The following is a 144,179-nucleotide window of genomic DNA, read 5'->3' as shown; positions in this document are numbered from 1 at the left end:
ACACACTTATGTACATCCATGTCCATACATTGGTTTGTATCCTTCACTATATAGAACATTGACATGCTCCATGTGAAACCATTTGTGATACCCATGTTTGATTCAAAGATCATTGTGCACACCCACCCTTAACCTCTAGGGAGTGTTCTATAAACCATGATTCTTTCAATAGATCTTTGATCCCAAAATGGGGAGACCATTTAGACATACTTAGAGAATCAAATTCCAACTATACATCTTCTTAACTATGTATCTTTCATAGTCAATATCCCTTCCTTTAGCTTATGCATGTCCTCCCTATCAATCAGTAAATGATTTTTCATTAAAGCCTAAGTTTTAATGATAAGAACAAAGGAAAGAAACTATAAGCCATCATTTGGCCTCTCTCTTATTTGTCATTTGGAGACCATGCTAGTGTACAAACCCAAGAATAGGACGAATTGGCCATTTGGCTATGTGAAGCTAACCTGCAACTTAAAGTGCATATAGATATGCCTACTTAGAGCCTGCCCTGATGCACCCTCTTTCATAGCTAGATATAGAAGGTATCATGCCCATTTGTGGACACCAATCATAATATTACCCCTCCCCATGCTCGCCATGCTTCAAGGCCTAAAGACCATATCTTCTCATTGCTAGCCCAACCTTAGGCCTCCATATGGGAGTTTATACAAAAGCAACCAATGTTAGGGGCTACTCTTACTCGATAAAGGCAATTGAAAAATATTAAATGTATGCCATCCTATTTGTAAGCCTATAGAATCAAAAAAGAGTAGTAGTTAATTTTTTGTACTCTCCTTATTAAAAAATACACGTCACATTTCACACCTATTACCTACAAATTAAAACAAGGTGAATGATATTCTAAAGGCTTGCCTGAAGAAGAAATGGCGATTGGAATGAAGCAAGAGAGAAGTAGTTTGACTTTTGAGCCGTAGGTTGCATGAAAACTGCATTTTGGGCTGTTTCTCATGAAAATTTTTGGCTGTTTTGGGTTGTTTCTCATGAAAATGTAAAACTTCATAGTGCTGAAGAATAGGTTTTTGTTAAATTTGAGGGAGGATGGTGACATGGGAGCACTTGGCTAAGGACTACGCGACTACCACTACATAAGCAGCTTTAACTAAACAACTGTGAAAAGTTGAAAAGTGAACAAGAATTGCATATTCACGTAATCACGTGAATTTTCTTGTGATGATGTATTTCACACATTCATAGATACAATCATGCCTTTACACTATCAGGTGGCCCTGACCTAGAAAGGGCCTAGAAACCAAATACATACTACTGGTAGTATCAATACTACCGACGGTATCCTGCTATCGATAGTAGTGTTAATACTAATGTTGATAGTTAACGCAATACTACTAGTGGTAGTACTAATTATACTAACAATAATATTATTACTATTGGTAGAAGGAGTATTCTTGCCAGGAATCATAGTACTATCGGTAGTAAATGGCATACTACCACCGATAGTATTACTACTACTGGCAGTAATACAATAATTTACGTCAATAGTATTACCGCCGTCTAGCCCAAGATATATGCCAACCTCCGGTTTCATTTTCACCAATAGTGGATTAAGAAGAGGTAAAAATCCTCCTCTCTCCAAGTCTTGGCCGAGGGTCCTTGTCTAGGAAGTGGCTCTTGGTTCCGCATCCTGAATAAGATGATGCGGGGCTAGTTGGAACCATGACCGGGAACTAGGTTTCCTCGGCCCTTCACATAAAGGGGGGGGATTTTTTGTCAAATTTTTTAAGAATTTACTCTGCATTTGTTGCATGCATGCATTAAAAGAATCATTTGTTGCATTGAAAGTTATTGATATTCAAACTTTTACATCAATGCATGATAACTCATTTGCATCTCATGTAATAAAAAAAAATTAAGAATGCATAGGGTGGGAGTTATTGTCAGATGCCTACTTGCTCACTATTGTGTGGCAACTGCAGCTCTTTGCTAGTGTCAAGCAAGAAAGCTTTTTGTACACACATACTACAAGATCTACTCATCGCAACATGGCCTCAACCACTGGCACTAAGTGAAACTAAGGGAAGAGCTAAGTAAGGGCGACCACAAGAGAGTGATGAGAAGCATTCAGGATGCCTTTTCTGTTAGGGTGTGCAACATGGAGGAGAGTGATATGGAATCAACCCTTTCTAGTTTAGGGGGAGTTAGCACTATGAAGAGGAGGATTCTTGATGATGCTAAGAGCAGTTCTCAATCTAAAGGTCATGATAACATTGCCAGTTGGGTGCAAAACCGTGCAATCAGAGACAAATGCCATACTTTGGGTTGACAGCTTTATTGGGAATGCAAAAACCCGCTTCAATGAAGCATGCAATGTAGACCCTACTCTTGCACAATAGTTTGATGTCTTCAAATTAACACAATGGACGGGTGTATGGGCCAAGCACAAGATTAGGGTCATTGCGTCACATCATCATGTCATAGTGGCTAAGAGCTGGGAAAAGAAGGCTACAGCAGCTTATGCAAGTGAAGAGCAACCAGCCTCTACACCCTCTCAACCATTGAGAGGTGATGAGTTTTAAATGGCACAACACGTGGCTAGTAACATAGACATAGTGTCAATCTTGGCATATGCCACACAAAGGGAGATCCAAGTTGGCAAGAAAATCAGCTCAAGATGCTATGGCACTGTATTTAAAGTGTGGTTGGTAGGAGCTGCAGGGTTGCCATATCATGTGGAATATGCTGGAAAGAAGTACAAGGGCAATATTGGGACATGTACCATGAACAAATCATGCAGATTTTACACCCAGTCCTTGTACATGTGATCACAGCAACCCAACAAGAGCCAATGTGGACCATCACACCATACTTTAATGGTAGTAGCTTGTTGTAGTTCCTTTAGATTCTACCAATGGACCAGGGCAGGTTCACATGCTACTTCCACCATGTTTTAAGGGGAGGAGCAAATCTGATGGCCACGGCAAGTGGGGAAGTACAAGCTACATTGGAGAAGGAAGATATTGTCCAAATCAATGTCTTTTGTGAGAATCTCCTCCATATCATCCATGCACTTGTGGATGGTTTGGCAAGGCTGCAGGTAGGAAGGTGGATGCACACAAACCTGAACCCGAGCAACATCTTATTGGATTTTGTTGGTTTTGCACTTGAGCATGTGCGAGACACTATTGCATATGCATACATGTATGCTCAGTCTGTATGTTTAATAATTCAATTTTTGCATGCTTCTAATATTAGGTGTATCATTTCTTATGTCTATTGTCAATAATATCACATACGAACTAGCAATCAACACCATGGACATTGGTTTTGCAGGCATGCAATGGAAAGAAGTGAACAAGCTTGTCTCCAAACAAAAGCTTTAGGCAATTTGGCCCTTAGAGGCCGATGAAGAGGAATCCTTAGGCAACTAGGCGAGGAGACATAGAAGAACAATAGAGGGAGATGGAAGCACCCCAATCCAAGATTTGGACCAACATGGGAGATGGATGCAACTATATATTGAGGTATATGGAAAGGCACCACACCATAATGAAGTAGCGATGTACTTTGCCAAAATCTTATACGCGCACTTCATTAAGGGTATCCAGGTGGACTTCTCATCTTACAAGGACAAGCATACATGTGGTTGTACTGAAGTGAGAATCACCCAATCACAATTGTCTAGGGCATTAGAGGGTGCACGTGAACCACTAGAGCAACAAGTGGCATAGCTCCGTAAAGAGAACGTAGCCCGGTTCGAGCAAGTCCAATGTCTAGAAATCATAAGACCACAAATTAAGACGGAGCTACAAAATGAGATTATAGCTCTACGTGCCCAATTGAAGAGCCTAGAGAACCTCAACACATGGTTGAAGCAACAGGCCCACGATGCACATGCAGCACTAATTGGAGATGCGAGGGTGGAGCGTAGTTAGCTATTTGTCGGCATCCATCTTCTCAACCATATGTCATGCAACCCTTCCCTCCGATAGCCGAGACAATTGTGTGTGCTCAATATGCTAGCATTTGTTTGATTTGGCTATTATTCTCTGCCTTGCTATCACAAATTTCATGTCTAATAGATTACTTGCTGGGGCTAGATCTATTTGTCCACTTTGTGGAGCCCAACTATCAATGGCATTGTACATGGTGTTGGCTTAGGACAACTGTATCCAGGACTATGACAATGTATACATTCTCTATGATGGAAATATATGACTTTGTTTTAAGTTATATGTTCTTTCAAATTTATATGGTTGCTATTATGAATGAATAAAGTAATAAGTAATTAAAATTTATAGAATAAAGTAGGTTGCAATTAAAGTTTATTGAACTTACATGTGCATTCCATTTGAATTTGCAAACTAGCAATCTAAAACAATAAGTAGGTTTCAATATTTTAAATAAATCCTTCCATTTGGTTTTTCCTTAGTTAGTTTATGATGGATTGTATGTTATAAAAAATCCCTTATAGAAACTTCTCCAACGAGTAGCCTTGCCATCCTCTCCATACAACGAACGCCAGCGATGACTCCTACATCACAATCGACCATGCTCCAACTCACGGCTCCACGCACTCAAGCCCTAAAGTGGTTGGCATCCTCTAGCTTCTCAACAAGGCTCCAGCCAGAGCTCTAGCTCACTCTGCACGCATCTCCAGTAGCGCCAATAGACTGAGAGCTCATTCTGAGCAACCCGCTCCAAAGTTCAAGCACAGCGCTAGGCTCCATAGCCACTTCCAAGCAACAAAAGTCAACCGTGGCTCTTTCAACTGCTACAACAGTGTTGCCATAACCTTCCATGACTAACCCACTATCAGTGGCTCAATGCTCTAGCTCTCCAAACATAGCCTTTGACAACAACATCCAATTTCTAGCTTCTCTAAGCTCCCAAGTCTCCAGCGATGTAGCGGCTCTCGGCCAGAACAACGAGACAACGAGCAACAAACTTCTTGCTTCATCAATTCAGCGGCTCCATCAATAGAATTTTCTAAGGCCTCCACGAACACACTCGCCATCGAGGATGACTTCCTGCTCACTGCTATGCTATCGACTCTAGTGGCTCTACAACTCCAGCTGTAGCTCCATAAGCACGCCCAGGGACCCATAGCCACGGGCCTTCAAGCCTCTCCGAGCAATGACCTCTCTAGGCTCCATCAACAAAACCATAGCCACCGAGGACATTCGCCATCTATAGCTCCTTCTCTAAACCAACCCGATGGAAGCATCACCCATGGACACAGAGGAGGAGATCAGTCAACGAAATCTTTAGATTTCGACAGAATCTTAGATATTCTATTATCCCCAACAACCTACACGTGGCCCTATCACCCGCCTTGGTTCAAATAACCCAGGTGTAGTTAGGAAAGGATAGAGTTGGTCAGATTATCTTGGGTCAGATTAACTTCAGTTGGGTCACCATAGCCATGTTTGGTCAAGGTTGATCCATGTGGCATCTTATCTTGACACGTCAGGAGCCTCCTATATTTGCCACATCATCAACTCACCTTATCTATATGGAGGCTCAAAGTGCCACGTCATCACATCCACGTCAGTAGGCCATATCACCCTACTAGCTCATCAACCATGTCATCATCTGCCATGTCACCTATGCCACATCATCAGTGCCATATCATCTACTGACATCATCATTTGTGCCATCTCAATAGTGCCACCTCAGCTGTCCAATCAGCACTGATCTCTGCAGGCACACACAGTGCTCCACAGTCACTTCATGTGACCACTCCTGCCACCTCAGCATAAGGTTCCACTGGCATACCTCTTGCTAGTGCCACATCATCACTGCATGTGATTCACAGTGACACATCATCATTGAGCACCATTTGCACTCCTTTTGCCCCTCCACTTAGATCAAGTCGTATCTCTTGATCCAGGAAGAATTTGAGGGCACTGCAAAAAGGAAAGTCGCTCGTTTTTTTATGCTCTACATGCTCGTCACATCACATGCACATTTTGGTGCAAGTTACACTCACATTTTAGCCTCACCGACAAAACCACTTCCTTCATGCACATTTGCCTCTACATCGACGCATCTGACCTAGCACTTAAAAAGAACAAAAGAAAAGGAATTATTTGCTGTTCTTTCATCGATCGATGGTTGGTATAGATCTAGATCAGAGTAGACTAGATCACCATAGAGGGGATGCTTTGAATTTCCCCAAGTTGCCAATGTAAGCCATGCCCAAAATTCCCAACTAGTACCTACTCGGAGTCAGTCCATATGCTCACATATGGTTTCACATCATTACATTACCTGAAACCTTACGTTCATCAGTTTAGTGAGCAGACTTCAGAGAGTACAGAGGTATTGCAGATTGTTTCAGTGAGCAAATAGCATTTGATTTCACACACACATGCCACCATTGTAAAGCCTATTCGGCTATCTCACGACATCGTGCACATCATTTCAGCCTTGTAAAGCCTCTTGGCTATTCCCGGCATCATTGCCACAAGCCTTGTAATACATATTAGATTTTATATATTGCAGTTCTATCTTCACCGACGGTTCAGAGATTTCACTTAGCATACACAGATTTTCACAAAACTTTTAGGTACATTTCTTGCACCATGTCTACTGCTAGCAACCTCAATCTGGAGGCATCTACTAAGACAACTCCAATTATGGTACATGGAAATACAGAATGGAGACCATTCTTGTACTTCAAGACAAATGGGAGTATGTTGATGGGTCTAAACCTAGACCATTGGAATCCAACCACCAGTAGCTCTACTCTATCTATTGTCACAGCATCAGCAATGGGATCTACAACTACACAAACAATTTTTGCATCAGTAGTAGATCCTGCCATTGCCCGAGCTCAGGTAGAATGGGATAAGAAAGACAAGTATGCCTATCACCTGATCAAGTAGAATGTGCAAGATGTCATGCTAGGATAGCTCAACACAATTAAGACATCAAAAGAAGCATGGGATATGTTCGCAGCTCTCTACGAGTCCAAGAACACATCCACGATTCTCACCCTGAGAAACCAAATCAACCAAAGTTTCCACAATAGCAGTGAAGCTGGTCATGCTTATGTACTCTGCATAAAAGACTACAACAATCAACTTGCAGTAGCATGAGAGACTATGAACCCCATAGAAATGGTTCAAGTCATTTTGAATGGACTAGGAGAGGGATACGAGAATCTAGTCCAGAGTATTACCATCCAATGGCAAATTTCGACACTGGAAGAACTTCAATCAGTCCTACTTGGTGAAGAACTCAGGACTCAAGCTATTCAAGCACATAAAGGTCATTCTAATGATCAGGCATTCACAGCTTTAGACAGAAGCAGAGGCAGAGGCAAAGGTAGAAGTAGATCATATCAGAAAAGTGGTCATCATTAGCAACAAAATCAAAGTCAGAATCAGCATTAGCATCATCCTCAGCAACATCAAAATTAGCAAAGAGGAAATCATTCCAACTGAGGAAGATTTCAAGGACGAGGGAATGCATCCACCAATGTGTCAAACATCCAGTGCAACTACTATCACAAGTTTGGACACTATGAAAGAGATTGCCACAAGAAGTAGTACGATCAAGGCGGTCAATCCAGTAGTAATCGAGGGAATTCCCAAGGCAGAGGAAATCGTCATGGTGGACATTCTAGTCACAGTCATTTTGCAAATGAACATGGAAATATGTTTCTTGCAAGCGAGGAAATGCAGCAGATTGATACAGTGTATATAGACAATCCCAAAGAGGACTATAGCTATCAAGTCGACCAAGTGGAATAGGATTCTTGGTATATCGATAGCAGTGCATCATCTCACATGACAAATCATCAGGAATGGTTCACAAAAATGAAGCCATTAGAAGGACAAAAAAATGTCATCTATACAGCAGACAATACACCGAATCCAGTTCAAGGGACAGGTGTTATACCTATGAACAATTTCACTGGTATGAAAGGATTGGTGAAAGATGTGCCCTATGTTCCGAAGCTCAGCAAGAACCTTTTGTCAGTAGGTCAAATGACAGAACACAATTAAAAGTCATCTTCGACGGTGATGAATGCACTATCAGAGACAAATCCAAAAGATGTCAGCTAGTAGCAAAAGGTGTCAAGGAAGGATGCTTATACAGAATGCTAGTTATAGTACCAGATAAGCATACCATGTCAGCTCAATCACAACAGATGTCACTATCTACAAAATGGCACAAGAGATATGGTCATGTCAACTTCAAGTACTTGTTAGATCTCAGGAATCAAAATATGGCAATTGGGATTCCGAAGCTACAGTTTCTTGGAAAAGTTTGCGAAGCATGCTGCTTCGGCAAACAAAAGCAAACCAACTTTGTCAGAATTACCTCTCGTGCACGAGGTATTCTTGATTTAATTCATATAGATGTATGGGGTTATGCCCAAACCCGTAGCATCAATGGTTCACTTTATTACTTGACTTTCATCAACGACTATAGCAGATATTGTTGGGTCTACTTTTTGAAAGAGAGAAGTGTTTTCCAGATTTCAAGAATTCAAATCCATGGTAGAAAACCAAATAGGCAAAAAGATCAAGGTCATGAGATCAGATAGAGGAGGTGAATACATGTCTTCAGCATTCATGAACTTTTGCAGAAATCACAGCATTCGAAGACAATTCACATGTGCACATACTCCTCAACAGAATGCAAGAGCTGAAAGGAAGAATGGGACTTTAGCAATCAGTGCTAGAGCAATGCTTAGTGAAAAGCATCTTCTGAATCAGTATTGGGCAGAAGCAATAGCCACTACAAGCTATTTGCTTAATCGGCTTCCTACCGAACTGATACAAGGTATGACTCCTCATGAAGCATTCACTGGACACAAGCCACACATTGGGCATCCCCGCATATTTGGTTGCATAGCATATGCCCACATACATGATAATCATCGAAGGAAATTGGATGCGAAGTCACGCAAATGCATCATGGTTGGCTATAGTGAAGAAAGCAAAGCATACAAATTGTAAGATCCCATCAACCGCAAGGTCATTATCTCCATAGATGTAATCTTTGATGAAGAATCAGAATGGAAAACCTCACCTACATAAGAGAGAGAATCATCGACTTCACAGTCATCTTCAGAATAGGTTGATGAAGAAGAGCAAGAATTGCCAGCAACACCCCAAGCAGAGCCACAGTAGCTCAGATGGTCTACTAGGGAAAGCAGACCACTAGCCAGATTGACATATGCTTAGAAAGGCAAAGCAATTTAGGTGGAAACCACCAACTATGCTCATATGACTACAATCATGGCTATAGAAGAGCCAGTGTAGTTCGAAGACGCAGTAGACAAGCCAAAATGGCAAACTGCTATGAATGAAGAAATGGATGCTTTGTACAAGAATAATACTTGGGAATTATGCGACCTTCCACCAAGAAAGAAGGCCATAGAAAACAAATGGGTATACAAAGTGAAGTATAATCTAGATGGCAGTATTCAGAGATACAAAGCCAAACTAGTTGAAAAAGGATTTGCAAAACAATATGGTCAAGACTATGATGAGACTTATGCTCCAATAGCAAAGATGGATTCCATGCAGTTCTTGATATCACTAGCAACACTCAGCAAATGGAATGTGTTCCAACTCGATGTCAAGAATGCATTTCTCAATGGTTATCTAGATGAGGAAGTCTACATGCAACAACCAGCAGGTTATGTTGAACCAGGAAAGGAGAATCAGGTTTGCCATCTCAAGAAAAGTCTCTACGGCTTAAAGCAAGCACCCAGAAGTTGGTATAGTAGAATTGACAAGTATTTTGTTGATCTGGGATACATGAAATCCAATGCAGATCATACTCTCTACTACAAAGATATTTGACAATCACATGGCTAGATATTTGTTATGCATTAAGCTCACTAGCATAGTTTATGGCAAATCTAAAACAATCTCACTGGAATGCAGCCAAAAGAGTCTTGAGATACATCAGAGGTACAAGACAGTTTGGGATAGAATACAGAGGAAGTCTTCCACAATTGCATGGATACTGTGACAGTGACTATGCCGGAGATCATGAGACCAAGAGATCGACACAAGGATACGCATTTTTCCTTGGTCAAGGTGCTATATCATGGTTGTCAAATAAACAGCCAACTGTTTCTTTGTCTTCAACTGAAGCATAATATAGAGCACTCACTACAAGTGTATGTGAGGCTATATGGCTCAAAAGACTATTGTCAGAAACAAATTACTTTGATGAGTCAAAGCCAACAACAATATGCTGTGATAATCAATCGGCTCAAGCATTGGCCAAGAATCCAGTATATCACTCTAGGACAAAGCACATTGATGTCAAAGAGCACTTCATCAGAGAAAGAGTGTTACTTGGTGACATCACACTGCGGCATTATGATAGCAAAGAGAATGTTGCTGACATCTTTACCAAACCACTCGGTAAAGAGTTATTCAAGAAACACCGACTAGCTCTTGGTTTGACGCAGAGGAAGGACATTCCCATTAAAGGGGTGTGATGGAATGTAATGCTCAGTCCTTCTTCGATTCCCCAGAATCATCATCTTGAGGGAAGGCCTACTTCATGATGTTGATCTTGAGGGAAGGTGTTGAGAGTTCACGCTCAACATCATGTGATCATGTGTGCATAGCACCATCATGTGATCATATGTGCATAGCACTAACCTTAAACAGTGCTATAAAGGAAAGGGTTAGATCCCCTAACCCTAACCCTAAATGGGTTTGTATATATTCTATTTTTTCAACTAAATCTAGTGTACAGTTAGTCATTTGTGGTGTGCTCTCTAGCTATGCCCTCTCTCCTCATCTCCACTCTTCTCCTCTCCCCTCTTCATATTTTGTCAATTAATTGTATGTATGTTCCATTCTAAAATATAAAAGAAAAGAGAAAACTAGCATATTGTTAACTCTTATGAGTATAGGATTTAGCTAAAAGGTCTAAGTGCAAAAGGTAGGTGTTGAAACAATGGACAAATAGTTGATAATTCTCAATGTTGACCTAGTGTTGGAACATGGTACGTGTGTGTGTGCAAGAGAAATACTATTGATTCAATCATGACAAACTATATAAAGTAAACTTTAAAAGAACAACCCTTTATTGATTCCCCTATACACATGCTAGCACCATTTTAAAAATCCCCTGGAGCCTGTAACTTTTAGCTAGATTTTGAGACCCCCTCATATATTGTACACAATCTATGAATTTGTACTTTCTATCTCACATTAAAGTGCTAGAACCTAAATGAAAAACCATTTTCTATTTGTCATTAAAATATAAAGTAATTCAAAAAGAATGTTACCAAAGACAAGAAATATCACTTTGCATATGCTTCTTCCGCACATCATAACATAGGCTTCTATTGCATATGATGGTGAGTGGTATGCCAACAAATGAATCTTGGCAAGAGCACTACAATTGGCATTACCACCCAGAGGCCTATGCGATGGCAACACGAAAGAATCAAGTCTTCAAAGCTAGAACCCTGAGCACAAGACATTTACAATGCACGATGAGACAATACCATACTACCACCCATCGACAGCATGCACTACGTGACGAATAAAACCTCTCTCTCTCTCTCTCTCTCTCTCTCTCTCTCTCTCTCAATTAAAACTTATCTTGAAAGTCATCCAAAAAGAATGTTACCAAAGACAAGAATTTCAATTTGCAGATGCTTCTTCCTCACGTCATCGCATAGGCTTTTATTGCATATCATGGTAAGTGGTATGCCGATTGGCATGCTCTTGAGCAAGTGAGCCTGGTCAAGAGCACCGAAATTGGCATTACCACCTAGAGGCCTATGCGATGGCAACAAGGAAGAATCAAGTCTTCAAAGCCCAAACCCTAAACACAATATATTTACAATGCACTACGAGAAAATATCATATTGCCACCCATCGACAGCATGTGACGAGACAATACCATACAGTGCAAAATTCTTATCCAACCCTAAACTGTAACCTAAATCAAAGAACAAGAACACATTCAAAATACAATGAGACATTCAAAACCCACAATCAGCATCATTGCCATCATTGCCACAATTCACAAGTCACTATTCTCATCATGTCAGTGTTCTCATCTTCAGACCTGTGTGGAAGGCGAATATTATTTCCTTCATCTTCATCATCTTCATCCTTCTCATCGCTATCCTCCTCGAATGCTACACCATTAGTCCTAGTTCCATCTTCTTCTTGGGGTTCTTGGATTTGCAACCATGGGATTGCTTGAAGTTGGATAGCATCAGGTGGGATAGCGTAGGTCCATTTTGGAACTTTCTCCTCATATCCCACATCTCCTAATGTTTCTAGGATTTTATGATTGGCATAGATGTACACTAACTTCTCACCCTATCCTCTAGAAGTCTATTTCATAAAGTACTATGAATGTACTTGTAATGACTCCAGTTTCTTACTGAGCCCGAGTTTGAGCATGTCTGAGAAAGAACCCTCATTACAATCGGGCATAGAAGCTCACACGTGCCACCATTCATAATCCACCATTTCCAAGCAGATGTAGTTTCTGCCAATGCTTGAACATCACTCCAAACAACCCCTCCTTGAATCAATACTTGGCTAACTCGTTACAACAGTTTGCAACTCATGGTTTTGGGGATAATACTATCATCGCACATGAATTTGCATCTCTCAAGGAGAGATCTAGGCCAAACTCTCATCTCAATTGTTTTCTATGGATCAATGTTTGTAGGCTTTTTCATAGGTGGAAGACTATCTTTGCCCACGCCAGGCTTGCTATTCGCTGCTGATGATGGCCCTCTTTTCCAATAGAGTGGTCTATCTTTGAGATAGACCACCCAATGGCCATGCGTAAGGCATGAAAAATCTCTCGTATTTATCAGACTGTTGGCTAGCCGTTCGGCCCAGAGCCATCCGAGATCATTTGGGACTCCAAAAGGGCCTCACAACTCGAGAGTGGGCTGCCCCGAGAAATGCTCATTCATTATGTGGATCTTGACAAATCCATTAAGGAGATATGGGATAAGCTAGAAATACTTTCTGCCTTATGAAAATCATGCATAACTTCGTGCTTCATATTTCACCACTCAGGGTCTAAAAGGTACCCAATACTATGCAATGGATTGTGAGCTTGCTCCCATCGAGGCCTAAACAATTGCCACAATTTCTTGCATTTTGTAGCATTAAATGGTCTTCTCTCATTCTCTTAGCTTGGCCGAGTAGGGGGATTCCTCGCAATAAGAGCTTGCTCAATACTCCAAAAGTGCATCATGCTTTTGCGATTGTTGGAGCCTTTGAGTCCAAAGCCCTAAGTGCATATAAAACAACTTTCATAACATTAGCAGCATCCTCAAACCGTTTCCATAATGTAGGGGAACCCAATGTTCCTTTTAGATCATGCATTTTCTCCTTTGTTGCCCTATCGGAAAACTCTGACATCCATCATTCAAATGCATCACAATGAAATGTCTCTATAATAAAACTCCTATTTTTCACCAGGGATTGCAAAGTATAGAAGTACATAGCAAATCTTGTGGTTGCTGGCAATTGCAACATGATAGAACCATCACGAGACATAAAGATTACTTCAAGACGTTGCTTTGATCGTATTAACTTCACAATGTCTCGAGCATCACAAACAATCTCTTAATGTAGAATACCGAAAGGAGTTACACACATTCAAGCAAGTTTTAATAACACCATTGTTACCACTATTACGAATGTTTGAGGACAAGTCGTTTTGCGGCATTCCATTGGTGTATGTGGATTCAAGGGTGTGAGGAAAGGTACACCATTTGATTTGCGAACCATGGCACTTGTTTATAACAATATTTCAATGCAAGATTTAAAGTATGTGTACAACACATAGATACATATAGATTGGTATACTCCCTTTGCAATATTCTACTTGCCTTTTTACAACTCTTGGCATTATCCATGACAACCAACTCTTATAACCTTTGATAATACACCAGCCATATATGTCCCCAACTTCTTTACATGTGAGGCATGAATTGACGTGTGGAAGGCCTCCCCACAAGATGATATAACCATCACATTCAATAAAAGCATGGCATTTTATGCTTGTCCACCCGTCTGAGACAATTGTGCATCCAGTGTTATGCAGTTGCTCAAAAATGCTACGATGTATTTGCTCTTTCTCTTCTGCATATGCCTTATCTAACAATGCCATATGCAATGTGGTAAGAAGGCGGCTTGAAGCTCAGTCCATAGTTAGCAATGCAATTCCATGCAGCTCTCATATCATAGTTATCGACCATACTCAATGGATATCCTGACCACAAGATTGATCTACCAAGTACATGCTGTGCATTCTCCAAATCTTGAATCCGGATGCTCTCAACTATTGTGGGTTGCTTGAAGTTAGGAGTCGCAGTTGCTGATCTAGCTTCACAAGCCATAGGTGGAGATCTATCTTACATGCTAGTGTCCACTCAAGGAGTTCTAGCATAGGAGCCTGCAACACTTGTACTTCCATCACCGTGTATGCTTACAGACTCCACTCCACTTACACCTTGACTTTACCAAATTGATCTTCTTCATATTTTTCTAGAAAATTGCAACTTCTCTCTCAAGGTGCGAGCTGCTGTAGCAGCTCCTAGGGCCGCACAACATTGAATGCTCTTTTTTGAGTCACCAAGCAAGTGACCCCTTATGCGAGGTACTCCCCCATATTTTTGTATTCCACAATACTTGCATTTCCACTCAACGTAGTCACGAACATTAATGACAAAGTCCCATTTTGGACATCTGACTTACGTTTTTCCCTATGTGCATGTGGAATACCTCTTTGAGAGGATTGTGACACCTACATAAAGTCTCTCCCCATATCTTGGTTAACAACCTCACAGGTGGATCAAGCGTTGGGGTAGTGTTTATTTTGGCAATGAGATCCTCTTTTGCAACTCCTTGTTCAACCCCAGGAACATTTTCAAGCATATGAATACTAGCATGGGCATGACTCGATGCATCCACAGTTTTCCTAGTCACAACTCATCTTGAAGATTGTGGATGAGCATTTCTAGTTTTAGGCATTTCTCATTGTGCATTTGTAGTCGCAACACGTGCTCCATCGTAGACTCGATCTCCAAGCTTCCTAAAACCCAATCACTCGGCATCCTCCTAGATTGCCCTCGGATTTGCACACAATTCAGCCTCACACCTTCCTGTGCTTGGCCACTTTGTCCAGCATCATTGTTAGAATCTGTTATGACGATTTGGGATCTAGCCTATAGATTATAGGAAAACTTAGTCCATCCATGTAAGATTGACGTAACATGCTAAGGCATTGTAAGGAAGGAGCAATGAAAAACCTCTTACTAGTGCATCTGTTGCACTGTTGCACTCATATTGCACAGCCATTCTTAAATACCTGGCAATAAAAAATTGTAGGAGAGATTGACAATGGATAGAAGATAAGCATTGCCTCAGACCAAGGGGTATCCGCGGTGAATTTCGTACAATCGTCATAAGTTACGAAGGAAACAACCACCAAGTCACTAAACGAGATTCGACGCAAGTTGGTGATGGTGAATCTCAGTTAATGAATCTCAGCCAATCGTCAAAATGTGAAAACAAAAACAAAAAATACAAGACTAGACAACAATGGCCCTGACACTCCATCTTATGGGCAAGCAAACCCACAACCAAGGCCCTCACTCAAGGAGACAGGAGATGAACTCTAACACCCCCTCTCAGCTCCTAGATCATGAATCATCTAGAGGGAGCTGGAATGATCGCTAAGCAGTTACTACACCAAGGGCTTGGTGAAGAGGTCTGCCTTGTTGTCCTCCTTCTTGCAATACGTCAATTAGATCACGTCATCAAGAACCTTCTCCTAGACATAGTGGTACTGGATCTCAATATGCTTGGTGCGAGCATGAAACACATAATTCCTAGCAAGAGAAATACAACTCTAATAGTCACTGTGGATGACTGTTAGGGATGTTTGTGGGAACCCAATCTCTCCAAGCAATCATTTGAGCCAAATTGCCTCACAAGTAGCGGAACATGCAGCACGATACTCTACCTTAGTAGAAGAGAGAGTGACTATCGGTTTCCTCATGATGGCGGCCGAGTCGAGAGTGAAACAATACCCAGTAGTGGAACGACGAGTATGGAAACTTCTCCACTGCTCATGAGCTGCAACTGTGAGAACTGTCAATGTAGCAAAGGGGGTGGGGAAGATTTGGAGAAGGGGGATAGAATAGTAGGAGGGGATGCTACCGAAGAGGCCATTGGAGTAGACAAGGAGCTGCTACAAGTGGGCAAGGGAGGAGAGTTAAGAGGAGCTCGAAACATCTGAGTCAGGTCGGAGGGGATGAAGTTGGATATGAGTAGAACAAAACTCCACGAGAGGAAGACAAAACTACTCGATGAGGAAGCAAAAGCATAGCACATCACTCCTTTTGCAAGAATATGGCATCAAAAGGAATGCCAAAAACACCTGTGCGAATGGGAGGAAGCCAAAAAAAGAGGCGTGATAAAAATCAACAAAAAGGGTGCTTTTTCTCTTTCACCATCAATCGATTACTAAGCCCTACCCCTTTGGAATAGGCCAAAAAATCATTTTCAAACAATTTTCATGTTCTTATGTCAATGTATCTTGTCGCAACCCCCAAAACATCCACAGAACAATGGCGATGCCTCTTGTCGCCTTTGATGATTGGAGAAAGGGCTATGGGACCACTTTCTTGAGGAAAGAGTGAGTGACATAGCCATGAGCAAGCAAGATTAGTCAGGAGGTGTTGCATCATGCGACCTCAATCTACATGTGTAAAATGACAAGGCGTGTAGATTACGATCACATATGTTTTTGGTTCCCACGGCTAGGAAATATCCTCACCTGCTTGGAATTCTCTCTCGACCAATGCTTACCAAACCTGGTAATTTTATATGGCTATAATTGCCAAAAATCGGTTGAGATTTTGATTTAGGAGACTACATTATGTGCATTTTAAAGTAGGTAATGATGGTTTCTCATGCCAAAAGTTTATCAGGTTAAAAAATCTAACTTTTTCTAGCTCATTTAGGGGCCTTTCCCATGCAAGCGCTCTATTGTGAAGGTGCGCGCACCTAGGGGTGGTGAACTGACCACCAGCCATCTGGGCCATGCGGTGGGCGTCGAGGGGTGGAGGTGCAACAAATCTAATGGGTTAGAGCAAAGAAGAGCCTTTGGACATGGACATGTGGCACGAGCAGAGAAGGTTAGGAAGAGCAGAGGTGCTGGACGTGGAGAGCATAGCAGGGATGACGTGTGAGCACTCAGGGTGCTCACTAGGCCATCAGAGCCCAACGATACGTGAACAGGGAAGGTAGCCAAACCACCGGAGCATGCACCGAGCAACGTGGGTGCTCACCAGGCCACCGTAGCCCAACAATGCATGAACAGGGAAGGTAGCCAAACCACCTAAGTGCGCACTTGGCGACATGGGTGCTCACTAGGCCACGCACACCAGGCGGCGAGAGTGCTCTCTTCCCTCTCCTTCCCTCTTGCGATGATGATGACTAGCTAAGGGCGTGAGAACAGGCCCTTAGCTACTCCTACTCTGTGGCACTCCTTCCCTCTCGCGATGATGATGATCATGTATACTGATCCCTGTCATACGAAACCATGCAGTCCTATCGTCGCTCAGATGCATGGCCCGGGATATTTTCTCAGCGGAGATTCACACTCCAATTGGTTGGCAGCTTATCTGCGCAGACGATCAAGCTCTCACTCTCTCATGGCTTCCCGGGACGACAGTGCAGCGGTGGTGGAGAAGTTTTCGCGTTCAGGTACTGCCGTCCTTTCATGTATTTTTACAACTCGTGTTAGTGAAACGGAGGTATGTCACCCGTTGGGATAAAAAGAGTTTTTGTTGGCGACACCCACTGGCAATTGGTTTTCGTTGTGGTTATGCTTTGAAGGTCGGTCAGGGGACGAGCGCCTATGGAAGCAGTACTTCAGGGACCCCTCCCAGTCGTGGGACAATCGAGAGAGCAAAGTAAGCGTGCGATGAGTCTGCACGGAATGTGGTGACGAGGTAAATCTGTAGATTGGCTAGTCTGACGACTCTCTTGTGAATCTTACAACAGGAGAACCTGGACGGCTGGTATAATCCAGGTTGGGTTAAAGACAAAAAGCCGAGAGCATCCCCGGGTCAGGCCGGCTTGGTGGACGGGTGTGGCAAGGCTAGAGTGAACGTCAATGCTTCCAAAGCACAAGAATTGTGTGAGGAGATTGGCTGGGACAAAATCAGCTTAGAGGAGGCACTCTCGACTATGGAACGGATGCCCCAGTCGCCTTCAGTTCAGAACCTCACATGCATCTTGCAGAAGTGCAGAACAAAGAAAAATCTAGCGGATACCAAGCGCTTGTATGCCTATCTGTGCAAAAATGGGCTGGAAGATCATAGATCGCTTGGGAACTACCTCGTCCCAATGTTGGTGAAAGTTGGAAGCATGTGCGATGCTCAGCATGTTTTTAACAGGTTGGTTGATCGGAACGAGTATTCTTGGAATTCTCTCATCTCTGCTTCTATTGAGTTTGGGGATTTAATGCATGCCCTCAACCTCTACCAGAAAATGCAAGAGGATTCTGCACACCCTAACAAGTGTACCTTCCTTGCTGTACTGAAGATTTGTGCTAGGCTGAAAGATGCAGAAAGAGGCCGAGAAATACACTCCGAGGTAGCCAGAAAGGGCCTAGACAGAGATCTTGTTGTTGGTACCACTATGGTGGATATGTATGCAAAATGTGGCTCGCTTGCAGAAGCACGGGAAGCATTTGACAAGCTGCCAATTCGAGATGACATCTCGTGGAATGCACTGATTGCAGGATATGCCCAGCACGGGCTTGGTGAGGAAGCTCTCAACTGTCTTGAACAAATGCAAGTAGAGGGTCTCTCTCCAGATTCTGTCACATTTGTTTGCAGCTTGAAAGCTTGTGGCAGCATAGGAGCCATATCCAAGGGCCGAGACATGCAGACTGAGATAGCCAGAAAGGGGCTGGAAAGAGAACTCGTTCTTGGAACCACCTTGGTGGATATGTATGCAAAATGTGGCTCAATTGCAGAAGCACGGGAAGCGCTCGACAGGCTTCCAGTTCGAGAGGTGGTCTCGTGGAATGCACTGATGGCAGGGTATGCCGAGCACGGCCTTGGTGAGGAAGCGCTCAACTGTCATGACCAGATGTGTCTGGAGGGTCTTTCTCCAGATGCTGTCACATTTCTTTGCAGCTTGAGAGCGTGTGGCAGCATAGGAGCGGTAGACAAGGGCAGAGAAATGCACGCAGAGATAGCCAGAAAGGGGCTAGAAAATGAGCTTGTTGTTGGCACCACCATGGTGGATATGTATGCAAAATGTGGCTCGCTTGCAGAAGCACGGGAAGCGTTTGACAACCTGCCAGTTCGAGATGACATCTCATGGAATGCACTGATTTCAGGATATGCCCAGCAGGGGCTTGGCGAGGAAGCGCTCAACTGTCTTGAACAGATGCAAGTGGAGGGTCTCTCTCCAGATGCTGTTACATTTATTTGCAGCTTGAAAGCTTGTGGCAGCATAGGAGCACTTGACAAGGGCCGAGATTTGCACATTGAGATAGCCAGGGTGAGACTGGAGAGCGAACTTGATGTGGGCACCACCTTGGTGGATATGTATGCGAAATGTGGCTCGCTTGCAGAAGCATGGGAAGTGTTTGACAGGCTCCCAGTGCGGGAGGTGGTGTCGTGGAATGCACTGATTGCAGGATACGCCGAGCAGGGGCTAGGTGAGGAGGCACTTAACTGTCATGAACAGATGTGTGTGGAGGGTCTCTCTCCAGATGCTGTCACATTTCTTTGCAGCTTGAAAGCTTGTGGCAGCATAGGAGCGATAGACAAGGGCCGAGAGATGCACGCTGAGATAGCCAGAAAGGGGCTGGAAAGAGAGCTTGATGTGGGCACCACATTGCTGGATATGTATGCTAAATGTGACTTCCTTGCAGAAGCACGAGAAGCATTTTACAGGCTCCCAGCACGTGAGCAGCTTTCGTGGACTGCACTGATTGCAGGATATGCCGAGCATGGGTTGGGTGAGGAAGCGCTCAACTGTCTTGAACAGATGCAACTGGAGGGTCTCAATCCAGATGCTGTCGCATTTGTTTGCAGCTTGAAAGCTTGTGGCAGCATAGGAGCGATAGACAAGGGCCGTGAAATGCACTCTGAGCTAGCCAGAAAGGGGCTGGAAAGATATCTTGTTGTTGGCAACACCTTGGTGGACATGTATGCGAACTGTGGTGCACTTACAGAAGCATGGCAAGCATTTGATAAGCTTCCAGTTTGCGAGGTGGTCTCGTGGAATGCCCTGATCGCAGGATATGCTCAGTATGGGGAAAGTGAAATGGTTTTCCATATGCTTGAGAGAATGAGAGGAGAAGGGATAAAGCCAGATGGGGTCACCTTCTGTATTGTTCTTAGTGTATGTAGTCATGCAGGTCTAGTAGATAAGGGCCAGAATTACTTTGAGGCCATGATGAGAGACTACGGTATCACTCCAACTATTGAGCACCACGTTGGCATGGTTGATCTCTATGGCCGTGCAGGCCAATTAGACGAGGCGGTAGTGATGGTGAAGAAGATGCCTTTCCATCCTGACCTTGCGGTGTGGCATACGGTGCTGAGTGCCTGTCGAAAGTGGGGTAATGTGGAGCTTGGAAGACTCGCTTTTGACCATGCAGTGCAGTTGGATGAAAAGGATGCTGCATCTTATGTCTTGATGTCCAACATCTTTGCAAATGCTTACATGCAAAAGGGGGAGAAGAAGGTTGATGCAATGAGAGTGATGAAAAAGCCATATCAGAGTTGGTGGACTGACAACAGGGGGATTGTGCATTCGTTTTTGGTACGGGATACTTGACATTCATAAAGCAAAAGTTAACTTTTATTGTCAGAGATAAACTCTTTTCATGACTTACATAAAGGAAAGTGTTCTTGTGGGGACGCTAGTGCATATAGGAGCTAGTGGCCTTCTGAATGATGGACAGATGGGTGAGTGTATTCAGAGAAGGATGAAAATGAGTCGGGTTCAGGATTTGTGGTAGTAGCACGCTGCCTTTTCCAGATGGTGAATCTGCTACTAAAAACAAGGTGGTGCAAGTTCTGAATCTGCAGTTTCTATTCCTGAAGCCTAGTGTCCACTTTAATGGGTATATACAGTCAAAAGAAAGGGAGCTACCTTTGTGCATGACATGGCCACCTCCATATTTTGATGTACTACCTTTGTGCATGAGACCACCTTCTTGATATTTTTATATACTTGACAAAGAAAGACCGTACGATCTTGGCATGGTGGCCGCTCTTGGTGGGTGCACAGGTCTGCTTTATTTTACTGTTGACAGTGGAATCTTTGGCACTGTACGGACCTTGCCCATCAACTCGAAACAAAGTCTGTTTTTGAAGGCATTCGTTTGTTGGCTTTGACGGGCTGGTTTGGCCTCAATTGAAGAACAAGATACCAAACGAAAAACCCACCATTCCATGAGTCCTGAGGAGCAGAGATTACAAATTGAGGTAAACACCATGCTATATGAAGAGGTAAGAAGATCTTGTCTTTGCCGTTCTTTTGATTGTAAATTTTCAAATAAGTTATGGATGGTTAGACACAAGTGTGACTGTCCTCTTGCATAATTTTTCCAAACTTACTTTGCTTGTGCATGTGTCTTTAGGCGGCATTGAAACAATTTGATCATTTTAATGCAGGTTCCTTGAGAGATTACTTCCACAAGGCAATGTGATCCTATCATTAAGAAAGGAGGCAAAGGAAAATTTAATTGAATTGGGATGACTTAATTTATGTGTCCTAATGATTGCATCCCCTTTTGTCCAATTTGGTGCATCATGCTACAAGTAAGATACAGAACTTAAGGATGTACCAAAGACAGTGCCTTTTTTAAACCCAGACGAGATCCATTCCAAAGGTCACTTTTATTGGGTTTGTTAGAAAAAGGGCGCAACTTCAATGCCTTAAATAAAAGCTTACATGTATATGCAAGGAATGCTACAATCATTTACATAGGAGTTTGATACCAAGGTATATGTGCATCCAAATTGAACAAGCCTTTGAATGAGTAGAGGAAATTGAAGACAATAGAGGACAGATTGTAGGTAGCACCGCAATAGCATTCATAGAAATACAAGAATTATGTTTCCATTGTGAAATAATTGGAAACATTGTCAATGTGTTTTGGATATGACATATAGTACATCATGTACCCTCAAGGTCTCAACGATTGGAATTAAGAGAAAACTTGAATACAAAAAAACTCACATGTTAGGGAAAGTTTATCTATCAATTTGGTTGAAAGCAATGCATTCGTCAATTAATACATCCCTTAAAAAACAAAGCAAAGTTCCCATAATGAAGATTGGTTAGAGCCATTGGAAATGAGATTTTAAAATTTTGTGAATGCCACCATATTACAAAGAAATGATGGACAACTACGGCCTCCAACTTCCTTTCTAAAATTCACATGTGCTAAGCATAGATGGGATCTTTGGTAAAGTGCTTGGAAAACCATTACAAACCTAAGATGACTAGTAGTCACAGAATCAATTGGAAAATGTTAAAGAAATATTAAAGAGTGGGTATGCCCACAACAAGTGCACAATATTGTGTCCATAGGCTTTATACTTTTATGCAATATTAACTCAAATGAAAACATACGAATTTTGGATAAATATATATTTGATAAAAATATGTTGAATGGGAATATGGCATCTATAAAGGAGATTATGCCATGTGGACTTCTTTGTAATAGAGGCTCTTCAAAATTAGGAGAAATTTTAGGTTTTTTTTTAAATACCCAAAAAAATGTCATTGGTGCTTTATAATAAAAAATTATCTTTGGCAGGTTTGTGTTAACCATGTCAGGCCTCCTTGTTTTTCTTCCATTTGCAAACTATTCCCTAGCTAGAAATATGCTCACGTTTTCTATTTGTTTCAACCATTTGGTCCGAACTTTGACTTCGTAATCAACTCTCTTCCTATTCTCTCTCTTCCAAAACGTTTTAAACATTCATTCTCGCCACTTTTTAGCAGCTGGTTTCAAAAAATCTTCATTCCACTCTTGATTAGTCATTCTCTCTCCTCTTTTCTCACGTTTTTTTTCGACATTCAAAAATCTCTCAGAGAAACTTCTGCCCAAGCTTTGTGTATTCTTAAAAAACAGATGTTCTCTCATTTTTTATTCTTTCCCTACTTTTTTGGAGTATAGAGAGTCAACTCTTGAAGGTGCAACGTAAATATGCTTGAAAGAATGAGAAAAATGGATGTTTTATCATTTTCGGCTCTTTCTCTACCTTTTTGGAGTATAGAGAGTTAACTCTAGAAGAAAGAATACATACTTTTCAGGTAATGAAGTGATTTCGTAGAGAAAGAGAGAGAGAGAGAGAGAGAGAGAGAGAGAGAGAGAATATTTTGAACTGCTATGTTTTATTCTATTTGAGAGAATGAGTGAGGGAGAAAGACAGAAAATTGTTTCTTCATTAGTATAGGAGGGATAGATAGAGGGAGGGGCGGAAGGAGAGAGAGAGAGAGAGAGAGATTTTATTTGAAACTACTATGTTTTTTAATCTATTTGAGGGGATGAGTAAGGGAGAGAGACAGAAAATAGTCGTTTGTTTCTTCGCTAGTATAGGAGGGATAGATAGAGGAAGGAAAGAGAGAGAGAGAGAGACAGAGAGAGAGAGAGATTATATTTCAAACTGCTATGTTTTCTTCCATTTGAGGGGATGACTGAGGAAGAGAGACAGAGATCACAAAGTTAGATATAGGGATGAGACAAGTATCCTTTGTAAGAATTGTTTCCCCCCAATACTCTAGAGATAGTAGAGACATGATGGCAAGTATTTCATAATATCTAGTTGCTTAGATCCTTAGTGCTTCAACAATGCACTTGGCAATGAGGCATTGTTACATATATGAACAGAAATCATAAATAATACAAAGTGTTGTTTCATTTATTGTTAAGATTTTATTTATTAAGTTTGCACCTCGAGATTGATGGCTCTCTATGGTCTATGAACGATAAAGCAATAAATATTTATAATTTTAAATCTATGTGGATATTTGTATATCTGTATTGTGCAGGAGAGAGAGTGTGGAGAGAGAGAGAGAGATAGTAATTAGAGTGTGTGTGTATGTATGTGTGTGTGTGTGTGTGTGTGTGTGTGTGTGTGAGAGAGAGAGAGAGAGAGAGAGATAGAGAGATAGAGAGAAAGACTATGAGAGAGAGAGAGAGAGAGCAGTCAGGGACACAAATAATGCACCTGGCCATGAGACATTGTTAGATGTACGAATAGAGAGAGAGAGAGAGCGAGAGAGACTATGAGAGAGAGAGAGAGAGAGAGAGAGAGAGAGTAGTTAGGGACACCAAGGGAGGGAAAGAGACAGAGGGAGGGGGACGGAAAGATGGAGATGGAGATGGGGATAGAAAGAGAGAGATGGAGAGTGGGATAGAGAGAGAGGCGGAGAGAGAGAGAGTTAAGATTGCAATTATTCATTTGCACCTCTAAGTTGAGAAAGAGAAAAATAAGAAAATTAAGGTCTTTGAGAGACTATAAAACTGAAAGAAACCCAAATACAACTGATCCAAAGGATGGAGCCGCTAGCAAGATACAAAATATGTATATGTAAAATCTTGTGTCCCACTGTCCATGACATAGATAGCTAAGGGCAACAAGGCAACAAGATGATCATTGGTTGCCATAGAGAGAGAGAGAGAGAGAGAGAGAGAGAACAAAGCAAATAGGGACACAAAGGGAGGGAAAGAGATAGAGAGAGAGAAAGCGAGGGAGAGAGGGGAAGCAAGAGAGAGAGAGAGCAATGAGGGACACAAAAGGAGGAAGGGAAAGAAAGAAAGATATATTAACGTCCTCTGAAGACCTTGTGGGTCTATGAGAGAGATAGATAGATAGAGAGAGAGAGAGAGAGAGAGAGAGAGAGAGAGAGAGACTTTCCAAAGTAAAAACAATAAATATAGAAATATTTTAATTAAAAGCATTTTTTAGGGCAATGCCCATTTTTGTAAAGTACACTTCTAAGGTCATTTTCACATTTCCAGTTTTCCATTCTTGAGTAACCTTGCATTCCACAACCTCCTCTTTCATCTTTGCGAGCATCCTTCTACACTCATGGCTTCCCCTAGAGAGGCTTTTGACCAGTGGATTATCTCTCTCCGTGGTATGCTATTCCCATCGGGGATGATTCATCTTCCCCAATTCATGTGATTGAGAGAGATGCAACCCTTACCGTTCTCCTTGCAACTAGCAAGTTTGATGAGGATGTTGGCGAGCAGCCCGAGGGTCCTTCTACATCCACAAGTGGTGGAGCAGGTCCATCAACAAGTGATGGAGGAGATGACATAAACCTAGACATAGATACTGAGGAGCATACTATTAACCTAGCTGAGGGAGCAAGTTGAAAGAGAGGTCATCCTATCATCATATTCAACTCGTGCATATCCATCCTCCACCTATAATCCAAATGAGGCATCAACCAAGCCACACCTCACTTCTTTTAAAACAATGATTTCTGGGAGGCCATTGAGACATAAGTAACAATGTGCATGATTTTTATGCAAAAAAACCCCCTACAAACCCTATGCAAAAACTGGGTCTTGGTCGCACGATGTTGGATTTAGGGTTTGCAAGAGGTTTATTTGCATAAAATTCATGCACATTATTACTTATATCTCAATGGCCTCCCATAAATGATTGTTTTGATAGATTATTTTTCCTCTGTTAGAAAATCCTAATTCTTATTAATTCCTGAAAAATGATTTTTCTTAATTTATATAATCTTCGAGTTTTGATGTGATATGTTGGTTGCGAGATATCTTATGGGTTGATGAATATGCTGGATGCAAGGGTGGAACAAGAGGGTCTTCTGGTGGTGGGATGGCTTCGATTGGCCACTGCATCAACAAAATGGGTCAACACATTTTGGTCTTCCATCAACAATTATCGCCGGATGGAAAGCTGAATATTATGAAGTTCAGGGTCCTTAGTCGGATGGTGAAGATGAGGGCCATCCATCCTACTATGGATCGTGTTGTTTTGGTTAGGCATAGTATCGCTTTATTTTTGTTCTCAGACACATGATCCGATCCTCTCCATAGCTATGATCCTCTCCATAGCATCATAGCTATTGCAAGGCTAGCTGGTGTTATAGATCCCTAGGCTACAAAGAATGAAATTGTGCAATCCTCTCTTCTTTAGCAAGCAAAAAAGGGATATGAACCAAGAAAGAAGAAGAATAGACTAGAGTAACTTGTGCCTTAAAGTGGGTGCTATTTGTAATACCACTCTATGTCAATAAAGAATACAATTTTCAAATTATTTTCTTGTTTGTTATGGAAAATTGTTTCCTTTTGAATGTTAAGTAAAATTGAGTATTATTTCCTTTTGCATGTTCCATTGAGATTTGATGTTTATTATTTCATTTTGTATGTAAGTAAATTGTAGATTGCAAATACAATGAAAATAAATTTGAGATTGCACATACAAAGACAATGCAAAAAAAGACACTTTATTATATTAAAAAGAGATTGATACAAGACTGATGCCCAAAGGCAGAGTACATGAACTCTAACTATCGCCCAAGGCGTATATACAAAATCCCTAAGTGCCCTTGGGCTTCCTAAGACAGACAATAAACTACATGTCTTTGGCGGTCACAGTGACCCTTTCCCTATGGATTGCAACCAGCTGGGTGTCATCCATGAGGTCTACTAGGTAGGCCTCAGGTGCATGCTGCATCACAAGCAAGGCATCTTTGGAAATACGCCATGGAGCCTCCACAACTCCACGCTATAATACCGGAATATGGGGGTATTGTTGAGGTCTTTGCATTGGACCTAGAGCTGGGCGGTGTGGACATTCATTCTTTGCTCTTGAGTTGGTCCTCTGCTCTATCCTTTCACGTTGCTCTTCCTTGCACTCCTCCTCTGTGCTCTCGTAGTCATCGGCCTCTACATCGTGATCCTCCTATGCCTTCCTCTTTCCCTCTATCTGCGAGCATGTCCCTTGCTCCCTCTCTGGACTCCGGAATGGCAGTTTCTCCTTTCGATGGGGATCATTGGGGGGAGAGGATCATCGGGGGGAGAGGACAGGGGGCTATCACTCTCTGTCTCTGAGTCTGGAGGTGGGTCTTTCTATGCCAATCTCCTTGGTGCCTTGATCTTGGACCTGGCCATGGAGGATGGAGAGAGTGTGCGAGAGAAAGGGTGGAAATGCAGGGGCAAGTGGGAGGTGGTGTGGGAGTGGAGAGCTCTTCAAACAATGAAATGAAAATGAGGGACCATTCTTTTATTTAGGGCCTAAAACCCTAATTTTTAAAAATACTTTTTTTAAATAAAAACTCTTAAAAAAATAAAATTGATGCAACCTTGAGCTAAATACTTATAATTAACATCCAATAACTCAAAATTTCTCATTTGTACTGCAATTCATGGCCATTATATGTTGGCTTCATTGCAAATCACATAACTAAAGTTACGAAGAAATTCAGAAACTTATGCATGGGCATCCACATTGGAAGATTCTACACCATCATTTTCATCTATCTCCACCCATATGCACCCTTGTCTATGATGGGTTGCACGCCACCTCGCATGATTCTGTCTTCCATTTGATGAGTTGTATATTCTTCTTTGACATTCCGCATTAACATCTTGCACTGCATGGGACACTAAGGACTCTTTGAATGCTAGTGTTGCAGCTGCTCTTATTTTGATATGCCTGTACCACCATTGAACCATTGGGATTGACTTAGTTCTACCACCCCCGTATTGGGTTGCTCTATTATATGCACAATGTGCTTGCCAATGTGATCTTTCATGCCCTGAGTGGGACCACACTCTGATGCTTCCATAATTCCATGCCATGTATGGTGCATGAGCATATAAAATGTGCTGCCAATTAGAAAAACAAATTAGTAATTATAGGACCATTCAATATGCACATCTCAATGTCCAAGTTAGATATTACCATGTACTGTGTGAAATGATTCTTTCCCCAAGCTATCTTTATATTCCAGCTAAAGTCATTCACAGCATTGATGAAACACTATGCATCATCATCTTCGAATCTTTTCTTTTGTAGTAAAGGTACCAAGCTATCAAGAGCTAACCACACTCAAGCCTTTTCCAATATTTTTTATCCCTTCCCCCCTTGTTCACAATAGGTATTGTGTAACTTTCTCCATACATCAAATTCATTAGCACGTTTGAGCTTGTCATTCTTCTTCTTTGTAGAATGAATTTTAAAGCCTTGACACCACCAAAGCTTGGCTTACCAGGAACATTACCTATTTTTCTAGATCTTTTCTCATCGTTTGTAATATTTACTTGCCTAGTGTGTAGTCCCATATTCTAAATAACCTTTTCAACTCTTACAATCATCCTCTCACTCTCTTGTTGGGGCTTCAAGTCATATGCATCAATGATGTACAAATGCACCAACTTTTCAATTATTCTCACAATTGCATGAAGCGCACAAATGTGTACTCGCTCAAGAGGAATTTTAAGAATTGGGCTCCATGATGGACCTAGAGCATCCCTATTCGATGCCTTAGTTTGATCTTTCTCTGCAAGTTGAGAGGCCCATTGCTTTTATTTTATTTTTTTACTACCCTTTGAGGTACTCTCATTTGCATGCATAGTGGACAAGGATGGCTTGTATTTGCTCCATGTGCCACATTAAACATACATTTAATGGTCTTGAGGTCAACAACAAGTAGCTAGATGCCATTCTACATGGGAGGATCGATAGCCCTCAACTTCAAGCAGTCACCATTGTTATGACCTTTGATCACACTTGGGATATCAGTTTGGTAAAAAAACCACTTCAAAATTGAATGTGACTCTTTAGGCACTTGCAAAAAAAACTCACATGTTATTTCAAACTATTCTAAGTATTTTTACATTACTGCATTAAAATTCAAATTTCCATCGTACCTCAAAGGCAGCCAACCACCAAATCTCTTGTTTTGATTGCACACTGAACTGTCTTACATCATCAAGCTCAACTTCAAGATCCAGTATTCTATTCATCATTGTCAAAATCATAAAACTTCACCATGGCTTGCAAAACTCTTTGAACATCCATCACAAAGTTGTTGTTGACTGGTCAATTCCAATTCTTTAGACTCTCTAGCCTTTGTTTTCAAAGTTAGTGTACTACATACATGCTAGGGCTCACTGACTAAATCAAGTATGCCCAAATTGAGTGCATGCCTAGCCTTATCAACATCAATCAATTTAGGAAGGGGGGAGTTTGACTTTTGCTCCCACAAAAAGACATGTTGTTTTTAAGCTCTTAAATATGAGTCGATATGCTCTTGTACTTATCGCTGCAGTATCACAAACTCCCTGTGCACTAGTTGCATTGAAATGCTCCACAGCTTTGTTCATTGATTCAGATGTTATCTCTGATTTTAGACTTTTGAATTTTGGATGTTGTATAACAGACTCCAACATTTTTTTCGTAAACACTTCACCCATAGCACCATAGTGTTCATCGTGGATAGACATGAGTTGTGAAACACTCCTAAAAGCTCTCACTTGATGCTTCCAGTGACCACTTTTCTTGGATATTTCATCCATTGGACGCAATTTCCTCTTACGTAGTCTTGGACCCATTGGAGTATCCTTCATGAATGACAATGTTTTTTCTAACTTTTTGATCTCATCCTTCAGAGCCGTGTTTTGCATATGTAAGTGAATTACATTTATAGTGCTCTCTCCCAATTGAGCATCTAGTGTTTGAACCTTTACCTGTAATTCCTTATTTTTCTTCTCTATGCCATCATATGCAGACATTTGGACACTTATAGCTTGCATAGATGATACCAAATGTTGATTCCAAGCCTCCAACATTGCAATCCTTTTGTCTCTTTCATTAAGCAAAGATTGATATTGGTTGTGAAGGCTACTTGCTCCATCAACAATCAACCTTCGACAATATCCTAACAAACCATTCTCACCCTTACACAGAAACTTTATTAAACTAGTCAATCCATGGAATTGAGGAGTCTGACAAGTTTGTGGATCTATTGGATATATTTCCCCTTCTAACCACAAATCCATATGTGTTTTTCCTTGATTTTGAAGAGGTTCTAAATCACTTTCACTTGTTAAGGAGGATTCATTACTCTTTAAAAATGATGCATTCTCTGCATCAATTTGAAAATGAATATCCACCTTTTTTTTATTATGAGGAGCTTGCATGATTTCATACACTTTCCACCTAATATAATATAACATTGACATCAACAACCAATATACAAACAGGACATGTTTTAGAAAAGTATCAAACCAAGCAAAAATGAAAACCCTAATTGCATACCTCACAAGGATCTTTGAAGGAAAAACTTGATCAAACTTGTTGTCCTCAGTGGTCCCTCTTGTAATCTAGGATGCTGAAGTTGATGGATTTTTCTCCAAAAAACAAACAAATCTTTCTTCCTCTTCAAATCATGTATTAAAAGAAAACAACACAATTACCAAAACAACCTACAAATTAACTTCTTCTTCAAAGTTGCATCATAAAATCTTGTTATTTTCATTGTCTTACGTTGTTTTAAAGGTTTTCTCACCTAAATCTCCATGCAAGTTGCTCTGATAGACGCTGATTTGAGTTGAAAACTAAAAACATTCTAAAACTACATGAATGAACAATACCTGATTCTTAGAGCAAGGTTCTTTGAAAGAAAAATGTGATCAAACTTGTCCCCCTAGTAGTGATCCCAAATATGTTCCAAGAATGTTGAAGTTGATGGTTCTTGCTTCAAAACAAATTATATCTCCCAAATATCTTAAAATCTATTTCAAGCAATATTCTATAGAAAACTATTCGATAGTAAGAGTGGAAAAGGCTCATTTATCATGAAATTTCTTATAAAAGACCAAATCTTTCAATGTTTTCAAACCATGTAGTAAAACATAACAACACAACTACACAAAATGAGATACAAACTAACTGTTTCTTCAAAGTTGCACCATTAACAAACAAATCTCATCATAATCACTGTGCTGCATTGTTCCAAACATTATCTCACTTGAACCTCCATACAAGTTGTTTGGATGGACCTTAAACCTTCACAAATGCTTCGAAATCATGCACCCTTAGAGATTGCAATAGGGAAAGTGACTAGTATTGAGAGATAGGCAAAAGAAATATTGATTTTCATACATCAACAAAGTTGCTGCAATGCCTAAAAGTCAACCTTCTTTGATCCTTTCTGAAAGAATCTAGTCCAATAGCTCCTTTTAAGCTCCAAACACCCTGCATTATTCATGGTTCGCTCCGAACATTGATTGCCTTGTCCTCTTAAATGAATGTGGGAGAACCTTAAATGAGAGAGGAAGTGGTGAGATTTGAAGGAGAAGCACCCAAAATAGAGAAAGGAGAAGGTAGGTTGAATCTCATTCAAAAATCTTTAAAGTTTTGAAAGAATGAGAGTGAAATGGGAGGGAAATGTAGGTAGACAAGAGAAGTGATGAGATTTTGGCGTGAGAGTCCATCCCATGAGAGGGAGAATAGAGAAAGAAGCTTCCCACTTAGGAGCTAGCAAGAAATATGAAAAGAGGGCTAGAGCAAATAAATTTTTGAAATGATGCTCAGAAATGAGGGGGAAGGAAGAGGAATGAGAGAGAATGAATGGATGGGAGGATTTGGTTTTAGGTCAAATGGTACAAGTTTTTTTGAGAAACTAGGTTTCTCAGTTTGATTACAATTAAAAAACATGATGGGAGAGTTGAGGTAGCAAGTGGGTGCTCCACATCATTGTTTGGTCCATTGAATAAAGAAATCGAGAAGTTAGGCCACTTCCAATATTTTCCTCCACCAACCAATATTGTATTGAGTTTTATTCCCCTATTCTGCCATGTCACCAACCCAAGGGCTCTCTTACAGGGCCCTTTTTGAGTCCAAAGTTTTTGTATCATATGGTTGAAGGGAAAAGGATTGAATTGAATTCAAGTTAAACCATGATTTTGAACAGTGGATGAATGTGTTGAATATGGATAAACCATAGAAATGGTGCTCCTTGCATTATTTAACTATATCAGTTACCCTTCCCTATCCCTAAGAGATGATGCTCGTCATACTAATGTACACATTTGCAAAAGATGTCAATTTTGGCTCAATGGGAACAAACTTCTCATCTTTGACATTTACATTTTGTGTATTAGAATCCAATGGATTCTTCACATCCTCCAAGACTTGCTCTGGAGGCATCATCAACTGCACTAAAATGAGTGATAAACTAGTGTGAAATAGCATGCTATGGGCACTACCACATGAAATGTTTTTTAACTTTGAAGCATAAACAATATGCAACTTTGAAACATGAAAATAATGGTCGTAGGTGTAAATCCAAAAGATTCAAATAAATCAAATGACAATGCATAAATTAATAATGGACTATTCAAAAAACTCATCACAGAAATTTCAAATTGTGCATAAATTAATATTATAAAAATATTTTGAGTGATATGCACCAATCATTTGAATAATTTAAAAAAATTAGATCATAGACCATAAAATTTATGTACAGACAATTAAGAGCTGGAATGTTTAAAGAAATAATCACTTAAGATGTTACAGTAGAAGTTACAATGAAATGATTCAATCATCATCTCAATAGGTTTAAGGTCATGCTTCCTAAGTGATAATTGCCACTTGCACCTTGGTGCATTATAAAAATAGCCAAAAGTTATAATGTGTGTGATTTGCTACATTAGAGACTATCCAACATGAGTTAAATGTTAAACTTAGGGCAATGATGACTATGCATTGCTAGTATATGTAGGCAATTTGCACAAATCCATCAGCATCTCAATAAGATGGGACATTGTGCACACTCCTTGGGTAATAAAAATTGTGGTGTTTGTCTTTAAAAGGACTCTAGTTCCACATGCTTGTACTTTTTCCTCCAGTGTGCTATTGTGAGACATGTCTATTTCTCTTCAATGTTAGATAGTGAGCTTGCATTCTTGTGAATGTCATTAAGCATTGCATTCTTGTTGTTGATGTCATTAGGCCATGCATTTTTGTTGATGTCATTAGCCCCAATCACTAATGCCCATACACATCTTGTTGGTAGAGAATTGAAACATGATGTTTTTTATGAAAACCATAGTGCAAGACATTGTGTTGCTAGATGTAGTCAACAATTGCACACATAATTGTGCTCAAAATGTTGACTATGTGATGCCACATGCATGAATCCCTATCATGTTGCAAGGCTTGCACATCAATTCAAATTATTTCCACTTTAGTATTGAAGCATAATCATTAGCAACCATCATACAAATTGCTCTTGTAATACTTCGGTGTTGACATCAACCAAGCATATCATTTCCTCTAGAGTCTTCATCATCAAATATATGATCTTGAGAGGTTCTATTTCAAGTTCTCAAATGCAAAGATTTTCCTAGGATCAAAGAAATTTCTTTAGTAGTGACCTTGCTAATATATTTATGTGAGACAAATCTTATTGGAGCATCCATCAACAAGTGTATGTCTTGACATTGGAGAAAGATGAGCTAAGGTTGATGAGCCAAGCTAGCTCTAGTGGTGGTGTTGCTAGTGATGTGAGGAAGAATAATATGAAGGTGAGAGTGTAGGTGCTAGTGTGAATGAGCATGACAAGGAGGGTGCATCATGTGTGAGAGGGGGAGGACTCATGCAAGTGTTGTTGTTGAGACTGGATTTTTAAGGAGTGTGGAAGAGGTCAAGAACCATGTAGATGGATCATTCGGTCACATCCATGAGTGGAACAAGTGGAGATGGAAGTACTTGAGTGGAAAACTAGAGTGTGTGAAGTGTGTGGATCCAACCTATGTGCAACATGTGAGTGCATGTCAATGGATACAAAGCTAAATGGAAAGAAATAGATGTAGGAGTTTGTGGTGGGTCATCATTGTTAGATGCTAGCCTTTGGAAAGAAGTGGGATCTTAGAAGGGATGAGGCTATGTAAGAGAAGGTGCGAAACAAGTTATGCATCTAGGGACATAGGTACATATAACATTTGATTATGTCCATTCCATTTTCCTTGGAAGATCTTTAGACTTTCTTAATGAAAACCACCCGCTCCTCCAATGTTGGACCTTGTTACTTCATGTTGCAAGATGTGATATCTCAATCTATTTGACCAAGGTGCCAAATCAAGGCTTCGTCACTCTCAACCTTAAAGTGTTGAAAGTTTTGGTCATCAAGTTTGCCTACAATAAAGAAATGTCCTTCAATTCTCAGGCTCATATGATCCTAGGGATTAAAATTGCATGCAAATCTCAAGAGGCTTCATGCAAATCTGAACGCTGAGATCAAATTAGCCTATCAGCTCATGTTAATCCGATCTTGAGGATCAAATTTACATGAAGCCTCCCAAGATTTGCATGCAACTCTGATCCCAAGGATTAGATTTGCATAGCCTATAGGCTATACTAAAGCCTTCATGGAGGCTTCATGCTAATCTGCCTCAAGAATAGATTAGTATGGAGGATAAGTAAATTTGATCCCAGGGATTAGATTATGCTTAGGCTTCACACTGTTGCAAATCTAGGATCACATTTTCTCTAAGAATGAGATTCAAACTCTCCTTAAGTGATCCCAAAGTCCTAAGATATGATTATTGTAAAAGTATGTGAGGCTTCATGACCTTAATCCTTGGGACTAAATCAAAGTGTATCCTAATGCTAATCCAATCCCAAGGATCAAAGTTGTGTGAAATTCCACCAAGATCCCATCTCAAGGATTAGAATGGAACTTTCCTCTTACAAATTCGATCCTTGGGATTAAGTTGTCATTCACACATCTTGCCATTCCCAAGGTCAATCCTAGGAGAGAGTGACCCCCTAGTATCTTCCCAAAATGTTACGCCTACCAAGCATGTAAAGAAAAGACAACCAAGTAAATGTCTCTAGTTGGCAGCTCAATCCTATTTGCTTTGAGTGGTAATAAAAGAGCCTTTGTTGTCTTAAATTTAGGATTTAGGGTTTTAGGCTTTAGGTTTAGGGTTTAGGTTTTGGGGTTTTGAGGTTTGGGTTTAGGGTTTAGGGTCATCTAGGAGAGAGCTGACAGACTTTCAAAGTGAGATATCTTCGCATGTGGCTCGTTATGGAAGATTTCCTATCACAAGAAGCGCAAGCCATTCGGAATAAACAAAGTGTTATACAAAAGAAAATTCATCAATCCTTACTTCTCTTCTGTAATTTTAACTACATCGATGAGGATTAGATGAGCGTCTTGAATGGGTTGAATTTAGGATAGAGAGAGAAAATAGATATGCCTTCCAGTGAGAGGGTTATTGTAATTTTTGGTGTTTTTCAACACCTTTATAAATATTGTGAGAGTTTGCTACTTCCACTTGTAACTTTTGAAAGTGTTTCCTAAACACCATTATAAATATTAAGAGAGTTTATAATTGCTGAATCTTATTTTTTTGTGTAACTTATCTCAGGCTTATTGTAACTTTTAGTGTTTGTTAACACCTTTATAAATATGGTGAGAGTTTCCTTAATATTGTAACTTTTGAAGGTGTCTATTAACACCATTAAATATTAAGAGAGTTTACAACTGCTGAATCTTATTTTTTCATGTAACTTATCTAAGCTACAATAAATTTATAATTTTAGTTTCATCTCCTTTAAAATTATTTAAAAAAATGCTTGTTTTTAAGTTTTTATATGTGCTTTGAAGATTGGGTTTTTCTTAAATTTTATCTGAATACTAGTCCAAAAGTATATGTAAAAATGAACTTGTACATTCACAAGTCCAAAATTAATGAAATATGCATCAAGCATGACTTTCGTCAATTATGTAATCTCGTCAAACAAAATCTTCTAAGATTTCGGTAGCATATAGAAAGATTTCAGTGGTACATCCCAAGGGTGATACAGTGATCGACAAGTGGCAAGAGTCTTATCCCAAGGTTACCACAGAAGGGATTGGCTTAGAATCTCAGACATGGCAGCTAAGATTTGACCCTGGTTGAGTGGTACAGTCAGGTTCATCCTTTTGGATAGGGTTGGCTACATAACCCAAGGTCAAGTTAACCCTCGGTTGGGTCACCATAGTAAGGTGTGGTCAAAATTGTGACACATGGCACCCTTATCCTCACTGCCACATCATCACTACCACCTCACCTGCCACCTGAGCACTACCACGTGGCAATCCCTTGGCAGTCACAATTACCCCTTGTTAGGCACTGCATGTGAATCCCTATGCCACCTCATCACATAGTGCCCTAGAGGCACACCCCTCCATAGGCACTATTTTTGCATGTGACCCTTTGGGTGCCACATCATCATTGAGCACTTTGCACCCTTTTTTTCCCCTCCACCTATATCAAGTCGTATCTCTTAATCCAGGAAGAATTTAAGGATGCTCCAAAAAGAAAAATCGCTTGAATTTTTGTGCTCTACATATTGTTACATCACAGACACAATGCGGTGCAAGTTTCACTCAATTTCGAGCCTCATTGTAAAGCCTCTTGGCTATTTTGGCATCATTTGCCACAAGCCTTGTAATTCAAAATGAATTATATATTGCAGTTCTACCTTCATCGATAGTTCAAATTTCACTTGCTATAGTCAGTGTTTTGCAGTTCATACAAATAGTGATTTCACAGACAGTTTGACTTCATTTCTTGCACCATGTCTACGACTAGCAACCTCTATCTGGAGGCATCTGCTAAGCTAGATAACTCCAATTACGGCACATGGAAATACCAAATGGAGACCATTCTTGTACTTCAAGACAAATGTGAGTATGTTGATGGATCTACACCTAGACCATTGAATGATCCAATCGCTAGCAGTAGCTCTACTCCACCTATTGTTATTACAGCACTAGTAGCAGCTGGATCTATAGTGAGATCTCCAACTACACAAATATTTTTCACACCTGTAGCAGATCCTACCATTTCCTAAGCACATGCAGAATGGGACAAGAAAGACAAGTATGCATATCATCTGATTAAGCAAAATGTACAAGATGTCATGCTAGGACAGCTCAATACCATCAAGACATCAAAAGAAGCATGGGATATGTTCGTAGCTCTCTACTAGTCCAAGAACACTTCCAAGATTCTCACACTAAGAAACCAGATAAACCAGAGTTTCACAACAATAGTGAAATTGGTCATGCTTATGTACTCAGAATCAAGGATTACAACAATCAACTCACAGTAGCAGGAGAGACTATGAATCCCACAGAAATGGTTCAAGTCATCCTAAATGGACTAGGAGAGGGATACAAGAATCTAGTCTGAAGAGGAATTGGCTGTGGCCGCTACTGTGGTAGCAAGAGAGGAGGGAGGGAGTGAAGTGAGGGAGAGAGTGAAGGAGTGACCAGTGCAGCCGCAGTCACAGTAGCAAGAGTGAAGAGTGGGAAGTGGAGTGTGAAGTGAGAGAGTGGCCGCGGCAGTGAGAGTGACAAGTGAGGGAGTGGAGGGAGTGGAGTGGATGGCGGAGATGAGGTTTCAACCCTCTCTGTTTCTTCAAAAGAGGTCAATGACAACGTTATCCTGGCCATTCTCAAGTCTGATACTAACTTGTTCTCGGCTTGATAATTTAATATTTTGATTTAATCTAATAAGCTAATATTCATTTGTTTGTTGATGTAGTATAGTTATCTCATGGTTTCCTAGATTAGTACAGAACTGTGTGTATATGTTGGATTCTCTCCATTCTCCTATACTTACTGATAGCAGAAAGAGAACCTCTACATTTAGAGGATGTGCGAGTCTTGTTTATGGCATGTCACGAGAAGTAAGTATCATCTAAACCTTATTTTTCATCTTGTATTATAAACATTGTGTTAAATCATAGTGGTTCATGTAGTACACATTGGATTCTAGTGGTTTGGTACCTTGAAGAGAACGATTCCTCTACATCCTTCTCCTCTTCCCATGCCCAAACTCCCTCCAAGTGACATCTTGGAGAGCACCAAGATCATCATGGATGCTGTTAAGACCAGACTACACAAAGTAAATCCCCAAGAACTCAACATGAGTTGCCTTGTAGGCCATAGGTACCCTCATCAAGAATGCTACTCACTACAGGAAGATATGGAGCCAAGGTTGAAGAATATCTCCATTACAATGAATTAAAGGATGGAGAAACCTATCCATTCCTCCTAAGTCTACAAAATGTGTCTGGCTACACCCAAGGGTATGTATCTTCCCAGCAAGTTTATTCTAAGGGTTAGGGTACCTAGAGGATGAGCAAGGCACTCTCAAGGATATTCAACGTAGGGTACCCAAAATGTGTGAAAAAAGTACAAGGTAACAAAACTGCTTGAGAGTGGAGAGAGGTTGTCACTAAATTCGACCTTGGTCCGTTTTAGCCTCTCCCCTCCTCTTTGCCTAGGTGGCATTATTTCCAAAATGAAAAAAGTATTCCCCATAGAGTCATAAGAAAATTTGATATATTATAGTACTTTACTTTTATATTCCACTATCATCTCAATTCTTATTGGAGAAAGGTTATTGTAACCACGTGAGAGTATTCAATCCCACTTGTTCTCTTTTCCATTCTTCCAAAGTTCAAAGAAAGGTCTGTGTAGTATCACAAGGACATGCATAACCAAGATCTTCTACTCTAAGAACTACTTTCATCTTAGGCATTTTAGTTATTGGTTGTATTCTTCTTAATCTCTACAATTGTCTTGTATTGAGCTTTAGAGTGATGTTTTCTTTCCCTTAGTTGCTTTATATTTTCCTTTTGCTCTCAAAGGTTGTGGCATTACCTATTTGCATACATGAACAATTAGACTTCCAAAAATGCATCATTGCTTGTGGTGTATATAATGCGTGCCTTGTTTTATATAGTAAAATTTATAGGAGGAAAAAGAGATAAAAGTAGTGGACTATAACCTCAATGAAACTAATTATTCATGGGAAATTTTATTTCTTCTCATCTCACAAGTCTCCCTTAAAGTATTTATGTATTGGTTTTTATCTTACATTCTATATTTATTAAAGTGTTTTTCCTAGCTTAGATAACAGCTCCAGAATAAGTATTCTCAAGCAAAGAATCATTTTCATCTATCCAATGTTGCAAATATTACTGCACACACACACACACATGCATGCACATGTGCACATGCACACACATAAATTTTGTGTTTTGCGATGCTATTTTAATAATATAACTTATATGCTTCTATATCGTAGCTCATCTTTATTGATACAACTGTACAAATCTCAAGTGACATCTAGCAGTCACCTTTTGGACACACAACAGTGCTGGTATCCCAATAGGCTTTACTTATGTTCTAGAGGTAAAGGACAAGGTTTCCATCATCTTGAACTTTTAGCATTGCATCAGACCAACAATTTACGCCTCTAGGGCATTGTGACCAGGGTGTAAACCAAAGGGGCGTTTTGTTCCCATCATAAACGGCAAAAGTGCCATCCAAGTTGATGTGTGCAAAGCAATTCGGGCCTTTACCCTTGCAATTTTCACAAGACCAAAGACGATTGCTTTCATTACGAGTTGGTCCAGTGTCGTATAACACCAAATCACAATCATCTTGTATGATGAGGTAGATCCTTTCACTTGGGGAAGTTATCTTGTTGGGATAATTATTAGGACTCATGTGGGAAGCCACCACATTGATGTCATAATTGGACGTGAAGAGGCCATATTGATAAGGAGGGCATTTGGGGGGATCCCCGAGAGTGAGGGAACTCCTTGCCCTCATGTGATGATCACAAAGGATCCACTTGTATCGACGACGATTTTGAGTGAAGGAAGCATTAGCTGTGGCGTTGGGTGGCATCATATGTGGAGCCAGACGAGGTGATGAGGCTTTGTGGACTTGGAAGTTTCTCATATCCAGAATACCTAGCAATGAAAACATTATGATTAGACTCTAAGGTATGGATGGGATGCAAAGGGAAATCCAATAGAAATGGAAAAGTTAGGGACCTAGTAATCGGTTGTTGCACATAGTGCTGTTGTCTGAAAATTTTGACTTGCCTTCCCATGTATTGGGAGTAGACCCACTAATAGTCTCTTGACCTACAATTTCCACCCAGTAGTACAACATGGTAGTGACGCTGGAGCGCTGCAAGGTCTCCATTGCTGCACCAAAGCCGTAGCCGACCATGATCATGTTGTAGATAGAGCCTGACATACATTGGATAGACTGTAGAAGGTCGAAGCCTGATATCAAACCCGCCTTTACCCCCATGCATCGATGCGCGTCGAACACACTGACACACCCATCGACCCGAACGGTGCTTCTCATGGTTCTCGTAAATGACACCGGACCCTCATTGTAGTAATTGTCCTCATTCACACCCCTTAGGAATGAGTTTTGGATGTCTTGTAATGTCTCTGTCCTATCAACATACTGGAGGATCATGTCAAGTCGACCTTCTAGTAGCCTTATACTCTGTGCTACTAAAGGAGCCATCAAGAGCAAGATGTTGATGATTAATCGCATCTTTAGGACTCAAATGATACACTGTCCGTTACAAATGATATTCAAATCCTCCACTTTTTTCTCCCCCCTTTCTCTCTCTCTCTCTCTCTCTCTCTCTCTCTCTCTCTCTCTCTCTCTCTCTCTCTCTCTCTCTCTCTCTCTCTCTCTCTCTCTCTGTGTCTTCTTCTTCTCCTCCTTCTCTCTCTCCCCTGTCTGCCTGCAATTTGTCCCCTTTTCAGCTCACCCTCTAAGGCAAGCCACATGAATAAAATCTAGACTTTTTATTAATCCACTTGCCTCTACAAATCCTCCATATTTTTAGCCTCTCTCTCTCTCTCTCTCTCTCTCTCTCTCTCATCGCTTTCAATGCATCATCTCGGGTAGGCCTTATGAACGATTTATTATCATTCACCTTGTTTAATGAAATAGATATGGCTTGCAATTTGATTGCTCATGCAATAGATTGAGCCATTGTAACTTGCCAACATGCATATTGTCTTCATGCACCCATTGTTGAGCTTTTGACTACAGCCATGATGAAGCTTGATATATGTGCTTTGTACATCATGACCATAAGGAACATTCCAGGTATGAGATTCCCTTTTGGGGTCAATAAGTGTAAGATGTCTATATCACGTGCATTCAAGGCCTCTTCTTTAAAGCCCTATGTAACCACTTTATGGTAATTGTTATTACCTCCTCTGTAAATTTTCATGAAATTGAAAATTCTCTTTCTATAAATGTATTTCTTTGAGGAGGACTTGAAAGATATCCTTTTATTAGAGGCAAGTGAAATGCACACTTAGGCATAGACTGGGTAGTCTATGCTACTGAGTGCCTCCTTCACAGGAAAACTGAGCTAAATGGAGACAAGCTATGAAGGAGCCTTCTTCACAAGGTTTGAAGTCTTCAAAAACCCTACTCCCAATCTTTAAAACCCTACTTCCAAGCTAGGAGATTCTTGGCCTAGGTTTGAGATAGGTAAAAAACAACTACTCTCATTCCTAGCACCCATGGATGTCCATTGTCTAGAATTCTCCAAATCACCCTTCCATTGGATTCGATTAGAAGGGCCATTGTACTGTTGCAACATCTCGTGGATCAAGATGTTAGCAAAAGCCTTTTTTATGTTGTACATGGATGATTTCTCAAGCTAGTTTCGTTAAGAAGCTAAACTTTTATATTGGCATCGAAAGTTTGTATACGAGTTAAATATGTGGTCAAATTTCAAAGATAGGGCCGAGCTCTTGGATGTTTCAAGAGACACTTCCTACACTTGGTCAAACAATCAAGTGGGGTCCCTGCACAGGAAAGGGTGGCTTGACAGAGCTTACTGCTCTAAGAGAATTGTGGAGGAGCTGCTATGCATTAAGTGTAGAGCAATTGGCACCCTTCCCTTCTCCAATCACAAGCCTATCGTTGTAGTTTTGGAAAAGGAAGAGAGGAGAATTGGATTATCATGGTTCAAAGGCAACCCCTTTTTCTTCCAACTGCCTTACGTCAGGGACAAGATCGATAAAATTTGGATAAATGCCTGTGGGGGAACAGCCAATGCTACTAACAAGTCGATCAGAGTGACGGAGAGGACTAGGACCTTTTTACAAGCAATCAAATGGAGAGCAGATAAAGCTAGAGCTCTAAGAATCCAAAAGCTTGAAGAATGACTAACTCTCCTCCTAGAAAGGACCACACTGCACGGGGATAGGGACAACTGAGGTCTGTCAGAGCAAAACTCAGGACAGAAGCTAAAATAACAGCCAACCAAGCCAGAATCTACACTAGAGATTGGTGGGCAAGAAGAGCAGACAAGATGAACGAAGATATGTCTAAAAGCCTGAATAAAAAACACACCCAAGAATCCCTCAATTATCTTCTAGTTGGCGACACGACCACATCCAAGATTTAGAGGAAATCCTCGAGGTAATCACAGTGCACTTCAAGAAGATGCTTGGTGAAGAGGAGATCATCACAACAAAAAAGGCCATAGCCCGTGGAACATGCTTAAGATCTAGAGAAAGAAGAGTCTCAATGTTTGACAACATTTATCTAGATAGAGACTTATCTCTAGAAGAGTTGAAAGGGGCTGTAGATCAAATGGGGAAAGGAAAGACCCGAGGAGAAGACAGACTTCCTATTGAGTTCTATCGTCTTTTGGGAGACGGTAGGCCCCTGCCTCATGCTGCTCTAGCAAGATTCCAAAGAAAAGGGTTTCCTAGACCCTCGAATCAACACGGGAATGATTAAACTGATCCCTAAAGGTGGACCAACAGAAGAAACTAGAGGTCATTGACTATGTTGAACAATAGCTATAAAATCTTCGCAAAGGCACTGGCTATTAGAATCAAGACCAAGATGCAAAGCTGGATCATGGAAGAGCAAAAGGGATTTATTCAACGAAGACACATCTTGGAAGCCATCCTCACGTTGTGGGAAGGTCTTATATTGGCGGAGGAGACACAGCAAGACATCTGCTTCCTCAAAATTGACTTCGACAATGCGCATGATAGAATGGAGTGGGGGTTCATTCTATCTTCTCTCAAAGACATGGGAGCGGGACCCCGGCTTTGTGTCTTATGCAGAAATTTTGCTTTGTCAAGCCAAAAGCAAAGTGGAAGTAAATGGCAAAACAACTCAACCCTTTGAGCTTAAAATATCCATCAGACAAGGCAACCCACTGGCCCCTCTGCTTTTCACCATAGCCGTGCACACCTTGGGCTGGCTCATCAAAAAAGAAGTAGACAAGGGCACAGTGAAAGGTATCTAGGTGGAAGGGGACAGATAGATTCTGTGTCAGCAATTCACAGACGACACAAAATCTAATGCCTCACAACGATGAAGATTTTGTGAAGGTCATGCTCGAATGTCTAGACACCTTTTGCATGGCGTCGAATTCCATGATTAATCATGACAAAACTAGGATCTACGACACTTTGAGCCCTCCCCCCCTCTTCCTATCTAGTAAGGGGTGTAAAGAAATTAGAAATGGAGAAGTCTTCAAACTCTTAGGAATACCTATGGCATTCGGGTGCACAATGCAAGACAAATGGGATTGGGTCCTAGATAGAGTCAAAAGTAAGATTAACAGATGGCAAGGACTTCAACTAACACTGGCAAGAAGAAAATTCATCCTAAACCACTACATTTACCCCTCCATTATTTACTATATCTCTTGCTAGTTCCTGACTAAGAAGTTCCCGAGACAGATTAATAGATTGTTCAGAACCTTTCTATGGGGAGGAGATGAAGTCAACGACAAGATCCCTAAGGTTAAGTGGCAAACCTGCACCAAACCTAAAGCTGTAGGAGGGCTAGGAATAACAGATGTGGAAACATCAGCAGTAGTAAGATTTATGGGGCAATGGATAATAAAAGCAATGCATAACCCGAACAAAATATGGGCTTACTTAATCCTTAGAAACATAAGTAAGGTAAAGATTAACATGTGTAAGGACTGGAAGCACCTCCCGATTGGGTCTACCCTGTATGGGAAAGAAATCTACTCTGCAAAGGGCTCAGACCTTTGGAAAGGCATGTGGACAGCTTGGGAGTCTCTGAGACCATACGTGATTTGGAAAGGGTTCTCAAGAAAAATGGGCACCTTCGTGGCCAATGATTCAATCTGGTTTTTCAATCATCTGGGAAGCCACCCCGCTCAGGGATGACAAAATCAAAAGCACCTTGAGGCTCAACAAGAAAGGGTTACGGGTCTGGGGTGATAGGTGGGATAGGGAGCAAAAGAAATGGATAGATAATGACCGATTGAAGCTTAGATTTAATCTTAACAGATTCGACCTGGAAATGATAGCCATGAGACAAAACTTGTTGGACAGAGACTCAATTGTATGGAAGGGGGAAAGATCACCGCCGACGACCAAAGAATTTAGGTCAGCAGGGCAAACTGAGCTCTTCCCGGTCCCCATTTTTGTTGAAGGGTAGGAAGAGCTTCTTTACCATCTAAACAGGAAATGGCTGAGATCAGACACAGAAAGAGTGTGGGCTAAGAGGTTCGAAAGATTGTGGGACAAGGAAATTCCAGAAAAAGAGGCCTGCCTCTTATGGCTCATTATGCACAAGGGCATCTAGAGAGCCAAGCATGCACTAACAATTGGTCAAAATGATGGCGACTACCAAAGGTGTATCAGAGCATAGGAGGACATCCCCCATCTATTCCTAAATTGTATGTCTTCTAGAGGTGTATGGGATGTGGTCCACAAATAATTTGGTTTTTTTCTGATTAACTATGCATGCCTACTGCTGGGTGACAGACCAACAAGAGCTCGGATAAACTTGAATATTATGCACAGCTCCATTCTTTGGGCTCTACGGGCTCAGATATGTGCTAAGGTCTTTGGTAATGTCATTATTGGTACTAATGAAATTGTAACAAATGTATGTATGATCACAGGAAAGAGGAGGAAATCGTGAAAAGATTTCACTTCTTTAGCAGCAAATTCAAAAGTGTTGCAAAAAGGATGAGCTTATTGCAAAAAAGGAGTCAGGTCTACTAGCCTAGCTATAGAAATAGGCCGGAAAAGAAGAGCTCTCTACCATCGCTACCACGCAAAGGATCCCCCCCCACGACCAAGCATCGTCAACAGTCAAAGCCCAAGTGCTATACTACCACGTCCCCTCGGGTCAACTGTTCCCTACCTCCCTTGTGACTCAGATGCCCACTAGCCCCCCTGTAGCTTAGACTCTCACTGCCTCCCCTTCGACGACTCTCCCTTCCACCACGGTGCCCCAACATACCTCAACACCCTCTCCATCGGCACCCCCTCCAGTTGTTTACGAGAGGACGGTCGCACGGAACAACCCGGCCAGTGTCTCTGTCAAAGTTTGCAACGAAGTTACTCCTCCGAATAACTTCAAGCCACCGAAACCCAAACCTCGAAGCAAAATCTGCAAGCTGTGCCCCCATCCTCGCATTCCTGGTACGATCATTCTACAAGTGGTTACCCACCTGATGCCAAAGGAAGAGCCGTAGGAGGCAACATAACACGATGTTCATCTCTACTTTGACTACTGATATTGTGGTGTCTGGAATAGACTCTAGTACAGGCTCTGATAGTGAGCAGATCTGTCGGAATTATGTTAGTCTTTTTTTACTATTGTAAATACAGTTGACACTTTCTTAATATAAACCCGCATTTTTCAAAAAAATTAAATAAAAAGATATTTAAATGAAAATGTCAATTAAGCATACAATGAAATTTTTATTCAAACAAAATTCTCAATTACATTATCATGTTTTCTAAGATAAAAGTAAAAATTAAGAAATAATAATAATAATAAAGTGTGAATAAGTTCATAAGCTACAAAATGCATGATGCACAATGGCAACTAATTGGATTGTTTAAATGTAAGGTTCAATTATGTCAAACTTTCTATGATAAAACTATAACTCAAAATGAATTTTTAAAAACATATGATAATTACTTTTTATAATTAAATAATGAATTAGTCATTTAAGATTAGTAATTGACTAGGGATATTCTATGCATAAGCGTAAAACATCTGACAGGCACATGGAGCTCCTCTGTAGGGACATTGAAATTACTTAAGCGCCTTGCAAACTTTGGTGCCAATTCAATGGTGGGAGATACAGATGTTGATGCCCATTGCACATTTTTCCTTCGAATTCACATACGTAGCATCCACACTCAGGGGGTGCACCACTAAGAAATACTAGTATCACGTGCATTCAATAGGTATTAAAAAACCCCTCAACTAAATTTTTTTTCCCAAAAAAAAAAACCCCTCTTTCCTAATGAACTAATGGATTTGTTTCTAAAGTTGAATTTAAAAACCCGTCATGTTATTGTAAACTTGTTAAATCTTTTCCAAAAGTGGAATTAAAATACCCCTCCTTTTGAATGCACGTGGTACACTAAAATTTTGAGCATCCACATGCGAATATGGGTATTCTACATTCGCGGTGGCACATTCTGCATCAAATTCATCCGCGACTTTGCAAGGGCAACTATTTTAAGACCCGTGCAAATTCTGGTGTCAATCTAAATATGGTGGGATGTGTATTTTTCCTTGACTTACAATATATGATCCCCATGTGGATTGGGATATTTTGCCTTCTCGCCACAACATTAGGAAAAAAGGGAGCTCATTTTGGGGCCTTTTAGGGTTTATAAAAATAGGCTCTCGACCAATCAAAAGAGGGAAAACGTAACATTGGAAAAATACCAAAAACCATGTAAAAAATATAAAATAAGTCATATTCAAAATCTTTTTTTAATATTATGTTTGACATACGTGATCTCCAAAAGATGATTTTTTGTGTAGTATTTGATGATTCTGACATCACCAGGCATGCGGAGTGGGCCAAACTCCCTCAAGACATGGAAAACCGAGGCCAGAGGCTCAAAAAAAGGCAAAAATGCTCGAAATGGGGGATTTGCACAAAAATGTGATTTGGCCAGTTGGACAGTGATTCTGACATGCCAGTGCATGCGGAGCGGGCCAAAACCCCCAAATTGACCCTGGAGACACAGAAAACCTGACATCACTAGTGTGTGCAGAGCGGGCCAAAACCCCCAAATTGACCCTAGAGACACGAAAAACTGATGATTGTCCAGCTGGCCAAATCGCGTTTTTGTGCAAATCTCCCATTCCGGGCATTTTCATTCTTTTTCGGGCCTTCGGGCATCGGTTTTTCGTGTCTCCAGAGTCGATTTGGGGGTTTTGGCCCGCTCCGCATGCGCTAGCGATGTCAGAATCATAAAATTCTGCACAAAAAATCAAGGATCTTATATATGCATTTAATGTGAAGTCTGAATACTAGACTGACATTTTTGCAGTAAGTATCCGTATTTTATGGCATTTCTCATATTTTGTCATCAAAAATAGGTAAATAGTGAATTTCTTAGAGGGCCCAAAACTAAGTTTCCTTCTTTCCTAATGGCACATACAACATCTGATGCACTTGAACCTTTGCATGGACATTAAACCAGCTTATTTTAATACCTCAGCAAAGCTTGCACTACAAGGTATTGGCCATTTTCTGACACAAATACCGACCTTTTTTACACTAAAAAGTTTTTTTAAAAGGCAAAAGAGTTAGTAATTATGTCATTATTAGCATCAAAAAATGTGTGTCGGTATACAAACGTCAGTATATATCGACGTTGGTAAAGGTCGGTATATACTGACACTGGTAAAGGATCGGTATATACCAACCTTTAATAGAATACACACAAAAAAATTGTAGGGCAAAGCAGGGCTTGCTGTGGCCCCATTTTGCCCCACTAATATTTTATTTTTCATTACAAAACAATGTTTACAAGCAAACAAGTGAGATAAAACTCTCAAATCTTGTTTGCTACATGCCAAAGTATATACAACCTTGTTTGTTACAAAATTTCCCTTTCGAAAAGGGTGATACAATATCGCTCAAATGAGTCGATAGACAAAAGAAGTATATACAAACTACTACTACAACTACTACTCATTTGACTCGTCAGAGTCATCATCATCATCGTCCTTGCCCTCGTGACCTTTGTCTAATCCCTGGCCCTTGTGACCTCCACTTGATCCCTGTCCCTCGTTGACATCTAAGCCAAATCCCCTGAGAATTGCCTCATCATCACCACTGCTCGCCTCCGCTGATGGGACATTCAAGCTTGCACCGTAAGAGTGAAACCATTTTAATTTAAAATGAGATTAGGACTTAAAGAATTATAAAACAATTTTAAAAGTGATATTACATGTTGGAGTAGACTTATACCGAGCGAGCAGCCACCGCAGCCCAATCGACTGCAACTCCCTATGCCTCCATCTCAATAAACCACTTCTTCCCTCCTATGTGGAATGCATGTTTCCTCTCTTCATCTGTGGGACGGTGATCAATCGTAGATTATTATGGACCCAGAATACGAGAGTTAGATAAAGTGCATGCAATATATATGTAATAAAACAAATAGAATAATATATTAAATGAGAAGCAGGCTTACCACCCATGCGTCAAACATGGCCCATCCACCACTATTGAGGTGCGAAGCACCTACGATGTCTAGCCGTCTCCTCGCACCCTCCTTTGATTGTCAAACTTTGTGGGCATGTCCCTCAGCTCCTTCAAAACCTTCTAGTCACCTTTATCTGCCCAGCTCGGTTTAGGCTTCTTCACCATGGCAATGGCATCTCGCAGCTACGACCTGCAATGCTTCAAGACAGCAGACATGCGCTCTCGCATGTAGTGATCATTGAAGTCCCACCTAGGGGAGTTAGGGAATTGTCTTCTCATTCTTTAATCTCTCTACCCATAGTGATCTCATAGCAAATGTCCTTGGGGGAGGGAGTGGCAGTAGCAGAGCTAGAGCAAGTGCTTAAGGAGTGAGGGGTAGTAGATGAAGTGGTCTCTGGGGTGCCTCTATGTGTGAGTGAGTTCTGGGGTGCCTCTACCTGTGAGTGGAGAGGGCAAGGGACCTGACTGGTACTGGGTCTCATGACAAAGTGGAGACCTATAGGGATGTGAGTGTGCTGACTCATCTACATCCCTCGAGCCACCATAGTAGCGTGGACCCTTACTACTCTTCCTAGACCTACGATGGGTACGCCAAGGTGATGACCCCTCGGTCGAAGGGGCTATAGAGAACCTGATCTACCCCCGAGGGGTGTAGGAGAGGGAATAGCTGAGGTCCTCTGGGACATCAGAGAGAAGAATCTCGATGCATTTCACATTGCTCATGGATGCAACAAACTCGTCGAGACTCCTGAGACGAAGCCATGGGCTCTTAACAAAGGAGTTTGTAGTCATAGTGCTAGGCCCGAGAGGAGTCGACCTAGGGTTAGTCATAGGGGTAGGCCCCTGAGGAGTCGACTGAGTGGAATCAAAGTCCTCTAGAGAGGATAGATCATGATGTATCCTCCTACGAGTGGTTCCGTACTCTCCGGATGTGTGGCATGATGCCATGTCTAATTTGGGGGGATTGACAAACACAGACACAAAAATGAAAAAAAAAACAAACACAAGAGCGGCTAAGAAGAGGCAAGACAATTTGTCACTTGAAACTCAAATTCACTTTACTAAAACTATGAAAAGACAATTATTTGCTTAAGAAAATTATAGGAAAGAGATGAAAAGAGAGGAAAGGAGAGTATAAAAGAGAAGGAAAGAGAGGAAAGGAGAGAATGAAAGAGAGAGGAAAAGAGACAAGGAAAGAGAGGAAGCACGGTCAAGGCAGACATTGCGTCTTTCTGAACACCGACAGGTTACATGCATTGCTTGAAAGGAGCATTTTCAAAGGACAATAATCTTAGAGGGCTCAAGTCCCATGATTGGCACAAGGTCTTCCAGGTATTCTAAGCTGTAGGACTAGTGTACCAATAATCGTGATGCGTCATATTAGTGTAATTATGATTATGTTATATTATTGACATTACTTATTTGTTGCTTGGATAGTTATCCTCCCAATTACAGTGAAAGCGTGCTTACAAGAAGATGTTAGAAATGCTATATTCAAGATCAGTGGTATTGTGAGGTATGCTTACTATCAACTCACATTGATTACATTTTCTTCAATTTAAGTTGAATAGTCTATAGAACGATCATGAATCTTACATAGGCAAGTGGGGTGAATCTAGCTGGCTGAAGCGAGCCATCACCCAGCCTTGATCATGATACTACATAACAGAATGTCACTTGAGGCGAGATGAATCCAACCGGTTGAAGCGAGTCATCATTGGACCCCAACTGATAGACATCATACATGCACACACACATAAGCAAGCAAACATAAACATCACACATATTCATCTCTCGCTTGCCCTCTCTCAGATGGGGTGAGGTGAATCCGGCCGACTGAAGCGAGCCATGACTTGGCCTTGATCATGATACTACCCAATAGAATGTCACTCGAGGCAAGATGAATCCAACCGGCCAAAGTGAGTGATCATCTGACCCCAAGTGATAGGCATCATACATGCACACACACATAAGCAAACAAACATAAACATCACACATATTCCTCTCTCGCTTTTCCTCTCTCTGTTTCCTTTTCTCAACTGGGGCAAGGTGAATCCATCCAAGCAAGCGAGTTATCACCTGGCCCTGAGTGAAAAAAAAAAGCAAGGCTAGAAGCTCACCAAAAAGGGCCTACAGTGGTAAACTATGAGAAACTGCATAATACAACGGGAAATTATGTGAAAAGTGAATGAAAATGATAGGATTCCCTCCTTTTATTCATCGCAACTGAACACACTGGCCATTGAGACACCAGACAGTATGGGTTTGGCACCCTACGATGTCAGTGCAAAATTTTATAAAAAGGCCCTACCCCACCCTCACCCCCACCATAGTTGTCGCTTTCATTTGGATGTCTCTTTCACTTTCGTCTCTTGGTGAGTTTATCTGCTTTAGGCTTTCACAACAACACAATGCATCCATAGATACCTTTTCAGATGCATTTACTGAATTTAAAAAAAAAAGGATGGGCGCGTCTATTAGCACGTCTACAGGAGCATCTATATAATGGAAAGATGTGCAAATAGACACGCTATTAGATGCTCTAATAGTCGCTCTTCAAATATTTTAAAAAAAAAGAAAGGCGCACTAATAGACGCTTTACATAATTTTTTATTTTAAAAAAACAAAATGTTGTGTGGTTGAACAGAATGCTGTGTGGTTGCACGAATTCCATTTCTATAGTGTGCAATGCAATTCTTACAACCAACAACTTATTATTTGCATGATTCCACGCACATCTATAGCTATTGGTAATTTTTTGATATATTATCAAACGAGTTAAGGGACAAAGTACTAGAATTTGAAGGGTATATACCTTCTCTCACAATGTTATTTTGGTTGATTTTATTAATTATGTGAATACATAAGGGGCATTCTCTCATGGATACATAAGGGACATTTATCATGGATACACTTGATGAGAATTTGTGACTCAAAAATAAATTGTATTAGCAATTCTAATATGATCTGCTCATCCCTACCAGGCTCATTGTTGCAGAGAATACAAAATAAGATTAACGACTATTATAGGCCACACAGGCCAAGATCGCACTATAAGATCTCATCATTAGTATCTCTTATCTTGTCAACAACTCCACATCCATATCCTCAACATAATTCCAATGAAGGCAGAAATTCAAGCAGTCACAGATTGTTTCTTTATAATCTCTTTGGGAGGCCCTTATTGTTCTTTCAGCATCTGCATCAAATCGGCCATACAGAGTGCTGCAATAAACGTAGGTTGCTTAAGAAGTCTAAGAGATCTTATCCCTTTCATAATACATTGTAAAAGTCTTTCGCTCTCTACTATCTTCTAAGTCTCCTCCCTCTCTGTCTGCCTCTGTGCATCGAATTCCTCTCTCTCCATCCATATCAATGGAGAGCCTTGTCAAATTCTTGCATCTCTCCTTGCTCCTTGGTCAGCAATCCATTCTTTGAGACTGTCGATTCTAGACTCCACGTCTCCGACGATGCCAAGGACATTCATGGTGGGTGGGGAGATAATAAATTAAGAGTGATGAAAGAAGAATGTGCTTGTAGAAGGACTAGGATGGACTAAAGAAAGGAGTGTGATAATTATATTATTCTTGTCTTCAATCACTTTATTTCATAGATTTAAACCGGTTCAAAATCTATCATCTGATGTGTCTCTCACATTTACAGTCTTGCATCTCCTTCCATCTTGCCTGCAGCCTTACAGCAAAACACTTCTTCCACTTTTCTCTCGTTACCTTCCTCGCTCTCGTTACCTTCCTCCTCTCGTTTCCATGGATCTTTTTGAAGTCATCGATTCCATCAAGAAAGCCATTAGCACCAACAAAGAATAAATTGCCGAGAATGAGGGGAAGAGGGAGGAGAGAAAGAGACATCCAGCTCCGTTAACCTAGTACGAGAAGGACGAGTTTGCTCATCAAAAGAGCTTAGAGAAGGAGGAGAGAGGAAAAATAAGTAGGTCTACTAGCGAAATAGATAAACTACATTCATATAGGAGAGAGCTAACATACTTTCTAAGTGAGATATCTTCGCGTGTGGCTCATTATGAAAGATTTCCACCCCACAAAGCGCAAGCCATTTGGAATAGACAAAGGACTATATAGGAGAAAATTTATCATTTCCTTACTTCTCTTCTGTAGTTTTAACTACATCGATGATGATGAGATGAACTCAGCCCTTGAATGGGTTGAATCTAGGATTTCAAAAGAAAATATTAATGCCTTCCAGTGAGAGGCTTATTGTAACTTTTGGTGTTTGTCAACACCTTTATAAATATTGTGAGAGTTTGCTACGTCCAGTTGCAACTTTTGATGGTGTTTCCTAAACACCATGATAAATATTAAGAGAGGTTACAACTTGTGAATCTTATTTTTTGGTGTAACTTATCTTAGCCTTATTGTAACTTTTGGTGTTTGTCAACACCTTTATAAATATTGTGAGTTTGCTTAAAACTGTAACTTTTGAAGGTGTTTGTTAACACCATTATAAATATTAAGAGAGTTTACAACTGCTGAATCTTATTTTGGTGTAACTTATCTAAGGCTGCGTTAAATTTTATAATTTTAGTTTCATCTCCTTCAAAAATATCAAAAATTTTGCTTGTTTTTATGTTTTCATCTATGCTTTGAAGATTGGGTTTTTTCTTAAATTTTATCCAAAAACTAGTTCAAAAGTATATGTAAAAATGAATTTGTACATTGACAAGTCCAAAATTAATGAAATAAGTGTTGTAATATGTACACTCGTAAGTATGTGTTCAAGTGTACAAGCTAGTGGGTTTAGGCTTAACATCAACTAGCACGTTGATTTCTAGTCAAAATAGTTGCCTTAGTCCTCCACTCCAAGGCACCCCATGACATGCTCATGTGTATCAACATCCATTTTCAAAATCACCTTTTCCTACTTTCCATTTCATCTAAAACTTAATAGCCCTCAATAGATGAATGTAAAAATACATCTATACTCCACATAGAGGGAAAATAAGACATAGCTCCCATTGCTTCACAATTGAAATCTCATTGCGTTTTTCATGATCCCTTGTGATGCATGCACTCTAGAAACAACAAATCTTTCTTGTTTTGAGTGAAAGGTTGTTGTTTAAAAAGCCCCAATATCCTATACAAATTGTGTGCTCCATCAATGGTCTCACAATCTTGTCTATTTCTCGTTTGCACTTCATCTATTTCCACCTCATTGAATACTTTGCATTAGGCCCCACACACACACACACCAACCACCACAATCCAGACACATCATATCAATCCATAACATCCACTCATCTTCCTAAAAAACTCTTTTTGTTGCCAAGATTGACCAACACCCAAGCATCATGCTCTTAAAATGTAAATAGAACTAGATAAATTTATGGTTCAATTCATCATCTTATCTATTGGCTTACAATTCATGACCTCCATTGTATTTTTATTGGGAGATCATTATTATGATTTCAACCTCATTTCATTTCACCCAGAATTCATTGATAATGTTTAATGTGGAAACACAAAAAGTACTTTCAACCTTGGATTCATTGTGATATACTAATGGACTTTCTATGTTTACATGGACAAGATGTACTAACATTTTCAATGCCTATTCCATATATTGAAGGGTTTTTTTTTTTGAAAAAGAGCTGGCTTTTATTGCAAAAAACCCCCATCAAAACTTATCCCAACTTGGGAAGTTTCCCCGAGCTCACATAGGTATGCACAATTTGAACAAACAGAAGAGTTGTTCCCAAATCCTTCAAATGACCTGCCACCAAGTCATCCATCTTCATGAGCAGTCCATCAAAGTCTTGAAGATATACTACGACCCTTGCAATCACCGAGTAGACATTCCTCCACTACTCCAGCATCCCAAAACACTCTTTGCAAGACTGCTCTAATATAAGGCCAACAACTAGCCAATGTCGACAGCAGACCTAAAGTGTCCCCCAACAATATCTGTTTCCATCTAGCCCAAGTATAAAACTGAAGCGTCAAACTAGTCCTCCGCACTATAGCTTCCATTTTGGACCATACTCCCCTCACCTCGATGTAGGATCAAAGCAGATGTTTAACAGATCATTCTGTCATCCTCCCACAGAGCAGGCATATAGGATTCATGGTAATCCATCTGGCTAGTTTGGCTCTCACAAGCAATCATAATTGCATTGACTTCCACAGTAAGAAGCTCACCCACCAAATCTTGCACTCTTTCCAAACCCCTTTCAACGGGGTGGTCTACTACTTATCTTCCCTTCTTGATCTCTATTTCTTGTTAAGGTCCACCAGCTCTGGCATTCTTAGCAACCTCTTATATACAATCTCAATAGTGACATTGATTTGTCAACCAGCTTTTAGAGCTTAGTCCATTAGATGGTCCACCTAGGGAGCTTTAGCCGCAAATAGCCTTGGACTCCACTTACAAATCAGCGCTGTATTCCTCAACGCCATATCAGCTAATCCTAAACGCCCTTGTAGCTTGGAAGCCTTCAATGCATCCCACGATATATAATCGTTTTTCCTTGCCTCCCTCTTCCTAAAAAAGGATCTAAACATATGCTCAATCTCTAGCCAATGTGACCTTTCAAATTCCAAACAGATGCAATATGAGTTGTGATAGCTGGAGGGTTCCACTGTAAATGTGGCTCAACAAGAAGGCACAAAGGGGGTTTGGTTCCACTATGCTGCCTGCCTAAAAATTCCAAAGGACATTCGTGGCCGCCAATATGTTCAGACGTAAGTGTGTCCGTCCGATATTTGTGGCCGCCAAGAAGTCAAGAGGTAAGCGAGCTTGTCCGGACGGAGGTGTGTGAATCCAAGCCAAGCCAAGCCAAGCCAAGTCAAGCCACCAGAAAAGAAAGGGTCTATCCAGGGCTAAGCCCTAAGAATCACCACCACCCACAATTTCCTGTGTGAAACACAATCCCCATTTGAATTTCAAGTACTATGAAGAATAAGGGAGCCTGCCTTCACTTTTGGCGGTTGTGCTTCTTGTTGTCACTCTGCACAAGCTCCTCCCCTGAATCATCCTACCTTGCTCCATCTGTGCGGTGAGTCTTTCTTCTTTTCTCTCGCTAATTCATCCCTTTGTTCGATTACTAGCTATGAATTTGTATCCAGGTAGAGATTTGTCGAGGCGGAGAGGCTGGGAGGGCGGCAGAGGAGCGGCTGAGAGAGGCACGACACAGGGAGCAGAGGAAGAGGAGCGGAGGGAGGGGACTTTTCTATTCCTGAATTCCGATTCCTAGCTATGAATTTGCGTCGGGCAGCTGCAGGCGGATGTTGAGAGGTAGGGAGGGCGGGAGAGGAGGCTGAGAGGGAGCAGAGGAAGAGAAGGCGGAGAGGGGGGGAGCAGGAGAGACCGGCGGCTAGGGTTTGGGAATTCTGTTTGCGCGTTTGCTTTTGAGCTCGTGATGATCAAGGCTGCCTGCAAGAACATGATTTTTGCAGCGAATCAGGACGATGATTCGTGCTCAAGTAGAATAGACCTGAAATTTGGCTTGTCGCTGAAAAATGCCGATGCTTGTTCAGCAATCAAATAGCGCGGGATGCCGATTTTTTGTGGAGTAGCATACAGCTGACTCCTGAAGATGCTGCTGTTGACGACGGTGGAAGGACCAGTGGTCGAAGTTGCGAAATTCTATCGTCTAATTGGTGATGATTCTGTGCAGGAGGCAGTGCTGCGATTGTTTGCTTTGAAAGAATAATCGACGCTCGCTTTCTTGAACCTGAAGCTTATTTATGGCAGCTTTGCGCTGCTGCCAGCAGCATCCGTCTTCCCACGTTCTCTGTTCCGGACGGCCCAATCTTTTCAAATGTGCTCTTTCGAGTAATTCAGCTTGCTGCGGCAAAGCGTCTGTGTTTCTAGGTGCTCTGTCGCCCAGGGGAATCCATAGGTGCACAGACTCGTCCCTAAAGGCTTCCTGCGTTCACCATTCGCACACCTCGAACGTATCGCTTTCCGCAGAGCAGTCAAATGAGGAAGGTATTGCTCAAAAGTCTCGTTCGTGCTGCGATAATCCCATGGCGGATTCCCGTAGCAGTCGCATCGAAGATGGCGACTCCTTAAGGGAGGAGTGCGGTGTGGTTGGCATTTTCGGGGATCCTGAGGCTAGCAGGATGTGCTACCTCGCCTTACATGCGTTGCAACACAGAGGGCAGGAGGGCGCAGGAATTGTAACGTCAAACAATGGAAACTTGCAAGCTATCACGGGGATGGGACTCGTTTCGGAAGTTTTTGACCAATCGAAGTTGAACGAGTTGCCAGGTTCGTCAACAATCGGTCACGTCCGCTACTCAACTGCAGGATCTTCTGCACTGAAGAATGTGCAACCTTTCGTTGCAGGGTACCGGTTTGGATCTGTAGCCGTGGCTCACAATGGGAACCTTGTAAATTACAAAGTTCTCAGAGCTGTGCTAGAGGAGAGTGGTTCCATCTTCAATACCTCTTCAGACACAGAGGTAGTTCTCCATCTGATTGCAATCTCAAAGGCTAGACCGTTTTTGCAAAGAATCGTTAACGCCTGCGAGCAGTTGGAGGGGGCTTATTCCATGGTGTTTCTCACAGAGGACAAGCTAGTTGCAGTCCGGGATCCTTATGGCTTCCGCCCCCTTGTTATGGGGCGACGGAAGAATGGTGCTGTGGTGTTTGCATCTGAGACGTGCGCTCTGGATCTGATCGAGGCTACATATGAGAGGGAGGTGAATCCTAGCGAGGTGATAGTGGTGGATAAAGACGGTATCAGCTCTTTATGCTTGCTTCCACACAGGCAACGCAAAGCATGCATCTTTGAACACATCTACTTCGCATTACCTAACTCGATTGTCTTTGGACGCTCTGTCTATCAATCACGCTACATATTCGGGGAGATTTTAGCAGATGAGGCTCCTGTGGATTGTGATGTTGTCATTGCAGTGCCAGACTCAGGAGTAGTGGCAGCACTTGGCTATGCAGCTAAGGCTGGATTGCCCTTCCAGCAAGGGCTAATAAGGTCTCATTATGTTGGCAGAACGTTCATAGAACCTTCACAAAAAATCAGGGATTTTGGGGTAAAGCTCAAACTGGCTCCTGTCAAGGGAGTTTTGGAGGGGAAAAGGGTGGTAGTGGTGGATGACTCTATAGTGAGAGGAACCACATCTTCAAAAATTGTCAGATTAATCAAGGAGGCAGGAGCTCTAGAGGTGCACATGCGCATTGCCAGTCCACCAATTATTGGATCTTGCTACTATGGGGTTGACACTCCAAGCAGTGAGGAGCTCATTTCCAACAGATTGAGCATGGAAGATACAAGAAAATTTATTGGTGCTGATTCTCTAGCCTTCTTACCACTTGAGAAGCTGAGGCGCGTGCTTGGGGATGAGGCACCCACATTCTGTGAAGCATGCTTTTCAGGCGTTTACCCAGTCCCTCCTAACCAAGTACAGAATAAAGAAGTGGAGGCAGTCTTGAGTCGTTTACAGGCTTCGAATCTAGAGCCCGCAGGCATATAAGGTGCAGGCTGGCATGCAGTAGGGATGCCTTGAAGTTTGAGACTTGGTAGCTGTGCTGATTGGAGAAATCATAGTTCACAAGGCAAAACATTTCCTCATTAGGAGATGAATGTGTGCCTCAGGGAGCCCTCATTTTTCTGGCAGCAAGGGCTGTGTCTGTGCTTTGGAGGGAGTGAGAAAGAAGGGCTTCTATCCTCTCTTCTGACATATGTTGTCTATCCAATGGAATTTCTGAAAGTGGGGTTGATAAAGTAGTACATTGGAACACTGATTCTGTTAATTGCTGTCTACAAACTCTTCAGCAAAAGCTTCTGCTAGTTCTTAAGTATTCCGAAGATGTGCTTCTAGAGCACCGAAACTTTATTTGTGCCTCCCAGAATAGACTTCTCTTGAAATGCCATTGTTCCTGGAGATTTAACTTGGATCAACTGACTCAGTAGGAGCAAAATAAATCTGAAAATGCGCTGATTTCTCAGACTGTGAAAGATAACATTTCACTTTGCTTGTTCTACGTTCTAATTCATGATTCGAGCATGCTCTGTATACACAAAATGGAACTCAGTATGAAGACCTTTGTAACATGCTCAAGTATGTGTGGGTGTCTTGATTGAGAGCATATGTTTATATTATTGTCTACACCCACCGTTGGGCACTGATGATGTCATCGGAGTAGCTAGTCCCTGATATGCATGATGGAGTGTAGGGTTTGAAATCTTGCTCAAGTAGTTTGTGTCACATATTTTGCTATTAATGTGGAGATAAGATTTTGAACATTATGATTACTTTGAAATAAGATTGTGGGTGCCTAAGATGTGTACTAAAATCAAATATAAATTTCTTAAGATGTGCGTACTTGCTTTTGGATTCATCTATATTCTCATAAGTTTTTTCCCCCAATTTCTAGCTCCCATGAGCTACATTTTCTAAGCTTTTTTGGTTGCTTGGGAGTTGTCTTTAGTAGAAGTTGGGTTTGGATGAAGGGTACTTTTGGTTTGCCCATTCTTTTATGCTCACCTTCATCATGGCTGACTTTGCCCTTGGTTTTGACAAACACTCACTACAAAGACTAGTGAAAAGCACTCACGCACGCACGCACACACACATGTTCCCCTTCAACTTTGGTTGGTTACACAGTTATTAAACTCATGTGACTTCTTGACTCAATTCTAATAAACTCTTTCTCACTTTCTACCGTTATGTTTTTTTACAAAATGGTCCATGGGACTTCGCATTCCAAGAGGGATCGTTGAATAACCCACTTCCTCCACCCTCCCAAGCCTCTCAAGTGGTACTTTCTTGCTTCCACAACCCCGAGTTCTACTATTTCATTAGATCCTACAATCTCAAGGTGCTAAAGTCAAGCTCCCCTCTCCTCCTTAATACCCTTTCTCTCAATGATTGGATAAATCTTCTTAAGTTTGTTAATAATGAGGATGATGGCACTTTTTCTAGGCTTAACAAGGCTCCCTCCAATCTTGCAACCATACAACTTAATGATAACCACTCCTGCAATGAGTTCCTTTTTGTCATTCCAAGCCTTCCAATAATTGTCAACCACAGATGCGCATGCGCACGCACGCACGCCCATTTTTTAAATTCTAATAATTATTTGCTAATTCTCAAATTTTGCTAATTATTTGCTAATTCTCCTTATTATTTCCTTCTTTCTAAATTTCCTTTACCTTTTTTTCAAATTTTCTTAAATATTTTTAAAATTTTTTTTATTTTCACCTTTTTTTTTCTCTCCCCTCTCTCACTAGTCTCTCTCTCTCTCTCTCTCTCTCTCTCTCTCTCTCTCTCTCCCCTCCCTTCCTCACTTTCAAGCCTCCTCACTCTCTCTTCTTCCCCCTCTCTCTCCTAATTTTCTTAATCCCCCCCACAAAAAAAGAAAACCCACCGCCACATATCTCGCCGACCCACCTTTCTCGACTTTCGTACTACATGACCCACCAAACGACCTCCCCGACGGTTCACTTGCTGCCTTGTACTCTTGCTATTTTTACGCTTGCCTCTTCCTTGTACTATCCTACTTGCCTCTTTAGCCTCTACTGCCATACTTCCACCTACTGTACTGGCTATCCACATCTCCTCCTGAGCTCCTCTATCACGCTCTGTGTCTGCGATCTCTGTATCTGCTGTAGCGCTGTTCTTGTAAACCACACTCGCTACCACTTCCTCTTCATTGAGTCTTCATCTTTGGCCTCTGCTCTCTGTGATGAATATCCCATTCCAGCTTCCCAATTTTGCACCTCAACCCCCGTGCGCCACCACACAATCAGCGACCGCCTTGAGCCCCGCACTTCTCCTCGAAACCATGGACTAAAAGGTTCCAGTTTTGTCGTTATGCTTCTTAACTACCTCACCTCTCCCTTCTCTCTTAGTTCCAACCCCCCTCCCCCCCTTCCTTTGCTTTTACACTCCTCCTATACCCTTGCATTATTTACCCTTTTCTACTCTCAAACAACTTTCTTTATTACAAACTTACCTTTTTATCTTTTCATATTATATGTTCCTTTATAATTCCTTTCTGTATATAAGTACTTTAACCCAAATTCTTTCCACTACTTTTTCTCTTTATTTTTCCCTTTAATATTTTTTAAAATTTCCTTTATTTTAACCTAATTTTTTTCTCTACCCTCTCTCTCTCTCTCTCTCTCTCTCTCAATATAACGACGATTAGGAACAAACCGACTGGGTCGGCTTGAGTACATGGACAGCTATATAAGCCTACTACAAACTCGAACTGCAGAGTATATGACCAAGGATGACACATGGCTCATACACGCTTTTTGTCGATGGTCTCAGCCAATAGTCTTCTTCTACTTCATCTTCTATTCCCATAGACACAGGTAGTACACGTCCCATGCAGTATCGCATCATGGGCGAGTATACAAGCGCGCGCACACACACATACACACTGACGCCTGTATATTTATGATTGGGGTTGGCAAGCTTATCTTTGCCAGACCACAAGCACATATAACATGACATGCAACTATTTCTTAAGCAAGTTTATCCCTTGTTTTTTCACAAACTCACAAGTTACAAATTTTTGACTTGATATAGGATACCATTACTCTGATGGATGAATAAAACTAGGCACTTGCCTTGTTGAAACTTGGTTGAATGGCAAAAGATGATTAAGAAAACCAAGTAATTGGTCTTGGTAATCTTGTAGATATTCAATTTGATACTACTTTTCATTATAGGATAGTAACTTGGGCATGATGCATAATGGTGAGACCCCGGAGCAACCGTGATCTAAATTCTTGGTTTTTGACAATATCATCTTCTTATCTAAGCGACTTTTTTATTAACCTCTAAGCTCCCATTTTAAATTAATGTCAACCATGTAATTATGTTAAATAATTAATGTCGACCATGTAATCATGTAATTAACTTCATCTTCTATTCCCATAGACACAGCTAGTATGCGTCCCATGCAGTATCGCATCATGGGTGAGTATACACACACACACACACACACACACACACACACTTACGCTTGTATATACATGATTGGGGTTGGCAAGCTTATCTTTGCCAGACCATGATGATTTTCCTCATGATATACATATGATATAGAATTGATTCCAAGTCTCTTCCAAGCTAAACATGGGTGTACTTCGACAATAAGTTATATAGGTTAAGACAAGTTATATGGCCCATACTTGACTTGCATTTGCAACTATATAGACTAAGACAGGCCTATGATTGGACCTTATCAAGTATTGTTTACAACTATTGGTCACCAGTAAAAACTCGTGATGGAGGTCAAACTCATATAACATTGACAGCAGATTAAGCCTTGTAATAGGTATACTATAACTTGAATGCATGATCATAGGGATGCATAATTGTCATGGTAAAATAACATGAGAATCATCCAACTACTTATGAGAGGTATACATGATTTTACATTTAAATGCTCGAATTGATGCTAGAAGGTGAACCAACTGCGTCAGTTCAGCCACGGACTATCTATAAAAGCCGATAGATGAAGAATAGCCTATGAACTTTTGAATGGAACATGCAATAATTTTCCTAAAATGCTCACTTTCATGTGTGGAAATCAACCCATGCCTAGTCGATTTCAGATCCTAAGCATGAGGTTATTCAAATGATGGCAAAAAACTTTACGTGACCATTATACTTAATTCTACGTAGAATTCCACACAAGGAAATAGAACGACCTGCAAAAGTGAACCGACTGAGTTGGGTTGGACATGAAAAGGATATATATACCGTCCAAACTAGCCATAGATGCTCAAGACACGGCTTCTTCCTATTAAGCTAGATACGTAAACTTCTACTCGCCTCGCTGCCCTCAATCCGCATCTGCTGATTGGTTCTCTTCCCTTGAGGTGGTAATCTTGCTACCCTCCTACGTAGAGACGGCCTCTAAGGTGGTTACGTGAGTGCCAATACGGTACAAGCACACTCATCATCAAGCTTGCAATGCCTACGGGAAAGACTAGCGTCATTTTACACGGCCAAGGATGGCTACACACAGTTGATAGAAGGTGGCGAGCTCTGTTAAACCGGGTAGAAGGGACCATTGCCGTTACGCACAAGAGGGATATACGTAGCGGTTGACCACACGTGATCTTTGGGTGTTTTTCGTTCATGATACAAGGAGCGACAGCTGGCTATCACGTACTGGTCGACAACCACAAAAGACTGTGGTAATTGTCATCTTCTACGTAGCTATTTGCTGAACCTTGTGTATGCATAGCTTGTTATTTACTGAGACGTCTCACACTCTCACACAACGTGTAAACAAAAGGATTGATGTAGATAGATCCTGGTGGTTGATCAGATCTGCCGTTGCATTCCTCAGATAGAACTGCCATCGGGTTTTCATAAGCTTTTGGCCACTTAATCCCGATCCATTTGCTGAAAATAACGCAATCTTAGCAAGTAGTAGCGTATGATGGACTGGTAAGAGCCGTGTGTTCTTAAGCTACATAGCTACGTAAATACACAAAAAAGACACTAAGGACTAATGAGAATTCTCTACTACCATGCAGATAATTAGATTACTATCTTGGATAACACATACTCGGATTTCTCTTACTGCAAATTTGGCAAGCATACGATATAGGTTGACCGATTCGTATGGTACATGAGTACTTGTAAAGGCGGATTTCTTCTACGGAGTACCAAGCTAATCTACCCTCTCCAACAAGAGACATTTTCCAAGAGGTATCACGGCTTATGTCTTTCAACTTTTTTACAAAAAATGGATGCTTATATAGTCATGTATATGCATGTACGGTGGCTTATACATCGGTTATTGATTCACCAAGATTTGTCTATTTTCATCAAGACCTGTCTTTCTTACCACCCTTTATGGGATTGGCTATGGAACGCTTGGGCTATTGAATTAATCCCATTATGTTATTTTTTGTGTGTGATAAGAAATGAATATGACAAGTCCTTTTGGCCTTGGCTTTATGGGGACGTAAGGCAACAAATACCTTGGTAAAAAGAGGCATTTTAGAGAAGGCAACTATAGCTTCCACACAGGGATATAACCCTATATTATGATGATCATGGTCTTTATATTTTGTGTATTGGCTAATTGACCTTTTTTTTTAAATCTGGATACCTTATAAATCATAATGGGAATTCTTTCATGACCCCATACTGGGGAATTTGTATAATGCCAGTTCTGGAAAGACAAATACATGGAGCATCTGGATACCTGTGACTCAAACATTGGGGTGCCACATGATGCACCGCCATCCAAGGTCGATAAGATTTACTATTATAAGTATCTTATGATGTTGTAACATCGATAACAAGTGGAGCTATGCTTTGAAGCCTGCATTCCCACAATCTAAGGTTCTTGTTCTAACTTGTCCTTGTTGTGGATGGATGCAAGTGAGTGGAGCTCCTTCAATATCATTCGGTATTTATAATATAGCAAATTGAATATATTTTCAATCCCTCCGTGTAAAAATTATCTTGTCACGTACTGTCTTGATTGATAAGTCTAAGATGGATAATGTTTGTCTTCACACACACAATCGTTCATTTTCACCATACTACACACACACACACATACACACGTGTGGTGAAAATGAGGTACATGCACTAATAACTGCATATAATGTCCCATAAAAGCATATACAAGCTTGATGCCAAGTTAATCTTGGTATGGATATGATCCTAAAATTTTGTGATAAACTTTGAATAAGTAGCATACCTGGTGAGGTGAAGTGAGCTTATGGCTATAATAATGCTATTTTCCACTTGACATTTTGATGACCATATTTTGAAGATAAGGACTCTGTTTTATTTGCAAAAGACATACCATCTATTTGCCAATAATATGGAGAAAGATTAATGGCTCATATGGAGAAAGACCTGTGGAAATAAGTATTCCATACTTATGATATCAAACTTTTAATGAGTTTCTAGCTTGAGTCAAAGTAGATACAGAAATAAGTGTGTGATTCTGGCTATATCAACATGTGTACATGAGAATGCAAATGGAAATGAGTGACATGAAGCTATATAGTCAGGTGGACTTTGACTTGTACATATAGGCCTAAACACATGGGAAATAGTTGGCAAACTACTCAGCCATTTTAACAAATTTTAACATGACTACAAGTAGGAGCCGAATAGTCACGAATTGCTGGTTTATAAGGCCCTTAAAACTCTCCAATTAAACAAGTAATGCCAACATGAATTTATACAAAGTGACGTACAATCCAAATGACCTTGCGCAGACTTTGGTTTGCCATTGTCTTCTTTCAGGTAAGTTGTCTTCTATTCTTTGCTTGCCTCACAAGCTGGCTTCTCTCTATTTTGGTTTGGCTTTGTAGTCTTTCATTGATTGTTGCCATGGCAACATGCAACTCGCCATGGCTTATAAGAGAAGCAAAGGTTGCGAGATAGAAAAGCTGAAAAGCTTGGTCAAGGCACAAGGAACAGAAGACTCCTTGCAGAGCAGCAGCATGAAGCAGTTGTTGTAGATGCATGCAGTCGATCATTGCCCCATCAGAGCGAATAAAACGAGCTGTGATGTCACGATTGGTGGTAGCATTTGAGGAAGCAGCATCAGTCCATTCAGGTAAATACCATTCTCGAGTCTTCACAAGCTTTAGCCTACACTTTAAAGTTCATAGAGTGATAACCCTACCAACACCTTGTATTTTCATGCCAAAATGTCACCACTATTGCAATGACTTCTGCACTTAGGTTGTCTCTCCTTTTCTTGCATTCTATTGAAGCCCATAGACTACTCAAATCGGGATGATCAGGCATTGCTTCCACTCTTCGTGCATCTCCCGAGAGTTTCTCCAAATAACAAGGACATCTGTAGAAAGCAGATGGGATGCAAGATGGTTGACGAGCACATCATACACATGCTTGATACAACGCAGGTCAGTGGTTGCCTCAAATTAGACTTTGACAAGGCCTATGATAGGATGGAATGGGCTTTATCCTCTCCTCACTCCAAGACATGGGAGTAGGGCCCGAGTACATTTCCTACGTCGATCTCCTTCTCTCCCAAGCCAGAGGGAAGATCGATATTAATGGCAAGAGCTCTCATTCCTTCATGCTAGGTCTATCAGACAAGGATGCCGACTAGCTCCCCTCCTCTTCGCTATTGCAGTGGACTCACTGGGATGGCTCATCAAGGACAAGGTTGACAGTCGATCCCTGAAAGGAATTCAAGTTGAAGAAGGAAGGCACATCATGTGTCAACAATTCGTGGATGATACCAACTTGACTTTACACAATGACGACCTTTCAAGTAACGAAGCCTTCGAATGCCTAAACCTTTCTGTCTAGGCTCAGGTTCTAGAATTAACCATGAGAAAACAGGCACACATGGCACCAAGAACCCTCCTCCCCCAACTTCTCCTAGAAAAAGGACGCAAAGTCACAAGGATGGAGAGATCTTCAGACTTCTTGGAATCCCAATGGGCTTTAGATGCTTGATAAATAATTGGTGGGATTGGGTAATAGATATAGTTAAGGACAAACTCAACAAGTGGCAAGGACTATAGCCAACTCTGGCAAGAAGGAAGTTTGTGCTTAACCACTACATCTATCCCTCGATCCTATACTTTATCTCCTACTGGAGTCCAACTAAGAAGAGTCTATGAAAAATTAACAGTCTTTTTCGCTCCTTCTTGTGAGGGGGGGACGCTAACCACCACAAGATGGCTAAGGTCAAATGGCAAGTGTGCACTTTGCCTAAGGATGTAGAAGGGCTGGGGATAGTGAACATTGAGAGATCAGTGGTGGCAAGGTTTATGAACCAGGGGTGGATAACCAATACAGTGCTAGACCCTGATCCAATCTGGGAAACTCTAAACATACACAATCTAAAAAAAAGTCAGGCTCAAGAGATGCAAACACTGGAAGCAGATTCCCTTTGAGGTGGCACTTCTAGGAAATGAAACATGTATAGCCAAGGGTTCAGAATTGTGGAAGGGAATGTGGGTACCCTGGGAGTTAATGCATCATTATATCAAGTGGAAGGTCTTTTCAAGAAAAACGGGCACCTTTTGCAGTCAAGATTCAATTTGGTTCTCGATGATTTGGCCAAATGTGCAGATAAGCGACGAGGACTTGAAACGATCCCTCAGCCTCAACAAGAAGGGGATTCAAACTTGGGGAGACTTGTGGAACCGAGAGCATGGTAAATGGTTGGTTGACAAAAACTTGATAGCTAAATTTTGACTCAATAGATTCGACCTAAGGCTACTACATGACAGACTAGGGCTTTGGTCAAGAGAAATTTTGTCATGGATGGGAGGCCACCTCATACCATCTTTGAGGGAATTCAGATGGGCTGGTCAAAACCAAGTAATTCTGATCCCAATTTGGGTGGATGGCCAATGAAGAAATAATGAAGACACTCAAGCTAAAATGGTGCAAGAGAGACTCTTGGGGAACTTGGGTGAAGAGTTTTCAAAAGGTGTGGGACAAAAATATCTCTAAGAAGCAATCTTGCTTGCTCTAGCTAATCCTACACAAAGGAGTCTAGATTGCTAGAACATCTTGTAGGATCGATCACGGGGATGGCATTTGCAAGAGGTGTAGTAGTGCCCAGGAGGATATACTACACCTATTCCTCAATTGTAGACTATCCAAAACCTTATGGTCCTCTCACGTGAGACTACCGCTAAACTACATGTATCTTCTCCTAGGAGACATGCCTAGTAGAGCTCCCCAAACTTTAACACCGGTGATATGTTATAGAGAAGTGATATACTCACATGACAAGGCATCTTTAAAGTATGGATGTAAATAAACTTTAGGACAATATTCATGTTTAGTGAATGTAGAGAAGAAGAGGTGAATAGAGGTATAATGTGTTCTCTCCCCCATAATGAAGACGTATGTTTCATGAGAGTTGTGTTATCTCCCCTCTTTCGATCTTCAGAACCATGCCTCATGTACAAGCATAAGGTGAGCAAATGATGGAGACTATCTTTGGGATTGCCCTACCATGTAGAGGATCTAGTCAGTGGCTCTCAATTGGATTTCACATGGGGGATGGTCATGTGGCTTACAAAGGGGCCATGCTTTCTCAATCAATCGAACCTCTCTAGATTACCAAATCTTGGGCCAATATGTGGCTATAATTGAGACATATAATGTGGCATCTTCCTCCTCTGTGTATGACCCATTACTTTGCCAAAGGATAGTGTATGAGGAGTATGATTATCCACGAGCTTATAGTTCTGAGATTGATTCCAATGACCTTTCATGATATACCCTTTCCTAGAGAAATGGTGTTGTGCACCCTTTTATGCTTCCACCCCATACCCTCTAGGTTTGTCTCCAAGGTCCCAACCACATTGCACCTAAAATACAATACCAACATAGAATGTGCACCCAAACCACAAACCACAAAACACTACAGATATGGTGTTACTCTTGTCATACCATAAGTACATTCCTTCAAGCATATACCACAGATGTAAAGCTGCATATTGTAGTCATGATCATATCCATGCTTTAAAAACAAGAAAACATATCATAGTCAAAGTGTTTCCGACAACATGCAATCTAACCACTACATTGGTCAATTGAAAATAGCATAAAACCATAATATTAGAGATGTACCCTAGGGTACAAAGTCCCCTCACACCTTAAGGACTACTATACACCACCTAACCCTTGAATTGAATGATTGTTGTGTGTAACGGTATTCAAGGATATTAATTTGAACTAAAAACCCTCCATTTGCTAATGATATCTCCCCCACTTGCCAATTCAAAGTTGGCATCATTGGCCTCCAAACCAATGTGATCCCCACCTCTCTCACTATCATCTACATACTTGAGGCTTGCTCTCCTCCTCATCATGATGTTGGTCTTCCCCCTCAATATCATGGAGAATCTCTTCATGTGTCCCACTAAATCTCTCGACTCCAACATCTTGGCTAGTTGAAATCTTCTTGCCTCCACTCTTCTTAGAAAATGTAGTATTTCCTCTTCCTCTTCCTATTCCTCTAGAGGAAGAGTCTCTTCATAGCATCATGTATATACTCATGTTTGGCATGGTGATCTCTCTCTCTCTCTCTCTCTCTCTCTCTCTCTCTCTCTCTCTCTCTCTCTCTCTCTCTCTCTCTCTCTATATATATATATATATATATCTAAATGTTTGAAGGACCAAATTTTTTTATAAAGTTATATTGATCATTTGGCTAGATAGAGTTTTATAAATACATCATTTGTCCTTTTTATAGTTCATCAATCTGAGCTATAGCTTGAGAGTTATGACCATCATTACATCTCCATGAACACTTTTGCTAGTAAAAGGGTCCTAGAAAGATGCCAAAATTATTTTTGAGTACACAGTCAGATACAACGCAAAACGTACATCACATTTTACTTGTACATCTCATCAATCCAAGCTACGGTTAGAGCAATTCAAACAAATTTTGTATTTTATGGGACTCAGATAATCCAACCCCAAACTCTTATTCGGTTACAGTGAATAATGTTTCGATGGGCAGTGCCTTCTATAAACTGAAATGGGGTCTCTTTGCAGGTGTTTTCTTTGAATGTAAGAAGTTTGGACATATGGCTTCGCAATGCCCTTCACATACTCCAAAAATGCTAGTGCAAGCTGATTTGTCACCGCCTCCGAGCAAGACTTCTACTACCCCCTCTTTGATGAAGACTAAGGGGGTGAAATAGTTTTTGGCTGTCTGAGACAAAGGGAAAGCACTGGTTGCTTCAAATGGTGAGGTTCCTCCTTCTGTGCCTTCGGCCTCTCATCCTCAGGCAAAGGAAAAAACTTTGAATGATGCTTGGCAAACCCCAAGAAAAGTCTTCTCACCTAGGAGACCTTTGCCCTTCCGGACTTGGAATGGTGCTTCCTCTCAGGGAAAAACACTGGCTGAAAATTTTGGTATTGGTTTGACTTGGGCTAACATGACTATTGCTAATCGTACCCTCTTTCCAGAAGAGGAAGTTGTTGCATTATTGTCTTCTCCTCAGACTGAGTTTTCTTCTCAGGTCTGAGGCCAGGATACTGAGGTGGAAATGTAGACATAGACATCATTTTTGCTGTTGTACATACCTATCCTATATCTGTAAATATGCTTGATCATCTCAAATGTGTCACTTTTAATGTACAGGGTTTGTGTGATGCTCGAAAATGGCAACTGGTCTAGCTGTATATATGCCAATTGCAACCTGATATAGTGGCTCTATAAGAGCATAATCAGCATATGTATGCTAGAAAATTTGGACATTTCGTTGGTTATGACATTTTTTATGCTGGAGAGCACTCTTTGTTTGGGGTAGCTTTTTGGTTAAGCATGATCTTCTCCCTATTGCGGCCTTCAATGATCACCATGGTCGATGAATGATCTACAATGCCTTATTCAAGGCAACATCTTTGAATTTGCATCAATATATGCTTCTCAATCTTTCGAGAATCGAGCTTTGATTTGGGATGCCATGCATAAGTATCCCTAGCGACATTATGCTTTTATTTGTGGTGATTTCAATAATGCCCCACAATCGGGAGATAATACCTCAAGCCACACTCACATGTTGGCTTCTAAAAAGTAGGCATGGTCTGACTTTTTGCTTCAGTTGTCTCTCATTGATCTCTGGAAGGAATTGCAGCCCATGCTTCCAAGCTATACCTTTCAGCATAATTCTCAATCTTCACATCAGGCATGCTTGGACAGATGGTATCGGGTTGATCTGTAGCATTCTGATGCCTTCACTTGCCAACTTTCACATACTCTGATCATGCTCCTTTTTGGTTGAGGCTCTCTTTGCATGAATTTCCAGAGATAGATTAGCTTGTAGACGCCTTTTGCTCTGATAAATAATGGTTACCTTGACCATGCTGATTTTAAAGCCATGGTTTTTGATGTCATTCAGCCTCTTTCTCATCAGATGCACATTGATATGGATTGCATGGCAGGATTTTGTTGCAAGAATGTAAGCTATTATTCGAGATTATGGTAAATCTTACATGCAAGCCACACAGGAGACGATAAAGCATGCCAAACACGCTTGCCAGAGTCTAACTGACCTTAGTTATCTTTGGCCTTTGTCTTTAGAGGAAAGCATGCTTCTATGTCAGTCTAAATTTTGTCTCCAATCGAATGATCAAAAAAAGCTTGCTAATGGGAGACCCGATCTTGGCAAAGGGCTTTTTTGGATAAAGGTTGCTCTTCCAAGCAATTCTTTAAAAGTTTGCATTACAAAAGACAAGCTACCAATATTTGTCGGATTCGGATGCCTCATGGTTCTTGGTCCTCATCCCACTCAGAGCTTGTTGCTTTTTGTGTGCAGCACTTTTCATCTCTTTCTTCTCAGGTTGTGTCTGCCCGTTAGCTTCTTTTGTAGCATGTCCATCCCATCCTCTTTGATGCTCAGGCTTTGGAATTGGAAATTCCTTGCACTGAAACAGGATTGTCACATGTTAAATCCTATGGTAGATGGAAATCTCCAGGATGGGATGGTCTCACTGTGGAATTTTTTCTCGCCTTCTGGGATATCCTCAAGCAAACTTTGCTACAAATGGTTAATTCAGCTTGGGAAAATCAGCAAATGCCTATGTCATGGAAAAAAAGACTTGGCTCCTTCCCAAAAAACAGCCTGATTGGAGACCAAAAATGCTCATGCCAGTCATTTACAATATTATAGCCAAAATGGTTGTTGACCATATTAAAAGTTATTTGCATGATGGGCTGCATCCTTCACAATATGGCTTCGTTCCCCGTATGCATATCACAGATAATATTGCCAATGCTTATGTTGGGATTGAATATGCCAAATACACGCAACAGGATGTTCTGCTCTTATAGGTGGATATTGTAAAAGCGTGCCTCATTTACTCTGGTTTTGTCCATGTTCTCGTGAGTTCATTGATCTTCTTCGGCAGCGCCTGCGAGTGAGATTCCCGATGCTTCCTTTTGGGAAGTTTTTTTGGCTCTTTAGTTTTCATCCACCCAGACCGGAGTTTCATCTTTTCTTTGTTTGGGTTCGCTATTGGGCACTCTGGACTTTATGGACAGACAAGAACTATAAAGTCTTTGGTGATCCCAAATTTTCCTTGTTTGGCTTTTTTTAGCGTTCACTGTAGCAATCTTTCTTGGATTGCTTGCAAACGCCTACAGATCATGATGTATATCTAGCATATACTGAGATTTTCAGTTGGTGTACTTTTGGCTGCCTCATTTTTTAGGTGGCTACTCTTGTAATATAATCAAACAAAAATTTCACCCAAAAAAAATAGTGTGCACGTGCACACGCATGCATGTGTGTGTGACACACATGCACACACAATTTTGAGTATGTGATTTGACTTTAGGACTCATCTTGTTCCAGAGACATCCTATGATAATTACAATAGTAAAGGGTGACTCTTGGACTTGGGTAAGACTCCAAGACTTCAAGACTCACATTGCACATGGTTGAGTACTTCCTTCAAAGGACATATAATTCACCCTTTTCCCAAGAAAGAGTAATTTTGGTGGCTATTTTTTGAAGCTATCTTGGCAATGCAAGCTCGAAGCTTGAGGGTTTAGGCTCAAAAAAGGGAAGCCCCCGTGTATGGGAGATGGTATCAACAACATCACGACTTGAAACATTTGGGTTTCCCGTTGTAGTTTGGTGCTGGGAGGAGGACATGTTCCCTCGGCAGCTACTCTTGTCACCATCTAGGAAGATATTATTTACACCCTATGCTCCATCTAGAAGCCTAGGACCCCTGGTTTTAGAGCAATAGCTAAGGTAGGAACATTTCTGCACGACATGGTGTACATGCATTTTTTATGTACCCATCGTGAGAGGTATTCACAGGATGTATATAGTCCACCACCTTGCTTGTTAGTCCTTTTTCCCAAGATTCTCGAGGCATGCTGGGCTCTTCAAACATTGGCTAGTTGCTTTCTAACACCAAGTCTATCTTCCTTATTTCCCAAACTCAAACTGTGATACTAGCTCGAATGTTTGTTGTCTCTCCATTAGCTTATGCCTTTACTTTTTGCTAAATATGACGTTATCACCACAGATGCAAATTTGGGCTTTTCAAAGAGATTGTGTGCGCGCGCCTGCTGAAATGGTTTCTCTCTCTCTCTCTCTCTCTCTCCCACCTCGCCAACTCTCCTCCACCATCTCTTCTCCGCCACCCCCGCATCATTTCTACCTCACGCCACGCTTGCACCTTCTTGTCTGCTCCACAGGCCTCCCTCCCTCCTTCCTCACATCATCTCTACCTCACACCATCCCTACGCCTTCTCCTCTACTCTATAGGACTCCCTCGCGTTACCCACCATCTACAGTAGCTCGTGCTACTGCCCTATCTCGTACCATCCTCCCTGCTAGTACATGCTAGTGAGAGCATCCACCTAGGCCCTCTGCTTCTATGAGCTTCTTGGAGTAGCCCCTAGGCTAACTAGGGCCTCGCCTTGGTAGGGCGAGCTGTTGTGGGCAGTTGCAAATCAGAACCTTGTGGGCGAGGGTTCTTGAACGGGTCACATTGGACAACTCTGTTCCACACCACCCACAAACAAGAACGAGCCTCACATTGACGCACAAAATATAAAGAACCAGCCAGGAGCACCTTGAGATCTGCGTCAGGTTGCAAAGTCCAAGAAGACACCTCAAAAAAAAGAATTTGAATTTCAAATTTTAAATCCCAGAAAGGTTGATCTGCTCCAAGAAGGAAGGGATTACTGAAATAGGAAAGGAACCGATCTTGTTTTTCATTTTAATCTTTTGAGAGTATGCAATAAATAGTGAACAGTTTCATACATTGGATCGTGACAACACGAGGCTACGTAAAAGCCCTTGAAAATGCTATGACAGAAACAGATGGCAATATCACCACCCAAAAATACTTCTGAGGTTCCGACTCACCTTAGCAAAATATGTATGGCCTTGATTGAGAACATAGATAGCCTGGAGACCACCAATGTGGCACTGCTGGCTGAGAAAGCATATGTTGATAAAACATTGAACAAAATCAAGAAGCAAGGAGGTCGCATACAAGATGAATGGCGGAAGGAGAAAAACAAGAAGGATGAGTGGGAGAAGGAGAAGGCAACATGGGAAACTGAAAAGACAAGCCTCAATGATAAGATGCAAACTATGGGGACAGAACCATAGCAACTAAGAGACATGCAAGGAACTGAAAATAGCAATGTGGAATTGCAATAGTACCCTTCGGTCCACTGAACCCAAGGGTCACGTACGAGTCCACGGTTTGTGAAACATGAGAGCTTTTTTTGGATACAAGGGTGTGCATTTTCATACTCAAACAATTGTGAAGATTGCTTTCATTCAAAGGGCTAGGTTGTGCAAAATAGAATTTCTATAGAATTTATTGCATGAAGGTGTGAAAATAGCCCCAAGCATTCTACTACGTGGACTTTTTATCGATTCCCTCACCGGATGCTCATTCTTGCACTTGCCATTTTAAGCAATAACGCTTTGTACTTTAGCTCAAAACACTCATGGAGTTACGTCCAAGCTATTTGCATGACAATATTTGAAAGGCATCTTGTCCATACTGTGTTGCATGCCTTCTCGTTGCAAGAACTACGCAATCATGTCAATGACGATAACTAGCATTTACAACTGCACCACAACATTGAGGCAGCTCTTCTTGCATTGGTTGGGCCTTTTACTTCATCAAGAATTGACCTATCTTTGGTATAATATACTTACCTTCTAGACTTGATCTTTTTTTTTTGTTGTCATTACAATCACATATTGAGTGACACATGGATGTTGTCGACACATGTATGGGATCGTGTACCATAGTGTTTTTGTTATACAGGATGTGTTGCTATCTATTTATGGAAATATGTTACCTTGACATACTAAACATTTATAAAACAATTAGCCAAATCACCATTAACAAATTAGAGCAGCTGTAGAATGGTGTTTGTATGATATGATTCTAAAACCTTAAAAGTTTGACAAGCAACACTTGATCCAACCTATAATAATTAAGCTTACCAAAATTTCAACCTAAAACCTTAAAAGTTTGATAGGTGACACTTGATCCAACCTATAATAATTAACCTTAAAAGTTTGATAGGCGACACTTGATCCAACCTATAATAATTAAGCTTACCAAAATTTCCCAATTGTTATTTCTATGCATGTTAGATAAAAATATTTTCTTCCATTTCAAGTGATCCTGAGCCAACCTATAATAATTAACCTTAAAAGTTTGATGGCGACACTTGATCCAACCTATAATAACTAAGCTTACCAAGATTTCCCAATTGTTATTTATATGCATGTTAAATAAAAATATTTTCTTCCATTTCAAGTGATCCTGTGGAAGACGAGAGAGCCTCAAAGATCTTGCAAAATGCTAATCCAAGCTCCAATATAAGAAGTCTCAAAATGGTTATTGATATTTTGTCAGATTATTGTGGGAGCGCGTGTTTATGCCATGCATAGTATCTTTGCTGCAATGCTACTACAAACTTGAGAGCCTATCATTCAAAGGATCATCACCTCATTGTGCATTCTATTCACACGAGTCAAATGAAGCCTTGGCTTAGCTTCAGTCTGGGCCAACACCTTCCCTGAAAGTCTAAGAGGGCATGTAATAGTGATTTACTTGTCCTCGTTCATATAAGAACGGATCGTTTTGTATGAGGAAACTACAGGGAAGCATGCCAAAAATATTAAATAGTTCAATGTGGATTGCATGCGCACACATGCATTTCTACACTGAATTGGAGAAAGGAACCCCTTTGCCTTAAGGCAACACTTCGACAGAACATACAAGCTGAAATTGCAGCCAGTAAATGTTAAAGAAGTTTCGGCTGTTCTCAACCACTAATGCAAAAATGTTAAACTCCTGCAATTCCACTCTCAACATTGTTGTACATCAACAGCCCTAAAGGTCCCCTGCATCTTGCTCTTTTCAACACCCTATGCAGACAAAAGTGAAACCGCTTCCACAAAAGATCTGACATTTGAGCCCGTGTACTCTGGGTATCATAGGAACTCTCTGGGGAAAGCTTTGATTATCAGTTGTTCCCAAACCAAGCTGGCCATGCTCCCCCCATCCCCATGTCATAACCGTCCCATCATCTATACACAATAGACAGCATCCAGCACTTAAGCAATACGTTAAATTAGGTTTCACATCCAGTAGACATCCCAATGCACCATCTAGACATTTGGCGAGTCAGCCAAACATTCCCAAGCTGCGGGGTGCCATGCCTGGCCAAAGAGAAGATTCTGTATCACTCTAAACCTTCATTAAAAGAGGCAATTCTATAGATTAATAACAAAGCCATAATAGAAATCATCACCTCACTTACCCAGAGTAACCGCTGAATGTTCTGATCCAGCAGCCACACACCTTATCCTGAATGTTTTCAAAGGCTCAAATAAGTGGAGCCTAGATCCATAGGACGACTGTCCTGCAGCCGAACTAGAATGTATCTCTCTCAACTGTTCCGAAGCACTCGTAGCCTTCACATCATGTATTTTTGATACAGCTTGTGAGTCAGTGGGGTTCCAAGAATACAATTGGTCTTTCCTATCATTGTTGCAGTGACTACATTCGTTCATCAAGGGTTCATGGATAGCATTCAAAGAGGCAACCCGATTGCATCCATCTGCATATACTAGGCCATCATCTGAAACACATATGAATTTCAGTCGAGTATTTTCTTCAGTTTAAAAAGTACCACCTCTGTACAAAAGTGATTCCCATGAATAGGATTTGGCATTCTTCTACTGTAGTAAGTTAATAGCTCTCAAAGAGAGAGAGAGAGAGAGAGAGAGAGAGAGATACTGACTTGTTAATGCCAACACATGATTCCAGCCAAGAGCCACCTGGCAAAATCTTAGATCCCTCGAAACTATTGACGGAAACATTATGTCTTCTCTAATGGCATATCCCTTTCCCCATAGGTAAAGAACCCCATAAGCTGCATTTCCAAGGAAAGAGACATCAAATAAAGGTGTGCCACATAATATGTGCTGCAGGATTACTCACAAAAATGAAGAAAGACCTTTATGTGTTTGCGAACCACACTTATTTTGAGAGATCAAAATGCAGAAGATTTTTATGTATTCCATTTCACATATTGCTTTCTTCCTCTACCGCAACCTTCCAAGGAAGCAACGTTCAAATTACCACTCAAGGCTGCACTATGGTCACCATTGGAATGAACAGACACTATGCGTTGCTGATTCAGTCTCACCAAGTTCTGGGGAAGACAAACACAATGGCCTTTTGAAAATCCTTTTAGATTATTGATATTCTGCCCAGTCAAATCAACGCCTAGCTGGCCACGCTTGGATGATCCAAATGCATATACTGCTGAATACTCGCCTGCTGTTGCACACACAAAAGCATGAATAAGATGTACAGGTTCTGTTAAAATTTCATAGTTCGTATAAACATGCTTGAGCAGGAGAACAAAAACTTCATGCATCTTAATCCCAAGGCTTCCCAGCTCCAGATAGCTTACAATCAATTAGTACCAGAGTGTGACGCATGCCACAAGCTGCGAGGGAAACCTTCATTGAAGTAAATGTTGCCACTCTAATTGGCACACTACACAATTCAAAGTTGCCATGGCCAAGCTGTCCAAACCCTCCACTACCACATGTAAAGAGTTGCTGATCCTCTGTTAGAAAAAAAATGGTTGTAATAACAAACAAAGTGTCAGACTCATCACAATGAAAATTCCAAAATGACTGACCAGTCTCCACAAACTGAGACATTTCCATCGCCTATCTTGCACATATATTAGGCTGTTAAAACAGCCAACACCTTCATTTAGATACCTGTTTTAATTTTTTGGTTGCAAAAATAGGAAAACTGATCATAGAGACACTAAACAATGACTACAACAGTGGGATAGCCACAAGAATTATATGAGTGCCAGCTAGAAGTTGTAAAGACAAGCAATTAGGATGTAAAATCAAAACTAGCAACAGCTAACATAGTCAAAATCCACTCCCACAGAATGTCAAAAAAAGGATACACTCTGCACCCAACGGACAACGATACCTGTGATGCCAAGCATCTCCTCAGAGCCTGTGTCCTTTATTGCAAACACCTTGGAGGATCTAGATAATATTCAGTCACAATCCATCATGAGCTACATGATCTCCCTCCCAGAGATAAAAATACATGGCCCAACCTTACTTACATATGCTAGGTAATCAGAGGGTTATCTCATGAAAGAAAGATTTTCCTTACGATGAGGAAAAGCCAGTCCACCAGGATAGGCACATGCTCTATGTCCACGGATAAGTTATAACCTGACCTGGCTATAAGCTACCACTGTTGCTTCATCTATGGATGCTCTGTCAATTATCGCAGGGCCAGTCAGCACTCCCCAAGCCACTGCTCACACTCAATGGCCTGCAGTGAACCTTCAGTGTGGGCTTGAGCACTCACCTAGAGCTTTTTGAGGATGGATCACATGAGGTTCCATTGATAAAAACCTTGTGCAACTACGAAGCCAATTCTATACATGTCCTGCTCAACTATTCAAAACTATGTGAATTTGGATTTAGACAAAAGTTCCTCAATTAAGTATCCCTCATTTGGGGTACGGTATGAATTTAGTCACAGGCTTATAAGTCTTTACCTCTGGCTGGCTCTGAATTTTTGTTGATATAAAGACCACAGCTCCTCATCATCACGTAAATCTTTTAATCAGACCCACCTGTAGCAATTCCTCAATTTCTTTTTTGCAAGGCTTTTTATCTTCCTTATTTGAATTCATTAGGGATTTCTTTGAAAAAAAATTATCCTTCTTTGAAAAGTAGGCAAGAAAATGCTGGGAAAATCTCTTTAAAAATAGCAGAGTGATTCATTGTTCAAATCGATTTTAAAGTTGTATATTTTGAAAGAATGTCACACCACGTTTTTCTTTTTTTCTTTTTAATGTTCTGCTTGGATGCTTCCCATTCTTTGATGCTTGGCTCGATATTCCATCCAGAGTCATCTTAATAATTGATGAACTATCAGGGAAAAGTGGAACAGACTCTTCATCGTCTTGCTTGCGACTGACTTATGCCACGATCTGTACATCTTCTGTAGTTGCCTCAGTTCTTTTTCCAGCTCTTTCTTGCAAGGGAATCCTTAGAGACATATCCTTAACAAAAAAGAAAAATTTTGGTGGAGATTCAAAGATGGCACAAGAAAAATCCATGCCAATTAGAACAGCTGTTATATCATTATGATGAAAGTCCTCGTCTTCCAGCAATGTTGCACCTTTGATCGTCTAAGTTTGATAACTTCAGGGGGGAACAACATCATTTCGAAAATTTGTCATGATACTTCATGCCAAAACTGCACAGTTTAGTTCGATCTTTCACAATACTGGATACAAGATATCTTCTAGCGACTCTTAAACCTCATATGGCTGCCCTTATGTCCAACCTTGTACTATGCTAATCTGTGATTTCATCCTACATATACACTTCCTCTAGCAGGCTAGTGAATGCAAATATTGACGCCTTGAAGAAAGTCAGAGAGCCGGACAGCATGATAACCTAATTATGAATGTGGCAACTATAAGCTTGTAATGGTGACAAGTCATAATGCTTCATAGTTGCAAATCATAATGCTTGATAGTTGTAAATCCATTTGCTGCTTGTTTTGCATCATCCGATTAAGCAGGCGAAAATTGGTTGCCATAGTATGAATCAATACATAAAAGGCACTGCCTTCACCTTGTTTCATCATCACTGTTGAAGACCATGTCCTTTTCATTGTCTAGTATGAGGACCCAACAGTTTTCAATATTTCTAGTAAATCCTTTTTGTTTCAATCGTAGCAGTACGTGGATCCTGTCTGAAAATCTGGAACAAGGACATGGTATGACCATATCTCTAGGATCACCAGTGGGGACTGAAGGGGTGGTGCCATATGGTGCTACCAAGGCTAGAGCTGTGTTCCAGGATGGTTCTATTGTGGAGGACTGAAACCTGGAGGAGCAAGAGCCGCTGGTTGAAAGATCAAGGGACAACGACCTCATATCATTCCATAGGACTTCTTCATGGGAGCTGATAGAATATTCCCTGAACAATAAACCTTTTGCTTATATTTATAATCCATGTTGTGCTAGCTCATAACCTAAAGCGCATGTTTAAGCTATAAATAACTTGTTATTCCCAAAATAGCTTTGCATTACTAGAATAGCCCTAGCATTCCTAGAAAAGCAGACCCTAAGGGAATCTAGACTTCATCCAATGATAGCTCTAGTCTAAATCACAAGTTGATGCCAACCCCCAATTAGACTATGCTCGTATCCCAAAGATCCCTATCCGCCCCTTTTTGCCTTTGTTTCCTCTCCGCGCCCCACTACCATTTCAGGCTCTTTTGCAGCCGAGTTTGGGTCTGACTCCTTGCCTATGAATCCGCCTTGCCAAAGCTGGTATGCCTCTTTGCAGGCACCTTGCCATTCGCACCCCCTTCAAGCCTTCCTTCACATCCTCCTCCCCCCCCCCAAATTGAGTTCACAAGCTACCTTCAGCAGCCTTGACAAGGTTCAAGCCCACCTCCATCCGGCCCTACCTTTCTTTCCTCCCCTTTCTTGCTTTCTTTCTTCTCCCCTTCGTCTCCAAGTCGTCTCCAAGCTAGAAGGTGGTAGCTTTTGTTTGACCAAGAGGTTTTAATCCAAAAGGCTTGTTAGGATTTGTTTTTGTAGTCAACCTTACCTTGGCAACCAAGAAGTCCATTTCCACAAAGCAACAAAAGACCCCAAAGTAGGATGGAACAAAATATGAAAGCTTTCGGATCTTGAACTAGAGAAAGTTCCTACAACCCAAGATAGTGGGAAGGACAAGAAAATACAAGAACTTCAACAACTGCTCGACTCTTTCAAGACAGAGATGGAAGCAGATTTTCAATGGAGATTTGCGGCAATGTCAAGTATTTTGCAAGATTCTAGGATTGATTCAGACCAAGAAAAACTTGGCGTGCGGGAACGTGCAATGAGAACCACATCTCCAGGAATCAGCCCTAGAAGGAGGTAGGTAGACAAGGTCCTTTGACTTTTACTTGATTGTAGATATGTTAAAGAACTTTGACGAAGAAGAGCAGGAGAAATCGCAAGGTTTGGAAAGGCATATGTCTCTAGAAAGGACATCAAAGGTGTACCACGCTCGAGATTCACCAAAGATATCAGATTCAGAGGAAGAGAAAGAAATGATATTACATTAGTAGGATTTCTTACAAGGACTGCAAGATTAGAAATCAATGAGATAAAAGCTAGCCCCATGATGTCATCCACCACACCATGGCCACTCCCACAAGTGATACATGCGTATCTCTAGCCCCAGCCATCTCCATAACCTATTATACCACAATGAAGAAGGCAGGGCAGATTGGAGAAGGGGATATAATTGGCAAAGAGAAGAGAGAGGAAGAGGGAGGAGTGAGAAGTGAAGAAAAGGGAAGAGGGAGAGGAGGAGAGAGAGAGAGGGAGAAGGGTGAGGGGAAGAGAGAGATAGAGAGAGGTTGGGAGAGAGAGTGAAGGCATCACGTAGGAGGAAGGAGGTGGGAGATAGGATTAGATGTCACATCAAAAGTGTACAATAAGGGGTGGATGGGGACTTATATAGTCCATCCACATTTCCCACCTAAAAGGCCTCTAAAGGACCTCTAAATTGGCCCTTTCTCCCCCTTCATTACAGCCATCCCTTCCCATAGAATTTTGCCTCAAATTTTCACATCTTGGCTGTCCAAAAAGTGCAGCAAACAGCAACTACTAATCAGCCCAATAGGAGATAAGGATGGTCCTGGCTGCCATGAATTCTCATCCTCATGGAGTCCCCGCCACCTGATAAGATACTCTATGTAGACCTTGTTTCAAAGTACATGGTCTCTGAAACCCATGATGCACTTAAAGACAGAGAGGATGTGACCCTCCTCATCCATATTCTTAGCCAATTGCAGAAGGGATCCATTCTTTCCAAGTCACTTCTTGCTTGCTGATTTTTCACAGCCATGTCTGAAATAAAAGGCGGCATCCCAACCTTGCATCCATAATTACTTCAAAAGGGCTCATGTCAATGGAAAGGTTTTTGGTACTGTTGTACTGTTGTAACAAAATTCAGCAAGAGCCAACAACTTATCCCAAGACTTCTGTGTATCATGACAAATTGCCTCAAGTATTCCTCCACCCATTTGTTCACCATTTCTAGCTTTCCATCCGTCTAAGGGTGGTAGGCAGTGCTAGGTGTGAGGAGAGTACCCACTACTGTGAATAACTCCTGCCAAAAGTCACCCATAAATTTTGCATCTATGTCACTGACAATTTCGTGAGGGAAGCCATGATGCTTAAAGAAATACTAGAAGGCGTGCCAAGGTTTGGGGCCAATCGGTGTCATTGATTTTGGTACATGAGCATTCTAGCTCCCAATCTGTTGGTTGTTTACTTGCTGAATTGTTGATGTGAGAGTATTGGCTGTTTATTTGCTTTTTACCGCCCTTTTGTTGGTCTTAAGGCTGGTTTCACATGTGCCAATGATTGAACCTCTTCCATCATGTGAACAATTGATTCTAGAGTGTGATGATCGTCCCTATATTTCTGGTTTCATTGAGGTCCTTCAAGATCCCCCATCCTCATGCATCGTCTCTAATAACTGGATATGGGGAATTAAGACACCCACAATCATCCCTATAAGAATAGAGAGTGCGACTGCATTCTTCAAAATCCACTACCTCAACTTGTCTGGATCTACTGGAATCGTAACCTACACAGTTGAATCCCCAACATCACTAGGTCTTAGCTCTATTCCTCCCTGTCAGCTCCCATATCTCATGTCCACTAGAGTTGGATCTTCACTTTCAAATCGGATGATGGGTTCCGTCCAACTTTCCAACCTTAACAAATTTTTCGGTATCGCCATGGCAGGGTATAGATGACATGGAAGTCTTGATCCTGCCTGTCCACACTACAAGCCTTACTTGACAAAAGACACACCTAAATGTGGAAACTCCTTCCTTCTCGCAAAGGACACCACTCTTTAGTTTTTGGAGTCGATAACAGATGTAGACCCTCAATGCTCTACTCATGAGATTGGCTCTGTTACCATGTCAGAGAATCTACGCATGTACCAGTAGTAGATCTAATACCATTGCAACCATGGCATAGTTAGAGGAAATGGGAAACGGAAACGAAAACGTTTCGGGATTTCTGGGAGTGCTAAAAGGGGAAATGCCACGTCATCAAGGGGTTTTTTAGAAAAGGGGGTTTTGAGCTGAGCACACACATTTAGAATGCTACAGCCTACAACCTACTTGTAACTGTTACATAGTGCATAATACATATCTGAAAGGGACATAGTGCATAAACATAGGACGGAAGAGAGGGCTAAAAGAGGGGGCTGAAAGAGGGCTGAAAGAGAGGGCTGAAGGTGTGGAGGATGCCCTTTGAGGGAGGGCTGAAGGGGAGTGGATGATGAAGGAGGGCTGAAGCAGCCTATAGGAGTGAATGGGACTTGAGGAGGGCTGGAAAAACCCTCAGAAATGCAAGAAGAAGTCCGGCCTTTACTTCTGCCAACTCCAATCATAGCTCTCACTACCTGCTACAGATAAAAAATATGATCCTGTTGCCCAAGGATGGGTCGTTTTGAGCCTTCTTGTTGGTAATTCCGTGCATATGGAGAGGGTGTCATGGATGCAACTGTAGAGTATCGAGTCCTGATGGATGTTGAAGGAGTTGAGGGAGTTGATGGGGACTTGGAGGAGAGGGTAGGCCAGTCCATAATTGGCTGTGTGTTGAACCCCCTAGCTTAACCTAACCCCCGAGTTGGGTTGGGGGTGTAGCCCAACTGGGGGTTAGGGAGGAGTAGGACTAGGTCTCGGGCTAGGACTAGGTACGGACAAAGATACCACGAAGGTACGGATGGGTTGTACTGTACAGACCGACTGTACAGTATGGGCTGTACGGAGAAGCTGAGCGGCTGGTTGTACGGAGGTACGGAAGGAGAGGCTAAGTGACTATACGGAGGTACGGACGGGGAGGCTGGGCTGTACGGAGATAAGGACGAGGAGGCTGAGAGCCTGCGACGGGAGACGGGAGGAGGAGGCTAGGCGACAGGAGAGGCTAGGCGACGGGAGGGAGAGGCTAGGCAACGGGAGAGGATGAGGCCGAAGGAGTGGAGGGAGTGCAAGGCTGGTGGAGGCCAAAATGCAGGTAGAAACAGGTGGTTGTCTGAAACGGCACATTTCAGCTGGCTGAAATGCGTTTCAAACCAGGCTGAAACATGTCATACGCCGTTTCAAAAATCTGAAACATTTCAAACCTTGAAATGGCGTTTCAGACTTGGATTCCTTTCTGAAATGGCGTTGCAGGGCAGGCTCAGCCCTGAAATGCATTTCAGCATAACTATGAACCATGGCTCTTTTTCTACTGCCACATTTTTGGAGCATTATTATTATTCTCCATTTATTTTCTTGGGATCTCATATTCACTACGCGTGTGTATTACTGTATGTGAGTTCTGGTTGCAGGACTCCATGTTCCGGCCAGCCATCTTCTGCTATCATGTGCACATACTCATTTGCAGTTCAGAGTACTCTTTCATGGCTGATCACCAAGTATAGCTCTTGTCACCTTCAGTGTGACTCCATCAGATATCAGAGCTCTTGTCACCTTCATTGTGATCAGTCACCTTCAGCGTGGCTTTATCACCTTCAATGTGATCTACCATCTTCAGCATGATTGTTGAGACACTCGTGTCTTATGATAAGACACTTAAGACACGTGTCTTACGTTAAGACACCTTTAGACACTCTCTTTTTTGTTTTGGATGGGGTGTAACAAGAAGCATCGAGTTTGTCTTAACCATGCTATCATTGATGGTGTATTTGGATCCAGCAGTGGCAGTGACCTCGCAGATTCGAATTAGGATGAATCTTGAGAGTCGAAAGTTTCCATTCACTTATATGTATCGAGATGCAGATTTCATTCATGTCACATGTGACTGATAGATTGTTGCCATCATATTTATGTTTATTGATCTCTGATGAGTGGTATATAATCTTTGTAGCCCTCTAGGCTCTTCTTAAGGTTTTATCTGGATTTTTGAATATCAATATTCAATCGTCAGTTTAAATCGTTAATCCCTCAATCGTACCTCTTGCAACCATGTTTATCTGTACATAACAACTCTGTGTGCCTTACACCCTTGGGAACCCCTGCTAGCTTGAGATCCTAGCTATAGATTTATCCGTGACCACCATGAGATGGCATGGGACACTATGAGACTAGATGTATCCTTGACATAGCTTGAGGCAATCCCTTGAGGGGGATGTGTCGAGGTATTGCCTCCATAGCACACCTATATTCATGTGTATGTGTCCTAGAGGCACTGCTAGCTGGTGGTAGATTGCCACCTAGATGCCTACTTATGGCCCCCATTCCTTTTTATCTATGCACTTTTTCTTCATGGTTTGAGTCTCCATCATTCTATAACTGTCTCGCCAAACTACTTCCTTATTTTCAGATTTCGTTTTTCTTCTAAGAGTTCCTACAAAGCACTCAAATTTCAATCGTAAGTTCTCTCCTTTGATCTTTAGATAGTTATCTACAAATGATTAAACTCTATCTTTAGAGTTTTGGTCTTTTCATACTAATCCTAACGGGCACCTCTATTTCAAAATTCAAGAGCAAGATTGGAGGTACAATCGCGGCCCTCTTCGCCTGGGTTCAACCACTTTCTTGGGAATTCCGAAAGTATACTTGTATCTGAGTCTAGTCTCCTAAAAGAATCATTACTTTGGTCTAGGGCTTGGAGGCAAAAGTCTTCTCCAAAGATCTATATAAAATTTTGATTGGACTAAGCATCACAAAATATAAAATACAAATGGGCTTGCCCAGTTGGGGGGTAAACCCTATTCACACCCAGTTAGTGGATGAACAAAATGATAGAGCAGCAATGGCCTTTATAGCTACCTATATCCACCTCACCATACCCAAAACTACACCAGAAATATCAACACAAGATCTTTATACACACAGCATGCCACTCTTGCAGTCACTAGGCATCTCCCACTTCCTAGAATTCAATATGCATTATGCTTTCAGGGATATCTTGGGGAATAGCTACTCCTTCCTATTCTTCATCATCTAACTTCAGTATAACTGACCAATAAGATTCATGTTCCACTGACAACACTATTTCTGCATTAAAGCCTTCATATGAGAAACTCTCCTTCATATGAGAAACTCTCTACCTCTAGACCAAACTCAATTGACAAATACATTTCAACATATTGACCCTGCTTAGAATCTGAAGCTCAAGATCTCTGAAGGATCAGTAGCTGTGTGGGCTTCTGATGAATGTTTTTACACCGGCACCCAGAGCATATGACCAACAAGTCATCATTCCCAACATGTAAGCTGTAATCAGCCATCCTAAACCAGCCATCAAGACACAAAAAAAACCCAGACATAAGGATCCCAAGATAATAAACAAGTGCTCAACATAGAATCCTCAGGTCTTCAGTTTGCCATCATCTTTGCACCTGTAGTTTGTCTCCATATACTCATCAAAATGCATTTCAACACTCTCAGCCAAGTCATTTATGGTCACCCAAGCACTCTATTTCTGCCCGGAAAGTATCCCAACATAAGTGAGCATTCTCCAGTGATCAAAAGGAATGAATAGCCACCCGCGATTGGTTCAGTAAGTTCAGCCAACAAACTGTCAGCTTCTTCCTTAGGTTTTTCTTCTTTCCTTTCTAGACAGGTTCCAAATGTAAGCTTTGCTGCAGCAGACTGTCCAGCTTCAAAATCTTACTTTTCCCTGTTCAATGGCACTTCCTACCCAGAAAAGACCCCTCTTCTGCCAACTCCACACTAAAATCTCCAAAACAGTTCTGATTTTTGCTATTTCCAGCAAGTTTATAGGCACCCAACACCTCTACAGACTCCCACAAACATAAACACAGCATCAGCCCTCAACCTACTGATAAAATCCATTTACTGGGCCACTTTTCTGGCAAAAAAACAGCTCCAAACTTCTGTACAGCTTCCAAACAACAAGGATTCCCTTCTAAAACGGCCGCTCTTCTTGGAGGTTACAGTTGAAGATGTTCAGCCGCTACTTGTCGCCAAGAATCAGCTCAGAAAACTTCTAAGAACAAGTCGACTAGGTTCTCCATCATCTCGATTTCTGACACGTCCTCCCTCTTCTACAGCTCACGCTGTTCACATGTCCTCTCCCACAAGCAGCTGCAGCTCCTCAATCTCTGATCTCCAGTCTCTCATGAGCTTCCTCTCGTTTTTTGCTCCCCCCCTCCAACAGCTCCGAACAGCTCCCCTCCTTTTTCATTCTCCCTCTAGAGCTCTCCTCGTCTGTGGTCCTCCCATACTCCATAGTCGTCCTCTCCTTCAGCACAGCAAACACCAGATCCCCAGACTCCCGTGAGGCAACGGCTCCTCTTCCAGACTCCTTCAGCTCTCAACAAGGAACTCTTGTGGCGGGATGCTAGCAAGGTGCTCCCACGGTCTCTTTGTTGCTCACAGAGCTCATCCCTCCTCACACATCACCCCCTGTAGCTCCCAGTTCTTCTCTCTTCAAAGAATAGCCGCCCCCTCTCAGAAGCTCCCCGTCCACGTGAAGTAGAGATGCCCTCCTCCTTCCAGGACCATCTTCCCGCCGCCTTCCTCTGTACGTGCTTTTTCAATCTAGAGCATCACGTAGCCAGTTTGCATGCATGGCTTATCTTCTTCAAAAAAAAGCCATGTCAGCCCATACTTTTACCACTCTCAAAGGTTTTCTTAAACCTTAGGTCCATTAATCCCAAACCTCAGGCTTTAAGCACATCCTTATTCACAACCTTCAAGCAAAACCTTGGGTGTTTGATTGCCACATATGACCACACATTCATGAAGCCGACAACTCATGATATGAATGCTCACAAGACTTACAAATCGGGAACCACTCATGGCAAGATAAACATATCACAAGACAACAATGAAAGACATGCCATCCCACACCAGATGCTCTAGAGTGCACGATGCACCCACACTGCTCTATCATAGAGTTCCTGCAAACGTATCTACAATCTCAACAAAATATCTACATCAGTGTAGAGTCTTTTATGAGAGTGTCCATAACTCAAAACCACCACCAACTAGCTATGCACCTACCCATCAGCATGCAACAAGTGAAAAACATATTTACATTTTTATCCACACATCTCTAGCAACCCCTTTCTTCTGCTGTGACATTCATGTCCAGCAGTGAGCCGAAAAGAGATGAAAGATCCAGATTTTCTTCTTCTTCACTTTGCACTAACTTCCACCGCTTTGGCCACTGCTCATTATCTTCATGATCCTCCTCTTTCAGTGCTACCATCAACCGTGCAAAGTATTTCTTCAACTGGACACCATTGGCTCTCTTCTTATGTTTCTTACCATCTAAATCAGTCAATTGATAAGTTTCATTTTTGAATTTCTTCTCCACTTTATATGGACCTTCCCACTTGGTTTGAAAAGCAGTATGAAATGTACTATCCAGTTTGCTATTATATCTGAGAACCAAGTCTCCATCTTCAATTTTCTTTTTCTTAATTTTTGCATTTTCCAACTCTAGCCTCGCATTTGCACTCTGGCATAATGCTCAAAAGCCAAACCCCTGTCTAATTGCATCACCTACAGTGCCAATAATATCTCCCGATAACTGTCTACAGGCTCATATCCTTCTTCAACCAAAAATTTCAAAGCTGGTATTTCCACATCCAGTGGCAGTATTGCTTCTTTCCCATATACCAAATGAAATGGAGAATTGAGTGCTATGCTTCACCGCTACCCTGTATGCCCACAAAACTCGATTCATTTCCGAATCCCAGTTTTTGGTGTGGTTTCCCGTCATCTTAGTGATCATCAATTTGAAATCTCCATTAAAATTCTCATTCAACCCATTGCACTGAGGGTAATATGGAGTGATGTATTTATCATTTATATTCAGCTTACTGCACAAGTAATCCTTCACTTCTCCTCTGAATCCAGGACCATTATCTGAAAGTAACTCCAAGGGAATCCCAAATCTGCAGCATATGTGCTCTATATAGAATCAGCAACCCTTTGCTGTCCACTCTTTTTACTGCCTTTACCTTCGATAAATACTCCACTCTGCAATAAGCATATAACACTTCCCTCTGGCAGTTCTGGGTAAAGGACCAACTGCATCTATCCCCCATCTCTCAAAAATATCATAAACCCACATAATATTCCTCGGCTCCATTTTAAGAATTCTTTTTCCCATCCTCTGACATTCATGGCAGGATCTACACCAATGCTGCACATCCTTCTGTATTGAAGGCCACACATAACCCTCCAGAAGTATTTTCTGTAGTGTAATCTTAAAAGCATAGTGTCCTCCACAAGCTCCTTCATGACTGGATGACAGTATATAATATATTTCTTCTCTCCAAGGCACTCTCCTCAAAATTTGATCAGGCCCTCTCATGTAAAGCTCATCATCAATCATCGAATACTGTCTGCTCTTCCGTATGAAGTGATATTTCTAACTCTTCTTAAGCTCCTAAGGTAGATGTCCAGTAAGTAAGAAATCCACTATCTGAGCCAGGAATTCTCTCCCTCTGTACAGTGGACCTTCAAGCTTTGCTATTACTGGATCTTGATCATTCATCTCCTGAGCCAATTCATGTGCCATTTGATTATCCTCCCTTCGCACATGCTGGATATTCCATGCTGTAAATTGTTGAAGCAGCCTTCTTACTTTGGCTAGATACCCTCTCAACCTCGGGTTTCTTGCTTGCCAACTTCCCAGAACCTGCTTTACAACTAGTAGAGAATCTCCCTTAATCATTATCTTCTGAATTTTCAGCTTAAGTGCAGCCAATAACCCCTCATATAATGCTACATACTCCGCCTCATTATTGCTTATGGATTCCAGATGAATTCCCTCCTTCTGTATCAGCTTGCTCTCTAAATCAGTAATCACATAGCCTCCTTTAGCTTGATGTAAACTCTTACTGTATGAGCCATCAAAATGCAAGATAGATGCTCTTGGGATGATAGCATGCTCCTCTTTATCTATCTTCTTCTCCACTTCATTCACCAAAATGGGACCCTCTTTATAGATCTGCCAGTGTGGCTCTGGAAGTGCTCTCCACCAGAAATGAGAAAGTATATTCTTGTACCTCAACCAACCACTTCATCATGCTTCGAGAAAGTATTGAATTATTAACAAGCTGAGGCAATAAAGGGTAGCAAGTCAAAACCACAAATGGCTTCGAGATAAGATATGCCCTGAACTTCTTGCAAGCATACACCAAGCTTGACAGAGTCAGCTCTGCCTCTGTATATCTCCTCTCTGCTTTTGTCTTAACTCTCCTAGCATAATACACAGGCCTCATTTAACGAGACTCCTCCCCTTTCTGCAATAAGATGGCTCCCACAGCATCTAGTCCAAATGAAGGGTTCACATAAAAGGTCTGAGAGAAATCTAGGCTTTCACACAAGCAATCTCTCCCAACACTTCCTTCACTCTATTAAACACTGCTTCACAATCCTCACTCCATTGCAAAGGTTCTTCTTTCATAGCTTGTTGCAAAGGATACAACAGCTGAGAGACTAAATGTATACTTCACATTCTGCACAAAAGTCTGCAACTGTTTAGATGTAGAGGGAGCTGGAAGTAAGATAAGGGCTTTCACCTTCTCTGGATCAGGCTCAATGCCATTTTGAGATACTATATGTCCCAATAACTTCACTTTAGAGCATCCCAAATGACACTTCAGTGGATTGAATTGTCCTCCTGCTTCATCCATTCTGTGGAACACTTGATCCAGCCTCCATGCATGCTCTCTCTTGGAACTGTACACACATATATCATCCAAAAATGCTGTCACAAATTTATCAATGAAAGGGGCTAACTGTCACCACAATGTAAATATCCTAAGTCAAAGTACAGTTGACCATTTATTTGATCATAATTAAAGAGTTTTATATGTGTTAATTACGGTCAAAGAGTCATTTTAATGGTCAAAGGATTGACTACGGTCAAAGATACTTGACTCTAGTCAAGTAAACCTGACTGCGGTCAGAGAGTGTTGACCTCGGTCAACAAGACTTGGCATGCGCCAAGAGGGGTTAACCCCGGTTAACCAAGATGTGACAACCTCGGTTGGAGAGACTTGGCTATAATTAAGGCGCCTTGACCTTTGGTCGAAGCTCTTTAATTATAATCAAGAGTGTTGACTCCGGTCAACCAGAGAAAATATATATATTTATTTATATATATATATATTTGTTTAGATGTGCACATGTGTTCAGTGGGGACGCCCACCGTGACTAAGATTAGTCCACAGTGTGTGATTTGCATGCAAAGCGCTAACAATTAATGGGTACCATGGTGGTGCGCTTTAATTAATTGTTGCAGGTACTAGGAAGGATTATTTTTCCTAAGCGAAATGGGGGCCTGACAAGCACCTAGGAAGCGGCTCGTGTGACCGAGAGCTTTGAAGACTCCAGAATGGCCCTTAGAGGCTTGTAAAAGAATTTAGTCTAGATTTTAGACAAGTGGCATGTTGCCAATTTGAATAGAGCTTGAAGCTCTTGTAAAAAAAGGATTTTTCTTCACGTTTGGAGAGAGAGATCTACGAGACAGCTCTATGCTGAACGTCTGTAACAGTTTTTCTGCTATGAATAAAGACCTTCGGGGGGGTCCAGCCCGACAATTTGTCCTGGGCCCTAGTGTATGTTCAGAGAGAGGGAGTGAGGGAGAGCCTTTGGAGAGTTAATTTCCGTCGTAGAAGTAAAGCCATAGCTGTCTTTCACAGTCAGTTCGGTTTTATCTCCAATTGGGTTTTATTGGTATCAGAGCTTGGCTCGTCTTCTTTTTGAAGGGGGTGACGATCTAAAGCTATGAAGGTTAGCGTAGCAATTTTACGCTGAAACACTTGGCCCGTTTGACGACGTTGCTGGATATGGCGCTGAGCTTCATTATCCGCTGTCTCACGGATGACACTAGCGGAGTGTAAATATTGCAGTAACCGAACGACTGTAACTTTGGGGCTTGAAAGCCACGCAGGACCTGCCAACAGATGCCCATGGAGCTTTTGAAGAGGCCAACCAAGGCGCAACAGATATAAGTCGGGCTTTTTCCTTCACGCGACGAGATGTCTCCATGTTAGCGTAAGTCATGACGCAATAAGCCTCACCACTCCAAAGTTCTTTTGGAGAATAAGAGTATGCAGAAGACCTCGCGACGGATGGTCTCCAAAAGGCTGGCTGACGAACCTTCACGCAGAGACGCAAAAGCCCACGACGCGCGATGGACTTTGAGGCGCGATGCTCTAGACGATTCGCCTGTGCATAGTTTCTCAGCCAAGGTTCAATCTTAGGCTCCTGTTGACGTGGCATTGGACACGTGGCAGAGGTCTTGCAAGGTGCTGATGTGGCACACGTGTGTAATCTGACACGTGGCAGGTGACGTGGCAGACACGTGTGGATGCTGACGTGGCAGTACACGTGGCAGACCGGGCAATTGCTGACGTGGCAGTACAGGAGGCAGTCAGCTCAGATGCTGACATAGCACTGACACGTGGCAGACAGGTGGTAAAACTGTGGTTAGTGTAAGTCTGGTTAGCTGGACTTTGATCAGATGTCCAGTTAGTTGGCTCAACCAAACCAGACCAGAGCAGAACCAGTCTGGTCAGTTTGACCAGACAGTAACTATCCAGTCACAGACTAACCAGACCAGAACCAGTTAGTCTGGTTAGAGTAACTAGCAGTTACTCCATCTGGTTACTGTTCTTTCAAAAAAGAGTTGCAGAGACAGTTTTGCCATCAATGCCCACCTATCTGGTAATCATTTTACTGTCAGAAAAGTAGCAGAAAACCAGAGAAAAGCAGAGAAAACAGAGATTTGCAGAAAAAGGAGTATGCATGCCTTTGAGCAGTAAAAAGAGGGAAAAACAGATGCCTTTTGAAGCCATCTGCAGCAGCCAGAAAAGGGCAATATAGTTGATGATGCTTTGGCAACCGTGTGGGCACATGCCTTGAACTGACAGCCAGTACTGGCATAGATTGTGAATGCAAAACACCTCTTGTTGAGGTACCTTTTCTGTTGGAAAAGCAAAGGTAGTGTGCATTAGTTACTTGCACAGTGTGAGAAAAATCTGCAGATCTCAGAATATGGATCAATCACCTATCCAGTGGGATTCTCAAGATAGGGATGTGCATCCAAGACAGAGGAATGTGCCGCAAACTCAACAAGAATTTGAACAAATGGTACGCACTCGTATACAAGAGCTGGAAAATTTAAAAAGGGATCCCAGGGCTCAGCATTTGTTTCCAGCAGAAGCTATGCCTAATCCAGTATATGACGTGCCAATGCCAGAGGCACACTCTCGTGTACAGTCTGAGAGAGAGAGATCTCATAGATCTCATAGGAGACGGTCCCATAGTAAAAAGAGATCGAGGCGTCATCACCGATCTCCTAGTCCATCACTGTCTACCTCGAGTTCGACTTCTGTGTCTTCTTCTTCCTTATCAGATAAACCATCCAGGAAAAGAAGGAAACACGAGAAGTCTGGGAAGAGAAAGTCTTCCAAAGCGACCAGGGAATTTAAAGAGGGAGGAAAATCTGTCAAGTTTATGACCTACAATGGACAGTATGGTCATACAGACAAAGCATTGCAGTTTATCAGACAGTTTGATGCTGCATTCGGTACAGAAAAATTTTCAGAATCCTCCAAATTAAGAATGGTCAGCTTACACTTGACAGCAACGGCTAGTGCATGGTGGAGTGCACTGACCACAGATGGGTCAGCCCCAAGGAAGTGGAAGGGCTTCAAGAAAGCCTTCTACCAGCAGTTCATGCCTAAACAGTTTAGAGACCATGTTCTTCAAGATTGGGACAGCTTGCACACGGATGCAGGAGATACAGTGGACGGGTACAACCAAAAGTTCTGGGATGCTTATTTGCAGGTTGCACCGTTCAAAAAGATCTCCAAAGGTACCCAGATGAGAAAGTACAGAGCAGGTCTCACTCCAAGAATTCAGGCAGTAGTGAATGCTTTGGGGGCAAAGAATATTCAAGATCTTATGCATTCAGCCTCAGTAGCGAGTCTTGTGCCGCTACAAGATCCATCTACAGTGCCATCCTTGCATGCAGGACGTGCTGATAAAAAGAAATCTGATTTTATAAAATCAGAAAAGAAAGAGTTCCCCAAGGCTGAAAAGAAAGGGTTTCAGCCTCAGAAGCCGAGGGGTACTCAGTTCTCAAAGACCTATAAGGGCAAATCTATATTCACCCCTGAACAGATAGCGGAATTCCGTAGAGATGGGAAATGCTTCAGGTGCGGTAAAGAGGGGCATGTGGCTGCCCAGTGCCCAGAAAAGCCTTCATCATCGAAGGGAAAAGAGGCAGAGAAGCCACGAGGACCGCAAAAGCCAATGGCGGGGGGGTATTCCTGATATACTGGGTCATGCTTTGAACCCAGAAGAACGAGAATTGCTGCTATCATGGGGCAAAGTTAGAGACCAGCAAGCGCTAATTTTATTTGATCCAAGGGCTACTGATAATTTCATATCAAGGCTGGGAATAAAGACGGAAGAGTTAGGCAGGGCTTTGGATGCCGATCAGATGTTTTGTGGGAACCCTGTGCCAGTTACTCCCTTGATAGGGAAGCTCCGTCTACATGTTCAGAGTTATGTGGATCAGGAAGACTTCTTCATTTCTCCACTGAAACATTATGATGTAGTTTTGGGGATGCCTTGGTTTCACCGCAAGGCAGTGAAGTTGACTCTTCCTGAAAGAGTGCTGGAATTTGTGCATAGGGGGAAAAATCAGCGTGTAAATTGCCAGGAATAAAGGGGACACTATCCCCATTGTATCTGATGTTTCATGCGGTAAAGCAATAAAGTCTGCAATTTCTGCGTACATGGTTTTTGTAAAAGAAAAAGAGAATGATATGCATGCTGAAATGAATGATGCAGACAAAGATAAGTTTCAGTTTTTGGTAAACTTTAAAGATTGCTTTTCTGATGTTTTGCCAGGGGAGTTACCCCCAGAGAGACCAGAAGATCATCAGATAGAGTTAATGCCTGGTAGTGAGCCACCAAACAGACCCCCTTATAGAGTCAGTGCGACTCAGAGAGAGGAGATTATGGCTCAGGTACAGGACTTGCTGTCCAAAGGCTTGATTCAGCCCAGCTCGTCTCCTTTTTGTTCCCCTGTACTGTTAGTACAGAAGAAAGATGGTTCATTCCGTATGTGCGTCGATTATCGCGCACTGAACAAAATGACCATCAAGAATAGATTCCCTATTCCGCGTATTGATGATGTCTTGGATCAGTTAAATGGAGCTTCAGTTTTCAACAGGATAGATTTAAAGAGTGGCTACCACCAAGTGAGGATACAACCTCAGGATGTGCATAAGACAGCATTCCGCACAACATTCGGGTTGTATGAATACTTAGTGATGCCTTTTGGGTTGACAAATGCTCCAGCCACATTCAATAGAATGATGGATCGCATCTTCCGGAAGTACAGGCATTTTACGGGTACTTTCTTTGACGATATCTTAGTTTTTTCTAAGACAGAGGAAGACCACAGAGAACATCTTGCTATAGTGTTTCAAGAGCTGAGAAATCATCAGCTCTATGCAAACAGCAAGAAAAGTGAGTTCTTCTTGGGAGAAATCCATTATCTGGGGCATATAATATCCAAGAATGGGATACAAATGGATCCAGCGAAGATCCGTGCCATTCAGGAATGGCCAGAGCTGAAAACTGTGCATGAAGTTCGAAGCTTTTTAGGCTTGTGTTCTTACTACAGAAGATTTATCAAACATTTTGCTGATATCGCAGCTCCATTACATGATCTCACTAAGAAAAATGCAGCCTTCACCTGGGGATTACCACAGAAGAAAGCATTCAATACACTCAAGGAGAAGTTGACTACAGAGCCTATTCTGGTAGTCCCGGATCTTTATCAGTCTTTTGATGTTGATTGTGATGCTTGTGGAGAATGTGTTGGGGCTGCATTGCATCAAAATGGTCATGTAGTAGCCTATGAAAGCAGGCGACTTCGGGATGCGGAAAGATATTTAGGAATCTATGAGAAAGAGTTATTGGCTGTAATTCATGCCATCCATACATGGAAACACTATCTTTTGGGTGCAGATTTTACTGTTAAAACAGATCACCAAAGTCTGAAATACTTTTTGACTCAGACCAAACTTTCAGAGAAGCATATGAAATGGGCAAACATGCTGTCAATGTACCATTTTCAGATTGTCCATACCCCAGGAATTCAGAACAGAGTGGCAGATGCCTTGTCCCGAAGACCCCAGGTCAATAATGTAACTATTGCTTATCATCAGGACCTGGAAGGCATGAGGGAACAATATGCTCATGATTCTGATTTTGGTGAAATTTTACAGCAAATGCAAGAAGGGCAATCCACCAGTCACTATTCCCTGAAAGATGGGTATTTAATGAAAGATGATTGCCTATGCATCACCCAGGAGATGAGGAAAAAGATTTTGGGGGAATGCCATGCACCTCCCTATGCTGGACACAGAGGAATTACAGCAACAACTCTAGCACTAGAGAGGTATTTCTTTTGGCCAGGAATGCGGAAAGATATACATCAGTTTGTTACTGAATGCCTTATGTGTCAGAAAATGAAGTATGATAGACAGAAGGCACCTGGCCTACTTATGCCTCTTCCCGTGCCTCAGGCACCATGGGAAAATATTACAATGGACTTTATTTTTGATTTGCCGAGATCAAAGTCAGGGAATGATGGGATTTGGACTATCATAGATAGATTCAGCAAGCAAGCTCATTTCATTCCGGTTCGCAAAACCATAAAGGCAGATCATATGGCTAAGCTGTTCATGGCACAAATTTTTAAACATCATGGTATGCCTAAGTCCATTGTTAGTGATCGAGATCCCAGAATGACCAGTCTATTCTGGAGAGCTTTATTTGATAACATGGGGACGAATCTGAATTTTTCTTCTTCTTTCCATCCCCAGACAGATGGTCAAAGTGAAGTAGCAAATTCTACCATTTTGGATATGCTGAAATGCTACGTGGGTGACCAAAGTTCAGACTGGGAAAAGTACCTACCGTTAGTAGAGTTTGCTTACAATAATACAGTACATAGCTCTACAGGGAAAGCCCCTTTTGAAGTCATATATGGGAAGGTGATTTTTCCACCTATATTAAGGACTAAAGATGAAATATTTGCAGCTGATCAGTTTGTGAGGGACCTCCAGACAGATTACAGCCAAGTCCGGACAGCAATTGAAAGGTCTCAAGAGAAACATAAAAGAGCTGCAGATAAACATAGGAGACAGTTGGATCTCAAGGAAGGGGACTGGGTACTTTTAAGGTTTGAAAAAGCTAGGCTCCGCAAGTTTAAAGGCAAACAGAAAGTGTATGCAAAGTTATCTCCCAGATACTATGGCCCTTTCAGGGTTACAGAGAGAATAAATGAGGTTGCATACAGATTAGCATTGCCAGAGCATTGGAGGATTCACAATGCATTCCATGTGAGTCTTCTAAAGAAATTCCAGGGACCAGAGCCTACAGAACCAATATCTGAAGATCCACCAGAAGTAGATGAGCTGGAGGAAGTCCTTCAGCCAGAGCAAATTGTCTATCATACTGTACGTAAAGGCCCTCAGGGTAAGGAATTTTACAGGTATCTTGTAAAATTCAAGAATTATACGGCCCTAGATGCCAAGTGGATGGACGAAGACATGTTATCCGATCATCCACAGCTTTTGGATGTTTACAAGGAAGCTTTTCAGTTGAGGTCAACTGAATAGAAGCCGAGGGGATGTCACCACAATGTAAATATCCTAAGTCAAAGTACAGTTGACCATTTATTTGATCATAATTAAAGAGTTTTATATGTGTTAATTACGGTCAAAGAGTCATTTTAATGGTCAAAGGATTGACTACGGTCAAAGATACTTGACTCTAGTCAAGTAAACCTGACTGCGGTCAGAGAGTGTTGACCTCGGTCAACAAGACTTGGCATGCGCCAAGAGGGGTTAACCCCGGTTAACCAAGATGTGCCAACCTCGGTTGGAGAGACTTGGCTATAATTAAGGCGCCTTGACCTTTGGTCGAAGCTCTTTAATTATAATCAAGAGTGTTGACTCCGGTCAACCAGAGAAAATATATATATTTATTTATATATATATATATTTGTTTAGATGTGCACATGTGTTCAGTGGGGACGCCCACCGTGACTAAGATTAGTCCACAGTGTGTGATTTGCATGCAAAGCGCTAACAATTAATGGGTACCATGGTGGTGCGCTTTAATTAATTGTTGCAGGTACTAGGAAGGATTATTTTTCCTAAGCGAAATGGGGGCCTGACAAGCACCTAGGAAGCGGCTCGTGTGACCGAGAGCTTTGAAGACTCCAGAATGGCCCTTAGAGGCTTGTAAAAGAATTTAGTCTAGATTTTAGACAAGTGGCATGTTGCCAATTTGAATAGAGCTTGAAGCTCTTGTTAAAAAAGGATTTTTCTTTTCACGTTTGGAGAGAGAGATCTACGAGACAGCTCTATGCTGAACGTCTGTAACAGTTTTTCTGCTATGAATAAAGACCTTCAGGGGGGTCCAGCCCGACAATTTGTCCTGGGCCCTAGTGTATGTTCAGAGAGAGGGAGTGAGGGAGAGCCTTTGGAGAGTTAATTTCCGTCGTAGAAGTAAAGCCATAGCTGTCTTTCACAGTCAGTTCGGTTTTATCTCCAGTTGGGTTTTACTAACACTTCATCAATATTCTCCTGATACCATGCCGGTGCATTCTTTAATCCAAATGGCACTACTATGTAACAAAAGCAACCCCAGGGTGTGATAAAATGTAGTTTTGATTTGATCTTCCTCTACAATTGAAATCTGGAAGTATCCAAAATATCCATCACACACTGTATTTTTCATATCCTACCACTCTATCCAATATATCATCAATAAAAGAAAGAGGATAAAGGATAATGATTGCATTTTGTTATCGCATTGAGAGGTTTGTAATCAATGCATACTCTCCATCCTCCTGTGTGCTTAGGAATGATTACCACTGGACTGCCCCAATCTGAATGCTCCACTGGATATATTAGCCCAGCCTTGAGCAACTTATTTAACTCCTTTCTCAGCACAGGCAAAAGCTCTCTGTGTATCCTCTTCAACTTCTGAAAAACAGGCCTGCTGCCTTCTTTTAGCTCAATGTGCATTGGCTCACATCTGAAACCCCTGATCTCTTCATGTGAGGTAATAAACAGCTTTGGATACTGATGAATAACCTTCATATACTCCTCCTCTACTTCCTCCAAACTGGAATTCAGCATGGACAGCAATATCTCTTCTCTCTCTGTCTGGAAAGGTGGGGGTTGCATCAAGTTATCCATATCTTCAAGCTTACTCTCCTCCTTAACTTCTTGTATCTCTGCTGCCTACAATTCATATGCATCAGACTCCTTCAACAGAAATGATACTTGTCTTTCCTCCTCAGATGTAGTACTTTCTTCTTCCGTCTCACTGTCTGACTCCTCTTCCATGCTTGTTTCTTCTGGTTCTTCTTCTATTTCTCGTCTGCTGCTCATATCAAATTTCTTGGCCTTTCCCTTCTTATTATGCACTGTAATTGTACCCATCTTCCAGTTTTGTATTGCTTCAACCTGTCTGAGCCAAGGTCTGCCCAAAATCAGCGGGTATGCTCCCAAACCAGCAGGCATAATGTGGCAATTAATGCAACATGATACTCCAGAAGCATCCACTACTACTCCCATGCATATACCCAGACACTTCACCTTCGCATGGTTTGCTAATCGGAGCCTAAAATCTGAATGTACATTCAATTTTAGCCCCAACCTCTCCATACATGCCTGAGTCATGACACTTATCTGTGCACCACCATCAACATATGCCTCTCCAACACTCATACCCCCACACCATGCATCCACTGCAGGGCATAAATCTGGAATATCTTCTATAGACATCATCTCCATCTCTCCTCTTGTAGGTTCCTGCTCATTACTTTTCCTGGGATTAGCCAACTTCTTCCATTCTCTCTTGAGCTTCGGGCACAAACCAAGTAACTGTGCAAAAGTTATATTGGCTGTCCTCCCTTTCAAATCATTCATCAGTGTGTATTCCTCCTGTCCTTGACCAATATGCAAATCTGAATTTTATAATGTTTCCTGGGCCTCCGACTCTTCTTTTTAGAAGATTGAGAACTGAGATCAAACTCCACATGCTTCCCTTTTTTTGCAGAGGGTCCATTTTCTCCTATTGCACTCCTTGTTCTCTTTGCCACTGGCATGATCTCCGGAATAGTCTCCACCCTAATCAAGCTGATTGCCTTCCCTTTTCCCTTATCTTCCCATTTGACTCCACTGGTAGAGGGCTGATTCAAATCCTTCACTTCCGCATTAGAGTCTCCTAACCTATCATTTGTCTTCTGCATTATAGGATAAACTTCTCCACCTACTCTTGCTGATTTATCACAATGAGGGCTGATATGTTCCCACTCTCCACAGTTCCAGCACTTCACATTGCTCATGTATCCCCGTCCTCTATCTATTCCAGCTGAATTTCCTTCACTCCCAGCCTGTACATCTCTCCTGTTATTTTGCACACCTCGACCTCTTCCTCTTCCTACAGTCTCCATCCAATTCAAGCTGAGTGACTTCATAAGCTCTACAGCATCATGCAAGTCCTTCTTCAGGGAGTCATCCTGCATAGGAACAGACACCGGCTCTCTCTCTGCATAAGCCTTTATTACTTCTGGAGTTCCAATCAGATTCTTAGGCTCTTCTTGCATGCCAAGCTGCCTCAGTCTCTGGACTTTCCATTCCTTCTCCCTGGCCACTCTGACAGCATCCTCAAAACTATCCAAATTCTTCAACTCCACTTTCAATCTGAGTGTAGGCTTTAGGCCAGCTATAAAACGATCATGCTTGATCATTTGAGGTGGTACCTCTAGAACAAGAGCTTTACACCATAAACTCCATAACCTCCCAAACTAAATTAGATACTAATTCACATCTTGCTCTTCCTCCTACCTCACTTTGCACAGCTCTTTCCAAACTTCATTAGGGCTCTTGGCTTGTGCAAACCGTGCAAGGAAAGCTACTCTCACCACTGTATACTCCAGATTTTGCTGCTGAGGATGAGCAATCCTGAAGATAGCCACTTGAGTCTCTAGCCATGCTTTTGCATCTCCCTGCAAGCAATAATTCATGATCTGAAACATAATCTCAGGGGTTGCCCTATCTTTCATAAGTGCTGTAAATTTCATCTTTTCCAGAAACCTTACTGCATTCTCATACGGCATCCCCCAATACTCTGGGAAGGCCTGTGCCATCCTCACAATCCTTCAACTGCCACACCCTGGCCTATCTCAATCACAACAAAACTAGAAAGCAACAACCAAACACACTATTGAAGAAGCTCATTCTGCATCCGAAGAGCATTCTTTTTCCTGCAGGCAAGCACTTTCAGAGCTCTCTGCACTCTGGGACGGAGTCGGATCGCACGTAGCTGGACTTCAATGCATCTGTCCTTCCTGTGACCACACTCTCCACACCACTCACACTGTATCACTCTCATGTGTGGATTTCTCCCCATTGCTTGCAACACAACTCAGACCCACACTGCTCTATCATCATATCTTGAGAGTCCCTGCAAACGTATCTACAATCTCAAGAAAATATCTACATCAGTGTAGAGTTTTTTATGAGAGTGTCTATAACTCAAAACCACCATCAACTAGCTATGTACATAGCTATGCACCTACCCATCAGCATGCAACAAGTGAAAAACATATTTACATTTTTATCCACACATCGAGTGTTGGTGTCTCTTCTTTCTTTCTTTCTTTTCTCTCTGTCATATGAGATATATGGATATGAGTGTGTAAACAGTATTTTTATTTGAAAATCGTGGAAATTCTAATATCAAGTTATTGAATTGGAAAGTACGATTCTGCACAAGCACGACTCTAGCAACCATGACATAGATTAGAGAGCTTTCTTGTTACAGCCAACTCCCCGTAGTGCAAGACTTCCTCAAGGCCATAAATGGACCAATCTCGTTACTCTCCACATGCTGGCCTGAGAATGTTGGATTCAGTGCTACCAACTCGATAGGAGGGAAACTCAAGCAAACCTGCTTGGCAGCTTGGCAAGGATTATGCCGTATCAAATGCACCTACACAATAAACAGAAAGTTGACCCCAGCATGTCTATAAAGAGTGGACAAGATCAGGAAGGAAGTGATCGTTGGGGCCATGATCTTGAAGATCGTTGCTATCTTCTTGTGAGAAGTCTATCTTTGAGAAAGTCCAACCAATTGGAACTGCAAGGCTCTACATGATATCTGATTTACAGCTATGACAAGATATCAACATTTATTGGCAAGTGTTTGAAAGGGGCATCCCAAAACCAAAACTTGCCCTATCGACTGTGCCAAACAGCATCTCTAGCGGTTATAGAAGTTCATTTTGTCATGAAAAAACATTATGTGAGACCACCTAAAATTCAAAATCAGAAAAAGAGGATCCGGCGATTGTCAAAGCTGTGCAGGTTCAGTGACATGACAAGAATCAACTAGACTAGGATCCATATGCATGTGTTTGCAAATCCATCCAGGCCTTCAAGACAGAAACAAGCATCAAGGCCATTCACATGCACGTGCATGTGCTTGAGCAGTTTTAACTTCCCAGATCCACTCAGAAAAGACAGCAAATATTTCTACTCAACTATCCTCCTTTACCAAAGAATTGATCACAATGCACGAGATTTACATGCCTAAAAGCAAAAGAGAAAGAAATAAGTTAACGTTTAGCAGATATTTATTGGATGTAGAAGATAGCCATGATATTTCAAAAACAAGCAGATTGACCCTCTGTTTTCACTATCTCGGAAACAAGTTCAGGAAAATTACAGCCTTAGCTATGCTGATATCCTGAAGATTGAAGGATACCTGAAACAAATGCTGTATGGCTCCAGCCAGCAGAGACACTCTGGATCTTGACAGACTGCAACCCCTTTACCAGTGTTGGTTCACTAGTGTTCCTACCATCTCCATGACCAAGTTGACCCGATTGATCATTGCCCCATGTAAAAGCTTCTCCTTTTTCTAACAGAAGAGGATCAACAAAAAGAAATTTAATGCAAATGCAAATCCAAAGCTTTGATTGCTTACGTTAATGCAGAACTTCTTCAAACATGAATGAATACAACAAAGTTGGTGTGTGTGTCTGCAAGATCATGTACATGCAATGGTATGTGTGCAAGCAATCTCAAGTGTGTAAAAAACAGCTGCATATGAGCCCACAATGATGAACTATGAATAATAATAATAGGATATTGCTGTGAGAAAGAGAGAGAGAGCTGAAAGCTTAGTTGCAAAAATGAGTATGAGAGTGATACAACTCAAGGAGTGAGATAAGGTTTTGTCCTCGTGACAAAACCTTAGTAGTCACTAACCATAGTTAGTGGACTAACTGCGGTTAGGGGGAAAAACCTCTTAAAGAGGGAAAAGTGCCCCTAACTAGCTTATTAAATTACATTGGTCACTGCTGAATTATATCTATAATTCTAACACCCCCCTACAGTGCCAATGTCATGTACAAGGATGATTAATCACCAAACGGATATAAGTTCAGGACACTGCGAAATGCCTCAAACTTTTCACGTGGAAGTGCTTTGGTGAAAATATCTGCAACATTGTCATGTGTGGACACAAAGATCACACTGATCTCTCCTGCATGCAACTTCTCTCTGACGTAGTGATAGTGAACCTCAATGTGCTTCGTGCAAGCATGAAACACTGGATTCTTTGCCACTGCAATGGCACTCTGACTATCAGTGAGAATTGGAGAAGGACCCTCCAATGACAGATGAAGATCAGGAAATAGACGACGCAGCCAGACACATTCAACTGTCGCTGTGAAAGCTGCCCTGTACTCAGCTTCACATGATGAGGTAGCCACTGTAGATTGTTTCTTGCTTAGCCAAGAAATGCAAGCTTTACCCAAAAAGAAACAATTGCCACTAGTGGACTACCTAGTGTCATAATCACCAGCCCAATCTGAATCACTGTAGGCATGCATCTGCAAGTCACCCCCCTTGGGAAATAACAAGCCAAAAGACTTCGTGCCCTGCAAATAACGGAAGATGCGCTTAACTATCTGCCAATGCATAGTTTTTGGGCTGTGCATATACCTGCTCACCTGAGATACTGCAAACTGAATATCAGGTCTAGTGTTGTAGAGATAAATGAGGCATCCAACAGCCTGACTGTAAAATGTGGCATCAACTGATTCTCCTGCATCATGCATTGTGAGTTTCAGCCCCGGCTCCATGGGAGTGGCTATGGGCTTACAATCATGCATGTTAAATCTGTCCAAGAGTTTCTGCACATACTTGGACTGAGACATAACAGTGCCACATCTCTCTTGAGAGAACTGGATCCCCAAATAAAAGTGAAGTAGCCCCAAATCTGACATGTTAAAGTTGGTCTGCAAATCAGCTTTGAAATCTGCAATATTATCTTCATTGGACCCTGTGAGCAGTAAGTCATCGACATAAAGAATGATGACTAAAATTTCCCCCCCATCCTTCTTGATGTAGAGGGTGCTCTCTGTAGGACTATTGTGTGCAGCCCCTTGCTGGTCAAAAAGGCATGAATCTTGGCATACCATGCAGGAGGGGCCTATTTCAGCCCATACAAAGCTTTATTTAGCTTGCATACCTGAAGTGCATTTTCTGAAATTTCAAAGCCTGGAGGTTGTTTGACATAAATCTCTTCCAACAAGTCTCCATTTAGGAAGGCTGTTTTAATGTCCAACTGATGAACATTCCACTCAAAATGTGCAGCCATTGCAATAACAGATCGGATGGTGGTCATCTGGGATGTAGGAGCAAAAGTCTCCTCATAATCTATGCCCTTTTTTTGAGCATAGCCTTTGGCAACCAGCCTTGCCTTGTATCTGTCAATGGAGCCATCTGGCTTCCGTTTCACCTTGAAAACCCATTGTGTACCAATGGCATGTTTACCTGGTGGCAAGTCTACGACATCCCAAGTCTAATTTTTCTGAATGGACTGCAATTCATCGTGCATGGCATTCATCCAATGCACATTGTCCTTTGCTTCTTCGAATGTTGCAGGCTCCTCCTCATCGAGAAGAGTACCTGCATATGCTGATTCCATTGAATTAGCACCTTCCATGTGCCTTACTGCACTACGAGTCCTGCCAGGTAATGGAGCATCAATCTTACTCTCCCTGAGAGTCTATAACAGCCAATTTGGGACTGTTTTTGCTGCATGTATGTCTGCAATTTCTTGCTAAACCACCTGTTCCACTGCCTGTGGAGGTGGCAAGACATCCTGTGGCTGAACTGGAGCATTGGGAGGTGGCTGTAAATTTTGATTTGCATCAGAAATATCAGCAGAGGAACCCAAGGCAATGGGTAGTAACCCCTCAAAAACATCCTCTGAAGAAGAAGGCATATGAAATTCAGCCTGAGTGTGAGCTGAATTTTCTGTAAATATCACATCTCTACTGACAATGATCTTGCGTGTAGCAAGATTGTGTAGCAAGATTGTAGAGATGGTACCCCTTGCTTTCTGCACTGTACCCAACAAATATGCACTTAATTGCCTTATCTGACAACTTGTGCCGAAATTCAACTGGCACATGAGCATATGTAAGGCCTCCAAAGACACGGAAATGATCCACTGAAGGCTTTCTCCCATTCCAGACTTCATAGGGAGTTTTTGTTTTCAAAGCCTTAGTGGGAGACCGATTTAAGATGTAGTTGGCACACATTAGACCTTCAAGCCAGAATTTGTGAGGCATGTGTTTGCTTTTCAGCATACATCTGTCCATCTCCATAAGAGTTCTATTTTTCCATTTTGCTGAGGGGTCAGCCTCACTATGAGCTGATGCACAATACCCTTGCTTTTCAGAAAAGCATCAAAATCTGCAGACAAGTATTCCCCACCTCTATCTGTGCGCAATGTCTGTATCTTGAGTTCAAATTCATTTTCAACCATGGCTGAAAAGTGTTTAAACACCATGAACACTTCTGATTTGCGCTTCAGCCCAAAGACCCAAGTGAAATTGGAGTAATCATCAATAAAAGTAACAAAGCCCAATGATGGAGTCCTCATGGGACCACAGACATCACTGTGTATAAGCTGTAATTTTCGGACAGCTTTAACTGAACCATCCTTTTTAAAGGGGAATCTGTGCATCTTGCCTAAAATGCCCCCTTCACAAGCATGTGGAGGAGGTATCTCAAGAGGTGGCAATGCATCAACCATAGAGTGCTTCTGAAGTGTCATCAAGCTGTTGTAATGCATGTGGCCATATCTGGCATGCCATAATTCTGCATTCTGCATGGCAGCAGTAGGAGTAGAAACTGCAAAAGCATGGGCTGCTCTTTTCTCAAAAAGATCAAGCTGAAAAAGCCCACGCAGCAGAGTACCAGATAATCTCAAGGCATAATCATTTTCTCTATCTCGGACAGCACATTTGTCATCCTCAAAGATGACCTGAAATCCAGCCCTGTTAAAAGTGGACACTGAATGGAGATTCTTGGTGATACCAGGCACATACAAGACATCTGAAAGTCTGAAAACTGAGCCATCAATGGCGGTAAGCTCAACTTCTCCTATAGCACGTACTGAATATGACGAGTTGTTGGCACAAGTGACTTTCTTACCAACGGGAGGTGGATGCAAGGAAGTGAAGAGACACTTCTTAGAAGTGATATGCTTGGAGGCACCACTATCAAAATACCAAGTATTCACTGTTTCATTGACACTAAAAGCTGATGCATCCATGGAAGGATCATAATTGCAAGTCAAAAAGGCATATGTATCATCATTACAAGTGGCGCAGTTCTCGCTCCTGCGAACTCCCTCCCTCCTCCGCTCCCGTCTACCCCCCCCCTCGCGCTGCGCGGCCCTCCCTCCCCTCTACCTCCTCCCTCACTGCCGCTTCCGCGCGTCCCCCCCTCTCCGCCCGTCGCTCCCCCCCCGCTCCACTCCTCCCTTCCTCTCCGCTCCTCCCCTCTCCGCATTCACCCCCCCCCACCCACCTCCCCCCCCTCGCGTGGCACTACCAACCCCCCCGCCCCCTCCTGCCCCTCCCCGCTAAGGCGCTACGCTGCTCCCCCCCCTTCCCTCCCCTCCTCACCTCTCCTCCCCACCCCCCCTCGTGTGGCGCTGCCACACCTCCCCTTCCCCTTCCTCTCACCCCCCTGCGCTGCGCTGCCCCCCCCTCTCTTTCTCCTCCTTCCTCCGCCACCCCCTTCGTCACCACCTCTCTCCCCCCCCCGCTTCCTCATACCTCTCCATCCCTCCCTCTTCCCTCCCCCGCCTCTTCCGTTTCCTTCCCCTTCCCCCGCCTTGGAGCGTTCGCAGTTAGTCAATGCGATATGGCGGCCACGTGCCCGGAACCGGTGGCCCAGACGGACCCCCCCCCTCCTTCAGCCTATCGCGTAACATTGACAGAGCACCAGGTCTCCTTGGTAAAGCAGGCCGCCACGGACTTCTCCCAAACATCCGTTTATGGGAGAGTCATTGGCTACTCCCCTTCACGAGCAGACATCAGGGACTGGTTGCAGTGCACCCTGTACCTCGAGGACAGTCACATCAAGGAGGTTGCACTCATGGGACGTGGCATCTTCTGGCTCAAGCTCTCCTCGGCACAGGCTGCAAGCGATATGGTCAGGCGATCCCCTACTTCTGTGGGTGGGAAGATCATCCTCATGGTCCCATGGTACAGGGGTTTCAGTGTAGCGGACTTCGATGCCCGCTTTCGCATTCCTCGCCATCCAGTTACCCTTATCTTCCCAGGTCTCGCAATCGAGCTTTGCCCGATCATCAAGGACCTGGGGGCGCACTTTGGCTGGCCTATGCAGGACACCTACGTTGATGCGGCGGCAGCCCAAGGGGTGCCACGTGTCAAAGTGGCAGTCCTTGATCCGCAGAGCATCCCCTCGGAGTTCGAGATCGAGACAGACACAGGTGTGGTGACGTAGCGCATTCTGGTCACTGGTCGCCCAAATCAGTGTCTGAGATGCCATGGCTTCGGGCACCAGGCGCGCTCATGTCCTCGCTTCACGGGTACAGAACCTCAGAAGGCCCCCGTTCAGGCAACTCAGGATCCCCCCCACCAGTCAGCGACATCCCCTCCCGAAGGGGAAGGCTGGACGGAGGTCGAAAGAAACGGAAGGGAAACAAAGCAGGACCCAAAAAACCTGCCCATCTACAGCAAGAGCGCCCCCCCTGTGGTCCCTACTCATCAGCAACCCGGTAAGGGGAAGGAGAAGGGAAAGGAGAAGATCAGCCAGCCTCCCCCTCATCCTTCACCCCGCCCTCCTCCCCCTCCCCCCTCCTCCTCGATTCTCCGACCCCCACCCCCTCCAGGATCCCCCCCCGCACCGGTGGTTTCCACTCCACTTTCTTCCTCGAGCATGATCCAGGGGAAACCCCCCTCCGCCTGAGCCACCTGCAGCCTCGAAGCCAGCACAGACCTCACCCGCGCCTATCCCTCCTGGCCCGGTGGAGGGGAGAGGCCCTTCCCCGCAGGTGGCCAACACCCCTCTCTCTGGTTCAGACTCCTCATCTTCGTCCCCACGCCCAAGGGCTGCTCCTAGAGCTCTTCCATTGGAGTTTTATCGAGCAGGTCCTTGGGATTATTTGGATGCAGTGGGTATTGGCTCCTTCCCTACATGCCTAGACATCAACATCTTCTTCCTCCGCAAGGGGGTGGAGGGTAAGGTGTCCGTCCTTGCCCCTCACGATGGTCCTAGCTATTCCTTCACTATCTCCAGTGAAGGGAATGAGCAATAGACGAATGAAAATGTTTGGGAGACGATACGAGATCAGTCCCAGGAGCAGGTGCAGGACTGGATCGGTAGCAGAGCAGCGGAGCTTCTTCAGCAGCAGTGGCAGGAGGGTGACGTTCGTCTGCGATGGCGCCACAGCACCAAACGTTTCCGACTCCTAGTCATTATTCGGCCACCTCTAGAGTGGGCCTACGCAGAAGGGCTCCACCCGTGGAGGACCTCAGAGGTAGCAGGCTTCTACAGTATTTCCCTGGCAGAGGCGTCGAGCTGGTTAGAGAGAGCCTACCACCACGGGACGAAGGGCCTCTCCCCTCTACTGAAGGTTTTAGAGGATGGGTCCGATGATCCGGCCTCTCCTTCGAAACCCTCACACACGCGCCTTCGTCTCCACACTGGACATCCTCCGACCACTTCGACATCGACCGCAAGCGGACAGCTGTTTGTGGCCCACCTTCCCTCCTCATGAGTTTACGCATTATCTCTTGGAACGTCAATGGGTTCCACTCATCAGGAACCCGCGGCCCAGGAAGATGGTGCTCAGACAGGAGCTCCAGCCAGCCTTGGTGGGAAGGGTAGATGTGCTCCTACTTTAGGAACACAAGCTTTCAGCTTCTCAGACCAGTATCTGTGGGAAGGTCCTCACAGGACACTCCCACACCTATTGGGAACCTTCGATTGGCGAGCAGGGGAGAAGCGGGGGTGTCTGTACCTCCATCGACGCCTCTCTAGTTCAGCATGTGTGTGGTTTTGGCACTCTAATCCCAGGACGTGCGCTTTGGGTGGGCTTGCATATTGAGGGATCCCGTATCGGCATCCTCAATATCTATGCCCCGACCGATCTCAGACGGAGAGCCGCTTTTTGGAGGTCCTTGACAGACTTGTTGAGACCTTGAGACCCTAGAGGATCAGCAGGGACGGGACCCAGAGTTCCTTGGAGTCTTGGATTGTAGAAGGGGACTTCAACAACCTTGAGACCCTAGAGGATCAGCAGGGACGGGACCCAGAGTTCCTTGGAGTCTTGGATTGTAGAAGGGGACTTCAACAACCTTGAGACCCTAGAGGATCAGCAGGGACGGGACCCAGAGTTCCTTGGTATAGCTCAGGCAGAGCAGGCAGATTGGGACTCCTTCCTCTTCGCAGTGGGAGGTCAGGACAGCTAGAGGGAGCCTTCCTTTCGCAGATGGATAGGGAGTCTGGACTTCTCTTGGGGTTACAGGAGAGAGGGAGGCACACTTCTAGAGCAGCTGGACCGCTTCTATGTCAGCGATTGGGCGCTTGGCAGAGGAGGAGAGTTAGGAGTGGTTCCAGGGACGACACTCTCAGACCATGCCCCAGTCATCCTAGTCCTGGACTCAGCCTCTCACTCCTCACCTCCACGCTCATGCCGGATCCCAGACTCCATCTACTCCAGAGCAGCGGTTCACAGCAGGATAGTGGACCTGTGGGAGCAGGATTGGGACCCCACCAGAAATATGGCAGCACAGGTAGCTCATGCGCTTGCTGAGTCTAGCCTCATCTGTCAGCAGGAGGCGATTCAGGTCAGGCAGCAGTGTTGGGCGAGAGAGAGGGGTCTCAGACGAGATCTCGCTTCGATTCAGCGGATGCAGCAGTCTTCTCCAGGCTCTGAGGAGCTCAGACAGCAGGAGGTTCGGGCCCGAGCCATGCTAGAGGAGATCACCCAACGTCGCTCAGAGTTCTCATTTCATGCTTCCAAGTCCTTCTGGGCTAGGAAAGGCGACAGGATGTGCAGAGAGTTCTTCAGGACTCATGGACAGAGGTCAGTAGGGGAACAGCTCCGTTCTCTTAGGGCGCAGGATGGTAGTGTCGGGACAGATCTAGACGAGGTCCGGGACTTGGCGACAGATTTCTACAGATCATTGTTCTAGCAGGAGCCCCCAGACCCTCGTGGCCGCCTACGCAGGGAGGAGGTGTGGAGATCTACACCGCGGCTCGTGCAACCTAGCATGAGTGACGCCCTTCTCGCCCCTTTCACCGTGGCAGAGATGCAGGATGCGGTGAGCGCTATTGATGGGCAGAAATGCCAAGGTGAGGATGGCCTCTCTAGAGCTTTCTTCACCACCTTTTGGGAGCAGATCCATCGGCCCTTGCTCGCAGCCTTCCAGCATATCTTCTCCAGCGGGCAAATGCCAGAGAGCCTTGCGACAGGCTTGATTTTCCTCATCCCCAAAGGGGGGGACCGTCAGGAGATCAAACAGCGACGCCCTATCACCCTCCTCCCGACCGCCTACAAAATCCTCGCCAAGATGATCAGTAGCCGCATCCGCCCCCTACTACACAACTTGATTCATAACACCCAGACTGGTTTTGTCCAAGATCGCAACATTTTGGACAACATCTTCACTTTCTCAGAGGCGACGGAATAGGCCCAGCATAGTGGCCAGCACCTTGCCATACTCCTTCTCGACTTTGAGAAGGCGTACGACAGGGTAGACTAGTCCTTCTTGGAAGGTACACTCTCTCGGTTCGGTTTCTCGGACGAGTGGATCAGAGGTATTGCTAGCCTTTACAGGTCGGCCTCCAGTCGGGTTATCATCAGCGGCAAGATGGGGGAAAGATTCACACTCGAGCGCTCAGTGCGTCAGGGCTGTCCGTTAGTGCCCTACCTCTTCCTATTTTTTGCAGAGGCCATGACCCACTTCCTTCGAGCCCGTACCACTAGTCTTCGCGGGATGCGTCTCCCTATTTGAGATGATGCAGAACTTCTGGACTCCGAGTATGCAGACGACACAACCCTATATGTGCAGGATGATGTCGAGTCACTGGAGCGAGTGAGACTGTCCCTAGAGATTTTTTGCCTTGCGGCTGGGGCGAAAATTAACTGGCATAAGTCAGTTGGTTTTCTTACGGATCCGGGAGCCAGCTCACAGTGGGGTATTTTCCTGGGGTTTCACTAGATCCCTAGAGGACAGACGACACATTACCTGGGATTCCAAGTAGGCCTGGACATCACGCCGGCTCAGCAGTTCTTGCCGGTCCTAGCCTCCATACGACGGAAGCTTGCTTTCTGGAGCACGGCTCGGCTTTTCTTGGCAGGCAGGGCCCTTGTGGTCAACCAAGTCCTTCTTGCCACTGCTTGGTATGTGGCCTCTTGCTGGTGTTTCTCGAGATCATGTGTAGCCCAGCTGAGGAGACTGGTGCGGAACTTCCTATGGTCTGGTTCAGACGGTTCTGGCACCACCAAAGCCAGGGTCGCTTGGCAGACGGTCATTCTTCCCCAGAGAGAGGGCGGCCTCGACATCATAGATCCAGAACTGCAGATTCAGGCACTTCTTGGCAAGTTAGTCATCCGCGGTCTGACCCCAGGAGGGCAGACGTGGAAGCTCTTGCTACAGCATGGTCTCAACGCGTGTACCCCCTAGAGAGGGGGTGTTTGGCAGCCTTCTATCCAATGGATCTTCACTTCTGCCCCTTTGACTCAGCCTCGTTCCCCCCTTCCTCTGTAGCCTCGTCTCGGTCTAGAGGAAGTTGCGACACAGCCTCTCCGAGGCTCCCCCTAGCTGCCGAGAGGAGATAGACAGACAGCCCCTGATCTAGAGCAGCCAGGTGACAGATGATACAGGTCGCCAGCTTGGAGAGAGATCCCATATCCCTTGGGCGCTCTGGGCGCGTGGGCCCGCACGCTCGCTCCGAGTTTGGAGGGACGTCTACAGCCAGCTGAGCCCAGGCGAGCTGGCAACAGCAGTAGGTACGGCACGTGGGATCCAGGCTCGACGAGCGGAGATTGATGTTGCCACTCCTGCAGGTTGGAGGATTCCCATAGTCACCGGACAGCTCTTCCCGGGAGATGAGAGGTGGCTAGGACAGTTCACTCCACGAGGCATTCCTTTGATGGTTGCAGGCCTTTTCTCGGACTCCTCGGTACACTTCTTCTCCGTCACCGATGATAGCCGCCTACAGAGCAGAGAGGCCGTGATCAACCCCCAGCTTCCCTAGCAACGCCTTCGCATTGTAGCGCTGCAAGGGAAGACGTGGCATATAGACCCCCTGATTATGCAGGACCAGGATTGGAGACTCTGGATATGGGAGGGCTGTTCCTTGACAGAGGTGGAGTGGGACCCAGGGGAGTGGCGCTGGCCACCATCGAAGACCTCAGAGAACCCTATCCCCTTCTTCTCTTATAGTGCGCGCACGGGTAGTCGTGCTCTTGGGGCTCTCCAGCGCGGGCTACTCACACAGGCACATAGTTGGTATGCCCAGGGGATATCTTTGGTCTTTCTTCGCACTTTCTGGAAGACTCTTTGGGCTAGCTGGCGGCCGAGGAAGATCTCTTACTTCCTTTGGATGGTGGCACACAAGGGGCTACCAGTTGGCAGCTGGCTAAGGCAGATGGGGCAGGAGGGGCATTGCCAGATGTGTTTTCAGGAGGAGTCGTCCCTGAAGCACTACCTTTGGAGCTGCTCGCATGTGCAGACAGTTTGGAAGGGAGTCATGGGGATCTTAGCGAGGGCTGCACCCGACCCGATCACTTGGGGAGCCGTTTGCTGGTGCAGCACTGAGATGGGACATCACTTGGCTTATGAGTTCTCTAGATAGGATCCCGTCTTTTTCATCACGCAGGCCACCTGGGCATACATGGACAACTTCCCTTGGCATCTGACAGAGATAGATGCAGGAGCCACGCCTCGGCACCCAATTTGGGAGATCATAGGAAGCATTGCAGGCTGGCATATCTGGACTTCCAGATGCGCGCAGACTGTAGGAGCTCAGACTTCTTCTGCTACCCAGACCCTAGCAGACATTTGGAGCACGATCGTTCACACGCTCAAGGATCAGTGGGATCAGATTCAAGGGGAGTCCCGAGCAGGGAAGGAAAAGAGACGACGCTTCCTTCGCGACTGGGACCATCGGGAGTTGTTCTTCCAGCACTCTACTCAGAGTCTTCAGTGGCATTACGCCCCTCCACCGTGGCTGTTTGTCCACTCTCCGATGATTATGCCCTGAGAGGCTTGTATTTAGCATTTTGAGTCCTCGGGCTGAATCCGTTTTGTGATTGCAGCCCGTTGGCCTTTAGGCCTTCTTGTACTCCCGCTTTCAAGTAATATAACTAGCACTACTTTTTGCGCAAAAAAAAAATCATTACAAGTGGCTGTACTATCCCGAGCATCTAGAGCAGCCAGCCTAGAATCTGAAATGCAAGATAAAAAGGCATAATCCTGTCCAACAAAGTTGGCTGCAGCATCCCCACTGTCAGATGCATGAGGCGCTGAATCTGAAACAGCCATACCGGAACTGTTTTTCTTCTCTTTTGCAAGCCTTTTCCTGCATTGTGCAATGTGATGACCTGGCTTTTTGCAGTTATGACAAAAACCCTTCTTCTTGGGCTTACTTGCATCATTCTTAGCCTTTTGTGAAGGCTGTCTTGACCCACTGGAAGGCTGATTTACTGATGTCTTTGCCTGTACCTTTCCTTTTGACTTGAACTTTGAGAGCATAGCTTGTTCACCTGCACGTGAAGCCAAGTTTTTCCTAGTCTGCTCTTCCTGAAGCAGAAGTCCTATCATCTCATGAAAAGTGAGAGGATTTGCACCCCCCCTCAATGATAAGTTCAGCGAGGTATGAAAGCTGAGATAAGTCTCAGGAAGAGAATTCAGAGTGGTGGTAATCATCTCTGAATCAGGAATAATCTCATCAATGTTTAATAATTGCTCTCTGAGATCCTGTAGCTTTGTGAGGTGGACTGACATGGAGTCACCCTCTTCCATATGTATATTACTTAACTCTCTTTTCAAGAAAGATACCCTTGCATCATTCCGGGCTGCATACATGCTTTCTAAGATATCCCACGCTGCCTTCGAGGTCTAACACGACCGGATATGCGGAATGATAAATCTTTTCACTGAAAGAGAGATGCATGACAAAGCTAAGGCATCCCGTGAATCCCATCTCTTCTGCTCTGGAGTAGTGGCTATAGCTGCACCAACAACTTGTCCTGCAGCTGCACACTGTGCACGACCTCTTCCTCCTCCTTGCTAAGGAGGGGTATTAGGTGCCATACCTGCTGATCGGATCTCATCCCCATTTACATAATCCCACAAATTACGAGAAATCAGAATATTGTGTACCATAAAACTCTAGAGGGAGTAGTTGGTACCATCCAACTTGTCTTCCTGTGAAAGACCACCGAACTGGAAATCATTCTGATTTTGCTGGGCCATGTCTGAGAAAGAGATTACAGCAAATACAAAACCGAATTCCCTTGCTGGGAATGAATGCACAACTCCCAAAAAACACAGCCAAGCACTGGCTGAAAATGCAACTCAGATTTCTACAATTTCTCTGTCAGAAATCTATCAAAGCATCAAAACTCTCCCAAAATCTGCCAAAAGTGCTGCAAAACACTTACAGAAAGGTAGTGTGAACTGAAATCTCCAAAATTGCTCTCCCAACACAAAAGCCCCAAAATAGGCCTAAAATTGCAACCAGAAAGGGGCAAATTCAACAAAAGCCCCAAATGTTGCACAAATTTTGCTCTGACTGCAAAAGCCCCAAATTTTACTGCAAAATTGCAGTGTGAATGCAAAAGCCCCAAATTTTTGCAATCTCTGCAACAAATGCAAAAGCCCCAAGTTTGACAAAATTCCCAATACACAAAATGTGTCCAAATCTGCCCACAAAATGGCCTGCAAAGCAAAAATATGCCTCGAATGACACACTCCGTACAAACGTACGGAACTGTACAGAATGTACATTCAGTCTGTACGGACATGTACCCTCCTGTGTACGAGCATACAATGTACGAATTGACGGCTGTACGGATGAACTGATCTGACGATTGTACGGTTGTACCGTCTATACGAACTGTACGGCGAGGTACGGAGTGGCAGATTGTACGGATGCCGCTTCAGATCTGTACGTATGTACGGATCACGTGTAGGTACGAATGACGCTGTCAACGGGCTGACGGAATGTACGAAAGCTGGACGGGCTGAGGCTGTACGGCGAACTGTACGAGCTGACGACGAGCTGGTATGGACATACGGAACAGCCAACGATGGCTGTATGGACTTATTCCCGGGCAGTTGTACGGAATGGTACGACGATCTGTACGGGCTGGCGACAAACTGTACGGATACCGTACGAAATGTACGGCTGTATGGGCAGAAGCTGCACGGTGCAGGAGCTGGTACGGATGGGCAGCAAGCTGTTGAGCTTGGAGCAGGGAGATTGCAAGCAAGAAAGCAGGGAGCAGAGTTAACCCGCTCTGATACCAAATGTGAGAAAGAGAGAGAGAGCTGAAAGCTTAGTTGCAAAAATGAGTATGAGAGTGATACAACTGAAGGAGTGAGATAAGGTTTTGTCCTAGTGACAAAACCTTAGTAGTCACTAACCATAGTTAGTGGACTAACTGCGGTTAGGGGGAAAAACCTCTTAAAGAGGGAAAAGTGCCCCTAACTAGCTTATTAAATTACATTGGTCACTGCTGAATTATATCTATAATTCTAACAATTGCGTCGCTTAAACAAAAGATTACAAAACTAGCTAGATTACTGCCATACTGATCATTTCCAGGGTAAAATGCCAGTATAATTTCTAACAAAAGATTACAGAAGGAGATAGTACTAAATTGTTGCTTCCCTGTGCATTAACAGAACCTCTCTCTCTCTCTCTCTCTCTCTCTCTAGCCTGAAAAACAGTAAATGCAACAGAGAAGGAAGACAAAGCTCGAGCATATAGACAGATTGTAAGACACAAAAAGAGGATATATCTCAAGAGCAAACAACTTGAGAGTTTTGAGGAGCTGAAACAAAATCCCAGAAAGTTTTTTCAGAAACTACAAGGCAACAAACCCCAAGAGAGGAAAGCACAATGGGAAGACATGATACGATTTGTCAAAAGCCTTTATGAAGAGAAGGGTAAGAAAAGATCAACCACAACTATACGGTCAAAGCAACAAATGGAGTCATAACGGAAGAAGACATGGGGAGTGGTTTGAAAAAGCTAGCTAATGGGAAAGCTCCAGACACACAAGGGCTAGTAGCAGAGATGTTAACATGGGGAGGGGAGAAAACAAAGAAAATTCTTACGAGGCTTATGAACGTGTCTCTAGAGGAAGGGTTTCCACTAGGTTGGTAGATAAGCAAAATTGTACCAATCCATAAGGGGGGAGATAGCACGATAGCAAAGAATTATCGAACAATCATGGTAAGCAGCCTAATGGCAAAGTTACATGGCAGAAAATCAGCAAATGGTTGGAAGGAGTAGTGAGGGCGCCATTCCAGGCAAGGTTTCACCCCAAGCACTCTACAGTTGATCATTTGGTTGCCACAAGGGCTGCAACTGAAGGAGTTAAGGGTAGGAAAGAGGCTGTCTACTGCTGTTTCATAGATTTCAAGAAAGCCTTTGACACAGTGCCGCGACAGAGGCTATGGGAAAGATTGGAAAAGCTTAAAGTCCCTCAAGAACTCAGAGAAGCCACATACCAACTCTACGAGAAGGTTCTAGCTGAGTTAGCACAGCCCCTAGTAAATGGATCGTGCTCTAAGAGAAAAGTTGTAATAGGGAGGGACATAGGGGTTAAACAAGCATGTCCCCTATCACTGACACTATTCAATCTTTTTATCGATGAATTAGAAGAGTGGATGAAAATACACAGCAAAGAAGGTGTGCAAATTGTAGGGTACGCTTTGTTAATGCTTATATATGCAGATGATGTGGCATTCTTCGCAAAGAACAAGGGGAGCATGCAAGCACATTTGGATGCACTAAGAGAGTTTTCCAAACACTCGGGAATGCACCTAGGTCAATATAGACAAGTCAAAGATAATGGTCATCAGGACACATAACAAACAAGTAGATGTCACATTTGGAGGGGAGCCCCTGGAAATAGTCGGCTCATATAAATATTTAGGACTGGATTTCACCGACAACTACAAATGGAATGCATGCGTGGAAAGGAGGATTTTGGGAGGTCTAAAAGCTCTATATAGCTTCCAAAATAAATGCAAGAAGGCGCATCTGTGGAATTGGGAAATGAGAAAGTCTCTGTACACCATGCTTGTGCAGACAGTAATCCTTTATGGATGCCCCACTTGGGCACCTCAGCTATCTAGGATTCACTGGGAAAGAATAGAAACTTTACATAAACGATTCCTAAATAGGATAGTTAGGGGTTAAGGCACAGACACCCTACCCCATCCTACTGGCTGAAACAGGTATGATACCTCTAGAAGGTGAAGCATTATGTCAATTCATGGCATACCTCAACAAAGTTAAGAAGATGGATGCTAGCAAGATACCACACAAAGCTACACAATTCACGGGTTGGCATAGAGATGGGATGAAGTGGATGGAATCATGGGGTATAACAACAGCTAATATACCAAAAGATGCATGTGAAATAAGAGAGATTATTTGTTTGGAGCAGGTTTCATGGATTGGGGCAAGGACTCACAGTGGTATCTTGACCCCAATCCTCTTCTCCTTGTGTTGGGGTCTTGGAGACTTTGGTTATATGGTATTAGGTTCTTGCAGCAGGGGAGTGGGAATGGATTGATGAGGGGCACCGAGAGAAGAGCTTCCCCTTCTTTTGCTATACGGTTAGAAATGCCTGGAGGTTTCAGCTCAGCAATAGAGGTTGGAGGCCCTCCAAAGTGCCTCATTGGGATAGTTTTTAAATTTCCGCAGTTGTGCGGAAAAACTTTTGGCATAGGCTATGGAAATCCCTCAAGAATAGAAAGATCACTCTTTTCTTTTGGCTTTCTATTCATGAAGGGATTGCAGTGAACCTGTGGAGATCCAAGTTCAAGGCTGACCCTACTTGTCCTCGTTGTCACATTGCAGTTGAGTCAGTTCAGCATTGCCTTTGGGAGTGCAGACAAGCGAGGACGATCTGAAAGGTGTTGCTAGGATTTTCAGTATCTTTCATACAGCACCTTTCTATTGTTGGAAATAGAGGATAGAATCACTCACACCTCGCTCCCAATCTAGCTCATACAACACTCAAAGAGACGGAGAAAGAGATAGTCAAAACTTAGATATATCTTCTTCCACAATCGTGGGCAGACAAAAGCTCAACGGGTGAGCAGGTAAAACAGCCAAAGGATGCTGCCAAATGCATGAGCCACTTCTTTCCCTCTACGCGCTCGCCTGTGTGCAAGGCTGTAAGTGCAGGTGATGGGAAAAGTGTGGGGAGGGAGGGGTTAATATAGGAGGGCAGTCAGCCCCTAGAACTGGCCGACTTTTCCAGTCGGTTCAGTCTATAGAACCCGACCTGGTCAAGACCCTTTTTGGGGCTGAACCTGGGCCGACCAGACCTAGTTGGTCTGGACTATAAATAGGCCCCCTTTGGTGGCCTTTTGCTGCTGCTGGCTGCTCCTGGTACTGCTCCATGTGCCTCCGTACCATGCTGACGCAGTCCTCCATGCAGCTACGTAGCCTTAGCCCCTTTCCCCCTACAGTCTCTTGCCCCCTTGTCCCCTCAAAACGGGGGCACATAGGTGGGGTAGTGACTTTTCTAACATCCATATGACCTGGGGTTCAGTGACTTGGTTCTCTCTTACTGGCCCTCAAGTGTTTCTCGAGGGACATGATCCAGATCCAGATCCAGGACTCATTGTACAACGACACTCAGTGGAGTCTTGTTCCCTCCAGGATGTTCCCTTCACTCCTTTCAGAGCTGCTCATGCCTCAGTAGACACGTCGTGGGAGGATCTAGCTAGCATTGCAGCTTGGCATATTTGAAGAGCCAAGTGTACAGAGGCGATGGAGGATATTCACGTTCACCCTTCCCAAGTTATGGCCAGCATTTGGACTGACACAATACACACTCTGATGGCCATATGGGCAAGCATGTAGAAATCCTCCAGAGCGGCTACTGCCAAGAGAGTTACTTTCTTCAGAGTTTGGAGAGGATCTCCTTTCTTCTCTAAGTCTCCCTCAGGGTTGAGGTGGCATTTTCAGCCTCCACCTTGGTTTTTTATTAGTTCATTTTGAGCTGTTTTTTTCCTCATGCATTGCATGATGTACTCCCACATTTGAGGTTGCTCTCGCGGTTTTCACTCATACTTAATGAAGTAATTTTCTTGAAAAAATAAATAAGAGAGATTGTGACGCAGAAAATGATACAGAAACTATGGCCAAACCCACGAACAAAAATGCAGTTCTATAAACAAGAAATTAACTCAATGGACAATTATGGAATGCAGAAATACCTTGGGGGAGACTTATCAACATTTAAAAGACATCTGATCTACAAAATCAAAACTAGTTCACATGATCTTGAGGTAGAAAGGGGTAGATGGGCAAGACCCAGGATCCCCAGAGAGGAAAGAATCTGCAAAATCTGCCCTACGGGATAAGTAGAAAATGAGTAGCATGTACTCCTGACATGTAGAGCATACGCACACATCAGAGAAGGCTATGGAAAAAGCAAAGACCTAAAGAATCTGCTGGAGCAGCTAGCCAAAAAGCTCGGAAGCTACTTAAAAGAGATTTTAGAACATCGCAACCAGGTATTGGGTCTAGCACACAATCTCGCCCAACAAGTACTCACTACATGACAAATCTGTAAGATTTTTCTCTTCACTCGATGTAAGGGAGTTAATAGTGATTGTTGGAGATATCATAGTCAAAGAGTGTGTTGGTGTGAAGTGTTGGTGTGTAGTACTAGGTGATCTAGTACTAGTCTATGTGTGTGTCTTGTGTGAGTGCCACGTGTCATCATGGGACTTATCCCATATACACTAGGTGCCAATGTGTGAGTGAGTAACCTACGTAAGGCTTGTACTTCACTTGTCTTGTCATACTTGATGAATGAATGAAATCCTTTCATCATGTCTTCATTTAAGCATCATTTCCTCACACCCTAACCTTCTCTCTCTCTCTCTCTCTCTTTCCCTTCACCATGTTTCTAACATGGTATCAGAGCCACCTTCCATAGCTGCCACGTCACTTTGCCCCAACCCTAATTCGTCACTCTTGCCCTAACCCTAATTCTGCTTCAGCCGCCTCTCCTATGCAGCCTGCTCATTTCCATCTCTAGCTGCCTCCTTCTCCATAGCTTGCTGCCTCAATTCCGGCTCTATCTGCCCCTCCTTGCAGCCATTTTGCATTCGTTTCTGACCTTACAGCAGCCAGCCGCCTCTATTTAAGCTCTTGTGGAGAGCACTAGGCGACCTATTCCCTCCTGACCTGTGCATTTTCTTGGAGGTACCTGCAACATGTGAAGGTTTTCGATGCCAAAACTGCCTTTTATTGCTGCTGCTGTGAAGTCGACCACCTGGCAGCATTCTTTCCAATATTTCGAGGTTTTTGAAGGTTTTTTCGACCTGTTTTGAGGCTGTTGTTGCATTTTCGAGCTGTTTTGAGAGTGCTGCTGCAGGACTGCCTACAACAGCAGCATTTTCGGAGCTGTTCCTGGCTTCCAGCTCATCTACAATAATCGTTTTTCATTGTGGTGGCCTACTACAACATTCAGAGTTGTTCTAGGGAGCCGCCCTTCACTTCAGAAAACTATTGTTATGCTTTGGTACACCTACACACCTGCTACAGCATCTCGGTGTACCTTGGAGCTGCCTTGCTGAGCTGCTTCACAAATTTCGAGACCTATTTTTGCATTTGGAGCACCTACAGCCACCTATATCTACCCACTTGCACACGTGGAGGATGCTATTGCATTTTGGAGTCCTAGGCCAGCCGCCATACTTGCTGGTTCTTCAGCTGGTGCTGCGAGTTTTGTTCCCTCAGTTTGCACACATGAAGCCTCGCTCTCGTGGTGAAGATCAATCTGCACAAGTCTCAGTTTGGGATGAGAAGAATGACAAGGCACTAGCGCTTATTGGTGTGAGGTTGGCTAACAAACTACTTCATCATCTTGACCTCACTACTTCAGCCAAGGAGACACTAGACAAGCTCGAGAATATATATGCCACATCTACTGGATCTAAGGAGCAAGCTCTATATGCTATATTACATGATATATCCCTCTCTGAGGTGATAGATAATGATCAGTGATGCTATGTGTTTGTGTTGAGTCACATAAAGGTTCTCTGCCTTGAGTTGTCCCTCTAAATTGAATGTATTTGGAGTCAATAAGAGGTCCTCTGCCTTGGGTTGTCCCCCAAAAATGATTGTATTGTGTTTTACTTTGGTTGATGGTATTCCACCCAATTCAGAGTAAGGGGGGATGATGAGTGATGGTTTGCCCTTGCCGGTCGCAAGCTGACTGAGAAGTCACTATCACACGGGAGGTGTTGGATAGTTGGACTTGCTCTTTGCAGTATTGCGGTGGAGAGGGGATCGGTCTACTCTTGCGTATTGGGTCACACCTCTTTGCTCTGAAGGGGGGTGTTGGAGATATCATAGTCAAAGAGTGTGTTGGTGTGAAGTGTTGGTGTGTAGTACTAGGTGATCTAATACTAGTCTATGTGTGTGTCTTGTGTAACTGCCACGTGTCATCATGCGACTTATCCCATATACACTAGGTGCCAGTGTGTGAGTGAGTAGCCTACATAAGGCTTGTACTTCACTTGTCTTGTCATACTTGATGAATGAATGAAATCCTTTCATCATGTCTTCATTTGAGCATCATTTCCTCACATCCTAACCTTCTCTCTCTCTCTCTCTCTCTCTTTCCCTTCACCATGTTTCTAACAATGATCACCAGTCCCATAGATTTTGAAGGGTCTCACGCGGACTTTAATACAATCATATCATATCATATGATCTCTCTCTCACCAAGATACGAGGACGGTATCATTGTCTCTTTCAAGAGAGGCATGGCTTTGGGCCACTCACACAACTGATCCACTTTCCCGACCAGGTTTGCATCGAGCTCTACTTGATTGAGATGTGGTGATACGGGGACACACTAGTGCAACAGACCAGGGAGGAGCTAGAGATGACACCACATGACACTGAGCCCATTGGATACAAAGATCGAGGACCGCGCCCTCCACCGCCGCAGGAGACAGCCCGACAGACGCAGATACATGAGCTCTTCTCAACCCATCAGAGAGCCACCAAGGTGCCAGGGTATATGGAGCCTGTACATGCACTTGGTGCACTAGCTTTGAGCACTTGATACTAGGACATTTTGCTACTTTGCTATTTTGTACTAGATTAGGACTTTAGCACTCAACAAGGGTCTTAGCCAGCCCTTTGCTTCAACCCACTGTGGCTTGTATGAGTTACCTCTATTTTGCACTATCTCTCTCAGCAAAAAAAGGAAGGAAAGAATGCCTATATGAACGATGGGAAAGCAGTAATTACAGCAAAGAGCAAAGGGGGAGAGAAACAAAAGGATAAATAGGAATACGAGACCCTCAGGGTCAAAAAATGGAATGTGGAAGGATGGAATCTAGACAAGGTCATTGCATTAGAAGATGAAGTGTTGAAGACAGGCATACTTATAGTGTTGGAAACATGGGAGCACGAGGGAAATGAATCCCCAGAAATCAAGGGGTGCTTGAAGACATCAATGTGGAATGCAAAAACACACATGGGAGGGAGGGAGAGGTTTTGGTGGGATTGCATGTTACATTAGCATGACATGGCAGGAATCAGCGAGAGTGATAAAGAAGGATCCACATAAACAATATATGTGGTTAGAGATAGCAGCAAAAGAGGGAAATATAAGGTTGGCAGTGTGCTATTCTGCACCCCTGCAATCACCCATATACAAACAAAACAGCCATCTATCCCGAGAGGACCCTCTTATGCACTTGGGAGAAGACATAGCTCAGTTCTCTAAAGAGCATGTAATTATCCTCACTGGAGACTTCAAAGCAAGGACAGGATCATTACAAGGGATCGTTACAGTGGAAGGGAAAGATCCCATTTGGATGGAGGAAATGAAAGACGACAATGCAGAAAGAAAAGACTGGAAAAGGACATCCAGAGATGACGGGGAAATCACCCAAATGGGAAGGCAACTCCTCGCCCATGCAGATGCTTTGGAATGCAAATTTGCAATGGCACCCCGTACTTAAAAGAAATGGAGGGATACACATGCAAAACTCCTCAAGGGTCGAGCGTAGTTGATTATGTCATCATGAACAAGACACATACTTGAGCACTTCAAGATTGAAGAGGAGTCTATTAATTCCGATCACAGAGCAATATCTATGGGCATCGTAGGGACAAAGCATATAGTAAAAAAACAGAAAATTCCTACGCAACCTAGGCTGAGATTGGATTATAAAAAGGCACACATATATGAACAGAAACTAGAAGAAGAAATAGCAGATTGTCAAACACCTTTCACATGCCAAGAAATGAGTGAATGCATGACATACTTACTGCAGAAAACAACTCATGAATGCTTTACAAAAAGCAAGGGGAGGAGCAAAGGCATGCCCTGCAACCACTGGTATGATCAGGAATGTAGAGTAGCAAAAAAAGCATGGACAACAGCAGACACAACCGAGAAGGAGGACAAAGCTAGAGCCTACAGAAAGTTGGTAAGAAACAAAAAAAGAGAGTTTCTCAAGAGCAAACAAATTGAGAGCTTTGATGAGCTTAAGCAAAATCCCAGAAAGTTTTTCCAAAAGCTACACGGCAGCATACCCAAAGAGAGGAAAGCATCATGGGAACACATGATAGATTTCGTCAAAGGCCTCTATGAGAGAAGGGGAGAAGAGAGGGTCAATAATAACTTTTCCATCAAATCTGTAAATGCTGTCATAACAAAGGAAGATGTGGGAAAGGGTCTGAAAAAGCTTGCAAACAGAAAGGCTCCAGATACACAAGGGCTAGTGGCTGAAATGCTGAAATGGGGGGGGTGAGAAGACAAAGAAAATGCTCACTACACTCATGAATCGAGCCTTAGAAGAAGGCTTTCCCAAGCAGTGGCAGCTTAGCAAGATCGTACCAATCCATAAGAGCGGGGACAGCAAGGTGGCCAAAAACTACCGCACCATCATGGTGAGTAACCTAATGGCCAAGTTATATGGCACAATAATTGAGCAAAAACTCAGCAAATGGGCAGAAGACAAAGGAGCCAGGGCACCATCCCAGGCAGGGTTTCATCCTAAACATTCGACAATAGACCACTTGGTTGCCATACAGGCTGCAACAGAGGGGGTCAAGAATAAGAAAGAAGTAGTCTATTGTTGCTTTGTAGACTTTAAGAAAGCATTTGACCCAGTTCCACGCAAAAAGCTTTGGGAAAGACTGGAAAAGCTTGAAGTCCCTCAGGAGATCAGAGAAGCCACATACAGGTTATGATGCCAATAGGATACCACACAAAGCAATGGAAGCTACGTGAATCGCTGGATGGCACAAAGAGGGGCTCAAATGGATGGAATTATGGGGTATAACCACTACTGATATCCCCGAAGATGCATGGGAAATCAGGGAGCTAGTGACGCAGAGAATGCTTAAGAAGCTATGGCAAGAACCAGGGGCAAAAATGCAGTTTTGTAAGCAGGAAATCAATCCGATGGACAGCTATGGAATGCAGAAATACCTCGGGGAAGACATATCAATATTCAAAAGACATTTAATCTGCAAAATCAGAACCAGCTCACATATCTCGAAGTGGAGAGAGTGTTGGAATCGGAGTCCTAGTGTGTGTGGTCCTAGTGTGTGTGGTCCTAGAGTCCTAGGCCATGTCCTACAGTTGAATGAGTGTGAAAAGTCTAGAGGCCACTTGTGCCACCTCATGTGGTAGGTGTGATTCCTCCCCTAGATTATAGGATCTAGATTCTCTTGTGTGTGACCTCATCTATGAGGTATCAGTGTGGGAAGATAAGGCTTGCCCAGCCTATAAATGAGGCCATGTACTTGCTACGATTCATCCAACTATCAACATCAGCTATTGTGCCTCAGCTTTTGTCTCCAATCATGTGATGAGTGTCTCTCACCCTCTCCCCATTTTCAACAAATGGTATCAGAGCCTTGTTTCCTACTCCTCCTTCCCGAGCCTCTCCTATGGAGACCTGCTCATCATACTCGTGGAGCTGCTGTCTGAGACCTGCGCCATACACAAAGAGGACGGCGTGACGACATGAACTAAAGAAAGAGCCAGCCATGTTCCTTCATGACTCTCCCTTGTTGAAGTGCGCTCACTCTCTCCTCTTTCTGCCCGCTATCTTCCCTAATGCTGCGCCATTCTGCCCACCATTTCCTCCTCATTCTGCTCACCACCTTCCTTCTCTTTTTGCTCGTCATCTGCTCGCACAACAGGCCTAATTTGTTGCTCCTACGCGTGCCATATAGCCTCTGATGCTTGCCTGCCATTCGTACTGATGGGCCATACTGTCACAACTGCTGCATGAAGGAGCTGATCTATATCGACATGTGCTACTGATACTCACGCTGGATGTTGCGCCCCTTTATCTCTAGTTCCTGCCCGACATATCCTTTGAAGTTGCATCGCTTATCTGCAGCTGTTCATCGCGTATCTCTTGGGCTGATCTCCTGAGTACAAGTCGCGAGGTAGGCAAAGGTTTTCTATGTGGCTGCTCTGCATTTGCATTTTTCCCACGCTTTCCTCTGCAAACTACCCAGTTCGTCATTACCTATTTTGCAAGCTGGAGTCTAGATTCTGATCTAATGACGTTCCTCTTTTTCTATTTGGAGCTACGCTGTTGATCTTCTTCGTTCGCCTCTCCACATGAGCTCCTACCCAAGCCTCATCATCGACCACTCTTTAGCCTCAGCATCAGTGTACAAGAGCCCGTATCACGGACCTATGCCTCTCCATTGACCAGCAAACATACCATACAGCCGTACGGACTGTACGGACTGTTGCGCCGTACAAACAGGCCTACTGTCCGTACAGCCAGCCTTGAAATAGGTGCTATATTCTGCCTACTCTCATGCTCACACTTTTCCAGCCCCTTTCTGAGCCCAAAACCCTAAATTGTGATTTTGAAGATTTTTGCCCCATTTTGGGTGAATTTGTTGGGGCTTTTATCGTCTAAAGCTTCCCTAGTATTGCTAGAACACTATGCTCTAGGAAATTTTGAAAAGCCCCAATTTTCTGCAAACCCTAATTTTGCAGCAACCCTAACCCTAAATTTTAGGGCTTTTCTGTTCTGTGTCTTCCTTTGGCATAATTGAAGCTTCTACCATGTAAAATTTGGGCCTTTTTTGAAATCTGAGTAGACATTGTAAGGGATTTAGACACTGGCTGTAATAACAGCTAAGACCTTCCCACCAATGGATAGCATAAAAAACTCCTCATTCATCGAGAAATTCCAAGGGAGCAATTTCCCAACTTGGCAGAGAAAACTCCGGCTTCTTCTTATGCGAGAAGGCATATGGAATATCACCAATGGCAAGGAGCCAAAACCCCAAGGTGATGATGCTAGAATCAGTTGGTGGGAGAACCAAAATGATAAAGCAATGGCTATCATTGGCCTAGCTTTAGCTGACAACCTTATCCACCATGTGGATTTTGATAAGACAGCAAACGACGTTTGGGAAAAGTTAGAGAATTTGTTTGAAAATAAGACCAATAATTCCAAAGTATTTCTCAAACAAAAACTCTTCAAGCTCAAGATGAAGGAAACCGAAACCCTCAATGAACACTTGAGCAATCTTGGGTCAATTCTCCAACAATTATCTGCCATCCGAGCCATTGTTGAAGATGATGATCAAGTTGCTGTACTTCTCTCCAGTATTGAAGACATTTCCAAGTACAATGAGATCCTTGCTGTCCTAAGAGTCAGCCGCAATATGAGCTTTAAGGATATGGTAGCTCATCTCATTGATGAGGACCGTAGGCTTATAGAGAAAGCAGAATCTTCCTTCGAATCTAGCAAAGCATTCTTTCTCAAGAATAAGCCCAAGAAGAACGGAAAACCTCTTAAATGTAATTACTGTCAAAAACTTGGCCATCCAGAGGATCGTTGCTTCAGGAAAATGGCAAAGCTACAAGCAAATAACATGCCAATCTGGTTGCGGAGCAGAGCGAGGACGAAGACGATGAAGCTACACCTTCTGGACCTGAGGAACAAGCCTGCACTGCTGCTATTTCTGGTCTATCCCTCCATGAGGTGATAGATGAAGAGTGGGCTTTCTAGAGTCATGTGTGTTAGGTACTCTGCCTTGGGTAGTCCCCCTAAAATGATGTAATAATTTGTCATTTTTGTGTGCCTTGTCCTATAAAAGGCTCCACTTATTTCCATGTACCTAGTTAGGAGACAAGGGGGTTGTTATGTCTTTCCTTTATCAGGCCTGGCCGAGTTCCAGGATGTTGGTGTACTCCCTAGACCTATGAGTTGGTCGTGCATCCATGCTCAGATTTGAGTCTCTGATCACGTTGACACCTAAGCCATGAGAGTGCTTGGTTCAACCTCTGAATTATGCTCAGTTGTTAGCCTCTGAGATTGCCTGGGATGCACAGTCTGGATGATGTCATAGTCTCTCACCCTAGCTCCGAAGGGGGGTTTGTTGGAATCGGAGTCCTAGTGTGTGTGGTCCTAGAGTCCTAGGCCATGTCCTACAGTTGAGTGAGTGTGAAGAGTCTTGAGGCCACTTGTGCCACCTCATGTGGTAGGTGTGATTCCTCCCCTAGATTATAGGATCTAGATTCTCTTGTGTGTGACCTCATCTATGAGGTATCAGAGTGGGAAGATAAGGCTTGCCCAGCCTATAAATGAGGCCATGTACTTGCTACGATTCATCCAACTATCAACATCAGCTATTGTGCCTCAGCTTTTGTCTCCAATCATGTGATGAGTGTCTCTCACCCTCTCCCCATTTTCAACAGAGGGACGATAGGAAAGACCCAGGGTACCAAGAGAGGAAAGAGTACGTAAGATCTGCCCCGCAAGAGAAGTAGAAAATGAGCAACATGTACTCCTAACATGTCGAGCATATGCGCAAATCAGAGAATGTTATAAGGGCAATAGAAGCAACCTGAAATCCCTCCTGGAGTGGCCAGCCAAAGAGCTAGGCAACTACATAAAGGAAATTTTAGAATATCGCAACAAAGTACTTGGTCTAGCACACAGGCTAGCACAACAAGTACTCACTGCATAGCACATTTAAGCTTTTATTTATGCTATTTTCTTTCAATGGATGTAAACAATCACTACTTGTTGATAGTGATCACTGTCCCATAGATCCTGAAGGGTCTCACGAGGACGTTAATACAATCATATCATATCATCTCTCTCTCTCTCTCTCTCTCTCTCTCTCTCTCTCTCTCTCTCTCTCTCTCTCTCTCTCTCTCTGTGTGTCTCCGACTCGCCACCGAGATACCTCTCTCCGAGCACGGCGACACGAGCAGCACACATAGCGTGAGGACACCTAGCGGCCTATCACTGACTTCTTCCAGTCACAGGATACCTCTTCTCAGTCTAGCCGACAACGCGGACGTGAGCGAGAGCCAGAGCCACGACAGCTGCGCCAGCGGACAGACTCACACATCCAGGTCCATGACATCTCGTCTCTGCTCTCTGCCCGCCCCACCGGGGTTACCGTTGCCCTCATCCACAGGGCCACCCGCCGCCCCCGAAAACTGAGCTCAACTAGGCCGTGTGACGTCAGAGGCCAATCATCTATCACAGGGTTTTTTTCAACCTCCCATTTGACGGCCCCTCTATGATTGGTCTCTGACGATCACCACCTGCACATGTATACTGTATCTCCCCCCTTTGCCCCATTTTTGGTGCCCCCCCCTTCTTTTTTGTATCATCTAGAGGTAGACACATATTTTTTGTATCAGGATTAGACACACAGTCCTTCATAACCTCTTTTTTGTAGAAACGGTTGGCTGGCCCGTTTTGAGACCGCCACCGTTATGCTCATTGTATCAGTTATCTTTAGTCTCATAGACCTTCACGGTCTCCCGAAGACTTTAATAAACTTTCTTTCTTTCTCTCTCTCTCTCTCTCTCTCTCTCTCTCTCTCTCTCTCTCTCTCTCTCTCTGTGTGCTGGTATGCACGCACAGAGAGATGGTTTGAGGGACTGTAGCTCCACATGGACAGACTCCCTCCCTTCCAGTACAGTATGGACGCTCCGTTTTCTTCCCTCATGTCGCACAATGTCAACCAAGTAATCCGTGAGGATCTCTTACAACTACACACATTCCGGACCTGGTTGGGACCGAGCGAACTCCCAGTGAAGCCTAGCTTCTACAGAGATCTTTGTTTACATATCACAGAGGAGGGTTTCATTGACCCACCAGGATACACGCAGATCCACATACCCCACTCACTGAGGATCTCTACTGGGCAATTCCAGGTCTCTTCACATAGACTTCATATCGAGAGCGGCAGAGCAGAGCGCCTATCCAGGGAAAGGTGCTTATGCACATTATGTGACATGCAAGAGGTTGAGACGGAGGAGCACTTCATCTTCAAGTGTCCCGTTTACTATGAGATCTGAGGACGTTTCTACTTCCTCTTTAGAAACAGCTATGGGTTTTTGTCCCAATTCCTCTCCTATCCAGATAGATATGCTTGGCAGGCTTCATTCATGAGGTAGTCTGGCACCGCGAGAGGATACTTCGATCATGGAGACAGGAGCGGACCTCTTCCTTGGCAGACCCCTCTCAAAGCTCTATCATAGAGTTCTTTCAACCATATCACCTGGACTCCCCCTAGACGAGACCTCGACATGATTGGGACCCCGAGCCAGTGACTCAACAACTCAAATAGAGGACGGGTGCGCAGATTACACTTGGGGATATTCCCTGCATGTTTTGTGTCGGAGCACGACTGACAAGGGTTACTGTAGCCCTTGTTAGGCGTAGAGCTATGACCAGGAGACGTCACAAGACCGCACCCTCGAGTGGTTGACAGTACTCTATCGCTGACTTCATGCTTCCAGTGCCTCATCCACCCCTGATGTCTTAAAGATGATGATGATGATGTGACTGATATGTAGTCGACCACCGACATGATTATGTTATACTCAGTACTTGCATTGGTGTGGATGCTCGGTTAGTAGCTCCACCCTCACAGCTCGCTTGTATCAAATTTTCACAGTCTCATAGACCCATCAATCTTCCTCTAGGTACGGCACATGATCTCATTCTCTAAAATGGTCTTTAGCAATGGCCCTCCTCTGGTGGCTTCACTTACTTTCCACAAGCGTGGTTGATTGCATCTTGGAATCCCTACCTTCACATCACATATCACGGACTTCTCTCTTTCACCACCTCCACCTGGGGCTGATCATACATATCTTTTCTTTAGCATCACCACTCCTCACCTTGCCACACCACCCATGTACACTACCTATCATGACATACATTTTGATCACAACCTCTCACCAAGATACTCTGCACAACTCTACATGCTAGTCACCTATATTGACCACATACCTTTTCTAGAGGACCATGCCGCTCTAATTTAGTCAATCACTGCACAAGGCTTCCCTTCACGCCTTCCTGTACACCACATGCTCCAACCGTCCCCCACCACCTTTGGGGTCCATGTCATGCAATAGTTGGTACAATGACGAGTGTAAGGCTCTTTGCTGACAGCTCCGATTCGAATCCAAACATGGTCTCTCGAGCGAACCGGACATGATACGTGAGTACCATCATCTAGTCTACCAAAAGAAACGAAACTTGGTTCGTCGGAACGAGCAATTAGTGAACATTATGTTTAGTAATAACTCCCAAGCACTTTTGGCGGAGATTCCTTGAATAGCGGTCCCCCTCACCACTCACAAATACTCAGGTTTGGCACACCTACGTCCGCACATTATATGACATCCCAATCAGCCCACTCCTGATCTCTCACACACACCACGACCGACCTCTAGCATTGTATTCACCAGGAGAGTGGTCAAGGACGTGATCATGAAGCTTCACAATGGCCAAGTGAAAGATCATGAGGGTTTATGCACCGAGTTTGTTGCATACGGGATTGATATCCTAGCCCCTATCCTGCACAGCTATTTAATGAAGCAGTTTGCCTCAGTTTCCCACGCACATGGACCCTCAACACCATCACACCTATTCACAAGGCGGGGGATCCCATGAGTTCAAAAAACTACAGGACCATTATGATTGGGCATGTCATGTCCAAGAAATATGCCTCATGTAACCGGCCTTTGATCAACAAAGGGCAGTGTAACTGACTCTACTATCTCACAAATCTGAAATACAACCAACTTGAAACATTGCCATTGTCCACGAACAAAACTCAGAGCATATAACTTCACTGAATAGCATCATTGAACCATTTAAGACAAGGGAGGCTAGAATGCCCCCTACTCAAAAGCATAAAGAGTGACACCTGTTGAGCCCAACACTTGGCGCCCCTTGCAGTATTTATTTAATTACTCGTTAGTTCAAATACAAAGGGACTCCCTTCAAGAGCTCACTCGCAGGTGCAACCCAATACAATGCCAACCCGTGGCTGTGCTAGTGCTTTTCTCTTGGTTCCTTTCAATAGTCATCCACAACACAAGTAGAACAACCTGACAGCATGCCAAGCAATGCATTCACATAAATCCAAGCCATGACTGAGCCCAAGCCTAGCCACTGCACCCCCAAGAAGAGAGTATCACAACCTGTACCCCAATCCTCTCCCGCGCTAACGGCAAGGCACCCAACCTTGCAGAAACTCAGTAGAAATGGTAGTAGCATAGAGTAGAAAGAGAAGATGAGAATCCAGCCAATAGAAAGAGCCTGTTTCAGCCCTGAACAGCTCCAGAAGTAGATTGAATAGCATACACCAAACTCTGGTAGGAGGGAGCTGCCTCTGAGTGACTTCCAACACCAGAAAAGATCAAGAAAGAGAGGGTTCAGCAAGCTGAAACAGATCCGCCATGATTGCGACCACCAGAATGGTGATTCCAGCCCACCAGCAACTCCGATTTCAATGCGCCTTGCACTAGGCAGGAGCAAGAAGAGAGGCGTCCAAGAATATGGCTTCAGAATCAAGAAAGAAAAACTTTTGTCGCGAAGAAAGTTGAGAAAAGCTCCAAAAGTGGCCCAGAATGGAGGCGTCCAGGCCCAGGAAGCATGCTAGCAGTAGAGAGCACCAAGGGGAGGAGAACTGTCGCGAAAAAAGCTCGAAAATCGACTTCAGCCAGCAAGAGGGAGGCTAAATCTGCCATCTTCAGAATGAGGCCGCTTTGGTAGGGGAGAAGACTCAAATCAGCAAGAAAGGGAAAGGAAGGGCTCCAAGGCCTTCCAGGGGTGACACCTAGGTGCCACAAGGCAAACAGAGAGGCCACACACAGAGACATGTACGAAAGGATGTGTGGGATTTTAATGCCCCTAGGGGAGTCAGGTGGCACACCATGACCCTAATGCTTGGGAACCAATGACCCTAGTTTGTAGGATCTCTAGGGGATCAATTTTTAAAGAATGACCCCACTGAACCAAACCAATTACCTGAGAAATTGAAACCACTCTAATGGCACTAGAAGTTGCACTTATTGCACATGAAATCATAGGTACCTTTTGGGCATTAACTAAGGCCCCTAGCCCGGTACCCTAGGCTAAATTCAGTGACAATTAGTTTAGACACTTCACCATCACCACCACGTCCCCGTGACATACCCCTCTCTTGAAACAGCAAACTATCTTGTTTCCTGTCCCAAAATTACAGCAAATAGAAAAGGGTGTCACAATAGGCATAAACAGCTCATAATCAATAGGACAACATCACATGAAGTACCAAAAATACAATGTACATACAGCAGGACTGCAGATCCATCCGTATGGCAATGTATCAACCAACTGGAGTGTCATGATCACTCATCATAGAAGTCTCACGGCAAAAACATTGTCAGCATTAGTGCCTCAGGTGAAACTGCAGTGTCACTAAGCGACCTCTAGATATCCTCTGAGCCTGTCTACACTATGGGTGTGGAGGTGCTACCCCCCCCTATGAGCATATCCAATAATGCCCCAAACCTATCCTCTGCTGGACCAGCATGAGTCGCTACCTACCGCAGTAGGCTCGAGACCAAATGCCTCAAGGTCGAGCTGTAAAACCTGTGGTGAATCTGCCAATTCACTCTCTTCCATCCAGATCGCATCGTTCGCAGGATAATTCTTGCACTTCACTCGATAGCGTCTGGCAACTCTACCGTTAACCTTCTGATCTTTATGTGCCAAAATCTGCTCAGGAATCAAGACTTCATCTTGCTCATCAACTTCAGGTTGCTCTTCAACTGGCATATCTTGTGGCAACCATGAAAAGGCTTCAACAAGCTAACATGGAAAGCACTGTGGATGGTCCTCTGCTCAAGTAACTTCAACCTATAAACTACCTCATTGATCTTCTCAAGAGCTTGGAAGGGGCCGTAGTACCTCATATTCAGCTTGGTGTACAGCTTTACCTTCCCTTTCTTACTCCTGAGGCGTGCCTTAAGAAAATGCAGCAAAACCCAATCACCTTTGTGAAAACCAGGTTCCTGCAATGCTTATTTGAAGCTCTTTTCTGCTTGTCCTGGCTGCGTTGGAGGGCATACTTAACCTTTTCATAGGCTGCCCGCAAGTCGTCCACATGCTCATCTGCCACAAAAATCTTCTCTTTTGTATGCAAAATAAGAGGAACCTTTCTCGCTCCTTCCACTATTTCAAACAGTGCCTTACCTAAGGAAGAGTGCATTGTATTCTTGTATGCATACTCAATCAGTAGCAAAAACTGTTCCCACTTTGCTTTGTGCTCAAACACATAACAACGCAGCAAATCCAAAGCTGTAGAATTTGCCTCTTCTGATTGACCATCAGACTATGGATGATAAGAAGATGAAAATAGCAGTGAGGTACCTATGTCATCAAACAAACCTCTCTAGAACATGCTGGTCATCCGTGGATCTCTATCACTCACGATAGACTCAGGCATCCCATGATACTTGAAAATAGATTTCAAGAACTCCTTTGCCATCTGCTCGGCTGTAATCTTCTTCCTTACTCGAATGAAGTGAGCCATTTTGCTAAATCTGCAAATTATGGTCCATATTCCATCATGACCAGAAGGAGTGCGAGGGAGATCAAAAACAAAACCCATAGCGATGCTCTGCCATGGTCTATCTGGTATAGGCAAAGGCTGAAGTAAACCGGGCTATCTCTGCCTGTCATACTTCACCTTTTGACAAGTGATGCATGTCCTGACATAAGCCTCAACATCCTTCCGTAGAGAAGGCCAATAAAAGTAGTGCTCTACTACTTTGATTGTAGCCTCAATACCCCTATGCCCTGTTGGGGTAAAGGCACATTGCCACCCCTTTATTAAAGATAGGACACCTATGACTGTCTTAAGACAGTCATAGGGTAAAACCTAATCCTAATAAAACTAATGAGTTTGTGGTGTGGCTCATTACTTCACACCCGCACACTTGAGTCTTCTCTCACACTCTCTCCCTTTTGCTCTTCTTTCCCCTTCCTGCCCCCTTCAACTGGTATCAGAGCCAGCCTCTCCTATCCTCCCTCTCCACTCCCTAGCCCCTCGGGCCTTGAGCCCTCAGCACCCGCAGCAGCAGCAGCAGCAGCGCATCGCGGGCCAACGGGGCTGCAGCGAGGCAGAGCAGGCAGCAGCGCGGGTCGCGCAGGCAGCTGCAGCAGGGCGGCGCGAGTCAGCGGGGCAGCGCATCGCGCAGGGCAGCAAGGCAGCGCGGGCTGCAGCGGGCAGCGCATCGCGCAGGCGCAGGCGCCATTTCGCGCGCCGTACAATAGTCCGGACGTCGGCCGTACATCCGTACGGACAGCCTTTTGTCGTACAGTACGGACCGCCGTACGGACGGTGACAGGGAGCTGTGTTAGGAAATTTCGACAGGAAGGTTTTTTTTTTTCTGATCTGCGTCAGAGGAGTACATTTCTCCTTGGATCTGTACCCTGCACAGGTACAGCAGGTACATTTGTACCCTGCACAGGTACACAGGTACGAAAGTATAACAGGTACACTTTTTTTTTTGGGAAGAAAGAGAAGGAGAAAGAGCACTCTGCTCTTCATTCAGGATCATCTTTCAGTTCTCAAAACTGTGTTTTTCTTGAAAGTACAGCAAGTACCTTCATCTCCCTCATGCTTGAGGTGAACAGAACCACAGTGTGTGGTTGATTGCACAGTTATTTTGTTTTGGGAAGGTAATGCCTTGATTTTGCAGAGGACATATGCTTTTACTGGGTTTGAATCTCAGTTTATAAGTGATCAGATCATAGGGCTTTTGCCTGGCAGTTGATGCTTTGTATGCCTTGAGGCATTGTGGTGCCAAAGTGCACACATTTGTCTCGATTTCCGCAGTGTCGAGGTGACATTTTCTTGCAGGTCACATTTCTTGTGCAACACTCAGAGAACCTCAGTTGAGCCACGCTTGGCCAGGGCGCTTCGAGTTTACTCGGTCCCTAACTGTCCATCGTTGACAGTGCTCAAAAGGTTCCTCATTGAGTGTTTGTACGTTGGGATCTGTGTATGTCATTTCTACAAAACCTATCCCTAAACCTAAGACAGAAACACTACCCTACGGTTCTCCAGTGGGTACTAGTGAACAAGGACTGATCTTCCGACTTGACCTAAAGCTGAGAGACTAACTTATGTAGCTTGTGCCTGACTGTCCCTGGACAAGGGGTCACAGCATATGACAAAATCTCCTATTAGGGAACTATTACACACTTGTTGATGTAGCCAGTGTGTCACTTCGCACCCAAGTGCAAGGGTGCATGTGACATTCAAGGACCTTCTCCAATGTGAGAGACTGGAGGCTTCTCCAATTAGATCACGACCATCCATAGTTTCCTCCCCATGAGCTAGGCCTGCACCTTGAACTTCCACAACGGATAGTTCGTCCCATCAAGCTTGCTTGCTTCGGTAAAGTTCAGACCTGCAAGTAACGTTGCCATACCTGCCACAACAAGCGATTGCCTTCCAAAGACACTATCTTGTTTTCCACATGGAGCCCTGGCATAGAAGAGAGAGAGAGAGATGATATGTATGATTGTATTAAAATCCTCTTGAGACTCTTCAGGATCTACAGGACTAGTGATCATTATTAACAAATAGTGATTCGGTGAAATAGAATACTCTAGACTGCTATTTAGTTAGTACTTATTGGGCTAGTTTGTGTGCTAGCCTAAGTACTTTGTTTCAGTGTTCCAAAACTTCTTTTAGATAGCTCCCTAGCTTTGTAGTAGCTGGCTGTTCCAATAGATTTTTCAGGCTGCCTCTACTGTCAGCATATCTTTCTCTTATGTGTGCATAGGCTTGACATCTTAGGTATACATGCTGCTCATTTTCCATCTCTCTTGTGGGGCAGATTTTGCATGTTCTTTCTTCTCTTGGGACCTCGGATCTTGTCCACCTTCCCTTCTCAACTTCTAGATCATGTAATCTGGTTCTCATTTTGCATATTAGATACCTTTTGAACAAGGATATGTCTTTCCCAAGGTATTTTTGCATCCCATAGCTATCCATTGGATTAATTTCCTGTTTAGAGTAACTGCCTTTTTGCACCTGGGTCTTTGCCATAGTTTTTGTAGCATCTTCTGTGTCCCTAGTTCTCTAATCTCACAAGTATACCCGACAAACATGATCAGCCGATTGAAGCACCCAATCCTTGAGACGGTCAACAATCTCAAGATGAGGTATTGGTTGAAAGTCATGGAGCATCTGTGATAATAAAAACCATAGAGGCCTGTAATGCTGCCAAATCATACTGCCTGACAGCTGTAGGAAAAGAAATCACCATACCAGTAGCATCTAGCACATCATTCACATAGCAAATGCCTTTCGACCAAAGAAAATAAGAGCGGCACAAAGCCAACGGGTGGAGAACACTTTTGACCAGTGAATGCTCTCAGCACACAAAGAATTTGTATCCCATCCATTCCACTTAAGGTGGGAAAGTATATGCTTCCAATCAAAAAGCATGTGAGTGACAAAAAGGCATCCCTTGACTCTGCCTTCAATGTGACCTAAAATAAAGTCCCATTGGTTGGGCTGCCAGTGACACCTTGAAGGAGAAGAACTACTCTACGGAGGATGGAGGAGGAACAAGCCATGCATAACTACCTCATCAGAGTGAAAGTGGTCAGAATCAGAGCCACTGGGGGGAGAGGCGGAGACATGCATACAGTAAAAGACACTGAGGGGTCATACCCAGCTGGTCAAATATGATGATGCACACAAGTAGTGTTGTAGGGAATGCTCTTGCTAGTTACCTCTCCACAAAGGAAAATCCATTCCTTCCCTTGAGGAAGTCATTGGTTCAAACACAACTGTGCTGAGCAGCAAACAGAGTCCAGACTTGTCCGTAGCAAACCCATGATATTGCCTAGAGCAGTACTTCAATATTAAGTTAATGTACATTACATCTAAACTGAATCGGCAATTGGCCTACTGAACCCTTTGATCGGGTTATAAAAATGATCTTCCAGAATATATTTATGCTATTTCCCATATCGAAAATCCCACTCTCTCGTTCGGTCTTATCATGCACACTGTGTCCCTTAACAGATGCAGGAGAAGAAATGGCATCCTACTTGTCACAGCAGCTGCATGGGAACCTCCACAGGCCATGGTCTGAATCGCAATACTGGCTAATGCTAAGAGCGGCTGAGGAAAAAGCTCATCGCGGAAAGTCTTAGTAGCGAGCTGTCCATGCGTGCCTGCCCCCCAACTCCAATTCCAGGTACTATGTCTGTCCACTAATTCTTCTTGGTGCTCTTCTTCGTTCTTGGGGCATTGCAGTCCTTCTTGGCTAGCTGTCTGCATATCATCTTGCTGGTTGTGGGACTCGTCCTCCATCGTTACGGCGGGATAAACCAGGAGCACAACATGATAGCACCAAAAGGCTGCAAGGCAAATTCTTCAAATCGAGAAGTGCCAGAAAGCAGCCTGAAAATGGATTGTCGGGTGCCGAACAGCAATACCCACGAATCTTTTAATCCAGCTTTGCTACCCGAGTTTTGCTGAACCAATATGTTCGTCTTTACCAACGAGTTCCATACTTCAAATCAAAATTCCATAATAGTTGTGAAGAAAAGAAGAGGGATGAAAAGTAAGGGCCTTAGCACATGGATGGGACTAGCATGGGTTTAGGATGAGAATATTTTTGTCATCATTACTCCCATCCTACACCAAGTGGTCTAGGACGGATTTAGAATGGGAGTAGCCATTTTTTCTCCCATCCTAGACCATGGCCTCTGGACCTGGCAGCCAGAATGGGTTCCCCTTTTTTAGGGATTCAAAAACATGGAAGGATGACATGTGTCCTTGTCCCCACAAGGTCCCCATCTCTTAAACACATGAAATGATGCCATGTGTCCTCTTCCTCCTAAACCCATCCATGGTTCTTTTTTTGTTAGCACATAGTGGGATGGGAATACGATAGAAATATGCATGGGACCACCTTTTCCCATTCCCATACTATTTCTTCCCATGTGCTAAGCCCCTAAGAGGGATTCTACCAAGGAATAAAGGGGGGAGAGGAGGACTTTCAATTAAAGGATAGTGGAGAGGCAAGTGAGATTAGGCCCTCAAAAGCTTGGGTTCTGAGAATTTTAATGTGGGCTGTTGGATCAAAAAATCTGCATAATCGTAATTTTCCTCCGCTAGATGTACTGCCGGAATTGCTCGAAATTGATACGTGTAGCTCCCTAAGCCTTTGAGGCCTCGGAAAGGAGGGGCAATCCTACTTTCCCCCTCTGAAAAATGGCGAGCAGGCTAGCTGTCAATTGTCAGATTGATTCATTGGAGATATTGTTTTGATGATTTTTTGTTTTTGGATTCCTCTCATCCAAGTCGACAACATAAAGTTATGGAGGTATTTCCATTTCTATAGATTTGATTGTTACCTTGGGTCGAATACCTCAAGTCAGGTAGATTACCATGAGCTCAGACTCCAGATGTTCCTTATATCAAAAGCGACATAGTTGCTACCATGGTTGGTCGCTTTAAATGAAGCCATCTATTGATCAATCTTTTGACCATGTACAGGTGGTACCCTTGCATTGGTAGGTCTGACCAAGCAACTACATTGGAGAGCTCTCAGTTGGGGAAAAGGTCATCTCTCCTCAAATTTCGGCATCCCTCAAATCTTGACAAGGTCAAAAAGGGTCAAGAGCTGGTGAATTTTGGTTACGAATGAGCCTAGCTAGGCGGTTCATCTCAATCTATAAAAGGAGAACTTGTCTAACAACTCGCTACTCTCGTCACTTTTAACATTCACGTAGTTGAGTTGGTTGCTATTATGTTGCATTCTTATCTTTTGTATAAGGTGGATACTAGCCCATGTATTCCATATTGAGCAAGGGAGATAGTTGGAAGATTAGAAAGTCATGGATCAAACATGATAGTTCTGAGTGTTTGTGGGTGACTTAGGTACATTGCGTTGATTTACTATTTTAATCACCTTATTGGGCAACACTCTTGGATTACTATGTGTGAGCCTGAGAAAAAGTTGGTGGAAAACCATTAGAAGAACGGAAGACCCATGGCACGAAAGGTTGTTGGCTTGTGTATCAGCTAGCTTGAAGGCAATTCGTTGAGTCGAAGGAAATCCATCAAGTCTAAATCATTTTGTCATTTAGTGTAAGTGACTACACAAGTTTGCAATTGTGATCATATTTACACGAGTTGGTTGTTCTATGAATTTTAATTTCATCTCCGTGGAGCATTTTCTTGTTATAGTAATTATTATTTTAATCGAGACCTAGGGAGACGGTTGGAAGACTATAAAATCTTGGATCAAACATGATAGTTCTAAGTGTTTATGGGTGAGTGGGTGCATTGCACCAATTTTTCTATTATAATCGCCTTATTGGCCCAAACTCTATGAGGGATTACTATGTGTGAGCCTAAGCAAAAGTTGGTGGAAGACTGTTTGAAGAACTGAAGACCCACGGTGCAAAAGGTTGTTGGTCATGTATGAGTCATGGCTTGAAGGTAGTCCGTGGAGTTGGAGGACATCCATCGAGTCCGTATCATTTTGTCATTTGGTGTAATTGACTACACAAGTTTGCAAGTGTGATCATCTTTATTCAACGAGTTGGTTGTTTTTTCAATTTTAATTTCAAAGTTGTGGAACGTTTTCTTGTCATGTGAATTACTATTTTAATCAAGATAGGGTTTTAAGTGCAAGGGGTTGACAATTTCTTTTCATATTGTTTTAAGTGCAAGGGGTTGAAATTTCTTTTTGTTGCAATTTGCATTGCATGATTTATTAGTGATTATAAGGTCGTGAAAATCATGAATGGTCATCAAGTAATCAGCCTAATGAATAGAGAAAGCACAGAATGACGTTGCCATGGTGTTTGGTGTTCTTGCTACGTATTTAGCAAATGGTAGTGCACGTTCAAAGCTCAAAATTGCATTAGTGCAAAGGGTGTGTTAGAGCATGTGACCATGTCAGTTTATTCAAACTGAGTCAATTTGCTCATTTGGAATACTAGTCAATTTGCTTGGATAGCGAGAGAAGTGTCTAGTCGCAGTCTCGATTTAGTAGTGTTACTCTACAAGGCCGAAGGGCATGGCAAAAAGGGTAACCCATGAACATTAAGGTTCTATAGACACCATGTTTTGTTAATTTTCTCTTGGTCCAACCCCCTTAAGCTTATAGCTTAAAATCCATCGCTCGGATCGTATTGGTCCAAAGGGTAAATTTGCGTAGTGATTTATGCTCTGTTTGCCTGTGTGAGCAATTTTGTGTAAAAGTTATCATTAATTTGCAAGGATTTTAGGTGCATTCATTGATTTGAGCATATGTTCATGGATATGAAACAAAGAGTGATTCAAGTGTGGAAAAGTTGTTTAGAATTTGAGGGTTAAGAGAGGGTAGTTTGAAAGGGCATCATATTTGAAAAGGAATACAAAAGAATACTCCAAGCATGAGCATGTGCCCAAAAACTACAAAAACTACTTCTGCCTTACTTAACTTCTATAATCCTTGATCATATAATACAAGTCTATGGCATCCCAAATTTTGCCACCATTTGTTGTGTTGTGCATTTCACCTCTGCCTTAGTGGGAGCATCTTGGCACAATGGCAATCGAAAAACTTTTGAGACAACTTCTTTTGTCAGGGGAATTTCTGATGCCAAGTAGCCACCTAACTCCAATAACCTCGCAAATAGTTCATCTACGTGTAAGTTGATCTGCCACTTCCACCACTAGCATCTTTGGTGTTCCTCCTACTCAATTCTTTGGAGTCAGAATAAGTTTTCCAACTCATCATCATCCAAGTAAAATTTAAAGTTGACAAAGCTGAGGATTTTGCGACCGCATATTGACTTACTCTTTTTGCCCATTCTCCACTACCTACTCTTAAAGTTCCTCCAGCTTCTGCACTTTTGATAATAGGGTCCTGGATGGTTCAAACAAAACCTTACTTTTTCCCATGCTGTCCAATTGTGTTTGTGAGTCTAAGCCTGAGTCTAAGCTTGGTTGAGTTTGTGAGGTAGCACTTGCGGTGTATGTTGATGCCTTCAATGGTTGGCTCGTTAGATCGTAAAAGGCCTTGCATGCTGGGTTTTGACTCGATAGACTTGACTTCCCACACTCGCAACAACTGATATTGAGGACTAGGATGCTATCAAAATCAATACAAGAATCAAACCTATGTAGTTTAAACCATCTCTTTGATGTGACACGCATGCGCAGACTGTTAGTCCACTGAATACGAGGTGCCACCACCTCTGTACTATATTCGAATACTATCCCAACTAGTACTTTCGACTTTGAATCCTCCAACTGGGCTATTGGTTCACAAACACCTATAAATGGCTTCATGCATAATCCGTTGACTGGTGTTGGAGATACATTACCATGTAAATTTGCAATCCAAAATGTTCCTCGTTTTAGGTCCTCCACAGTCCATTATGGACCCTAATATCTCAACTTCATCTTGCCTAGAAATCTTCCCATTTTGGACTTGTACACAAAGGTCGGCTCGTTGATGCCATCCATTTTCTTTGAGCTAGCGATATCTCCTTCGAGAAAACACCATCCGTCAAAAATTGAATCATGCGATCATACCAATACGTGCACTGAATAGGTTCTACCTCAAACAAATCCATATCGGGTAGATCATTTGGTTGGCTTCCTAGTGTATGTACTATTGTATAATAAAACTCTTGCAATAGGAGAATCCATCGAGCCAATCTCCATGTTAGTTGCACCTTGTTCACCAAGTACAGCAGTGCTTGGTGATTCACATGGAACAAATCTTGTTTCCAAGTAAATAGTATTGGAATTTTCCCAAGGAGTAGATCATTCCTAGACCTTCCCATTCCGTCACTTAGTAATTTCTTTCTATGCTAGTGAGCATCTAACTTGCATAATACATCGGCTGATACCAGCCTTTCTGCTGTTTCTACATCAACACTGTGCCATTGCAATATTCGATGCGTCCATAAACACTTGGAAATCCAAACTCTAGTCTGGTGGTTGTAGTACTTGTGTGACAACCAAGATCTTTTTTAGCAATCGGAATGCTTTTTCCTATTCCTCCCCCCAAATGAACGGAATGTCCTTCTTGGTCAACTTGGTAAGGGGATGGCAAACATATGATAAGTAACGTAGGAACTAGTTGTGCCATTTCACTTGGTCCACAAACCTTTGCAATTTCTTGACATTCTAGGGAACCTTAACCTTTTGGATGGCTTCTACCTTTTTTGGGGGTCAATAGCCATTCTCTCTTCCAAAATGATGTTACATAGCGATACTCCTCTCTTTATTACAAAAGTATACTTTGTCGGATTTAAACTCAACGTGGCACTTCGGCATTTATCAAAACACAAAAGCCATTGATCTAGATGCTAAAATTTTCTCCCTAAGACACTAAAGTCATCCAAAAACACCTGCATGAAGGTGGTGAGGTATGGTTGTTAACCCTGTGGCAACAAGGGCCAGAAGTGCAGTCTAGAGCAATAACGATGAGATCATTGTGTGTGTAGAGTAGCAGCAAAGCTCCACTTGTAATATCTTGAGCCTTCGCATTCCGTGACCTTCCCATTCTATCACTTGGTAATTTATTTATGTGCTAGTGAGCGTCTGACTTGTATAATACATTGGTTGATACCAGCCTTTCCTTCATTTTTGCATCAACATTGCACCATTGCAATATCCGATGCGTCCATAAACACTTGGAAATGCAAACTCTAATCTGACGGCTGTAGTAATCGTGTGACCACCAAGATCTTTTTAGCAACCGGAATGCTTTTTCCTATTCCTCCCCCCAAATGAATGGAATGTCCTTCTTGGTCAACTTGGTAAGGGGATGGCAAACATATGAAAAGCAATGTAGGAACCGGTTGTGCCATTTCACATGGCCCACAAACCTTTGCAATTCCTTGACATTCCGAGGAACCTTAGCCTTTTGGATGGCTTCTACCTTTTGGTGGTCAATAGCCATTCTCTCTTCCAGAATGATGTTACATAGCAATACTCCTCTCTTTATTGCAAAAGTACACTTTGCTCAACGTTTATCAAAACACAAAAGCCATTGATCTAGATGCTCAGATTTTCTCCCAAAGACACTAAAGTCATCTAAAAGCACATGCATGAAGGTGGTCAGGTATGGTTGTTAACCCTGTGGCAACAAGGGCCAGATGTGCAATCTAGAGAAACAACAAGGAGATCATTGTGTGTGTAGAGTAGCGGCAAAGCTCCACTTGTAATATCTTGAGCCTTCCCATTCCGTGACCTTCCCATTCCATCACTTAGGAATTTCTTCTTGCACAAGTGAGCATCTGACTTGCATAATACACCGGCTGATACCAACCTTTCTGCCGTTTCTGCATCAACACTATGCCATTGCAATATCCGATGGGTCCATAAACACTTGGAAATACAAACTCTAGTCTGGCAGCTGTAGTAATGGTGTGACCACTAAGATCTTTTTTAGCAATCGGAATGCTTTTTCCTATTCCTCCCCCCAAGTGAACAGAATGTCCTTCTTGGTCAACTTGGTAAGGGGATGGCAAACATATGATAAGTAATGCAGGAACCGGTTGTGCCATTTCACTTGGCCCACAAACCTTTACAATTCCTTGACATTCTAGGGAACCTTAGCCTTTTGGATGGCTTCTACCTTTTTGGGAGTCAATAGCCATTCTCTCTTCCAAAATGATGTTACATAGCAATACTCCTCTCTTTATTGCAAAAGTACACTTTGTCG

General features: G+C 43.0%; 3 protein-coding genes across 9 annotated transcripts; 2 read left to right on the top strand and 1 right to left on the bottom strand.

Annotated features, from left to right (window-relative positions):
• Window positions 1-17,460: 17,460 nt before the first annotated feature.
• LOC147887543 (pentatricopeptide repeat-containing protein At2g39620-like) lies at window positions 17,461-22,109 on the top strand. Of its 3 annotated transcripts, XM_087394494.1 has the most exons (4): window positions 17,614-17,729; window positions 17,862-17,938; window positions 18,030-21,505; window positions 21,671-22,103. In XM_087394494.1, exons 1-3 carry the CDS (start codon window positions 17,678-17,680, stop codon window positions 20,826-20,828), a joined length of 2,928 nt encoding a protein of 975 aa, XP_087250620.1. In that variant the 5' UTR covers window positions 17,614-17,677; the 3' UTR covers window positions 20,829-21,505; window positions 21,671-22,103. The 3 variants fall into 3 exon arrangements, with proteins under 3 accessions (XP_087250619.1, XP_087250617.1, XP_087250620.1); XM_087394493.1 differs by lacking the exon at window positions 17,862-17,938 and having other exon boundaries at window positions 17,461-17,729; window positions 18,030-21,518; window positions 21,987-22,109; XM_087394491.1 differs by lacking the exon at window positions 17,862-17,938 and having other exon boundaries at window positions 17,461-17,729.
• A 33,123-nt stretch (window positions 22,110-55,232) lies between these two features.
• On the top strand, window positions 55,233-58,537 carry LOC147887542 (amidophosphoribosyltransferase, chloroplastic-like). 3 transcript variants are annotated; one of them, XM_087394446.1, is made up of 3 exons: window positions 55,233-55,411; window positions 55,482-55,650; window positions 56,033-58,537. In XM_087394446.1, exon 3 carries the CDS (start codon window positions 56,103-56,105, stop codon window positions 57,849-57,851), a length of 1,749 nt encoding a protein of 582 aa, XP_087250572.1. In that variant the 5' UTR covers window positions 55,233-55,411; window positions 55,482-55,650; window positions 56,033-56,102; the 3' UTR covers window positions 57,852-58,537. The 3 variants fall into 3 exon arrangements, with proteins under 3 accessions (XP_087250572.1, XP_087250570.1, XP_087250571.1); XM_087394444.1 differs by having other exon boundaries at window positions 55,893-58,537; XM_087394445.1 differs by lacking the exon at window positions 55,482-55,650.
• Window positions 58,538-74,759: 16,222 nt separating this feature from the next.
• On the bottom strand, window positions 74,760-137,991 carry LOC147887541 (Regulator of chromosome condensation (RCC1) family protein). Of its 3 annotated transcripts, none has more exons than XM_087394555.1 (7): window positions 137,545-137,991; window positions 102,303-102,458; window positions 76,813-76,971; window positions 76,476-76,676; window positions 76,135-76,266; window positions 75,652-75,972; window positions 74,760-75,418 (listed from the first exon to the last, which is right to left on the bottom strand). In XM_087394555.1, exons 1-7 carry the CDS (start codon window positions 137,807-137,809, stop codon window positions 75,249-75,251), a joined length of 1,404 nt encoding a protein of 467 aa, XP_087250681.1. In that variant the 5' UTR covers window positions 137,810-137,991; the 3' UTR covers window positions 74,760-75,248. The 3 variants fall into 3 exon arrangements, with proteins under 3 accessions (XP_087250681.1, XP_087250682.1, XP_087250683.1); XM_087394556.1 differs by having other exon boundaries at window positions 76,476-76,673; XM_087394557.1 differs by having other exon boundaries at window positions 75,282-75,550.
• Window positions 137,992-144,179: the final 6,188 nt, after the last annotated feature.

Source organism: Dipteris shenzhenensis, chromosome 23 (genome assembly GCF_047967505.1).
Source record: "Dipteris shenzhenensis isolate YYH24624 ecotype China chromosome 23, Dip_SZ_1.0, whole genome shotgun sequence".
Lineage (NCBI taxonomy): Eukaryota > Viridiplantae > Streptophyta > Polypodiopsida > Gleicheniales > Dipteridaceae > Dipteris > Dipteris shenzhenensis.
Note: the sequence above shows the minus strand (reverse complement) of the source record. Positions and strands in the feature narration are given on the sequence as shown.

Coding starts and splice junctions, on each gene's coding strand:
- LOC147887543 (XM_087394493.1), top strand. CDS start 17,592: ATGGCCCGGGATATTTTCTCAGCGGAGATTCACACTCCAATTGGTTGG. Junction 17,730..18,029: donor GGAGAAGTTTTCGCGTTCAG/GTACTGCCGTCC, acceptor ATCTTACAACAG/GAGAACCTGGACGGCTGGTA.
- LOC147887542 (XM_087394445.1), top strand. CDS start 56,103: ATGGCAGCTTTGCGCTGCTGCCAGCAGCATCCGTCTTCCCACGTTCTC.
- LOC147887541 (XM_087394555.1), bottom strand. CDS start 137,809: ATGGAGGACGAGTCCCACAACCAGCAAGATGATATGCAGACAGCTAGC. Junction 76,972..102,302: donor CCATACAGCATTTGTTTCAG/GTATCCTTCAAT, acceptor TTTTTCTAACAG/AGGATCAGCAACTCTTTACA. Junction 76,267..76,475: donor CCATAGTGCAGCCTTGAGTG/GTAATTTGAACG, acceptor TTGGAAATGCAG/CTTATGGGGTTCTTTACCTA.